The sequence below is a fragment of the Oreochromis aureus genome, linkage group 12 (assembly GCF_013358895.1).
Source record: "Oreochromis aureus strain Israel breed Guangdong linkage group 12, ZZ_aureus, whole genome shotgun sequence".
Lineage (NCBI taxonomy): Eukaryota > Metazoa > Chordata > Actinopteri > Cichliformes > Cichlidae > Oreochromis > Oreochromis aureus.
In genome coordinates, this window is record NC_052953.1 from 7,342,968 (window position 1) to 7,462,315 (window position 119,348).

General features: G+C 39.8%; 9 protein-coding genes and 3 long non-coding RNA genes across 15 annotated transcripts in view; 3 read left to right on the forward strand and 9 right to left on the reverse strand.

Annotated features, from left to right (window-relative positions):
• LOC120443036 (tripartite motif-containing protein 35-like) overlaps positions 1-3,266 on the reverse strand; it is a 4,323-nt gene extending 1,057 nt beyond the window's left edge. The window contains exons 1-2 of the mRNA XM_039620631.1: positions 2,638-3,266; positions 1-960 (exon numbers count right to left, since the gene is read on the reverse strand). The exon at positions 1-960 is cut by the window's left edge and continues 1,057 nt beyond it. Coding sequence (XP_039476565.1) covers positions 1-960; positions 2,638-3,124 — 1,447 coding nt within the window. The 5' untranslated portion in view covers positions 3,125-3,266. The remainder of the gene's footprint in view (positions 961-2,637) is intronic.
• Positions 3,267-9,561: 6,295 nt separating this feature from the next.
• Positions 9,562-13,457, forward strand: LOC120443037. 2 transcript variants are annotated; one of them, XR_005615085.1, is made up of 5 exons: positions 9,562-9,645; positions 10,166-10,225; positions 10,321-10,411; positions 10,578-10,734; positions 12,936-13,457. It is a non-coding gene; the product is annotated as an uncharacterized LOC120443037 (long non-coding RNA). The 2 variants fall into 2 exon arrangements; XR_005615086.1 differs by having other exon boundaries at positions 9,573-9,640.
• Positions 13,458-13,860: 403 nt separating this feature from the next.
• LOC120443034 (tripartite motif-containing protein 35-like) lies at positions 13,861-15,777 on the reverse strand. Its single transcript, XM_039620630.1, has one exon. The coding sequence runs from the start codon at positions 15,646-15,648 to the stop codon at positions 14,197-14,199; it is 1,452 nt and encodes a 483-aa protein (XP_039476564.1). The 5' UTR covers positions 15,649-15,777; the 3' UTR covers positions 13,861-14,196.
• A 2,393-nt stretch (positions 15,778-18,170) lies between these two features.
• Positions 18,171-18,624, reverse strand: LOC120443024. The gene is made up of 2 exons (XR_005615073.1): positions 18,529-18,624; positions 18,171-18,435 (listed from the first exon to the last, which is right to left on the reverse strand). It is a non-coding gene; the product is annotated as an uncharacterized LOC120443024 (long non-coding RNA).
• A 10,608-nt stretch (positions 18,625-29,232) lies between these two features.
• LOC116328971 (tripartite motif-containing protein 35-like) lies at positions 29,233-52,072 on the reverse strand. Of its 2 annotated transcripts, XM_039621082.1 has the most exons (2): positions 51,277-52,072; positions 29,233-30,477 (listed from the first exon to the last, which is right to left on the reverse strand). In XM_039621082.1, the coding sequence occupies exons 1-2, from the start codon at positions 51,562-51,564 to the stop codon at positions 29,314-29,316; spliced, it is 1,452 nt and encodes a 483-aa protein (XP_039477016.1). In that variant the 5' UTR covers positions 51,565-52,072; the 3' UTR covers positions 29,233-29,313. The 2 variants fall into 2 exon arrangements, with proteins under 2 accessions (XP_039477016.1, XP_039477017.1); XM_039621083.1 differs by lacking the exon at positions 51,277-52,072 and having other exon boundaries at positions 29,235-30,855.
• Positions 33,942-36,608, reverse strand: LOC116323466 (tripartite motif-containing protein 35-like). Its single transcript, XM_039621084.1, has one exon. The coding sequence runs from the start codon at positions 36,443-36,445 to the stop codon at positions 35,000-35,002; it is 1,446 nt and encodes a 481-aa protein (XP_039477018.1). The 5' UTR covers positions 36,446-36,608; the 3' UTR covers positions 33,942-34,999.
• Positions 52,073-54,686: 2,614 nt separating the features above from the next.
• Positions 54,687-56,157, forward strand: LOC120443160. Its single transcript, XR_005615200.1, has 2 exons — positions 54,687-55,060; positions 55,854-56,157. It is a non-coding gene; the product is annotated as an uncharacterized LOC120443160 (long non-coding RNA).
• Positions 56,158-56,605: 448 nt separating this feature from the next.
• Positions 56,606-60,796, reverse strand: LOC116325545 (nuclear factor 7, brain-like). The gene has a single exon (XM_031746479.2). The coding sequence runs from the start codon at positions 60,676-60,678 to the stop codon at positions 59,182-59,184; it is 1,497 nt and encodes a 498-aa protein (XP_031602339.2). The 5' UTR covers positions 60,679-60,796; the 3' UTR covers positions 56,606-59,181.
• Positions 60,797-64,231: 3,435 nt separating this feature from the next.
• LOC116325680 (tripartite motif-containing protein 35-like) lies at positions 64,232-71,513 on the reverse strand. Of its 2 annotated transcripts, XM_039620794.1 has the most exons (3): positions 70,854-71,513; positions 65,908-66,463; positions 64,232-65,260 (listed from the first exon to the last, which is right to left on the reverse strand). In XM_039620794.1, exons 1-3 carry the CDS (start codon positions 71,372-71,374, stop codon positions 64,883-64,885), a joined length of 1,455 nt encoding a protein of 484 aa, XP_039476728.1. In that variant the 5' UTR covers positions 71,375-71,513; the 3' UTR covers positions 64,232-64,882. The 2 variants fall into 2 exon arrangements, with proteins under 2 accessions (XP_039476728.1, XP_039476727.1); XM_039620793.1 differs by having other exon boundaries at positions 64,232-66,466; positions 70,857-71,512.
• Positions 71,514-74,341: 2,828 nt separating this feature from the next.
• Positions 74,342-78,683, reverse strand: LOC116325690 (tripartite motif-containing protein 35-like). Its single transcript, XM_031746663.2, has 3 exons — positions 77,562-78,683; positions 74,692-74,803; positions 74,342-74,538 (listed from the first exon to the last, which is right to left on the reverse strand). Exons 1-3 carry the CDS (start codon positions 78,681-78,683, stop codon positions 74,342-74,344), a joined length of 1,431 nt encoding a protein of 476 aa, XP_031602523.2.
• A 965-nt stretch (positions 78,684-79,648) lies between these two features.
• Positions 79,649-83,020, reverse strand: si:dkey-174n20.1 (uncharacterized protein LOC796174 homolog). Its single transcript, XM_031746490.2, has 4 exons — positions 82,640-83,020; positions 82,214-82,456; positions 81,496-81,798; positions 79,649-80,663 (listed from the first exon to the last, which is right to left on the reverse strand). Exons 1-4 carry the CDS (start codon positions 82,758-82,760, stop codon positions 80,404-80,406), a joined length of 927 nt encoding a protein of 308 aa, XP_031602350.1. The 5' UTR covers positions 82,761-83,020; the 3' UTR covers positions 79,649-80,403.
• Positions 83,021-83,107: 87 nt separating this feature from the next.
• susd2 (sushi domain containing 2) lies at positions 83,108-105,653 on the forward strand. Its single transcript, XM_031746851.2, has 14 exons — positions 83,108-83,462; positions 83,593-83,791; positions 84,135-84,283; positions 84,593-84,944; positions 85,679-85,880; positions 86,354-86,439; positions 86,538-86,806; positions 87,442-87,585; positions 88,395-88,547; positions 89,030-89,281; positions 89,993-90,271; positions 90,678-90,854; positions 98,374-98,470; positions 104,710-105,653. The coding sequence occupies exons 1-14, from the start codon at positions 83,396-83,398 to the stop codon at positions 104,759-104,761; spliced, it is 2,478 nt and encodes an 825-aa protein (XP_031602711.2). The 5' UTR covers positions 83,108-83,395; the 3' UTR covers positions 104,762-105,653.
• Positions 105,654-119,348: the final 13,695 nt, after the last annotated feature.

A 119,348-nucleotide genomic window follows, 5' to 3' on the forward strand; every position in this document is an offset into this window, starting at 1 on the left:
GAGAACTCGTTTTCAGAGAAATCTCAATCTGACAGATTTTGATATCAGAGGTTTTGGCGTCTCCTGCCCTTCCAATGTAAAAATATGGGAAGAGTTTCTCAGTGAAAGTGTCTCTGTGGGTGTAGATCAGAGTCATGTCTTCAGGGTCATAGAAGGACACCTCCCCCCTGTCATAGTCCAGCTGGACTCTGATCCTCTGGAGACTCTTCTTCACTTTCACAGTCTGAGCATCACCATTACAATATTTTCCACTGTTATGCAGTAAACACCAGGTTCCATATTTTGGTGATGCAGAAGATATATTCTTATCAACTGACCCTTTAACCAAACCCAGGAGCCAGTAAGGATGGTCTCCTACCTCCACCTCCCAGCTGTGTTTCCCTGAGCTGAAGCCCTCAGAGCCAAAAACATCAGAATACAGGTTTCTCTCTGGATTATCAGGAAGCTGCTGCCATGTGTCTCCTTGTCTCACACTGGTCAGATCATCAGACAGATAGAGCCAGCCACTTGCAGTGTTTGGGTCCAGAATGACAGGACTGAAGTGGACCTTCTCCTTCATCTTCTCCCACACTCTGAAGGACAGGTTGCCCAGGTGTTTGGCCACATCTATCAGTGCTCCTGAGACCAGCTGTGGATCTGACACTGAGCTCTGGGCTCTGGCTCTGCTCTGAGTGTCTTTATAACTGCTGAGGAATGGCACACTGTGTTTCTGCAGCTCTTCTTCAACAGCAGAGATGCTGTCTGACAGAGAGGAGATCTGCTCCTCAATCATCTTCATCTCTCTGCTGATAGTCCTCCCCTTCTGCTCCTCTTCCTCCCTCAGAGCTGCCAGTCTGGACTCCTCTTCCTCTTTCAGGAACTGCTGGAGCTTGTTGAACTCTGCTCTGATCTGCCTCTCTGTGGACAACAGCTGCTTCTTCATGTGTTCCCTCACTTCATTGTATGTTTCCTCCACTTGTTGTGTGGATGCCCTAAAAGGGCTTCCACACTATTGTTTTCCTGTTTCTCTTTATTCTTTATTCTACTTTATTCTAGTTGCTTCCGTACGTTTTTTGGCGCTTAACTACTCCCTCAGTTTTCAGCCGATTTTCTCCATTCAAACTTTAAAAAATTCTGCTCTTTCTGCTAATGTGCGCTATATCTTTTGGTAATCATAAGTTCTATACTTTTTGAGATATTGATTTTTTTATGCAATATTTTTTGCCCATTTCTGCCACATTATCAGTCTGGTCACTAGTTTTCCTTGCCCGGTTGCGCTGTGTTTTAGCTCAGTGAGATGAGCATCCGTTCTCAGACTGGAAGGCCGGGGTTCAAATCCCACTTATGGCAACATTTCTTTCAGTTAACAGTTAAACTTTTTTAACTCAATTTCAGCTTTTTCACCCCTTGTCAGCAAAATTTTCAGTTTTTTCACCACTTTTCAGCACAAATCCCAGCTTTTTCTGCTGTTTTCAGCAAAAACCTCTTTTCAGCAGAATTCTAAAAAGAGTTCTGCAGAACTCTTTTCAGCACAAATTCTGCTGATTGAACTCTTTTCAGCAGAATTTTCACCTCTTTTAAGGCCAAATTCTGCTGATTCACCTCTTTTCTGCAAAATTTTCAGCCTTTTCTCCTCTTATTAGCACAAATCTCAGCAGTTTTCAGAAAAATCTCTTTTGAGCAGAAATTCTGCTGATTCATGTTTTTTCAGCGCAACTTTCTGCTTCTTTACCTCTTTTCAGCAGAAATTCTGCTGATTCACCTCTTTTCTGCAAAATTTTCAGCCTTTTCTCCTCTTATCAGCACAATTCTCAGCAGCTTCTGCTCATTTCAGCAGAGTTGTCCGTCTCTCCACCTCTTCTTTGTCAGAGTGAGTTTAGCTCAGTGAGATGAGCATCCGTTCTCAGACTGGAAGGCCGGGTTCAAATCCCGCTTATGGCAACATTTCTTTCAGTTAACAGTTAAACTTTTTTAACTCAATTTCAGCTTTTTCACCCCTTGTCAGCAAAATTTTCAGTTTTTTCACCACTTTTCAGCACAAATCCCAGCTTTTTCTGCTGTTTTCAGCAAAAACCTCTTTTCAGCAGAATTCTAAAAAGAGTTCTGCAGAACTCTTTTCAGCACAAATTCTGCTGATTGAACTCTTTTCAGCAGAATTTTCACCTCTTTTAAGGCCAAATTCTACTTATTCACCTCTTCTGCAAAATTTTCAGCCTTTTCACCTCTTATTAGCACAAATCTCAGCAGTTTTCAGAAAAAACACTTTTGAGCAGAAATTCTGCTGATTCATGTCTTTTCAGCGCAACTTTCTGCTTCTTTACCTCTTTTCAGCAGAAATTCTGCTGATTCACCTCTTTTCTGCAAAATTTTCAGCCTTTTCTCCTCTTATCAGCACAATTCTCAGCAGCTTCTGCTCATTTCACCAGAATGGTCCATCTCTCCACCTCTTCTTTGTCAGAGTGAGTTTAGCTCAGTGAGATGAGTGGCTGCCTTGAGACCTGGAGGGCCAGGTTTGAATCCTGCTCAGGGCAATACTTTTTTTTTTCCACCACCATACAACTTTTTGCAACTTTTCATCTTTTTCAGTTTTTGAGCAGACAGCTTCAGCATTAAGGCATCCACACAGCATTTTCGCAGGAAATGCAAATTTTTCTAGTTTGTATTTGTTTCTCTTGTCCTGCAGAGACTTTAAGTCAGATTTCAGCTGCTCCTTCAGGTCACTGACTGCTTCTTCTACAGGAACCACTTTGTGACTCTGGTGGAGAGAAAACTCACACACAGGACACACAGCTCTGTCTTCATCCTCACAGTACCAGTAAGGGACGTCTGGATGTTTATCACACACCACCTCCTCCTTCTCTTCCTCCTTTTCATCCTCATTTTCTTTTTCTGTCTCAGGTGAGCTCTCACTCTGCCTCTTAGCAAAGGAGTCTGCGAGTTCTTTGAGAGAAACGTTTATTGATGGTTCATCCCTTGAAGATTGTCTTTTACAAATGGGACAATTTTTGTTTTTAGTTTGTTCCCAGAATTTCTGCAGGCAGCTTGAACAGAAGCTGTGGCTGCAGCTCAGAGACACAGGATCTCTGAAAGTCTCTGAACACACGTGGCAGCTCAGGTAACCTTCTAAAAGCAATTTCTCAGCCATCCCTGATAATTTACAGATTATTTAAAGGACAAGACTCACCGAAATACAGTCACTCTGACTTTTGAACTAAATTGTATTCGTCAGTACAGATCCCAACCTTTAATGTAATGCGTTCCCGGGTGATCGTCAAAGTGAGTCTTTAGGTTTCATTTACTCTCTTATGGGTGGAGCTGATATCACTGACCCCGCAATTTCGCACTGTCTCCACTAGATGGCGCAGTTTTTCAGCGTGTTAAAGAAATATTGCATCAGACATGATCATCGCCTCTCTGTGTCTGTGAAGTTGTGCAGAAATATTGTTCAGTTGCGCTGCTGTTTTAAAGGCAGGTTAGACACTGAGCAGGTCAACAATCTGTGTCAGGGTTAAAAAAAACATAGAGACAGACAGACAATTTAGGATCATCAGTTAACTTAACTTGCATGTGTTTGAACTGTGGGGGAAGCCAGATTACTCAGACTGAACCCGCAGAGACACAGGAAGAACATCTAACCTCTGCAGAGAAAACCCCCACCCTGAATTTAAACCCAGGAACATGTTGCTGTGAGGTGACAGGACTAACCACTGCATCACTCTTCACTAGGATTAATCTTAAAATGTTCTAAACAACATGCAGTGGTAGGTCAACTCTAAAGTGTGTGGTGACATTATTTTTTTTTTTTTTTTTTTTCTTTTTGCCAAACCAGCATTTTATCCAAATAAAGGTTTAAAGACCAATAATTTATTCTTTGGGAAAGATGCATCACTTACCACTTTAATATCTCATTCTCTGTTCTGAGAATATATCAAACAACCGAGACCGAAACTGATCACATAATTTTTAAGAGACTTTATTCCAACTAAACTCTGTTTCGCAGTTTATGGTGTGTTTTATTTCCCTTTTAATTAGAAATCATTAATAAGATCAGCATCTCTTCTTGTCATGACGTCTCTCCTGCTGCCCAGGACCTGATGAATCAGTCACCAGGGATGCCTCAGTCTACTCTGCAACAGTACAAATCACATCATAGAACATGAGCATGTACTGCCTACACTGCCACTAGGAAACCATGATCTCCAGCAGGCCTGGGAATCAATAACCTGGTCCACTCACTCACTCACTCACTCAGTAGCTTGCAAGTATAATTCAAAGTAATATCTTTAAACTGGACTTACTGTCCAGTGCAACCTTCAGGTAACAAGAAAATATTATGTTTAAATTTTCTGTCAAAGACATTTATCTATACAATATAGAATAGAAGGTCCCGTGATGACGTAACTGCCTTTCTCACCTGGATCTCTGGGAAGGATAACCATGTCCTTGTGACACCACCATGAAACTGCAGTTTCTCTTTACATGTCTAATCCTTGTATTTAGATACCAACAAGTCAGATGAAGCATCATTGAGATGAGCTGGAGACACTGTAAACGTCTGCCATCTTCTTTCTCCAGCCAGTGACAACACTGAGTCAGCTTCTCTTCATAGGGTGTCATTCACTCTGTCCCCCACTGCCTCTGTTTCCAACCTTAGTGCATAATTTCTCTGCAGTTGGCTCTTTCTACTTTCCCTTTGTCTCTTTTTTTCATTGTGGTGGGCGTGAACTGTGGTGCCGCTGTAGGTGAGGCGGACACACCAAAGCGGCATCCACAATCACACCTCTCCGGCATAAAACAATGAACTGGGTCCAGAGTGAATGTTGTTGTTGTGTTCGTCTGGCTGGCAGCAGGGAAGCTGCAGCTGAGGTGTGCTGTGACAGCAACCGTGCAATAAAAGTGGTTAAAGATGCTGAAAAGCACAAGTGTGTCATCGGGTCTGTCGTGGGTCGTTTACAGTCATGTTTGGTTTCTTCTCTATGATATTATTAATGCTATACTTCTCACTCTGTGGATTATTGCCCACATGTAACTTCCAGAAAATATGTCAGTAAAATAAAATAGAAAATTCAGAGTTCTTCTGAGTTTACAGACACATCAAACAGCAGCCAGGCTTTTATATTTTTATTGACAGAACACTCAAGATTTTGTCACAGTAACTGTGATCATCCTAATCAAACATAATAATGCTCTTTATTATCTTCTAAGCTTTTGTAAAAAAAAAAAAAATATTTGAAAATCATGGACAAAAACAACAATATATATTTTAGCATTAAAATGTCATTTCAGTTTAAGAGGATGTTCACTTTCACGAATGAACCATTACAGAAAGATAAAACAAATAGTTTCATTTAAGGTGGCTGAGCCATAAATCTTACATAGGATGGTGAGCTATTTTCTTTTCTCACTTCCACCTCATTTTCAAAGAAATCTCAGTCGGACACATTTTGGTATCAGAGGTTTTGGCATCTCCAGCATTTCCAATATTAAAATATAGGAAGAGATTCTAAGTGAAAGTGTCTTTGTGAGTGTAGATCAGAGTCATGTCTTCACAGTCATAGAAGGACACCTCCCCCTCTTAGACTCCGGACCTCTGAATACTCTTCTTCACTGTCACAGTCTGACCATAACAATTAATGTATCTTCCACAGCGATGCAATAAACATCTGGTTACATATTTTGCTGAAGGAGACTGTTGGTTCTTGTCCACTGACTCTTTAACTAAACCTACAATCCAGCAATGATAATCCATCCACAAAACAAAAGAGGTTTTGATTGTACTAACAAAAATAAACAAATATATACAGCATGCAGCCCTGTCAGTACTGATATACACAGTAAACGAATAACAGATAAATTACTACATTAGTATTTGGTCCTTTCTACACACTGATTGACATAAAGTGCCTGTGCCAGAGGTGGCAGGACTGAACGGATGGACTTTGCAGCACTGAAAACTGATTTTGTGGAGGTTTGACTTTTCATCAGCTCCACTTTACTTTGCTCATCCACCATTGGCTGCCTTCACATTTGTCTCGCCCCTATTGGTCAGACCAAGATAGCAAAAGACCGCTCAGTCGTCTTGGTGAACAGTCCTCAGGTTTTAATTTATTTTGAATATTTATTTATTTATTGTAGTCAATATTTTTACTGTGCTTTGTTTCTTTTTTTCGTTTCCTATTGTACAAATCATGCACTTGTACAAGTACTGTCTGCAGTTGTTTAAAGAGACGATGCTTCATGTCAAAAACATGACTGCTTTAAATGGATAGTACACCCAATCTGCATTCTGCATGTGTTTTTGTGTAACGACCAACATGGTGGAAATGACTTTTGCTTTTTCTGCTGTTTTTCTTCTGCAGATTTACATTTTTTGCTGTTTTATGTTGTCCAGTTTTTCCTTCTACTTAATGTCATTACCACTTTTACAGAGTGGGATACATGTTTGCTTTGAAATTCATATGATGCAGGACTGTATTTTGTGTTAACTCGCCCACCAAACACTTCACCTTTTTGATAGGATGGTGAAGATTTTGTCAGATTAACGTTTTGTTTATTTCCTGCAGTGAACAACAGAGATGTTGTATCATACTCGTGTTCATATCTAGTTCAGCCTGTTCTAATACTCAAAGGTCAAAGGTTATCTTTGACCACACATATGTGCGTGACCGTGCTAACATGACCCTGACCCCCTCCAGAAAAAGAAGAAAAAGCAGCATGTACAGTACAAAGGTGTCGTTCTTCTGTTCTTCTTTGTGTGTTTCTTAACTTTAAAATCATGATGAGATTCACATATTTAAAATGAGGGAGTTCACAGTATTACACAACTGCAACTAACAAGCAGAGTAGCTGGCCTTTTTTTCTTTGCATGACAGTCAACAGGACACTTGTTTTTACTTGTTTTTACTTGTTTTTTTGGTGTTTTTCTTTTTATTTGGGTTCATTTTCTACTGAATGCTGGTATACTCGACCTTTCTCTCTCTATTTTCGCAGCTTTTTAAGTGCATATAACTATTTTTGTCTCCAGATGATATAATGAAGATGATTATAATGATAAGGAATATTATATATAGATTATAGCACTGAGGATGACTATGAGGAAGTTGACAGTTATGATGATGATGATGTGATGATGATTATTTGGCATGCTTCTCTATGGGGCTCTGTGTTGCCAGTGCAGACTGGCTGCCTTTTGTACATAGCTGAGTGACCGTCAGCACCAAGAGTCACTGCTGCTTCAAACAGTAAAGATGCTCCAGCAGGGGGCGCTGTCACACAAAATAAAGCACAAACACACACTGACGGCAGCTTGATGCTTCTAATGTAGCTGCAGAATAACTTTAGATCAAACAGACAATCCAGTCAGAGACATCAGCAGTTCATCAGTGTAGAAGAAGAACCAGCTTCCATTCAGATTATTGATCAGGGCTGCACAGTTAGGACTAAAATGGCACTGATGCCTCTAATAAATCATCATCTGTGTGAATTATCAAAGGTGAAATAAGGAACAGTGATTCATTGTGCAGCCCTACATATAAACTACATGAAGTGTCCTCCTCTTGAGGCCAGTGTGAGCTCTGCTGCCTTCCTGTTATTTAGTCAGATGAAGCATCACTGAGATGAGCTGGAGCCACTCTGAACTTCTGCCATCTTCTTTTTACAGTCACTGACTGAGCTGCACTGACAACACTGAGCCGGCTTCTCTTCATAGGGTGTCTTTCACTCTTTCCCCACTCCCTCTGTTTCCAGCCTTGTTCCATCATTTCTCTGCAGTTGGCTCTTTCTACTTTCCCTTTGTCTCTTTTTGTCACTTTGGGTTTCTTCTATATAATAATATTAATCCTCTAGTTCTCTGATTCTTCTGATTATTGCTCTGTTCTCTTACGTGCTTCACGTGTTTCTCTAACTTCAAGAAAATGTGTTAAGGTGTTATCAATAAAATGACAGTTTAAATAGAAAGTTCAGTGTCCTTCTGTGTTTACAGACACATCAGACTGCAGCCAGGCTTTGATATATTTTACTGACAGAAAAAACCCCCCCAGGAGATTAATGAACTTGTTTTGCTGATATTTTACTTGGTCATCAGGTGAAAAACACCATTTACAAGACTAAATCCTGAATGTGCTGATGTGTGTTTCACATCTAGAACATGAACGAGTCTGAAAACACTGAACACACAGCAGCTCCAAGTGGGAGAAAAAGATCATGGGGGAAAAAAGCACGAAATATTAATATATTATAATAACATATTAATATATATGTTAATAATATTAAAAATAAACGATAACATGATTAACCTGAAGATGGATAATTGCAACGATTGCAATGATTATGTGGCAAAAATTACACATATTTGCTCATATGCTCATCTTTGGTGTCTTTTTTGTAAACCGTTTTCTGTTGGTTTATTCACAAAAGAAAAAAGAAAAAAAGGTCAAGGTTGTTATCAAGGTTACTACAAACAATTAAAAACTACATGAGAAAAGGGGAAAAAACTGCTTAATTAAAAAAAAAGTACACTGTAAAAAAAGTCAGTAAAATATACAGCAAAACACCGTCAAATTCCAACGGTAATGGAGTGTAAAACCAAAAACTTCCTTTTACTGTATTAAATAGATTGACTAACCGTTAATTGTGAGACTGGATAAAACTTTGTTTTTACTGTGATAAAATGTTGAAATTATAAATACTGTCTGTGAAAACAAATAAATATGCATACATTTTACAATTAAATATTGTAATGTTGAAAATGTCTGAAAACTTAGATTTTACGGTATTATTTGAGTAAAACTACATCTTTTCGGGTTGTGCACATTGGAATTCACAGTTTAAAGCTGTAGATTTTAAGCAAACAAAAACATTCATTTTACAGAAGCAAGATGTTAAACAATAGGGTCCACCGTAATAATACAACCAGTAAATACCATTTAAAAAAAAAAAGCAAAAAAAGCAAATATCAGCAGTGAAAGACAATAAAATTGATAGTATTTTTTTTTATTTTAAAATTCAGATACTGATATACAGATTAAAAGTTAGGCCTGCAGTATATCATTGTTAACCTTCTGATAAAAAAAATCAACAGCAAAAGAAGATGTTAAAATAAAGTTTATGGTTGTGAATAAAATTGATTTCAATAATCTTTTTAATTATTATTTTAAAACAACTTTATGTTGTTGTGTTTCACGCCATATTATCAGACCACCTTAAGTGGGTCCGCCTTAAATTTTGAGTTTGTGTGATCGCTGTTGATTGGTAGCTAAACTGCTGGTAAACTGTGTACAGACGTTTTACGTTCGAATTGCAGAGAAAAAAAATTCTGGTAGCAACATTGTGCAGTATGAGCGAACCATTTCACCAAAAAAAGGGAAGCAAGGCAAGATGTGGCTGCAGCGGTCTGCAGACGTGACTTCTGATCAAATTCGAACCACCTCCTAAAGAAACAAAGAGCGACATTACATTGCGGGATGACGTCACCTGAAAATGACCAATAGCGCGGGCGCTGCTGAGCTGTGTGCCAACCGCGCTTTTTTTCATGCAGGAGACTCAAGTTGGCTTCGCTAACGGACACAGTTTTGAACTCGTGATATTAGCGCCATTTATTGCTGCTTGGACCACAGCATCTTCGGAATTTGTAGACATCCTGGCAGCTTACAATTAGTTCGAGGTGAGGTGAGTACATGCAACTTCAAGTTATCTCTGTTATAAAAATCCACCAGCCCAGCGTTTATAGATAATTTTAGCAGTTCGTTTTTTTATGAGTGAGGTTGTGAATTTAGTTAGCATTTGTGAGTTGAGTTAGCATTACTGTTGCGAGGGAAGCATTGCTCTGGATTAGTTTCTGTGTTTGGCGTGCTTAATTTGCTAGGGAGGAATTACCAAAGTACATGGAGTTATGTTAACCTGTAATTTCTGTGGTAAGGTAGTTCAGTCATCAAGGGCTACGTGCTTCATTGTAAACTGCATTGGAATGAGCCACGTTGTTTCTTTCGGTGTATTGAAGCAGGCTGCAAGCAGACATACACCAGGTATAAGCGCTTAAGGCTCATTTTTACCGAAGACACTCTGCCCCCACCCATGTCACTGGTGTGGCGGTGGTTTCTTCGTTTACATGTGCAATGGCGATGTGTGAACGCCAGTGTCAGAACTCTCTTTATGATTAAAAGGTTTGTTTTGTTCCTGCCCTTTTCAGACACTGAATTTGAGCAGAAACCATAAGGATACTCAAAGGACCTGTGACTCTCAGGAAATGGTGAGATTTCAGGTCATAATCTTTTTTTTCTTTTTTTCCATTAAATTCATTTTCCTTTTTCCCTTTACAATATTGCTGTTTTGTTTTGTAAACAGCATCAAATGAGAGGGACAGATGAAACAGTTTCAAGACAATGGCAGGAAAAACATGCTGAAGATTGAAACAAACCTTGGCTGGAAATATTTGGTATGTGTTTTACTGTAAATCAAATTGTTGAAAAACATTCAGCTACACTGCAACACAGGGAAACTTCATTTGCACTTATTTTGTTACTTTAATTTCTTGTCTCATTATTTTTGTCAGTTATTATTGTTTATGGTGTATGCCCTTCTTGTTTTCTTTCTGAATGCAGAAGGTATCTAGCCAGTCCACAATGAAAGCTTCGTTGCACCCCATGAGTCTTCTGGCAGAAATGATGGCGCCTGTATTCTTTGGTTTCCTAAACATCACACCCTGCCTGTTTATACGAGGCTCTTCAATTAAGTCTGCACCCAAAGATTCAATAAGAGGTAAGCAGTGGTATTATTCAAGTTTTGCTAAAGAAAGATGGACAGGAGACACTAATCTTAATCAGCCGAGCTCAGGTTCATGTCCAGGTGAGCAGTTTCATACGCTATAAAATGTAGATTGAATGATAGGTCTCATCACCATGCATTCAGCCATTAACTTCAAGTTCTATGATAAATCAATAGGAAACTTAAATACGTTTTCCAACAAATTATGATTGTGATTAGGGCTGCGTTGTTACAGGAGTGCAGAATTATTAGGCAAGTTGTATTTTTGAGGAATAATTTTATTATTGAACAACAACCATGTTCTCAATGAACCCAAAAAACTCATTAATATCAAAGCTGAATGTTTTTGGAAGTAGTTTTCAGTTTGTTTTTAGTTTTAGCTATTTTAGGGGGATATCTGTGTGTGCAGGTGACTATTACTGTGCAGAATTATTAGGCAACTTAACAAAAAACAAATATATACCCATTTCAATGATTTATTTTTACCAGTGAAACCAATATAACATCTCCACATTCACAAAGATACATTTCTGACATTCAAAAACAAAACAAAAACAAATCAGCGACCAATATAGCCACCTTTCTTTGCAAGGACACTCAAAAGCCTGCCATCCATGGATTCTGTCAGTGTTTTGATCTGTTCACCATCAACATTGCGTGCAGCAGCAACCACAGCCTCCCAGACACTGTTCAGAGAGGTGTACTGTTTTCCCTCCTTGTAAATCTCACATTTGATGATGGACCACAGGTTCTCAATGGGGTTCAGATCAGGTGAACAAGGAGGCCATGTCATTAGTTTTTCTTCTTTATACCCTTTCTTGCCAGCCACGCTGTGGAGTACTTGGACGCGTGTGATGGAGCATTGTCCTGCATGAAAATCATGTTTTTCTTGAAGGATGCAGACTTCTTCCTGTACCACTGCTTGAAGAAGGTGTCTTCCAGAAACTGGCAGTAGGACTGGGAGTTGAGCTTGACTCCATCCTCAACCCGAAAAGGCCCCACAAGCTCATCTTTGATGATACCAGCCCAAACCAGTACTCCACCTCCACCTTGCTGGCGCCTGAGTCAGACTGGAGCTCTCTGCCCTTTACCAATCCAGCCACGGGCCCATCCATCTGGCCCATCAAGACTCACTCTCATTTCATCAGTCCATAAAACCTTAGAAAATCAGTCTTGAGATATTTCTTGGCCCAGTCTTGACGTTTCAGCTTGTGTGTCTTGTTCAGTGGTGGTCGTCTTTCAGCCTTTCTTACCTTGGCCATGTCTCTGAGTATTGCACACCTTGTGCTTTTGGGCACCCAGTGATGTTGCAGCTCTGAAATATGGCCAAACTGGTGGCAAGTGGCATCTTGGCAGCTGCACGCTTGACTTTTCTCAGTTCATGGGCAGTTATTTTGCGCCTTGGTTTTTCCACACGCTTCTTGCGACCCTGTTGACTATTTTGAATGAAACGCTTGATTTTTTCGATGATCACGCTTCAGAAGCTTTGCAATTTTAAGACTGCTGCATCCTCTGCAAGATATCTCACTATTTTTGACTTTTCTGAGCCTGTCAAGTCCTTCTTTTGATCCATTTTGCCAAAGGAAAAGAAGTTGCCTAATAATTATGCACACCTGATATAGGGTGTTGATGTCATTAGACCACACCCCTTCTCATTACAGAGATGCACATCACCTAATATGCTTAATTGGTAGTAGGCTTTCGAGCCTATACAGCTTGGAGTAAGACAACATGCATGAAGAGGATGATGTGGACAAAATACTCATTTGCCTAATAATTCTGCACTCCCTGTATGTATCACTTTTACATAAGTAGATTTAAAGGATAACTATTGCCAAAACGCAACCTGGGCTGTTTTTTTTTTTTTTACTGTATCGATTTTGATGCGCTCAAATTTATGCCCCGGCCCCCTAGTATTCCCATTCACTGGCTATTGACCACAAAACAAAATCACGGTCAATCTCAAAAACGGCTCGTTTGTCGTAATTATGCTTTTAGATATATGTTTGTCTCGTTTACAGTTAAAAAAAAAAAAACCCAGCCCAGGTTGCATTTTGACAATAGCTATCCTTTAAGAACTGTATATTTTACACTTAAGAAATCATTTATCATTAGATCTGTTTTTGGCAGCACGTTTGTTCATTTCTGTGCATTTTGCTCAAGCACTGATCAAACTTTGTCCATTTTTGCTGCAGAGGGGATCCTGCCAGTCCAAAGTGAACTCCTGATGGACATTGAAGTACTCCTGCAGAGCTTGTATCTTCGACACCATGCGCATTAGAAACTCCACTGAGTCCTTTCCTTCACCAAGGCAGGACCCAGTGACTCATTACTGTTGATAGGTCAGGGGCAGGTAATATTTTGTTTCATGTTTATTCATTCCTCCATGGATTACCAGCCATATATATGGACACATGCTGTATTCTCAAGATCTATGCTGTTTTGTAGGAATAGAGAAAATGATATGTTTAGTCTGTTTTCAAATGGTATGTCAAATTTTCTCATTGTTTATCAGTAATATTCACTACCTTGGTTATATATGAGCATCTTTAGATTTTTCTATATTTAGCGGTTGCAAATGTAAAATGTACGGTAAACCATTTATGTTCCTCATATTGTACTGTATTTTTAGCGGTAAAATACCGGCAGCTGTGGTTGCCAGGAATTTACCGTAAAATGTATCTGGTCAAAATAAAATGCTGTAATTTGTTATACAATTTCACTGTTTTTTACTGTCAAAGGTTTTAATAAGGTTTAACATATTTCTGTTATTTTTACAGTTATTTACAATAATAGGGTCTATCCTATTACTGTTAAATTAACAACAAATTACTGTAAATATTATTATATTATAACTTTTTTTTTACTGCAAATATCCGTAAAAAGCTATGGAAAGTTGCATTTTTTACATTAAATTGCTGTATAATTGACAAATATATTTGTTTTTTTCTATCATGATTTTGGTAAAATAATACGTTGTCTACCTTAAAATTTAGGGTTACAAAACCAGTATACCGTATTGTCTTTACAGATCCCACATTTTTTCACGGTATATTCCTGGCTACCACAGCTGCCGGTATTTTACCGTAAATTTGACAGTTTTTTTTTTACAGTGTATCTAGACTTATTAAGAACAAAAATACTGGGCCTCCTGCCTCTGAGACATGCCCTCCATACAAAAATAATTGAGAAGACTGAAACTAATAAAAAACAACAACAACAAAACTAAACTAAATTGAAACAATTTTAAAACAAAAACTTAACTGAAATGAGCAAACCCAGGCTGGAAACTAAAATAAATGAACTCTAAGAACAAATAATCAGTCTAATATTCAGATAATATGTCTTATATATATTGTACATTGACATTTCGATTTATCCTTATGGGATATACTGTATTTAAAAACAATATAAACAAAACTGTCAAAAAAGTTCTTAAGGACTAGGAAAAAAAAATCACGTCGACCTCATCATTGTTTTCAATAAAATCTCAGCGTGACAGATTTTGATATCAGACGTTTTGGCGTCTCCTGCCTTTCCAACACTGAAATATGGGAAGAGTTTCTCAGTGAAAGTGCCTCTGTGAGTGTAGATGTGAGTCATGTCTTCAGGGTCATAGAAGGACACCTCCCCCCTGTCATAGTCCAGCTGGACTCTGATCCTCTGGAGACTCTTCTTCAGTGTGAGAGTCTGACCATCACCATTAGTGTATTCTCCAGTTTGACGCTCTAAACACCAGATTCCAAATTCTGGTGATGCACAAGGTTCATTTTTATCAGCTGACTCTTTAATTAAACCTACAATCCAGTAAGGATGGTCTCCCACCTCCACCTCCCAGCTGTGTTTCCCTGAGCTCAAGCCCTCAGAGCCAAAAAGAGTACAATACTTAGTGTTTCTCTCTGGATTATCAGGAAGCTGTTGCTTTGTGTCTCCACGCCTCACACTGGTCAGATCATCAGACAGATAGAGACAGCAGTTTGCAGTGTTTGGGTCCAGAATGACAGGACTGAAGTGGACCTTCTCCTTCATCTTCTCCCACACTCTGAAGGACAGGTTGCCCAGGTGTTTGGCCACATCTATCAGTGCTCCTGAGACCAGCTGTGGATCTGACACTGAGCTCTGGGCTCTGGCTCTGCTCTGAGTGTCTTTATAACTGCTGAGGAATGGCACGCTGTGTTTCTGCAGCTCTTCTTCAACAGCAGAGATGCTGTCTGACAGAGAGGAGATCTGCTCCTCAATCATCTTCATCTCTCTGCTGATAGTCCTCCCCTTCTGCTCCTCTTCCTCCCTCAGAGCTGCCAGTCTGGACTCCTCTTCCTCTTTCAGGAACTGCTGGAGCTTGTTGAACTCTGCTCTGATCTGCCTCTCTGTGGACAACAGCTGCTTCTTCATGTGTTCCCTCATTTCATTGTATGTTTCCTCCACTTGTTTGTATTTGTTCCTCTTGTCCTGCAGAGACTTTAAGTCAGATTTCAGCTGCTCCTTCAGGTCACTGACTGCTTCTTCTACAGGAACCACTTTGTGACTCTGGTGGAGAGAAAACTCACACACAGGACACACAGCTCTGTCTTCATCCTCACAGTACCAGTAAGGGACGTCTGGATGTTTATCACACACCACCTCCTCCTTCTCTTCCTCCTTTTCTTTTTCTGTCTCAGGTGAGCTCTCACTCTGCCTCTTAGCAAAGGAGTCAGCAAGTTCTTTGAGAGAAATGTTTATAGATGTTTCATCCCTTGAAGATTTTCTCTTACAAATGGGACAGTTTTTGTTTTTAGTTTGTTCCCAGAATTTCTGCAGGCAGCTTGAACAGAAGCTGTGGCTGCAGCTCAGAGACACAGGATCTCTGAATGTCTCTGAACACACATGGCAGCTCAGGTAGTTTTCTACGATTGCAAGTTTCTCAGTCATTTCCACTGATTTTCAGATATTTTAGTTTATAAGAAAACTCACCAAAACAAAATCCTTTTCAGTTATAATCCACTCACTGTCACTTCGTCAGTTCAGATCCCAGCATTCAAAAATGTCTCCGTTGTGATAAAGAAGTAAGTTTCATTTTCTCTGTAATGGGTGGAACTGATAGTAATGAAGCTATCATTTGACTCAGTCCCCACTAGATGTTGCTATTTCTTTGTTATAGATGTTAAAGGAAAATTCCATGCTAAAGAAGAACCATGTGAAACTGTGGTGAAATTTTAAGTGTGACTATATAAATTATGCTACGATTTTGGCTAAACTGATATATATTTAAGAATTTTTAGCTCTTCTTCTCAGAGGTCCAATGTTTTTTTTTTGTTAATTGCTTGTAAACCAAAAGAATCAAACAAGAACAAATCCTATGAATTACATTTTCCTTTCTATGCATAATGTGTCTCTGTTGTAAAAATATATTTAAAAATAGCATTGAATTTAATCATGTAATGTGTTAGAAAACCCCCAAAGTTGATTCTGTTTATCTGGACGTAGCGTTTTGTGGGAGAAACGTTTCGTCACTCATCCAAGTGACTTCTTCAGTCTCAGCTGACTGCAGGTTTTCTCCAATCTTATAAACAGTACATTTGCATAATGACTGAAACCAGTCCACTGAAGGAACAATGGGCTGGGAGGTCAGTGGTTGTTGATCAATGGTCATGAGAATTTGCATAATTAAGATTAAGGAATTTAAAGATTAAGGAAGATTTAAAATTGGAGATTTACTTTCCTGGATGATTGAGAATGCATCAAGATGTTAGAAAACCTTTTTTGTGTAATCTCTATCTTTAAATTATTTCGATGTTCCTTTAGTTTACATGAGTCTGACCCATGAATGAATCATAACTGGTGGTGTAAGAAAAAAGAAGCATGAGCATCATAGAATCCTAGTAAATCACAGCATTCACCACCTCTTTGACAGATTTTTGACATCAGAGGTTTTCACATCACTAACCTGAGTTCTTCTACTCTTTTTTTTTCAGCTTCAGATGGTCACCGTTTGTAAGACCTACTTTATCAGAGGCACTTCAACGAGTGAATGAGCTTCAGCAAGGGTGCAGTTACTCTAAGGGATGGTGAGTCTTTGTGTCAGTGAGTCATCTACTAATCAGAGAGTCAGCAGTTCAATCCTGTCTCCTCCTACAAGATACTGAACCCTGATTTTACCCTGATGACTGTGTGTGTGTGTGTGTGTGTTAGGAAGAAAATGCGTAGGCGTAGAGTGTGAATGGGTAAGTGAGGCTTCTAGTAAAATGTACTTAAAATGTGCAAATATAATACAAAAGTACCATGTAAGTACCAGTCCATTTACAAAATAAAGCACAATCACACACTGGTGGCAGACTGATGGTACTAATGTAACTACACAATAACTTAAGTGTCAAATCAAAGAGACAATCCAGTCAGAGACATCAGCAGTTCATCAGTGTAAAGAAGAACCAGTTTCCATTCAGATTATTGATCAGGGCTGCACAGTTAGGACTGAAATGGCACTGATGTCATTTAACATAATAGATCAGGAATCTACAGGATTGCTTGTGCAGCCCTGCATTAGTGTAGTGGTATGTATAAGTCTCTATTGTAGCACTGTGATGTTTGGCAGATATTACCCAAAATCTGTGGCTGTAACTGCAGCCATCACAATAGGAAACAATCATGTGCAACCATGCAGCTGCACTGCTTCTTAAAGTTGAGCTGCATGTGATAATGGGAAGAACAGATACAGAAACTACATCCTCAAGAATGAACAATAAATGGAACTTCGCATAGAGAATAATAAAATTCTATTCTATTCTATATCAGTGACCTTCATGTAAAGGAAAGATGTGTCCGGGAGAGAAGCCAGCACCACCAAGTCAGATCAGAAATGATCACAATCAAATTATCCCCCCTGTCCCTTAAATTTCTGTCCTGTTTCTACACGGACTGATCTGCTGCTCAGTGTCCATCGCTCCCTCCTTTTAAATCCTGTTTATCAGTTTGAATTCAGATGTGTCAGTCTGAGGGTGAACACAATCTAAATAAATTTAAATATAACCAGGTTGAAGGCTTTTTACTAAAAATGTAAATAATTAATTGTTGTCTGAAAGTAATATTGATATGAAGGGTATATGGATTCCCAAGAGCTGGAGTGGGGAACCTTTTTTCTTTGCCAAGGTCTTTAATCTTGAAAACTGCATGACACACTGGCAGACAGAAAAGACAGTTCAATGAAAATATCAATTTTGGGGATCTGGAACACAGAAAGTAGAATATCTAAACAAATGGAACCAGCTAACCTCAAACACCGGTTATTATTTGCGTAGCTCCTGTGTTTTTTCACCACTGGTTTGTACACGTACAGAAAGACATTACTATGACATCCACTTCAAACTGGCCTACACAGTTGTAACACACCCAATAAAAAAAAGATTCTAGGTCTGACCAACCGTCTCAGCCGTGGGCAAAAAGATGACAGTCAATAAAATTCTAAAAGATAATTTATTGACAAATAATCAAGAGATAAAAGATAAAACAGTCCAGTGTCCCCTTTATGAATCAAATAAAACACACAATCTCAAGGCCAGAGCCAGCTATGCCACAATGCCAGTTGCACTCCACGTGTTGCCTTCAACAGGGTTAGAAGTTGTCCTCTGAGACCCACCACCCTGCAAGCATATAGCCAGTGGTCACTCCAGCCTCTGCAACTCTGCTGCCTTTAGGCTGTGGCATATAGTAGGCCCTGGCCTGCACGGAGAGACAAAATGACACATTTGCTATAGAATTCATAGCGCAAAACCCATCCATACCAAACATACCAGATTTCATCACATAACATACCTGCACAGAGAGACAAAATGACACAGCAGTGTTTGTAGTGTGGGCTATAAGTAGACCAGTGTATCAGTGCAGTCAAGTACACCTGCCTCTAATTAGTCCAACCCCATTCCAGCCATTGGCTCACCAAAAATGTGACACACACACACACACACACACACACAACCACTCCCAACCCAGTGCAACTTCACACAATAATATGGAGCTGAATTAACACAGGCACATTAGTCTACCATGTTACACAATGATGCTATGATACATGATATTGAGACACACAATTCTAATCTGATATGACATTCTTAGCAAATTTACAGCAAATAGAACAAAGCACAAATTCATTTCTTTAATTTGATCTTTTTTATTATTAATTTTTATTTTCTTTTGTTTAGTGGTTTGGTGCTGTTTCTTAACTCAAAATGTCCTGTTGTAATTGGACATTTTGAGTTAAGAAACAGCACCAAAGCCCAACAACACTTCCCTCATGGTGCTTTATATTGTAAGGTCAAGACCCTACAATAATGCACAAAAACTCCAACCCCCTAGAGCAAGCACTTTGGCGACAGTGGGGAGGAAAAACTCACTTTTAAAAGAGAGAAACCTCCGGCAGAACCAGGCTCTGGGATGGGGTGGCCATCTGCCTCGGCCCGTTGGTGATGAGGGAAGGAAGTTGGGAAAAGAAGAGTGGTTATTTTTAACCACTCTGGTTTTAAAATTAAATTTAGATTGCCCAATGTAAATGCATATTTTAAGCCAATTTAAGTGCAGTTTGGATGAGAAACTGCACGTTTCAGTTCAATTTTAGCGTGCACATGAGAAAGCCCTAACGATGACATTTTGGCTCCTCAGTTTGGCATGTGTTTTGAAGGTTTTGACGATTGCTTCGTCAACCACTGGGTTGCTTGACTTCATTAAGAGGACTGGAGAAGGCCACCTGTCATGGAGTTCGTTGTACACCGTCAGGCTGAGCTGTTCAATGTTCTCTAAGGACATTTTGTAGTTTTTGGACAAAACTTTGTTCCAGATCTTATGGGAAAGCCTCTGTATAATGAAATCTGATGTTCCTGGATGCCATGTCGCTGTCTCATTTCCTTGGCTCATAGCGTGCATTACCAGATCTTTGGTGAAATTTTTCACCACTTCCTTGTACTCTTCCCTGTTTTTAGAGACACTGAGTACTCTTCTTGGTAAAGCCAACAGGTGTTTGGTGAAGGTTGGGACAGTGATATTATCAAGCTGTTCCCTCAGATTAAAAATCAGATATTTTTCTTTGCAGTTGTGTGTTTTGCAAAGATCCTTAAGAATGGCCTTGTCTATCTTTTTCAGCCATTTTGGGGATAGGTCCAAATGTTTCAGCTCAATTTCAGGCCAGATTCTCTCAATCAGGCGATCGCTGATGCAGTCAGGAGTCAGGCGCTCTGTGAAGAGCTTGTATTTAGGAGAGACTTTTTCTATGGCCTGTGAAACCACCAACTGAATAACTCTGTGGACACACAACTTTTCCCCCATGTTCAGTGTTTTTGTGTTGACTCCGCTCTTCTCGGCGCTCTGATTCACCTCCTGCATTTCTAATGAGGAGGACTCTGGGGTTGCCGTGTCTTCTATCTCTGTCTTAGCCTCCGCTAATTCTTTTCTCTGCGTGTCCAGTTTGTTCTGCATTTCTTTTGTGTCCTTCACCAGTTTCTGATCTTCCAGGACTTTCTCTTTTTCTTCCTCCAGATTTTCTGTCTGTGTTTTCTGATTCCACTGAGTTTCTTTCAGAGGGGCCTCGTGTTTCTGAAGCTTTGCAAGCTCGGCAGACAGACTGTCCTTCTCCTGCTTCAGGATCAGGATTTCACTGTCCCTCTGCCTATGCTGCTCTTTCAGACGGTTCTTCTCAAGGTCAAAGGTGCTGGTCTTTTCCTGATCTGAACAAGTCTGTTCCTCTTTTTCTTCTCTAGCTTGGATCTCATATTGGTCCAGCTTGGTACGCATCAGTGAAATCTGGGCCATCAGCTGTTTGATTTGCTGTCTGGCTGTCTTTGAATCCTCTTTTAAAAGTTGATTTTCCGACAGAGTGTTTAGAAAGGCTTTCTTAACCTGAATAAGGTTGTCCAGAGCACTTTTTGGCAGAGTGCACACAAAGTTTTCTTTCTTGCCTTTCTGAAGCTGTGCAAACTCAGCAGACAGACTGTCCTTGTCCTGTTTGAGGATCAGGATTTCGCTGTCCCTCTGCTGACGCTGCTCTTTCAGACGGTTCATCTCAAGGTCAAAGATACTGGTCTTTTCCTGATATGAACAAGCCTGATCCGCTTTTTCTTTAGTGGTGCTCCTCATTTGCACTTTGCGTGACACTGATTCATCAGTGAGTTCTCCAGCTTGGATCTCATATTGGTCCAGCTTGGCACGCATCAGTGAAATTTGGGCCATCAGCTGTTTGATTTGCTGTCTAGCTGCCTTTGTATCCTCTTTTAAAAGCTGATTTTCAGACAGAGTGTTTTGGAAGGCTTTCCTAACCAGAATAAGGTCATCCAGTGTACTTTTTGGCAGAGTGCACATAAATTGTGGTTTTCCTTTCTGGTTGCTCATTTTCGACATTAAAACAAAGCTGCGGTGTTACAATAAATCAGATATTCAGATATGACTGAGGGTAGCAGAACAAAAGTTCATCTAGTGAATGGCTCGTGACTGTAGGTAAGAAACGTGCTTGTCCAGTATGCAGGTTCACCTGGCTATTTAAGGATTTGAGTTGGTTGTGACGTCATTGCCTGATTCTCTTGCCTTTCATTTTTGAAACAGGCCCCGCCCACAACAACGTTCCCTATTGGCTCATTGACAATAGGTCCTGCCCATAAAGGCTGTCAATGGCTGTATCCCAGTTCAGGGTCTGCAGCCTTAAAGTACGCAGCCTTCATGGTCCTCAGGGGCCGCGTACTGAAAGACCGCTATTGCCGGAAGTGCGCGGCTTGTAGGCTTCTGAAATGGGACGGTCTAGCCTCCGACGCTCTGCCCAGGTTGCCTAGCAACCATGATACCAACCGCTGGAAACGTGTCATACAGCTTTGTTTGACAGAAATGAAGGAGAACATATTTTGTTCATTTGTTTCTACATGAGCTCTGTGTGATTTAATAAGTATCTGAGGCTGAAACCACGGGACTGTAAAAAAAGGATTGTTTGGCTTCATTTCTGTACTGAACAGTCATTTTAAGATTAGCTAGTAAATAACAATTAGCTAATGTTGTCCATGAAACTAAAGTCATCTCACTTTGGTAATATAAATATAATATGGCCAATATTAAAGTTATTATATTAACCATGATTAGTTATTACAGCAGTGAGCTTGAACTCTGTGTCAAATACTGAGCTTCAGTAAAGATTCAAGTTGCAGTCACTTATATTTCCTATCACCTTATATCTTCACTCAAAGACAAGTTTCTTTGACAGTGTATATATAGATGTATCATATATAAGAGACAAATATTGTTTGTTTATTATGTTGGCATTACTAAATTTGGCTCAATGCTTACATATATGTGTAAAAAGCAAATGTACGAGCTGTGATAACTGTTTCTGATAGAATGAAGAGTAGACTGATATATTAAATATTCCTTTATTGGGTGAGAAAATCAGACCATGTCATAACTGCTTCAAGTCATACAGAATAGATATCAGAGCCTTAAACAGGCTGACTTCTGCTAAATGGGTCAAAGTGGGCAGAAAGTACACAAACACATAACATCCTTATAGAATATGATGTAACACTATAGATCAACTTACCTCAGAATATATAAAGCATATAAACAATTACAGCAATATGATGCAACAAACACAGCAGTACTACTAAACCAAAATACTCAAAGCTTCATAGAACTGAAACAAACATGGACATTTATTTTTAGCTCCATTCTGCTGTTGATACATACTTTAGGTTTCTGAATATTAAACTTGTTTCTGCCTTTCATAGTGTTTAACTTGAAGGCCCTGAGTACTTTCTCCCACACTGAAAACACTGGGATGATAAAATTATTTGAACATTACCTAATAAGACTGATTCGGGACAGACAATTGGTTATTTTAAACTTTTCTATCAGTCCTTCACAAACAGGGAACAGTCTGTCTATTCTCTCCATCTGTCAGCTGCTGCTGGCTCTTCCTCCTCCTCTTCCTCACACACTGCTGAGTTTGTCCTGGTGGATCATCAGGGGTGCAAAGCCTCACAGATGATGTCCCTCAGTCTGTCCTCACTCTGGACACTTGCAGTTGTCACACATGGAAATCAAATGTGTGATAAGCTGCAGGATTCAAACACAAGTGTAACTTATAAATACATGTTCATACTTTTATTACACAATCAGAGAGAAAGAAAAAGAGAGAGAGTGCAGGACAGACAGACAGGTGACAGTCTCAGGTGTATACACTGCTACAAAACAGCACAAGAGAAGGAGGATTTAGTGTTTGTGTTATTACGAGTGCTAAACAAGAAGAGTTCCCAGATGGTCCAGTGGACACATGTGTGACTCCTGTGATTAAAGCATCTTTCTTTCAGCTTAACGAGTGAACCGTCAGTTCGTTCAAACACACGTTAAAGTCCGTTTGGCTCGACACCACCGAACAGAGGCAGCAATATGACATAGCTAACATTAACAGTGCAGTGAATCCTGCTTGTGCCGTCATATTCAGGACTGCAAACCGAGCAGCATCACTGACGTTGTGAATTCGCCGTCATTCAAACAAAGGTAAGTCAGCTTGAGTACTGCGAGTAAAATGCGTTTGATTTCCCGCCGAACATTCAGATTAATGCAAGCATAAATTCATTCATGAGGGGGAAATTACAGTGAGAACATGTGGAGGCTCTGTTAGATGGATAACATAGTGAGTTCAGTGCACTGATGTGACATTGTCCTGAAGGATTTAGTTATTCTCTATGGTTAAAGAAATTGCACTAATTCATTCATATTTATTATAAATAATCCTAATTATACACCTTGCTTCCATGTTTATGTCCTGTGTAACTAAAAATACATTCTATTTTAGTTTTATACTTTGATTAATAACCCGCAGAATCTCCCTATCATATTAAGTGATTCATAATTGTCACTTAAAGTCGAACTTTATGCTTTCTCCCTCTTGAAAGTGATTACATCCTTGCATTACATACTTTAGGTTCATTTTTTCATTGTTTCTGAAAAAAAAGAGGCAGATTTAGAATATAACATACAGCGTTTTATAGATGGATACATAAAAAGATAAAAAATTACATGTATGTGCTAAATTTCTAAACCTTTTATTTGTTACATTTGTGATAAATGGATTTGAAAGTAGGTAAAACACATTTGTGTCAGCCTTGGCTCATTGAAGTTCTTGTCTTTAAATGAACTTTGTCTGTGTGTGTTTCAGGTACTGCACTCTCAAAGACTGAATGAACCAGCATTGCAGCCATGAGTCATTGTGAGCATCACAGGGAAGGTTGAAGCCGCCCACTGCACCTGTATGGCCGGAGTCGCGGAGACCTGCACCCATGTCACTGCTCTTCTGTAGAAGCAACAGTGAGGATCTGTGGCACAAGGACTGTTACAGATGAACCTGCATACTGGGTTTTTTCTGGATAATATGAACAAGATAAAGTCAGAGGTTGGCCATAAGATAGACTTCTCCTCTTCAGCTGCCCCAAAAAAGCCCCTCAATCAAAAGATAAACAGACCATCCGTAGTGACAGGTAAAAGAAGCTGTTCTCAAAAAAGAAAAATTACACCTGCTACTGTGGAGGAGTTGTCTCAGCTGATGGGGAAATATTTCTCCAAGCATATTTTGTTCTGAATAACCCATAATGTTTTATTTACGGGGTTTACCTTTGTGCCTGAAGTGCATCTCCATGTAAATAATTTTTATTTACTGAATATGTACTTACTAAGTGCCACTGTTCAAAAAGTTGAATAAAGAAACAAATCAATTTTTTCCTTTTTTTAATTAAAACCACTTTGTTACTGATGTGATGTTCTACAATGTAGAGTCAATGTCATGTATAGTTTACAAATGAAGAAATGTTCACATAAAATCATGAGAGCATTTAAATAATATCACCCTCTACTAGCATTCTGTAATTTACTGTCTCTTTTGAAAACTTATCACTACATATACAGCACAAGACTTTTAAGAGTATTTAACAGGAGCATTTTCCCCTGGTTTTACTACAGCACTGGGACACATGTTCACTAAAACACAGCAAACCTTTGCCATCTTATCCAGAAGGGTCACCTCTTCACCCTCACATGGAAGAAGTAATCTGATTGGCATGGTGGTAGCATGTAGTTTGAAGCAGGGATTTCAGAGTGCCCCATGTGTAGCATTGGAACCCAGTCATGATGTGTTTTATCCATTTCATAGGCTGGTTTGCCTGCAATAATGAAAAACAATTAGCAACTCTATAAGTAGAACATGTATAATAATTATAATTCTATAACTGTTTACAACTCTTTATAACTTGCATAGTTCATATTTCTGTATAGTTTTCATATTTATATCCTGTTCATAGCCTGTACACCCACTACAGCCTGTACATACTTATAGTTATAGCATATTCATAACATACCTTCATGCCGTGTACATTGTAACATACCCATAATAGACCCATATTTTTTAATATATCTATATTATGGCTAAAGCACTTCTGGATGGATGCAAACTGCATTTTGTTGCCTGTACTTGTGACATGTGCAATGACAATAAAGTTGAATTCTATTCTATATCTACAAAATCCCTCATTAGGATGTTTGTTCTAATTTGCTATGACCTCAGAGCGCATTGAAAATAAAACTAATAGGCTATAAAGAGTAATATGAACTTATTTAGAACTTACCTGAATGAAAATGTGTGGAGCACACCAACAGATATCTGGGGATGGTAGAGAACTGGATATCAGCTGGTCTCACAGCTGCTGTCCAGGCTAGACGCCTTCTTTAGGTAACATCCGATACATAAGCTCCCTCACGTTGCTTCCAGGTGGGGAAAGAGTGAAGAGAGAGCCCATTTTCCAGCTTATTCCCTTCCTGATCGTGCATCTAACGTTACAACCGACAACACAGCAAGTGCAAACCATTGCTGATGCTTTCGCTCCTTTAGCCCTTTGTTTGGCCTGCTAAAATGGTGCCTCGGCGGTCACTCCCCTTCCCGTGACATCAAAGCCCTGTTGGCTCATTGAAAATAGATCCCGCCCACAAAGAACAGGCTGTCAGAGTTTTACAATTACATTCACATTTAGAAATAATAAAATAGAAATTACTTAAAAATATATTCATTTAAATTTATTATGATTCATCCCTCTTCATTTACCCGAAAACCATTTTCACCACTTACTCAAAAGCCCTTCTCTGTGGTAGAAAAGCTTTATTTTCCACGCTCTCTTCACTTTCATCCGCCTCTATCACGTCTTTTTGCCCACTCCGAGATTATAGCCTGTGTCCCTGTTGCTTACTCATGAGGTAGGAAGGAGAGTATTTCAAACCAGCAGGTGAACTGATCTATTAATGTTTTCGACACACAGTTTACTTCTAACTGCGCGATTTTTAACAATGAAAAAATTATATCTTTATTTTCTTTGTTATATATTGAAATAAGCTGAACTCTCTTGTGTTTAGAAAAGAACGCAAATTTTTAAATCAACCTTAAAACCAACCACACCGATAAAAGCTATTTGCTGTTTTATTAACGTTTAATTGCCACTGTATGAGCTTATCTTGTGTTACATGCTTAAGAGAGAGACCTGCAGCTGCCTCCTTCCTTTGGCTCCTTGTTTGTCTTTATCTGAGCATCACTTTTACCTCCACTATGACGCCCCTCGTAGCAACATTTAACTTTCAAGGCTGTTTACAATCAGACTAAAAAGTCTCAGTTTTGAGCGTAATCAGCTTTTAGTTATTCTGACCTCACCACAGCACCATCTGTTCAACACAACGTCTGTGTGCAGACTGATGACCGTCATGTCATGTGGCAAAGACCAAGGAATTAATTGTGGATTTTAGGAATACCAGGAAACCCTTGACCTCTGTGACAATCAAGGGGGTCAACGTGGACATTGTGGAGGACTATAAATACCTCGGAGTACATAAACAATAAATTTGACTCGGTCAAAAACACCACTGCACTTTACAGGAATGGCCAGAGTCATCTCTATTTTCTGAGGCGGCTGAGGTCCTTCAACATCTGTCGGACAATGCTCAGAAATTTCTATGAGTCTGTTGTGGCCAGAGCTATCCTCTATGCTGTTGCATGCTGGGGCAGCAGGTTGAGGATTGCTGATGCCAACAGACTCAATAAACTGATCCGTAAGGCCAGTAATGTTGTGGGTATGGAAATAGACTCTCTTAAGGTGGTGTCAAAGAGGCGAATGATGTCCAAGATAAAGACAATGTTGGGCAGTACCTTCCACCCACTCCATGACATGCTGGGTAGCCACAGGAACACGTTCAGTGAGAGACTGAGATTACCAAAAAGCACCACTGAATGACACAGGAAATCATTCCTGCCTGTGGCCATCTCCCTGTACAACTCCTCCATCTAACACACTGTAAACACTGCAATAGTTGCATCCTTTTGCACATGCTCCTTCCTGCTTGGTAATATTGCTGTCTATTTTCTGGATATATTTATTATTTGGTGATTTGTATATATTGTGCTATTCCTTATATCTCGACATATTGTACTGCTAATAATCTATTCTCTTTTTGTTTTTGTTTCTGTTTTTCTTATTGTCACTGTACAGGAGCAACTGTAACCCACATAATTTCCCTAGGGATCAATAAAGTATTCTGATTCTGATTGATTCTGATGTCACAGGTATTAAAACACATGAGAGAGATGCTGGTTCATCACAGCCATAAATATGTTAAAAATGAAGATGTGTTCAGGTACCAGATTTGGTGCTATATGAGGTCCCTAAGGATCAATAAGTATTCTGATTCTGATTGATTCTGATGTCACAGGTATTAAAACACATGAGAGAGATGCTGGTTCATCACAGCCATAAATATGTTAAAAATGAAGATGTGTTCAGGTACCAGATTTGAGTGCTATATGAGGTATTGTAATAGAAAAGGCTGTGAGACAGTGTTTGGATCCACGTTTTTCAATGTTGTCTGCAAATATCAAAAGTGAGGCTCAGTGTTTGTTGTTAAACTTTAACCTTACCTGTTCCCTGCAATTAAAAAACACATTTGTTAAAAAGTTCTGTTTGTTATAACAGTAAGAATATGCTTACCTAGTTACACCTACAGTGAGTTTTTTAAATCGTGCCTCTGACATATGCGCTCCATACAATAATAATTAAAAAGACTGAAACTAATTAAAAAAAACTAAACTAACTGCAGTAATACACATAAACTACATGCAGTGTTGTCCTCTTGATTTGAACATGAACTCTGCATCATTAAACTCTGAACTTCTGCTGTCTTCTATCTGCAGTCTCCTGAGCTGCACAAACAACACTGAGTCCGCTTCTCTTCACAGGGTGTCTTTCCAAACTCACTCCATCATTTCTCTTCAGGTGGCTTTTTCTACTTTGCCTTTGTCTCTTATTGCTACTTTGGATTTCTTCTGTATAATAATATTAATCCTCTAGTTCTCTGATTTTTCAGATTATTGCTTTATTCTGTTGGGTGATGCACATGTTTCTCTAACCTCAAGAAAATGTTAAGGTGTTATCAATAAAATGACAGTTTGAATACAGTAAGAGTTAAACGATAAGAGTTAATAGATAAAAACTTCCTTCGATGCTTATAGACAAATCAAAATGCAGCCAGACTTTGATCTTTTTTATTGACAGAAATAATCCAGGAGATCAATGAAATCAGGTTTCTGACATTTCCATCATATTTGTTCAGCAGGTGAAAAAGACAATTAATGAGATTAAATCCTGAATGTGCTGATGTGATCTGGAATATGAAGTGAGAGTTCACAGAAACACACTGGAACAAACAGCAGCTCCAACTGTACAAATGTTCAACAATTATGAAATAAATGTTTTGGGTCAGTCAGTAGCAAAGAAAACAGTGTCTGTATCTGACAAAGCAATTTACACAGAACTTAGGAACAATCTACAAAACAAAGAATGAGCTTTAATTTGTATGAATACAACTGAATAAATGTCAGACAGTCAACATTATTCTGCAATGACACATTTTAAAGAAAAACATGGCTGAACTATTACGCCAATGTACACAGTTTGGTTTATTTTGCAACGTAATGGAGAACATGCTATAAGAAACACATTTAAATGAAGCAAATCACTTAAATGAATCACTGACAGTTAAGTATCAAAAGAAGACATTAGGATTATTTATGAGTCAAGTCTATTTATCATTTTGAAACCACTAAAGCATAAAGTGTCATGATACTGTTATTAACTGATATTGATCTAAATAAGTGATGAAGGAAAGGAAAGTGACATTTATCAGTGCTTGTTCATCAATGTCACATCAATTTTTCACTGTTTAAATGTTTAAAAACAGTTTCATGAACACCTAAAGACTTTAAAACTGCTATATATTTGTCAAAAAGGTAAAAAACAAAACAAAACAAAAATATTACATTTATGAAACACCTTCAAACTGAATTTGCAAGAAAATATTTTGTATCTTAATGATTTAGTGATGCTCTCTGTGGTAAAAATAAATATTTTATTTATAAATTTTTCACATAAAAATTTCTTTTCAACATGGAGTTGCCTAAATTGAAAAGAAGCAAAAAACAAACAGCCAAGAAACAAGCTGTAATAAAGACGAGAAAGCTTGAGAGAAAAAAAAAGAAAACCAAAAAACTCACAGAGACCTCCTTACACTTTCCAAGGAAATCTCAGACACACATATTTTGATATCAGAGGTTTTGGCGTCTCCTGCCTCTCCAATGTTAAAAAATGGGAAGAGTTTCTCAGTGAAAGTGTCTCTGTGAGTGCAGATCTGAGTCATGTCTTCAGGGTCATAGAAGGACACCTCCCCCCTGTCATAGTCCAGCTGGACTCTGATCCTCTGGAGACTCTTCTTCACTTGTAGAGACTGATCATCACCATCAATGTATTCTCCACTGTAATGTGTTAAACACCAGAATCCACATGTTGGTGAAACAGATGGCTCATTTTTGTCAACTGACTCTTTAACTAAACCCACAGTCCACCAAGGATGGTCTCCCACCTCCACCTCCCAGCTGTGTTTCCCTGACCTGAAACCCTCAGAGCCAAAAACAGTGGCAGAATAAGTGTTTCTCTCTGGATTATCAGGAAGCTCATGCTTTGTATCTCTATGTCTCACACTGGTCAGATCATCAGACAGATAGAGCCAGCGGTTTGCAGTGTTTGGGTCCAGAATGACAGGACTGAAGTGGACCTTCTCCTTCATCTTCTCCCACACTCTGAAGGACAGGTTGCCCAGGTGTTTGGCCACATCTATCAGTGCTCCTGAGACCAGCTGTGGATCTGACACTGAGCTCTGGGCTCTGGCTCTGCTCTGAGTGTCTTTATAACTGCTGAGGAATGGCACGCTGTGTTTCTGCAGCTCTTCTTCAACAGCAGAGATGCTGTCTGACAGAGAGGAGATCTGCTCCTCAATCATCTTCATCTCTCTGCTGATAGTCCTCCCCTTCTGCTCCTCTTCCTCCCTCAGAGCTGCCAGTCTGGACTCCTCTTCCTCTTTCAGGAACTGCTGGAGCTTGTTGAACTCTGCTCTGATCTGCCTCTCTGTGGACAACAGCTGCTTCTTCATGTGTTCCCTCACTTCATTGTATGTTTCCTCCACTTGTTTGTATTTGTTCCTCTTGTCCTGCAGAGACTTTAAGTCAGATTTCAGCTGCTCCTTCAGGTCACTGACTGCTTCTTCTACAGGAACCACTTTGTGACTCTGGTGGAGAGAAAACTCACACACAGGACACACAGCTCTGTCTTCATCCTCACAGTACCAGTAAGGGACGTCTGGATGTTTATCACACACCACCTCCTCCTTCTCTTCCTCCTCTTGTTGAGGTGAGCTCTCACTCTGCCTCTTAGCAAAGGAGTCAGCAAGTTCTTTGAGAGAAACGTTTATAGATGGTTCATCCCTTGAAGATTTTCTTTTACAAATGGGACATTTTTTGTTTTTAGTTTGTTCCCAGAATTTCTGCAGGCAGCTTGAACAGAAGCTGTGGCTGCAGCTCAGAGACACAGGATCTCTGAAAGTCTCTGAACACACATGGCAGCTCAGATAGTTTTCAAAAAGTGCGACTTTCTCCGCCATTTTCCAGGGTTTGGTTTTAATGACTCACCGAAATATGACCTCTTTGCTTGATAATGCTGCAGAGCGCAGGTTTTAATGTGAAGGCGTCTCCAGCGTGGTAGACAATGAGTTTAAGTTTCATTTACTCTGTTATGGGCGGAGCTGATAGTAATGGAGTTGCTATTTTACTATATTCTCACTAGATGGCGCTGTGTCTGTGACATAGATGTTGAATACACCACCAGACTACCGCTGATAGTCTCTATGCTTCAGAGAGAAATGTGACTGAACCAACATTAATATGCGTCGCTTTTTAAATTCTGGTTTGAGTTTAGGCTGCACTGACCTGTCATTACTAAATGCTTCTCTTGGGGACGGTCATTGATCCTCTGGAGACTCTTCTTCACTCTCAGAGTCTGATAAACGACATCAGTGTATTTTCCACTCTCATAATTTAAACACCAGGTTCCAGTTTCTGGTGAAATGAATGATTCATTCTTGTCAGCTGACACTTTTATTAAACCCACACTCCACTCAGGATGGTCTCCCACCTCCCAGCTGTGTTTCCCTGAGCTGAAGCCCTCAGAGCCACATACTTCGGGAAACTTAATGTTTTTCTCTGGATTGTCAGAAATCTGCTGTTTTTTAAATCCAAGTCTCACACTGGTCAGATCATCAGACAGATAGAGCCAGCCACTTGCAGTGTTTGGGTCCAGAATGACAGGACTGAAGTGGACCTTCTCCTTCATCTTCTCCCACACTCTGAAGGACAGGTTGCCCAGTCGCCAGTCAGAGACATCAGCAGTTCATCAGTGTAGAAGAAGAACCAGCTTCCTTTCACTTGTCCCCACTCCCTCTGTTTCCAACCTTGTTCCATCATTTCTCCACAGTTTCTACTTTGCCTTTGAGGAAAAAAGAGCAAACTTGTTTTTTTCAACAGCTACAGGCCGGTGGATCTGGTGCTTGTGCCAGAGGTGGCAGGACTGAACGGATGGACTTTGCAGCACTGAAAACTGATTTTGTGAAGGTTTGACTTTTCATCAGCTCCACTTTACTTTGCTCATCCACCATTGGCTGCTTTCACATTTGTCTCGCCCCTATTGGTCAGACCAAGATAGAAAAAGACCGCTCAGTCGTCTTGGTGAACAGTCCTCAGGTTTTAATTTATTTGAAATATTTATTTATTGTATGCTGGTTTTTACTGTGCTTTTTTTCTTTTTTTTTTCCTATTGTACAAATCATGCACTTGTACAAGTACTGTCTGCAGTTGTTTAAAGAGACGATGCTTCATGTCAAAAACATGACTGCTTTAAATGGATAGTACACCCAATCTGCATTCTGCATGTGTTTTTGTGTAACGACCAACATGGTGGAAATGACTTTTGCTTTTTCTGCTGTTTTTCTTCTGCAGATTTACATTTTTTGCTGTTTTATGTTGTCCATTTTTTCCTTCTACTTAATGTCATTACCACTTGTACAGAGTGGGATACATGTTTGCTTTGAAATTCATATGATGCAGGACTGTATTTTGTGTGAACTCTCCCACCAAACACTTCACCTTTTTTATAGGATGGTGAAGATTTTTGTCAGATTAACGTTTTGTTTATTTCCTGCAGTGAACAACAGAGATGTTGTATCATACTCGTGTTCATATCTAGTTCAGCCTGGTCTAATACTCAAAGGTCAAAGGTTACCTTTGACCACACATATGTGCGTGACCGTGCTAACATGACCCTGACCCCCTCCAGAAAAAGAAGAAAAAGCAGCATGTACAGTACAAAGGTGTCGTTCTTCTGTTCTTCTTTGTGTGTTTCTAAACTTTAAAATCATGATGAGATTCACATATTTAAAATGAGGGAGTTCACAGTATTACAAACTGCAACTAACAAGCAGAGTGACCAAGTGTCAGCTGCTTTCAAAATGTTCAGTGTTTTCATCATAACATCTTCAGTCAGTTTTGTAAATCGTAAATCTGTCAAATACAGCAGGTGTCCAAAAAGAAGAAAAGAAAGGAGAACAGAAAACACCCACATTATTGCTACTGTTTCTTTCACTGAAACAACCAAATGATGAATCAGTCAAATAGTTATTTAAATAGTTTTTGGTCAGTCATAGTCACTGTGATTTGGAGTGACCACCAGAAAAGTTTCAGATCAGGCCCTTAACCTTAAATGACAAGAAATGAATACATGATTGTTCTGTGTTTCAGTCATCAGCAGTTCATGTTGTACATTTCTTTTACTCTAAGAAGTATTTCAGTGATTTCTCACATAGAAAGAAATTGATGGAATTGATCAAAGATTGAAAGATTAAAAAAATACATTCACAATCATTTACACAAAAATTAAAAATAAACCAAAAAAACAGAAAAAAGAAAAAAGAAAAAAGAAAATTACTGAGATCTCACTGAACTATGATGAAAACTCCCTTAGACTGTTTTGGCATCTCCTGCTTTTCAAATATTAAACGTGTCTCAGTTAAAGTGTCTCTGTGAGTGTAGATGTGAGTCATGTCTTCAGGGTCACAGTCTGACCAACAACATCTGTATATTGTCTGTTGTTATATTAGAAACACCAAATGTCTAACTTTGGTAAAGCAGGATATTCTTCCTTCCTGTTAACTGAGCCTGTAATTCTATTAACTTTTATTTATATGATGCTAAATCAGAACAACATTCACCTTAAGAAGTTTTATATTGTAAGGGAAAGACCCTAAAATAATACCAAGAAAACAAAGAAAATCCCAACAGTCATATGACTCTCTATGATTTTGGGCTTTGGCAACAGTAGGAAGGAAAAACTCCCTTTTAGCAGGAAGAAGCCTCCAGCAGAACCAAGTTCAGGGAGTGGGCAGCCATCTGCCACTTGTAGTCAAAGTAAAAACAAATAAAGGAACAAACATAATCAAACAGAAAGTCTAGTCAGAGACATCAGCAGTTCATCAGAAATTAAACAGAGACTGTTTGTGCAGCCCTACACATAAACTACATGAAGTGTCCTCCTCTTACTTTCCCTTTTATCTCTTATTGCCACTTTGGATTTCTTCTGTACAATAATATTAATCCTCTAGTTCTGTTTCCTCAGATTAGATGCTTTATTCTCTTATATGCTACATGTGTTTCCCTAACTTCAAGAAAATGTTTAAAATGACAGTTTAAATAGAAAGTTCAGCGTCCTTCTGTGTTTACAGACACATCAGACTGCAGCCAGGCTTTGATATATTTATTGACAGAAAATAATCCAGGAAATCAGGGAACTCATGTTTCCAACATTTTCATCATATTTGCTCTGGAGGTGAAAAACAGGAAATCCACTGTTAACAAGACTAAATCCTGAATGTGCTGATGTGATCTGGAATATGAAGTGAGAGTTCACAGAAACACACTGGAACAAACAGCAGCTCCAACTGTACAAATGTTCAACAATTATGAAATAAATGTTTTGGGTCAGTCAGTAGCAAAGAAAACAGTGTCTGTATCTGACAAAGCAATTTATACAGAACTTAGGAACAATCTAAAAAACAAAGAATGAGCTTTAGTTTGTATGAATACAACTGAATAAATGTCAGACAGTCAACATTATTCTGCAATGACACATTTTAAAGAAAAACATGGCTGAACTATTACACCAATGTACACAGTTTGGTTTATTTTGCAACTTAATGCAAAACATGCTAAACACATTTAGATGAAGCAAATGACTTAAATGAATTGCTGACAGTTAAGTATTAAAAGAAGACATTAGGATTATTTATGAGTCATGTCTATTTATCATTTTGAAACCATTAAAACACAAATTGTCACGATGCTGTTATTAGCTGATATGGATCTAAATAACTGATGAAGGAAAGGAAAGTGACATTTATCAGTGCTTGTTTATCAATGTCTGACACATGGAGGTATGTTCTACTTTGCACTGTTTAAATGTTTAAAAACTGTTTCATGAACACCCAATGACTTGAAACTGCTATATATTTGTCAAAAAAGGCAAAAAAATCAACCAAAAAAAGAACAAATAAATATAAAGTTTTAAGGACCTTCAAACTGAATTTGCAAGAAAACAAAGCAAAAATAACTTTTATGATTTAATTTTACTCTCTGTGTTTTGAAAATGATTTTTATCACATTGTATAAAATGCTTCAGATACTAATCTTTCTTTCTGCACTTTCTCACATAAAAAATAAAAACAGGAGTTGCCTAAATTGAAAAACAAACAACCACAAAAACAAGCTGTAACAAAAAGGATGAGACAAGAGAAAAACAGTTCACAGAGAACTCGTTTTCAGAGAAATCTCAATCTGACAGATTTTGATATCAGAGGTTTTGGCGTCTCCTGCCTTTCCAACACTGAAATATGGGAAGAGTTTCTCAGTGAAAGTGTCTCTGTGAGTGTAGATGTGAGTCATGTCTTCAGGGTCATAGAAGGACACCTCCCCCCTGTCATAGTCCAGCTGGACTCTGATCCTCTGGAGACTCTTCTTCACTGTCACAGTCTGACCAACACCATTAATGTATTCTCCACTGCGATGCACTAAACACCAGATTCCATATTCTGGTGAAGCAAAACATTCTCCCTTTCTGTCAACTGACTCTTTAACTAAACCCACAATCCAGTCAGGATGGTCTCCCACCTCCACCTCCCAGCTGTGTTTCCCTGACCTGAAGCCCTCAGAGCCAAAAACAGTGGGATGCAAAGTGTTTCTCTCTGGATTATCAGGAAGCTGCTGCCATGTGTCTCCTTGTCTCACACTGGTCAGATCATCAGACAGATAGAGACAGCAGTTTGCAGTGTTTGGGTCCAGAATGACAGGACTGAAGTGGACCTTCTCCTTCATCTTCTCCCACACTCTGAAGGACAGGTTGCCCAGGTGTTTGGCCACATCTATCAGTGCTCCTGAGACCAGCTGTGGATCTGACACTGAGCTCTGGGCTCTGGCTCTGCTCTGAGTGTCTTTATAACTGCTGAGGAATGGCACGCTGTGTTTCTGCAGCTCTTCTTCAACAGCAGAGATGCTGTCTGACAGAGAGGAGATCTGCTCCTCAATCATCTTCATCTCTCTGCTGATAGTCCTCCCCTTCTGCTCCTCTTCCTCCCTCAGAGCTGCCAGTCTGGACTCCTCTTCCTCTTTCAGGAACTGCTGGAGCTTGTTGAACTCTGCTCTGATCTGCCTCTCTGTGGACAACAGCTGCTTCTTCATGTGTTCCCTCACTTCATTGTATGTTTCCTCCACTTGTTTGTATTTGTTCCTCTTGTCCTGCAGAGACTTTAAGTCAGATTTCAGCTGCTCCTTCAGGTCACTGACTGCTTCTTCTACAGGAACCACTTTGTGACTCTGGTGGTGAGGAAACTCACACACAGGACACACAGCTCTGTCTTCATCCTCACAGTACCAGTAAGGGACGTCTGGATGTTTATCACACACCACCTCCTCCTTCTCTTCCTCCTTTTCTTTTTCTGTCTCAGGTGAGCTCTCACTCTGCCTCTTAGCAAAGGAGTCAGCAAGTTCTTTGAGAGAAACGTTTATAGATGTTTCATCCCTTGAAGATTTTCTTTTACAAATGGGACAGTTTTTGTTTTTAGTTTGTTCCCAGAATTTCTGCAGGCAGCTTGAACAGAAGTTGTGGCTGCAGCTCAGAGACACAGGATCTCTGAAAGTCTCTGAACACACATGGCAGCTCAGGAAATTTTCTAAAAGCAATTTCTCAGCCATCCCTGATAATTTCAGATTATTTAAAGGAGAAGACTCACCAAAATACAGTTCTTTTGACTTTTCAGCTAATTTGCATTCTTCAGTACAGATCCTAAGCTTTAGTGTAATGTGTTCCCGTCAGATCGACAAAAGTGAATCTTTAGGTTTCATTTACTCTCTTATGGGTGGAGCTGATATCAATGACCCCGCAATTTCACGCTGTCACCACTAGGTGTTGCAGTTTCTCACAGTGTTAAAGAAATACTGCATCAGACATGCTGTGTCTGTGAAGTTGAGCAGAAGTACTGTTCATTCACGCTGCTGTTTTAAAGGCAGGGTACACACTGGGCAGGTCAACAATCTGTGGCAGGGCTAACAAATAGAGACAGACAGACAATTTAGGATCATCAGTTAACTTAACTTGCGTGTGTTTGAACTGTGGGAGGAAGCACGATTACTCAGACTGAACCCACAGAGACACAGGAAGAACATCTAACCTTTTCTGAGAAAATCCCCACCCTGAATTTAAACGCAGGACTATCTTGCTGTGAGGTGTGTCATGTTCAAATTTTCCAGAAGGAATTCAGGAGAAATATCTGTCGTTTAAAATATTTAATTTGCTTTGACAGTTGAAATTACAATTTACCGCACTGGACCGTGGTGTGAAACAACAGTCTGCCTCACACTAAGGTTATCCCTGAAACGGGCTGTACAGCTTTTATACTTTGACAATAACAAACGATTATTATCTTCTCCCAGCACCCCTCTTGATGACTCCCTTCCAATCCACTCCATTCAGTCCAACCTCGCCTCGTATCTGCTCCTCCTGGAATCAGAAAGACAGAGAAGAAAAACAACCATACGTAGCTTTGATTATCTAATACTATCCTTCAGTTGATTTTAAGGCCCAGTTCAGGACATCTTGTTTGGACTTCCTGACCTAGAGAGACTTATTCTAACCATTATCAGTGTATTTGTAATGAGACACAGACCTACAAAGTAAAGCAGGAAACACACGGACTATTTTACAACACAAACGCAGGGACCCGAACGGAGCACAGAGGGAAGACACAGGTAGGGATAATAAACACGACGACCAAACCCAAAGAACTAATACAAAATCAGGATAAACTATAAAATGATAATAATAAACTTAAAGTGCTGGGTCACTGACCCAGGACCACGACAGCTTGTGCCTTGATATTCAGGACTGCAAACCGAGCAGCATCACTGACTTTCAGCTTGTTGTGTTTGTGGATATATGACTGACTTTAATTATCCATAAAATCATCACATCTCTGTAAGATTAAGGTCGACTATTGGACTGCGTATATTTTAAAGTAAAGGCTTTAAAACCAAGTTAGTACAAACATCAATAATGTCACATAACTTTGCCGACATGTGGCCAATAGTAATATTTTAATGTTCTTCATTATTAAACATTTGCACTTAAATAAGTGACATAATATTCAGTACTTACTTTTGAAAGTTTACTCTTCGGCCGCTCCACCTCAGCCATCTGCCGGATTTTTCGGCAAAATTATTCACACCCACCGCCGCGCTATGAATTGTGGGATATATGGGACCACTAAGTGTACACCGGACCTCACTTCAAATTTGGGGAAATTGATGGGGCATTTGGAGTATACTTCAGATTGGGACAGCCGTCTTCGCGTCGCTGTGACGTAATAGGTCTCAAAATCCTCCGGAGCGTGCGGTCGCTGGATTGGGACACAGCCTCAAGCCAACGAGACAGAAGCTAAGCTCGTTGCAACATGGCAACTGCCTCAACACTATCCGAAATTGAACCTCCCCCACCCTCATTCAGATCTGACTTTTGGAACTATTTTGGTTTTCATGTGAAGTATGACCCTGATGGTAAGCGCGTCGTGGACAAAAGTACAACAGTATGTCGGATGTGCCACGCAATGCTCAGTTACATCGGTGGGAACACAATGAATATGACTGCACATTTACGCTATCACCCTAGTGCGAAGACAAGAGGAAGCAGACAAAAACAACAACAAGCATGCATGCTACAAACTTTACCCGAGTCATTTAGACAGCCGTTAGCACATGATTCTAAGAGGGCAAAAGAAATAGGGGAATTGCTACTTTTATTGCTGTCGACATGCGACCCTTTTCTGTTGCAGAAAACCTACCTACCTGCTAGCACTCCAGAAGATGAGTGTGAGGGGAGGTCTATCAGAGAGTGGTTCATTTTATGGGGACCTGATATGTTTAATATGCTGCTGAGAATATATCCCAGAAGAAGGGTATAGTATAGCTTTTATTTTGGAAAGAGCCATTTCTCTGTAATAAACTCTTTTCCACAGATGAGTGATTTCTCGATCAGATAGATTTATTTTTTTTTATTATTTTGTTGTTCCAGCAACATTTAATTTAAAAACTTTACTTTTGAGTTAAAAGAAATATTTATAATTTTAATAAATTACAATTTAAAAAAAAGCATGAACATTTTTTTTGTATCAAAAAACTATCGAACCGTGATACCAAAATATTGAACCAAACCGAACCGTGAATTTTGTGTATCGTTGCACCCCTACTAATAATGGTCAGTTAAAATCCAAAAGCCGGCAGCGTCCTCACATGTCCACTCCACCACCTCGCTTTGCTGTCAGCCCGGATGGGCAGAGCTCCTAACTCTACTTGAAACACATGACTAGTATCTCGCCATCCAATGAGATATGACGCTCTCCCGTCACCTCTTCACTTCCTGCCGACGATGTTTCTTTCTATTTTTATCTCCATCTGCACAGCCGCAATCTCTTCCAGCCGTCAAGTTGCTTCGTCCACCTCGCCAGGCCTTCTTATTGGCCCGTTTGTGACCGCAAGGCGAACCGTGATTTGTCAATCCCAGTCCTTCCAGGGCATAAACTCTCTCTCACAGGTGTGTAGAATTAGTGATAGGGGAGGTGGGGAGTCTCCTGGAAACAAGTCAACAAATGTCACAATTAAAGCATGCAATCAAACTGCAAGAATATGTGAGAGACATCGACGGTCTCTCTGATTCTTTTTGTCTTGGTACAGATCACACTGAGATGTTTCCATGTTTTACACAATTCTTTTATTACCCATTTTCCTTACAGACACATCTGGAGATCAGCACACTGCATCCTATGCTGTCCTATTCTAAAGGCTGATCTAAAGAATTCCACACCACAGTTACAGTTATAACCTCTGGTCTCCTCCCCCCTACAATACTTGTAAATCAGTTTTGTACTTGTAAATCAGGATTTGTATGTGTAAAAAGAATTTGTGCGTGCGTAAAAAAAGATTTGTATGTGTAAAAAAGATTTGTGTGTGTAAAAAAGATTTGTATGTGTAAAAAGAATTTGTGCGTGCGTAAAAAGATTTGTATGTAAAAAAGATTTGCGTGTGGACTTAGTAAAAAAAAAAACCCTGCAAGTTACAAGTACGAATTTTGACCCTATTTTTCTTCCTGTCATCTGATTGGTCAATGTCATGTCAATCACAAATGTAACAATCCAATCAGAGAACAGATGGGTTTGGCTGTCGGAGGGCACTTTTTGAACTGCAGGTCCTTGAAGGGTAATACAGTTTGAAGCTGGAGGATCTCTATATAAATATCCGATAGCAGCTAGGTCCCCTTACTTTCAGCAGCTGTTGAAAGGATAAAGTTGTGGTATGTCAGTGGTTAGAAATACCATTATTACTTTAGGATTAGTTTAACACAAAGTCAGGGCTGACCGGGACCATTGCTGTGAGTCACAGTGCGCAGCATAAAGGTCCTTTACATCGGACGCAGGATGTGCTGCTAATGCTAACTGCTAACTAAAAGCAAAGGATCCAGAATTTGTTGCGCTGGCTGCTGAGCTCTGTGGGTTTTGCAGCAGCTCTACCTGTACTAGATGCACCTGCTCCTTGTCGTTTCTATCTCTGACTTTATGTCCTCTACAACAATTTCTGTTTTTTTTTGCTAGTTCTTCAAATGTTCAATAAAAACATGTATGCTAATTCATAACGAAGAAAGCTTTGTAATGAAGACTGTCATTTCAAAACACTGCCCCCAGCGGTCCGCAGCGCTGTTGAAAAGGCTGTGGAAGTCCCTGTATAAAGCACGTAGACCTGTGATACAAAAATCACCAAACTCGGACGACCACAGACTGTTTTCCTTCGTGGTGATGAAGGAAAACGCTGGGTTGGCATGTAAAAGGGCATTTATTCCTTCAAGGACCTGCAGTTCAAAAAGTGCCCCTCCGACAGCCAAACCCATCTGTTCTCTGATTGGATTGTTACATTTGTGATTGACATGACATTGACCAATCAGATGACAGGAAGAAAAATAGGGTCAAAATTCGTACTTGTAACTTGCAGGGGGTTTTGGCTAAGTCCACACACAAATCTTTTTACACATACAAATCTTTTTTTACGCACGCACAAATTCTTTTTACACATACAAATCTTTTTTTACGCACGCACAAAATCTTTTTTACACATACAAATCTTTTTTTACGCACGCACAAAATCTTTTTACACATACAAATCTTTTTACGCACGCACAAATTCTTTTTTACACATACAAATCTTTTTACACACACACAAATCTTTTTACACATACAAATCTTTTTACATACGCACAAATTCTTTTTACACATACAAATCCTGATTTACAAGTACAAAACTGATTTACAAGTACAAAATATTTATGACCACATTTTGAGCCCATAATTGCTCCCTTTACCCCTGGTCCTAAAGTGTATATTTATTTTCTTACTCTTCTTATATTTATTGTTTGTTTACTTGCACTGCTGTAACTGGAGCCTCGTTGTCTCGTCTCTCTATATACTGGACTGTATGTAGCGGAGATGACAATAAAATTTACTTTGACTTCAGCAGTAAACAGGCGCACCGAGGGCTCTCGCGCTCACTTTTCGCGTATAGAATTTCGAAAAAACATCGGTGCAAATTATAAGTCTGTATCATGATGTCTGCTGTTTTCGTGTTTGTTGGTTTGTTTTTATTTTGTTTTATTTTGCGAGTTGGTTATTAGATGCTGCTCCAGCCAGCCAGAGAATCCCCCGCCGCCCCGCCCTCTCCTCCCTGTGCTGCAAGCAGCAGGCGCACCTCGCAAACGGAGGACGCCCAGCAAATGGGCGATAGAAAACCGATCGGTGCCTGTGCCATTCCCAATATGCGCTGGCTGATGTCGGGGCAGCATGAGTACGAGCAATTTTTTTTTTTTTTTTTTTTTTTGCCGATGCCAGGGGCGGAGCGGGGGGGTGGCTTACTGGGCTTAAGCCCGGGTTGTTTTTCCAGAAGCCCGGGGTCTTTTGGAGTGTAATTTTTTCATAGTTAGTGTGATATTCTTGTTTGGGGTCTTGAAAAGATCAGAACAGAAGGACGTAGATATGTGCTTTATTGAACAGCAGGACATCACACACTAACTTGTTGTTTTCTTAGCGGTGCATAAAACTACCCTTTTCTGTTATGCGTTGGTCAACCAAGAACTAGCCCTGTAACAGGCACTTCTGTATTTTACCACTGGGGGGCAACAATTCACTCTATTACATTCCTCCCCTTTTAGATTTGTAATTGAAATAAGCAACCCTTTAAAGAATGTATTTCACTGCCCCCAAAAGAAATATTCTATGCCCTTTTCGAACAATGAACAAATATAGCCATTACTTGTATTATTAACTGCTCACTTCTAAAATAACTGGCAGTAAATAACTAAAACATAATTCTACATTTTCAAAGATTCAGTCTCTTTGGGGGAACTCTGCGTCTCTCTGGGTATCTGCGTGTCACAGATGGACTTTGGGTGGTTTCTGGGATGGATACTGGTGGTTCATCAGTTGTCTGTTTAGGTGGTTCAGGAGGTGAGGGGTGTGATGTTAAAATCCCAGGTGGACTGGGTGGTATCTCTGGAACAACACCGTCCATAATCACTTCTGGTCGTCCCTCTGGAACTGGTGAAAACATAACTGGGGGTTTCTCCACAGTCTGTCTCCACTGCAACAGGTGGTCCACATGTATTGTGCGTGTTCTCTGTCCCTCTCGTATCAGGTAAGTAACACCTCCCATTTTCTTCAGAACTGTTCCATGAGTCTATTTTGTTTCCCCCCCCCTGAAGTTTCGGATTCGCACAGCGTCTCCCTCCGAAAAAACACGAACAGGTTGGGTTCTGCAATCATGGTGTAGCTTCTGCTCAGACTGTTTCTGTTCAATGTGTCTGCTTAGTTCAGGCTTCAGCAGGCTGAAGCGAGTCCGGATCTGACGTTTCAGGAACAACTCTGCTGGTGTACGACCCGTCACAGTGTGCGGTGTACTGCGATACATGATAAGGAAGTTTGCCAAACGATGACTGAGTGGCAATGTGGCCTTACCATCTGCTTCCAGCACATTCTTCATCAGGGATCGTTTCAGGATTTGTACTGACCTCTCTGCTGCCCCGTTTGATGCAGGATGATAGGCAGGAACAGCTGTGTGTCAGACCCCATTTAACTCCAAAAACTGATTGAATTCCTTTGACACAAGTTGAGGTCCATTGTCTGAAACAAGCTCTTCTGGAAGCCCATATGAAGCAAATAACCCTCTCAAAACCTCAATGGTGTTGTGTGAGGTAATGGATGGCATAGGGAACACTTCCAACCATTTTGAATGACTGTCAATGACAACTAAAAAGTACTGCTTGCCTTTTTCAGCGAAATCAATGTGAATCCGTTGCCAAACTCTCTCAGGCCACTTCCACGGATGGAGTGGTGCAACGGGTGGTGACTTCTGTACAGCCTGACAGACTGGGCAGCTTTGAACCAGTTCTTGTATATCACCATCACAGCCTGGCCACCACAGGTAACTGCGGGCTAGTGCTTTCATACGACAGATACCTGGATGTTCATGATGCAGGTCTTCCAGCACTTTCTGTTGGTAAACTGGTGGAATGATGACCCGTTGTCCCCAAAGAACACATCCTTGTTCTGCTGACAGCTCGTGTCTGCGTGTAAAGTAAGGCTTAAGTGATTGGTCTTGCATATAACTCGGCCACCCATTCATGGTGTAGCTCCAGACCTTGCTGAGGATTGGATCCTTCATGGTTGCTCTCTCAATGTCTTTAGCTACTATTGGTAGCTCTTCCACGTGTGAGAAATAGAAGATACTCCCTTCCTCTGCAGTGTTGTCTGGTGTATTCCGAGGTAAACGTGACAACGCATCTGCATTTGCATGTTCAGCTGATCTCCTGTATTCAATGTCATAATTGTATGCCATTAGAATAAGAGCCCAGCGTTGCATTCTTAGTGCAGCGAGTGTTGGGACAGCTGACTTTGGCCCTAGTATAGCCAGCAGTGGCTTATGATCTGTTATGAGGGTAAATTTCCTTCCATACAGATATTTATGGAATTTCTTTACTCCAAAAATTATGGCAAGGGCCTCTTTTTCTATCTGGGCATACTTTCGCTCAGCTTCAGTTAATGTTCTTGATGCGAATGCCACAGGCCTTTCCTCTCCATTTTCCATGACATGAGAGATGACCGCGCCCACCCCGTAAGGTGACGCATCGCAGGCTAACTTCAATGGCAGATTTGTGCTGTAATGCACCAACACTTTGTTCTGCAGCAGTAGACTTTTTGCATCTTTGAATGCTTTTGCACATTCCATGGTCCAAATCCATTTAGCATCTTTTCTCCACAGGTTATGCAAAGGCTGAAGAATGGTGGATGGATTTTCCAAAAATCGACTGTAGTAATTTAGAAGACCAAGAAAGGACTTCAGTTCCGTGATGTTTGTTGGTTCTGGTGCATTTGCTATGGCTGCTACCTTTTCTTCTAAAGGATGCAGTCCATCCCCGTCAATACGATGTCCCAGGTACTCCACACTGCTCTGAAGAAAATGGCACTTGGAAAGCTTCACTCTGACACCATGCTTCTCCAGACGTGAGAGTACTTCCTCCAACCTCTTCAAATGCTCCTTTTCAGATGAAGCAGTGATGAGGATGTCATCCAAAAAACAGGTCACATGCTCCATCCCCTGAAGGATTTGATCCATCACAGACTGGAAAAGAGCCGGAGCACTGGAAACACCATAGCTGAGGCGATTGTACTTATAGAGACCCTTGTGTGTGTTGATGACCAGATACTTCTCTGATTCTTCATCTAACTGTAGCTGCTGATAGGCATGAGAAAGGTCAAGTTTACTGAAGGATGTTCCTCCAGCTAAAGTAGCAAACAAATCTTCCGTATTAGGCAGTGGATATCGTTCCTCTTCAACACACTGGTTGACACTGACTTTGTAGTCACCACATATCCTAATTGTTTTGTCTGCTTTTGGCACAGTAACAATAGGGGATGCCCACTCACTTTTCTCAACCTTTGAAATAACCTTCACCTTTTCCAATCTGTCCAGCTCCTTTTCCACAGCTTCTTTTAGTGCATAAGGAACTGGGCGAGCTTTACAGAAAATTGGTGTAGTGTTTGGTTTAGTGTGGATTCTAGCTTTAAATCCCTTGATGCAGCCTTGGTCATCCGAAAACACTGCCTGATGGCGCTGAATCACTTCTAGTACTCCAGGCTTTGCTTCTTTCTGCACCAGTACCTTGTGTACTGTGAAAATCTGTTTCCAGTTCAGCTGTAGTTTCTTTAACCAGTTTCGTCCAATCAGAGCTGGTCTGTCTCCCTGAACAACGATCAGTGGTAGGGTGATGTTTTGAGTCCCATACTGTACTGGTAACATAATACATCCACGCACAGCAATGTGTTGGCCTGAGTAGGACTTGAGCTTTAGCCCACTGGCTGGTTTTATAGGGAAATGAGTGAGATGCATCTGATAATACTTGTCTGATACCACCGACACTGCTGATCCTGTATCCAGCAGCATGGTGGTGTTCTTGTTTCAAGCGCAACATCCACTGTGTATCCCTTCTCACTGGAGGTGATGGAGTACATTGAATATACTCCAAAAAGTTCAGCTTCATCATTCCTACTTGAGCATTCATCCTCAGTTTCCAAATACTGAGTTTGCTGACTGAAGTTTTTATTCCTGCAAGCACGTGCAATGTGTCCTATTTTTGCACAAACATGACACTTTTCACTCTTAAATTTGCACTCACGTGCTGAATGCTTTCCACCACAACGATAACATGGTTGCTTCACTCCTGTGTCTTTTTTAGGTCCCTTCCAGTTCTTTGGCTTGTTATTGCCCTCTTGCCTGTTCTGTCCTCTCCATCCTTTGTTGGAAAAATTTGGAGCACTTGACAAGGCATTTACGTGGTGAGGGTCCTGGCGTCCCGAGAACTCCATCGTATTTTTCGAAGCGAGTTCCATGGATATGGCAATCTCACATGCACGTGGAAATGTAAGCTCTTTTTCTGATAGTAGCTTGCGCTGCACAGCATCAGAACGCAGCCCACTAACAAAACGATCCCTCAGGGCCTCATCCAAATATTGTCCAAAATCACATGTGGCTGACAACTGCCTCAGGGCGACAACATAGTCAGAAACTGCCTCCCCTTCTTTCTGGTTACGTTTCTGAAAACGAAAACGCTCAGCTATCACCACTGGAGTCGGCCTATAATGCGCACTTAACGCCGCAGTCAGCGCTGCATATCCCATAGTGCTCGGTACCCTCGGAGACACAAGATTCTTTAGCAGCCTGTATGTATCTGCTCCGATCACAGAGAGAAACGTGCACACTTTCTTCTCATCGGAAACATTATTTGCCAACATCCATTGCTCCAAACGCTCCAAATATGACTCAAAATCTTCCTTTGATTCATTATACTCTTCAACACGACCCACATGCATCGCCATGTTAGCTCACCAAAACTGTTCCGCTGCAGCCGTGAAGAAAAAAAAAAACGTCGTTGTGCGAACACAGCCCTTCTACAACTTCTGTCACGCAGTGGAAATCTTTAGAATCCTCGTCGCCAGTTGTGATATTCTTGTTTGGGGTCTTGAAAAGATCAGAACAGAAGGACGTAGATACGTGCTTTATTGAACAGCAGGACATCACACACTAACTTGTTGTTTTCTTAGCGGTGCATAAAACTACCCTTTTCTGTTATGCGTTGGTCAACCAAGAACTAGCCCTGTAACAGGCACTTCTGTATTTTACCACTGGGGGGCAACAATTCACTCTATTACAGTTAGATGCCTGGCTGACAACTGTATAAAACAAAAAACTACACACAATATTCGAAGCACATAGTGCACACTTAGGAAATTTACGACTGTGCGTAAATCCCCCCTAATATTGGTATGATCCGAGCTCAGGCACTAAGCGACTGAGCGAGGGGGCGGGGGGAGCCGCTGCGCTGTTGGAGAAACGGAGCGAGGCAGACAGAGGAGAACTGAAGTCTGACCAGGTACCAAAGCAAATCATTCGTACTGTACAAATAATGTAAATATGACGGTGTATCACGAAAGATTGATATCAAACTGATCACTTGACCCATATTACGTTACTTGCTCTTCAAGTGAATCAACAAATGGCGAAATGAAAAGCAGAACAACAACAACGCTGTTTCTTTAGAGAGTCTTAGCTTACATGTGTGTTTATTTCATATTTTCAGTTGTTACCCTGCACGGCTAAATAAATCGGTTTCAGTAATGTACTGATATGCAAGAATGGACATAAGGAGCTTCTTTCAAAGAAAAAACTCTGGTAGATGTTATTTTATATATTATGCTTTGTATGTTGTTCAGTATATTTCTATGCAAAACAAGAGGAATTTCAATACACAGCAGTATATTCACAGATTAAACCAGATATTTACATATACTTTATGGAAAACACAAGAACATTTTTTTACTGTACAACATCAATTTAGAGTAAACTTGTTTTGTTTTGGATAAATAAATATTGAAATATCTTTTGAATTAGTTAAATGACAGAATAAAGAGAGACAGAGCTGTCTATTTTTATCCCTTTCATCAAATTTAGGAGAACATATACACTAAGTTTATTGTTAATTAATAAGAAAACGCCAGACGATTCCATTCTGAGCTGAAGAAGCTTCTGATAGGCTAGTAGAGTCCATGTGAGTAAATTGGTGGCACACCTGTGGCTGCAAATAAGGCAAAACACAGAGCCTGTTTCTTTGACATGGGAAAATCAAGAGATGTCAACCAAAACACCAGGAAAAGAATTGTGGACCTCCATAAGTGTGGCTCAATTTTGAATACAATTTGGTGCCATTTGCAATTAAGAAATACAGACGATTTCTCTCTTTACTCTTAAAGTTAACAAATATGTTTTTTATATTTATCAATCTAAAAAAATATAAACATTTAGTCTGATTTGATGTTACAATTAAAAAAGTGTTTGTGTTTTTATCTGAAGAGTGTGTAAATATCTGGTTTCCACTATATATTTGATGATTGTCAGCACAAAGAGGAACAGAGAGGGAGATGGAGAATGAGGACAGAACAGAGATGGAACAAGAGCAGGTGAGACACACCTGTTAGTCAAATGGCTGTTTACCAAAAGTATCACCGTATCATAGGTACTCATGTATCTCGTACCTAGTGTTTCTTTTTAGGTTTGTTATTTTTCAAGTTATATATTTATTAAGTTATGCAGGCTTGTTTGCACAACAAGGCTAAATAATTATATAAACTTTTCTGAATCTAAATAGTGGACTTTGGTAGAATTAAAACATAAGTGTAGTGCAGGTCTATGATGATTTTTAGTGCTACTATCATCTAGTTCTGATTCTGGTTCTGTCTTGGTTAAGTCCTAAGTAGTCCTGATTTTGAACTGTTGTAGTCCTGTTTTAATTCTGGATCAAAACCTAGTTTAAGGTGTCCTGCATATGTGATATATATTTTTCCCTATATGAAGTCATTCTTTTTTGAACAAAACTCAAAACAGAGCCAATTAATCTTTCAGTCATTTCTAGCCCCCCCCCCCCCCAAAAAAAAAATTCCACATGCATACTACCCGTTAGGGCTAAGCCCCGGGTGTTTCAAATGTCTGGCTCCACCTCTGGCCGATGCCCGTGATGCCGCCCCCCACCACGATGTCGCCCGTATCTAAAACCGCTACTGACACCAACAGTGAGCTTTCTAAATCGTGCCTCTGACATATGCCCTGAATACAACAATAATTAAAAAGACTGAAACTAATAAAAGAAAAACAAAGAGTAAAGTAAATATGTAGCTTTAAACAAAAACTAAACTGATATGAGCAAACCCAGACTGGAAACTAACTGATACTAACTGTAATAACTTTGCAACAATTAAAACGGTTCTTTTACAATTAATCAGTCGTCATTTGAACAAACATGAGGAGTAATATAAATCATGTCTGCAATTATTAAACAAGGACAGAATTGTAAAACAGCCTCAAAAATATTTACTAAATAAAAGTATATAAGAGTTGATGCTGACATGTATGGCATAAAAATTACAAGGCAATCATGACTGTTTGGTCAATTCTTTTAAGAAGTTCAAAAACTAAAACAAATAAAACAAGGCTAAACTATCAGCATTTTAACCGATAAACTCCCCCAAAAAGGTCAAATCAGTTTCTTCCATGGTTTTATATGAATAATATCATTTGTACACTGAGTTTCCGTTTATTCTTTTGGGATATACAGTAGGGGTGCAACGATACACAAAATTCACGGTTGGGTTGGGTTCGATACTTTGGTGTCACGGTTCGATATTTTTCCGATACAAAAAAATGTTCATGCCTTTTTAATTTGTCATTTATTTAAATTATAAATATATATTTTAACTCAAAAGTACAGTTTTTAAATTTAATGTTGCTGAAACAACAAAATAATAATAATAAAAAAAAACTATCTGATCGAGAAATCACTCATCTTTGGAAAAGAGAGTTTATTACAGAGAAATGGCTCTTTCCAAAATAAAAGCTATACTATACGCTTCTTCTGGGCTATATTCTCAGCAGCATGTTAAACATATCAGGTCCCCATAAGGAGAATCATGTGCTAACGGCTGTCTAAATGACTCGGGTAAAGTTTGTAGCATGTGTGCTTGTTGTTTTTGTCTGCTTCCACTTGACTTTGCACTAGGATGATGTCGGCGTAAATGTGCAGTCATATTCGTTGTGTTCCCACTAGTGCTGTCAGTGTTAATCTTGTTAAAATGACATTAACGCCATAACGCGGCAAATCTCCGTTAATGAGTTACCACGGATCGCCCCGTGCGTGGGGCTGGACGGCGTCAACACGTTAACAAGCTAACTGCGCTAACACACTAGTTCCCACCAATTGAGCATTGCGTGGCACATCCGACATACTGTTTTACTTTTGTCCATAACGCGCTTACCATCAGGGCCATACTTCACATGAAAACCAAGATAGTTCCAAACGCCAGATCTGAATGAGGGTGGGGGAGGTTCAATTTCGGGTAGCGTTGAGGCAGTTGCCATGTTGCAACGAGCTTCGCTTCTGTCTTGCTAGCTTGCGCTGCGCTCAGTGGATCTGCACTCGACAGTGCAGCCTAGGCGGAGTAGTTGAACGCAGATCCACTGAGCGCTCAACACAGACAGCATCGTCAGAAGAAAAGTTGATAAAATAAATAAAAAAATTTGTATTGTTCGATACATATGCGTACCGAACTGAAAGCACTGTATCGAACGGTTCAATATCGATACGAGTATTGTTGCACCCCTAATATACAGTATTTAAAATCAATGTAAATAAAAATGTCAAATAAGTTCTTAAAGAGTAGGAAAAAAAATCACTTCGATCTCATCGATGTTTTCAATGTTATGCGAGTGTTACAGATTTTGATATCAGAGGTTTTGGCGTCTCCTATCGTTCCAATATTAAAATATGGGAAGAGTTTCTCAGTGAAAGTGTCTCTGTGAGCGTAGATCAGAGTCATGTCTTCAGGGTCATAGAAGGACACCTCCCCCCTGTCATAGTCCAGCTGGACTCTGATCCTCTGGAGACTCTTCTTCACTGTCACAGTCTTGTCAGCACAAATACTGTATTTTCCACTCTCATAATTTAAACACCAAATCCCAAATTCTGCTGATGCAGAAGATTCATTCTTATCAGCCGACTCTTTAATTAAACCCACAATCCAGTCAGGATGGTCTCCCACCTCCACCTCCCACCTGTGTTTCCCTGAGCTGAAGCCCTCAGAGCCAAAAACGTCAAAGTAATAAGTGTTTCTCTCTGGATTATCAGGAAGCTGCTGCCATGTGTCTCCATGTCTCACACTGGTCAGATCATCAGACAGATAGAGACAGCAGTGTGCAGTGTTTGGGTCCAGAATGACAGGACTGAAGTGGACCTTCTGCTTCATCTTCTCCCACACTCTGAAGGACAGGTTGCCCAGGTGTTTGGCCACATCTATCAGTGCTCCTGAGACCAGCTGTGGATCTGACACTGAGCTCTGGGCTCTGGCTCTGCTCTGAGTGTCTTTATAACTGCTGAGGAATGGCACGCTGTGTTTCTGCAGCTCTTCTTCAACAGCAGAGATGCTGTCTGACAGAGAGGAGATCTGCTCCTCAATCATCTTCATCTCTCTGCTGATAGTCCTCCCCTTCTGCTCCTCTTCCTCCCTCAGAGCTGCCAGTCTGGACTCCTCTTCCTCTTTCAGGAACTGCTGGAGCTTGTTGAACTCTGCTCTGATCTGCCTCTCTGTGGACAACAGCTGCTTCTTCATGTATTCACTCACTTCATTGTATGTTTCCTCCACTTGTTTGTATTTGTTCCTCTTGTCCTGCAGAGACTTTAAGTCAGATTTCAGCTGCTCCTTCAGGTCACTGACTGCTTCTTCTACAGGAACCACTTTGTGACTCTGGTGGAGAGAAAACTCACACACAGGACACACAGCTCTGTCTTCATCCTCACAGTACCAGTAAGGGACCTCTGGATGTTTATCACACACCACCTCCTCCTTCTCTTTCTCCTTTTCTTTTTCTGTCTCAGGTGAGCTCTCACTCTGCCTCTTAGCAAAGGAGTCAGCAAGTTCTCTGAGAGAAACGTTTATAGATGGTTCATTCTTTGAAGATTTCCTTTTACAAATGGGACAGTTTTTGTTTTCAGTTTGTTCCCAGAATTTCTGCAGGCAGCTTGAACAGAAGTTGTGGCTGCAGCTCAGAGACACAGGATCTCTGAAAGTCTCTGAACATACATGGCAGCTCAGGTAGTTTTCAACAAGTGTGTCTTTCTCCGCCATTTTTCAAGGATTTTTTTTTTTTTATCAGAAGACTCACCGAAATACGACCAGTTTCACTTATAATTCCGCCAAATCGTGTTCTTCGGTCCAGAGCGCAGGGTTTAACGTAATGGCGTCCGTATTGTGAACGACAGAGCCAAGTTTCATTTACTCTGTTAGGGGTGGAGCTGATAGTAATGCACTTGCTATTTTATTACATGCAGACAATTATTAAAGTAATTTCTCAGCCATCCCTGCTAGTTTACATGTCAAGACTCACCAAAATAAAGTTCGTCTGACTTTGCGTTATTTTGTGCTCGTCAGTACAGATCCCAACCTTTAATGTAATGACATCCCGATCAGATCGACAAAGTGAATCTAAGTTTCATTTACTCTGTTATGGGTGGAGCTGATACCGATGATCCTCTCATTGGACTATGTCCCCACTATACGGTGTAGCTTCGCACTGTAATTACCACGTTTATTCAAAGACTTCTCTCCAAATCAAACCCTAGACTAAATACACAGAATTGACAAAATAAAGATTCTGCATAAAATAACACAGCTCGTAAAATAACCGGAGTAAAAGATAAAACTAATCAATACTTCGTTGGTTGCATGTCGCAAAGTGAATTAGTCACCATTCTTCTGAGGTTTCCTTGTAAGTGCCCTATTGTCGGGTTAGTTTAACTTTTACCAAGGACACTGCATGTTCCTGCAAGTGGTGTGCAGAACGATACTGAAATATTTGTCTTCTAGAATTAATTCTCCTATTAAAAATATTGATATTTTAGTAATATTGGGAACATTTGAGTGTATCAATAACAGGAACCAGGTTCAAAGTAACTATTGTTACACTACCTATGATACTAAAATGATTAAAAGCATATAATGCATGTATTTTACCTTGTTGCTATTTTTCAGCTGAAGCTAGATTCCATGTTTACTCTCCCAGTTTCTCCTTAGTTCACCTTTCTATATCAGTAACCTTTACACTTCCTTTTAATGTTCCACAACCCCTTTTGTATGTGTGTTTTGTTATCTTTCCATAATGCACGTCAAGTGCCTTTAAAAATAACTCATACATTTTTACAGGAAGTTACCAAACAGTTTGAGTAACAAACGAGATCATTACCAATTTTCAAAACTTTACAACACAGCACTCTGGGGGTCATTTACACCATTTGGTACAATTATGGGATCATTTGGTAAATTAATATTTACTTTAATGGTTTTCTGTGGTTTTAGGCTGAAGTCAGCTGCGGTGTTAAGCTGAATGAACGGACTCTATGGCAGAACACACAGAAGCGCAGGGAATGCAGGAAATGCTCTTTATTTACATTTTCTGAATTATTTACACAGGGTGGGAGATTGTGTACACCAAGGGTGTAGATTTGGTTTTGGCATTGGTGGGGACGGATGATTCAACCACCGAACCCTGCCCTGTTTCTTTGTTTTCCTTTTTGTTTTTGCTTCTTGATAAAAAAGGAGAAATATACTTGCCTACATATGCTATTCTACATGCTTTTAAACCATTTAAAATTACAATTCATAGTTTTATATGTGAATTAAATAATGTTCAATTACTTTTAAACAAATGACTAAGTATTTTAGACTTTCGTTTACTTCAGCCATATTCCATATAAATCAGGTATCATACAAAAATAAAAATAGCTTCAAATATAGTCATGACAATAAAAGAGTATGACTTTAAGGACTTAACAACATTACTTCAGTTATAGTACACCAACATCTGTTATACTTTGGCACTAAGGGAACACTGAGTGACCTGGTGGTTTTTGTCCATAAAACTACTCATCTAAGATTACCACAAAGTAAAAGATCTCTCAGCAAAATTATGCAACATTTTAGGCACTATTGCCCCGATCAACTCAGTGAGCTGGGATTTTTGATTCTAAACATGAACTACTGTTACAGCAACAGACATGGACTACTGGTGTCCCACACAACAACTCAATGTCCACTATGTGAAGGAGCCAAACACATGCCTGCTCCTCTCGTTAACTGAGATAAACTGCTGGCATATTGGTTTTACATCTATACTGTCCAGTCTCTCCTGGTGGACATGGCATACAGCATTGTTTAATCTCATTTGAGTCATTGTTGACCTTAGCCATGTTTTTAGTCTTCTGAGAGCACTGAAGCTTCTTTCAGCCTCAGTACATGTGTTTTATCCTCAGATTAAAATTATTATTATGTGCTTGATGTGCCTCACCTTTTGCCCTGGCTCTTCCCCTCTGACTGCACTAGGACATATTGCCACCTGATAAAATAACACATTGATTCGTGCCATATAAAAAGTGAGACATGTCAATTCAGATTCTTTGTCAAATATACACTAATGAATCAATTTACATCAGCAGCCTAACAATTGTCATGATAATAAATACTAGTTAATCTATAGCACCGAATCATCAGTCAGTCACCTGTGACCTCGCCTCTTCACCTCTGTCTGAGCTACAACATGGCAGAGCTGCCTCTGTCACCTGATAAATAACAGTGAGACATTCCAAATACATGCAGTCACACATGTGCTTCAAATACAGTCATGAATCACCAGGTCATCATCCAATTTCACCTGTGATCTTGTGTCACCATTACTCTCTGAGCTTTGTGTTGGTTCTTCTGTCACCTGACAAATAGGACATACATGACAATAAGAATAAAACGTGTAGCTGCTTCAGTGTTTCTGTCAATGTGTGCAGATCTTGACTCATCAGTAATGTTTGTAGGGTGAGTGCATTTTTAAAACAATTTGTGCAAACTGCACTACAAGGTGGAATATTTGCAAAATCATGACTACCTCATGATATTTTGTCTCAAAAATTAACCCTATGAATATGTCAGTACCATTAGGATGAAATTATTGTGTCACCAACATTTTAACGTTAGACATATAATTTTAACAGCCTCTGTAAACTAATATCCTGGCTTGCTCGAGGCTCCGTTTTCTCTGACAGTTTCAATCAAAATTAGAAATGCTACTCTGGGAGACTGAGATAACTAATAGTGCTGCATGTTGTGCAGTTATTTTCCAAGACACGTTATTCCTGTTGTGGGCCAAAGCCTAGCATAGCCTGTAACGTTATTATGACGGACACATTTTATGAATGAACTTGGCTTTAAGTGACTGACAGGTTTCTTTGAAAAATACTTTCTTATTGTAAGGACGAGAAAGACATTGTGGACAAAACAGGACACCCCCCAATAATCTTTAGTTACAATATTATAGTTAGTTAAATGGTCTGATTGTTCAAATATGTATTTTCTTTGACTGTTGTTAAATAATGTGTGCCCCAGTCTCCAAAAATGACATAGTGCAGGAAGGGTAGTTATTCCTCCGTTACACCACAAGAGGGCGTATCCCCTAAAATGAGCAGCTCTAGCGGGAGTAAATAAGCCCACCCACTAACCATAAGGCTGTGCGCCTATAAGAGTTGTGTGAGACTGCAAAAGTGTGTAACATTGTGCTATGTCCATATATATATATTTGCAGGTAAGCAGATACAAGATGGTAAATAACTTAAAATGTATCTACAGATGAGTCCACGGGGTTGCAGAGAATGTGGGAAAGTTGGCTGTTAATCCCCATTATGTGTCATTAGTATATAAGTTATTGGTAGCGATGTGAATTAGCCGTGACGCTAACGATTAGCAGCTAGAGATAATTCATTAGTTTGCGCGGAAACCTCGTTGCGCTTTTGTGGATTTATACCTGTACCGGGCTGTAATCACAGCAGATATAGACTGGTGGATCACACTATCTTTTGTTTATGTTTATTTCATTGTTGTACTGTAAGAAGTATTAGTGTTTTGAGTTAAAAGACTAACCATAAGGCATTGCGCCTATAAGAGTTGTGTGAGACTGCAAAAGTGTGTAACGTTGTGCTATGTCTACATATATATTTGCAGTAAAGGCGAAATCACAAAGCTACACTGGTTTTGATTCATCTTAACCCAAGTGTGCAACATTATATCCAGGTTCTTCCTTTTTGCTGCCATCCTCCTCTCCTCCTTGCAGGTCCTCGAAGCGCAGGCTTGCCGCTGCTAAAACTAAACAGAGCTCCCTGAAAGGCACAGCCAATCACATTGGCCATATTTGTCACATGACGTAGGACTCCAGTAGAGAACGTAATTTAACTCTTTCTGCACCGCTGGGTGAATGAGACGTTGACAGATCGTATTTTTCTTTCTATCGGTGTTAGGTTTAATGTATGTGTTGTAGGTTGCCATTTAAAAATCTACACAATGCCATTTAGAAAGCTAGAATTCTTCTGTTTGCTGTCTAGGTAACCTACGCATATGACTACGTGCATGACATTGATAAGGGGAACAAGCAGCCTTGAGAAGAACAGATTCTACCGGCAACAATCTGGGAGAGCTGCACTCCCATCATATAACCACACACAATGTATAATCACGCTTGCACAGTACAATCACACTTTGTAACCAGTTATAGTAATTTTTCATAGGTAATACAGCAACAAGCTTTATGAATATTCATGTGTGTAACCAATAAAAACAACCTGCAGGGGGAAAGCAAGTTGAAGTGGGTTGGAGACAACTGCTTCCCTCTCGCGAGTGAAAACTTGAGCTCTGTGTGACCTCGTTCCTGAGTGAGTTTCTGTTTATCCAGCAGTATCAGGGGTAAAATTCTGACAATTGGGTTTGTTTTTCTTTACTCGAAGAGATCAAATTATTGGTGGGCACAATTCAATAATCGCTGGATATTGGTGGGGACATGTCCCTTCCATCCATGCCAAGTCTACGCCCTTGGTGTACACTGATAAATAAACGGAGGGAAACCAGGGAAGGGGGCTGACACGCACTCAGAGGGAAAGGGGTAATCTGCGCATGCAGGGTGGATCTATGAGAAAAAGGAAAACAAAGCTTTAGGGGAAGATACCATAGTTTCTCTAACTTTAAGAAGATGTGTTAAGGTCTTAGCAATAAAATGACAGTTTGAATACAGTAAGAGTTAAACCATAAGAGTTAAGATAAAATTTCCTTCAATGTTTATAGACAAATCAGAATGCAGCCAGACTTTGATATTTTTTATTGACAGAAATAATCCAGGAGATCACTGAAATCAGGAATCTGACATTTCCATCATATTTGTTCTGCAGGTGAAAAAGAGGATATCCACAGTTAACGAGACTAGATCCTGAATGTGCTGATGTGATCTGGAATATGAAGTTGGACTTCACAGAAACACACTGGAACAAACAGCAGCTCCAACTGGTCGAATGTTCACAAATTATGAAATAAATGTTTCTGGTCAGTCAGTAGCAAAGAAAACCACGATTCTGTCAATGCCACAGATATTTAACGGTTTTTCAGCTCGCATGTTATTAAGGGACGTCATGTCAATGGGGAATTGCTCTAATAAGACTTTTTTTTAAAGACACAATGGTACACTGTTGGGCCATAAATATTTCAAAAACATAATAGCTTTCCACTTTGGCCTCCTGCCCTGGTTTCTATAGATACACTTTATCTAACGTGCAGTATTGGCTATTTGATTGGTTGATGAAGTGCCTTTCAATGCCCCCTCAGAGGGCCTCGTTCAGGTCAAAGGTATGCACAGCCTGGCTTTTAATAAGGATGGGGCATACTGGAACTAAAGAGGTGTTACTTAATGGTCTATAAAACTTGAAACAAGGTTCCATGATGTAAGCCAAGGAGGCTTTAAAATGAACTCTAGGCTTAACATGAAACATTATACAAATGTTTGTTGCAGGCCTGTTTTGGCATTGTGGATATATCATGTTAACTCTGGGGTATTTTTTTTAATATTTTTTTTGTTCGCTCAGACTAATCACAGTGCTCAAACCAATGCAGGGCACTTGCACATATTGCGTCTCCCTTCGTCTTATCAGCACTGTGAATATGTAACTGTCTCACATATTGATTTCTTATCAAACGCTGCTTCAGAGACAGACTCAGGAACTGAAATCTGAGGAATAATATGAATAGTATCTGACAAAGCAAATTACACAGGACTTGGGAACAATCTACAAAAAAGAATGAGCTTTAGTTTGTATGAATACAACTGAATAAATGTCAGAAAGTTAACATTATTCTGCAATGACACATTCTAAAGAAAACATGGCTGAATGTACACAGTTTGGCTTATTTTGCAACATAATGGAGAACATGCCATAAGAAACACATTTAAATGAAACAGATCACTTAAATTATTCACAGACAGTTAAATATCAAAAGAAGACATTAGGATTATTTATGAGTCAAGTCTATTTATCATTTTGAAACCATTAAAACACAAATTGTCACAATGCTGTTATTAGCTGATATGGATCTAAATAATTGATGAAGGAAAGGAAAGTGGCATTTATCAGTGCTTGCTTATCAATGCCACATCAATTTTGCACTGTTTATATATTTAAAAAACTGTTTCATGAACACACAGTGACTTTAAAGCTGCTACATATTGGCAAAAAAGGCAGAAAATCAACAAAAAATGAACAAGTAAATAAAAAGATTTTAACACATTCAAAGTGAATATTAAACAAAACAAAGACAAATGACATTTATGATTCAAGTTTTGCTGTCTGTCTTTTGAAAATCATTTCTATCCCATTGTATAAATTCATGCAGGTTCTAAATCTTTCTTTCTGCAATTTCTCACATAGGAAAGAACAACAGGAGTTGCCTAAATTGAAAAACAAATAACCACAAAACAAGCTGTAACAAAAGCAAGAAAGCTTCAGAGAAGAGAAAACAAAACTAAAAGAATCACAGAGACCTCATTGCAGTTTTAAACCGTAATATGATTTTTACTGTTTTACTTATCTGTTTTATTGGGTTGAGTTGAAAATGTAAGGTGTATTATGAATTGTCCCTGACAAAGCAATTTACACAGAATTTAGGAATAGTCTAAGAAACAAAGAATGAGCTTTAGTTTGTATGAATACAACTGAATAATCTTTTAGAATGTGTCATTGCAGATTATTCTAAAGAAATTATTATGTCATCGTACACAGCTTGATTTATTTTGTCGTGATGAAGAACATACCATAAGAATCACATGTAAATAAGGACAATCTTTTACTTAAATTCATCACTGATTGTGAAGTACCAAAAGAAAAGAAGACACTGGGTTTATTTATTAGTCAGTTTTAGCACATTCTGAACACACATATTGGCCAGACAGTTTTTTGCTGATATGGATCTCAATAACTTGTAAAGGGAATCAAAGTGACATTTATCAGCATCTATTTAGCTCTCTAGCATCAATTTTGCACGGTTTCAATGTTTTAAAAACAGTTTTATGATCAGTTAAACAACTTTAAAACTGTCATAAATCTGGCAAAAACAGAAGGGAATCCAAGAAAAATAAACAAATGGAGAAGACGGCTCTTGTCAGTTTTATATCATCCAACATTTGATGCATTAATTCTGAAATTGGATTGTTAAACTAAATTTGAAAACTAAAAGGATCTGAGCTACATTTGTAATTTCATTTTTAAAGTGCTAAAATTTTATTCCTGCATTTCTCACATAAAAAAGCCTTGAGAACAAAAAAACAAATAACCACAAAACAAGTTGTAACAAAAGAAAGAAAACACGAGAGAAGGGAAAAAATTCACCAAGACCTCACTGAAAAGACCTCGCTAAAGAAGTCCAGACGCTTTTCTTTCCAAGCTCTGTGGACCTCACTGAAGTTTTCAAAGAAATCTCAGTCTGACAGATTCTGATATCAGAGGTTTTGGCGTCTCCTGCCTTTCCAAAACTGAAATATGGGAAGAGTTTCTCAGTGAAAGTGTCTCTGTGAGTGTAGATGTGAGTCATGTCTTCAGGGTCATAGAAGGACACCTCCCCCCTGTCATAGTCCAGCTGAACTCTGATCCTCTGGAGACTCTTCTTCACTGTCACAGTCTGACCAACACCATTATTGTATTTTCCACTACGGTGCAATACACACCAGATTCCATATTCTGGTGAAGCTAAACGCTCTCCCTTTCTGTCAACTGACTCTTGAACTAAACCCACATTCCAGTCAGGATGGTCTCCCACCTCCACCTCCCAGATGTGTTTCCCTGACCTGAAACCCTCAGAGCCAAAAACAGTATGATACTTAGTGTTTCTCTCTGGATTATCAGGAAGCTGCTGCTTTCTGTCTCCAATCCTCACACTGGTCAGATCATCAGACAGATAGAGCCAGCCACTTGCAGTGTTTGGGTCCAGAATGACAGGACTGAAGTGGACCTTCTCCTTCATCTTCTCCCACACTCTGAAGGACAGGTTGCCCAGGTGTTTGGCCACATCTATCAGTGCTCCTGAGACCAGCTGTGGATCTGACACTGAGCTCTGGGCTCTGGCTCTGCTCTGAGTGTCTTTATAACTGCTGAGGAATGACACGCTGTGTTTCTGCAGCTCTTCTTCAACAGCAGAGATGCTGTCTGACAGAGAGGAGATCTGCTCCTCAATCATCTTCATCTCTCTGCTGATAGTCCTCCCCTTCTGCTCCTCTTCCTCCCTCAGAGCTGCCAGTCTGAACTCCTCTTCCTCTTTCAGGAACTGCTGGAGCTTGTTGAACTCTGCTCTGATCTGCCTCTCTGTGGACAACAGCTGCTTCTTCATGTGTTCCCTCATTTCATTGTATGTTTCCTCCACTTGTTTGTATTTGTTCCTCTTGTCCTGCAGAGACTTTAAGTCAGATTTCAGCTGCTCCTTCAGGTCACTGACTGCTTCATCTACAGGAACCACTTTGTGACTATGGTGGAGAGAAAATTCACACACGGTGCACACAGCTCTCTGCTCGTCCACACAGAACAGTTTAGGCACTTCCTCATGTTTACTGCAAATCATTTCCAATACCTTCTTTTCTTTTAGTGTATCAGATGATCCAACCTTCTGTCTCCCAGCAAAAGAGTCAGCAAGTTCTTTGAGAGCAAAGTTTACATCTTGATGATCCTTTGAAGATTTTCTTTTACAAACTGGACAGTTTTTGTTTGTAGTTTGTTCCCAGAATTTTTGCAGGCAGCTTGAACAGAAGTTGTGGCTGCAGCTCAGAGACACAGGATCTCTGAAAGTCTCTGAACACACATGGCAGCTCAGATAGTTTTCAAAAAGTACAAGTTTTTCAGCCATTTGATCTGATTTTCAGATTTGCTTTTTTTCCCCAAATAACAAGACTCACCATAAATACAGATCCCAGCCTTCAATGTAATGGCGTCTCTGCTCTGATCAACGTTATGTCTCTTTCGGTTCCATTTACTCTGTTGTGGGTGGAGCTGAGTAACAAACCTGCCATTTGACTCTGTCCACAATAGATGGAGCTCTTTCTGTGTTAAAGGAATACTCCACCACCTTGTCAAATTCAAGTAGTTGTGTAAAGAAATTGTGCTGCAATAACTTTCATATGCATCACTGAATTCTGGTATGATTCAAGGCTGACATTAGCTGCTATTCTACACCAAAGGATTGAAATTCATAAGTTTTGAGCTTTCTTTTAAGCCAGCAGTTGGAGAATGTTTGGTACTCACAGGTCCAGTTTTCTATGGATGAACATTTCCTAAAATCCTAATAAATCCCAGCAGTCACCACCTGGCTGACAATCATGGGGAAACCAGTATGACAGATATTTAATATCAGTGGTTTTAATACCATGATTGTGATTTTTTATTTCTGCTTTGTTCTTCAGTTTCAGATTTTCACAGCCTTAGACGCACTTTTATTATGTTTATTTTTATCTACTTAAGTCATTGCCAAGTTGCCAGAGGAAAATCTTTCACTTTAAAATTCATATAATACAGAATAGTTTGTCCCACTAAACACCTCATCAACTTTTTTGTAAGATGGTAAAGACTTTGTCAAATATTTTTTATTTCCTTCAATGGGAACAGCTGAGATGTTTCATTGTACTTGTGTCTCATCCAGTACTGCACTTAATGTCTCATTCTCTTTGTTTGACATATTTAAAGGTCAAAGGTTACCTGCATGCATTTGTGTTTGACTGTGCTAACTGTGCATGTACAGTACAACGGTGATGTTCTTCTTTGTGTGTTTCTAACCTTGAAAATCACTATAATGATATTCACATATTTCAAATGAGGAAGTGCACAGTATTACATAACTGAAACTAACAAACACAGAAGTCCTTCTTTTCTTCTTTGGATGACAGTCAACAGAAATCTTGTTTCTACTTTTTTCCTTTATTATTTTGGTTTCATTTTCTACTAAATGCTGGTATAATCAGCCTTTGTCACTCAATTTCCTCAGCTTATTAACCGCATATAACTATTTTTCTCTCAAGATCATATGAAGATCAATATAATAAGGATTATTATTTCTCTTTGTCACTTTGGCTTTAACCCTCCTTTAGCTGCTGCTCTGATCTACACAGTTTTCAGTTTTCTTACTAATTCTTAGTTGTTGTGAGTTGAATTGAAGATTGAGGAGTAATATGAGTTGCATCTGAAAATCAATTTACTCAGAACTTAGGAACAATCTAAGAAACAAAGAATGTGCTAGTTTGTATGAATACAACTGAATAAATGTATAGAATGTTAGACAGTCAAGATTATTCTGCAATGACACTTTCTAAAGAAATTATTGCTGAATTGATATATACCCGAGATACTTGAACTCCTCCACTTGGGGCAGGAACTCATCCCCGACCCGGAGTGGGCACTCCACCCTTTTCCGGCTGAGAACCATGGCCTCAGATTTGGAGGTGCTGATCCTCATTCCCGCTGCTTCACACTCGGCTGCGAACCGTTCCAGTGCGAGCTGGAGGCCCCACCGATGAAGCCATCAGAACCACATCATCATCCATAAAAAGCAGAGATGAGATTCTGAGGCCACCGAAGTGGAAGCCCTCCGCCACTTGGCTGCGCCTAGAAATCCTGTCCATAAAAATTATGAACAGAATCGGTGATAAAGGGCAGCCCTGGCGGAGCCCATCACCCACCGGAAACAAGTCCGACTTATTGCCGGCAATGCGAACCAAACTCTTACAACGGTTGTATAGGGATCGAATGGCCCGTAGCAGTGGGCCAGACACCCCATACTCCCGCAACACCTCCCACAGGACACCCGAGGGACACGGTCGAATGCCTTCTCCAAGTCCACAAAACACATGTAGACTGGTTGGGCAAACTCCCATGCACCCTCAAGTATCCTCGAGAGGATAAAGAGCTGGTCCAGTGTTCCGCGACCAGGGACGAAAACCGCATTGTTCCTCCTGTATCCGAGGTTCGACTAACGGACGAACTCTCCTTTCCAGCACCCTGGCATAGACTTTCCAGGGAGGCTGAGAGTGTGATCCCCTGTAGTTGGAACACACCCTCCGGTCTCCCTTCTTAAAGATGGGGACCACCACCCTGGTCTGCCAGTCCAGGGTACTGCCCCTGATCTCCACGCAACATTGTAGAGGCGTGTCAACCAGGACAGCCCTACAACGTCCAGAGCCTTCAGGAACTCGGGCGGACCTCATCAACACCAGGGGCTCTGCCACCGAGGAGTTGTTTAACTGCCTCAGTGACCTCGACCCCAGAAATTGGCGGGTCATTCCCTCATCCCCAGACTCTGCTTCCTCCTCGGAAGGCGTGTCAGTGGGATTAAGGAGGTCCTCAGTATTCCTTCCACCGTCTGACAATTTTCTCAGTCGGCGTCAGCAGCGCACCGCCAGCACTATACACAGTGCAGGTAGAGCACCGCTTTCCCCTCCTGAGACGCCTGACGGTTTGCCAGAATCTCTTCGAGGCAGTCCGAAAGTCTTTTTCCATGGCCTCTCCGAACTCCTCCCACACCCGAGTTTTTGCTTCAGCCACTGCCCGAGCCGCATTCCGCTTGGCCTGTCGATACCTGTCAGCTGCCTCTGGAGTCCCACAGGCTAACCAAGCCCGATGGGACTCCTTCTTCAGCCTGGTGGCTCCCTTCACCTCTGGTGTCCACCATTTGGTTCGGGATTACCACCACGGCAGGCACCAACCACCTTGCGGCCGCAGCTCAATGCAGCAGCCCGGCAATGGAGACGCTGAACATGGTCCATTCGGACTCAATGTCCCCAGTCTCCCTCGGAATGTTGTTGAAGCTCTGCCGGAGGTGTGCGTTGAAGATCTCGCGGACTGGGGCCTCTGCTAGACGTTCCCAGCACACCCTCACTACACGTTTAGGTAGTGTTTTGGCGTCTCCTCTCAATTTACCGGTCAATCTACGTCCCGACCCTCACCTATGGCCACGAGTTGTGGGTAGTGACCGAAAGAACGAGATCGCGGATACAAGCGGCAGAAATGAGCTTCCTCCGAAGGGTGGCTGGCCTCTCCCTTAGAGATAGGGTGAGAAGTTCGGCCATCCGGGAGGGGCTCAGAGTAGAGCCGCTGCTCCTCCACATCGAAAGGAGCCAGTTGAGGTGGTTCGGGCATCTGACAAGGATGCCCCCTGGGCGCCTCCTGGGTGAGGTGTTCGGGCATGTCCCACCGGGAGGAGGCCCGGGGCAGACCCAGGACGCGCTGGAGAGATTATATCTCTCGGCTGGCCTGGGAACGCCTTGGTGTTCCCCCGGATGAGCTGGAGGAGGTGGCTGGGGAGAGGGAGGTCTGGGCTTCTCTGCTTAGGCTGCTGCCCCCGCGACCCGACTTCGGATAAAGCGGATGAGGATGGATGGATGGATGGATGGATGATATATACAAGTGCACAGTTTGATTTATTTTGCAAAGTAATGCAGAACATACCATAAGAAACATATTCAAATAGAGAAAATCGCTTACTTAACTTACTTAACAAGACATTAGCATTATTTATTAATCAAATTATCAATCAGGTTTTTTTTTTTCATTTTGAAACCAATAAAACGCACACATATTAGCCAGAGATTGTTATCAGCTGATTCTGATCTCAACACTGATAAAACTAAGCCAAGTAACATTTATCAGCATCCATTTATCTTTGTCACGTCAATTTTGGACAGTTTTAATGTTCAAAGATAGTTTCATGAAGAGTTAAATGACTTAAAAACATTTATACATTTCATTTAAAAAAAAAAAGAAAGAGCAGGGAATGAATGGAAAATGAAGAAATAACCAATAATGGATAAAAGATTGCATCACCTCACATTTGGGGCATCATTTTTGAATCACCTTTAAACTGAATTGGAAAAAAACAAAACATAAACATATGCCATTTATCATTTTGCTCTCTGTGCTTTGAAAAGAATCTATATTCTATTGTGTAAATTGCTTTATGTGTTATATTTTTTTCTGCTTTGTTCAAACAAACAAACAAATAACAACAAAACAAGATGTAATAAAAGAGGGAAAGTGCAAGAAAGGAGCAATGAAAAACAAAAAGTTCACAGAGACCTTGTTGCACTTTTCAAAGAAATCTCAGTCTGACAGATTTTGATATCAGAGGTTTTGGCATCTCCTGCCTCTCCAGTACTCAAATATGGGAAGAGTTTCTCAGTGAAAGTGTCTCTGTGAGTACAGATGTGAGTCATGTCTTCAGGGTCATAGAAGGACACCTCCCCCCTGTCATAGTCCAGCTGGACTCTGATCATCTGGAGACTCTTCTTCACTTTCACAGTCTGACCAACAAATATAATGTAGTTTCCACTGTGATGCAATAAATGCCAGATTCCATATTTTGGTGAAGCAAAACGCTCTCCCTTCCTGTCAGCTGACTCTTTAACTAAACCCAGATTCCAGTCAGGATGGTCTCCCACCTCCACCTCCCAGCTGTTTCCCTGAGCTGAAACCCACAGAGCCAAAAACAGTGTCATACTTTGCTATTCTATGGGTCTCTTTCGTACTTATCAAAGAGGAGATGAGATGCATTTGCTGCTATTTAACTGACTCTGCATGTCAATGCTATGCAAAATATAACTGCACAATAACTTTGGTGACAGATCAAACAGATAATTCAGTCAGTCAAGTTTGTCAGCTTGGAATAAAAAAATAAAAAAAATAATAAAAAAAAACACAGCTTCCATCCAGACTATTGATCAGGGCTGCACATTTAAGACTGAAATGGCACAAATATCTCTAATGAATCCCACAAAACCAAAAAGATTTTGATTGTACTAACAAAACTGAATACATATATATATACAGCATGCAGTACAGTCAGTACTGACATGCATAATAAGCAGACAACAGAAAAAAATACATCAGTATTTGGTCATTTCTACACAGTTGTAAATTACATTGTAAGTGTGAGACTCTTCTTCACTGTCACAGTCTGACCATCACCAAAGTATTTTCCAGTGTCATAATTTAAACACCAGATTCCATATTTTGGTGATGCAGAAGATCCATTCTTGTCCGCTGACTCTTTAATTAAACCTACAATCCAGTCAGGATGGTCTCCCACCTCCACCTCCCAGCTGTGTTTCCCTGAGCTGAAACCCTCAGAGCCAAAAACATTGATATACTTAGTGTTTCTCTCTGGATTGACACAGAGCTGTTGCTCTGTGTCTCCATGTCTCACACTGGTCAGATCATCAGACAGATAGAGCCAGCGGTTTGCAGTGTTTGGGTCCAGAATGACAGGACTGAAGTGGACCTTCTCCTTCATCTTCTCCCACACTCTGAAGGACAGGTTGCCCAGGTGTTTGGCCACATCTATCAGTGCTCCTGAGACCAGCTGTGGATCTGACACTGAGCTCTGGGCTCTGGCTCTGCTCTGAGTGTCTTTATAACTGCTGAGGAATGGCACGCTGTGTTTCTGCAGCTCTTCTTCAACAGCAGAGATGCTGTCTGACAGAGAGGAGATCTGCTCCTCAATCATCTTCATCTCTCTGCTGATAGTCCTCCCCTTCTGCTCCTCTTCCTCCCTCAGAGCTGCCAGTCTGGACTCCTCTTCCTCTTTCAGGAACTGCTGGAGCTTGTTGAACTCTGCTCTGATCTGCCTCTCTGTGGACAACAGCTGCTTCTTGGTGTTGTAATAGTAATTTTACAATGTATGTTGAAGGAATATTACTGCCCTCTGTTGGTGTGTTTGTGCATTACATGCAATAAAAGGTGTTCGTTAAAAACATCAGGTTATGGGCCCAGAGGTCGCCAAAGGAAGCTGCTAACACGTTTTTTGGGAGTCATAAACAGGATTGTGGGATTCACAATGGAAGATAGAATGTTTATTGACAAGCTGAACGGACCGGAGAATTGGGCAACCTGGAAATTTCAACTGGAGCACCTGTTGAAGGCAAAAGGACTGTGGGGTATGGTACAAGAGACGGAGCAGCTAGCTGCGGATGCTAATGCCCAAGTACGAGCTGAATTTGAACGGAAGAAGGAAAAGGCTTTTTCAGTGCTGGTACTGAATGTAAGTACACCCAATTGTACTTGATAACAAACTGTAAGACCCCCAAAGAAGCATGGGAGATGCTAAAAGCACAGTTTGAAAGAGATACTGTTGCTAACAAGCTATTTCTGAAGAAGAAGTACTTCCGGTGTGAAATGAAGGAAGGAGAACATCTCAATGATCATTTAAAAGGATGAAGGAACTTACTGATCAGCTAGGGGCAATAGGTTCTGTAATTGAAGAGGAAGATCAAATTGTCACCCTTCTAGGTAGTTTGCCACCCAGCTATGCAACTGTTGTTACTGCTTTGGAGACAAAGATGGACAGTCTGACACTACAGTTTGTTCAACAAGCCTTGATAAATGAGGAACAAAAGCGAGTGCTTACTGACAACACCACTGTGTCCAGTAGTGTATCAGCTATGTCATCTCAGATGCATAGAAATGAGCAGAGTGGATCAAAAACAGGGGAGCAAACAGCTCCGACTCATGGAGATGTTACAAATGTGGGAAGGAAGGACATATCAAGCGTGATTGTCCAAGCATTAAAAAGAAATACAAAACCCACAAGGCTAAAAGCGTGCTGTATAAAGACAAAGAGGACTCATATGAGGGAGCTTTTGTTGTAAATGAGTCATGTAAAAGTGATGCACAACAAGAAGAATGGTTAATTGATTCAGGAGCGTCAAAACACATGACATGGAATAAAGAAGCTCTACAGAACTACCAAGAGTTTTCAGAACCACAAACAGTGAAACTCGGTGATGGCAGAGTAGTTGAGGCTTTAGGTCTGGGCAACATAACAATGAAAATGTCATTCAGAGTTAGTGATGGAAAAGATGTCACAATGTATGATGTGCTGTATGTTCCCAAATTATCAATGAACCTTTTCTCAGTGGGAGCTGCTGCCAAGAAGGGAAACACAGTGAAGTTCAAAAGGACTCATTGCTACATAAGAGGAAAGAATGGAGCTCTCCATGGAATGGGAACACAACGATCTGACGGATTGTATCAGCTGGATATCGAGGGAAACTGCACAACTTGTCATGGGCGTCAACTGCATCAGTTCCGACAAGTATGTGGCATCAGCGCCTAGGTCACACTACAAATCTGAAAAAAGTCAAAAACTTGGTAAAAGGAGTTAGCTTTACAAATGAAGAGGAAGACATTTTTGTGAAGCTTGTGTTGAGGGCAAATTATCAAGAAAGCCTTACAAATCAGTGGGAGAAATTCGATCAAAGCGCAAGTTGCAATTAGTGCATAGTGACGTTTGTGGTCCTTTTCAAACTGAGTCACTAGGAGGAAAAAAGTACTTTGTAACTTTCATTGATGACTACTCCAGATGTTGTAAAGTGTATTTCATAAGAGAAAAAACGGAAGTCCTGAGCAAGTTCAAAGAGTTTGAAAGAATCTTCTCGAATGAATGTGGACAGGGAGTAATAAGACTCAGAACTGACAATGGTGGGGAATACACATCTAAAGAGTTTCAAGAATATTTGAAAGCTCAAGGCATCCACCATGAAATGACTGTACCACACACACCACAGCAAAATGGTGTCGCAGAGAGAAAAAACAGAACTCTAGTGGAATCAGCTAGAAGTATGCTGTCACATGCAAAGTTGCCAAACACATTCTGGGCAGAAGCTGTTGCTACTGCAGCTTACATACAGAATAGGCTCCCAACATCTGCTTTAAAGAATGAAACACCCTATCAGAGATGGTATGGAAAAAAACCAGATGTTAGCCATATGAAAGTATTTGGTTGTGTTGCTTATGCTCATGTTCCAGACACAGAGAGAAAGAAGCTGGACAAAAAGGCAGTGAAAGTTCGTTTCCTGGGATATGCAACCAATGCAAAAGGCTACCGACTGTGGGATGAGCAAAAAGGAAAAATACTGATTCGACGAGATGTGGTCTTCAATGAAACAGAGTTTAAATGCAAACAAAGTGAAGATGATCTCTGTTTTGGGAATGAGGTGACACTACACACGGATGAAAGACAAACAAGTACTGAGGAGACTGTCGCCAGTGAGGCTGCAAAAGGAGATCAGCGGATCAGAAGACCTCCAAAGAGATATGGATTTGAGGAGTTTGCTGATGTAGCTACAGTTGATCATTATGCAAACCTCTGTTGTGTCACAGAACCAAAAACACTGGAAGAGGCTATGTCAAGTCCAAATGCAAAGGAGTGGAAAGAAGCAGCTGATTTGGAATATGAGTCACTGCTGGAAAATGACACATGGGACTTAGTGGATCTACCAAAGGATCGCAAAGCAGTTGGATCAAAATGGGTCTTTAAAGTTAAGCATCACAGTGATGGACAAGTGGAAAGATACAAGTGCAGACTTGTTGCCAAAGGGTTTTCACAGATTTATGGTGCAGACTATGATGAAACATTCTCTCCAGTTGTACGATTTGGTTCAATTAGGTACATTGTTATCATTGCTGTGCAAAACAACCTGAATGTGCATCAAATGGATGTTGTGACTGCATTCTTGAATGGACACCTGGAAGAGGAAATCTACATGGAGCAGCCGGAGGGTTACATCAAACCTGGACAGGAACATCTAGTGTGCAAACTAAACAAGTCAATATATGGACTGAAGCAGTCTCCACGCTGCTGGAGCAAAGCTTTTACAGAGTTCATGAAAAGTATTGGTTTTACACAGAGTACCTCAGATCAGTGTGTGTTTGTTAGAACAGGTCAGGAGTTGGAAATATTGGCTGTGTATGTTGATGATCTGATTTTGATTACAGAATCAGCAGAGAGCATGACGAACTTAAAGGACACTCTGAAGAAACACTACAAAATGAAGGACATGGGTGAGCTATCGTACATTCTGGGCATCTCAGTGGTCCAAGACAAGGCCAAAAACCATGTTGTGCTTCATCAGAGACAGTATATTGAAAACATACTACAAAAGTATGGAATGTACAGTGCCAATCCTGTAGGAACTCCAGCCGACACAAATGTTAAATTGAGAAAGAGTGATGATGTCAGTCAACCTGTAAATCCAAGCATGTATCAGTCAATGGTTGGAAGTTTATTGTATGCTGCCATGGCCACACGACCAGATATTGCACAAGCAGTGAGTGTGGTGTCAAGATTCAATGCAAACCCAAACACTACACACCTTACAGCTGTGAAAAGAATCCTGAGATATTTGAAAGGAACTCTAAACCTGGGACTCAAATATCAAAGAACAGAAACAGGAACCTTGATTGGGTATTCAGATGCTGATTGGGCAGGTGATCAGGACGATCGACGTTCTACAACTGGAAACATCTTTCTACTTGCAGGAGGTGCAGTCAGTTGGCTTAGCAAGAAACAAGCAACAGTTGCACTTTCAACTGCAGAGGCTGAGTATATTGCTTTGAGCCAAGCCGCACAAGAAGGAGTTTGGTTAAGACGACTACTAACTGAACTTGGAATGGAAACCACAGCAACAGTGATCCTGGAGGACAATCAAGGAGCAATTGCAATCGCAAAAATCCTGTTGATCATGCAAGAACAAAGCACATAGACATTCGTTACCACTACATTCGTGAATGTGTGCAAAATGGACAAATCCAGCTGAAGTATTGCTGTACAGAGAACATGAAGGCTGACATCTTAACCAAACCACTGCCTAGACAAAGGTTTGAGTATCTCAGAGAAGATTGGACTGTGTTCAGTTTAAAAGGGTTATCCTTAACATGCCTATATTATGCTTATGTTAAGATGTCAAGCATATAACTGTAATGAAGAATAATGTTTTTGTCTAAGATGGACACAGTACATTTTTTTTTGTGTGAGTTCAAAACAAAAGAGAAAATGTTTATTTTCTAGTAACACTGTGATATAGGTGCATATTTTTTTTGGAAAGAAATAAGCAATGGCAGTCAAGTAAGTGAACTCCATGGTAAAATTAAGTGGGAGTGTTGTAATAGTAATTTTACAATGTATGTTGAAGGAATATTACTGCCCTCTGTTGGTGTGTTTGTGCATTACATGCAATAAAAGGTGTTCGTTAAAAACATCACTTGGAGTGTTGAATCACTTCATTGTATGTTTCCTCCACTTGTTTGTATTTGTTCCTCTTGTCCTGCAGAGACTTTAAGTCAGATTTCAGCTGCTCCTTCAGGTCACTGACTGCTTCTTCTACAGGAACCACTTTGTGACTCTGGTGGAGAGAAAACTCACACACAGGACACACAGCTCTGTCTTCATCCTCACAGTACCAGTAAGGGACGTCTGGATGTTTATCACACACCACCTCCTCCTTCTCTTTCTCCTTTTCTTTTTCTGTCTCAGGTGAGCTCTCACTCTGCCTCTTAGCAAAGGAGTCAGCGAGTTCTTTGAGAGCAAAGATCATGGATGGTTCATCCTTTGAAGATTTTCTCTTACAAATGGGACAGTTTTTGTTTTTAGTTTGTTCCCAGAATTTCTGCAGGCAGCTTGAACAGAAGCTGTGGCCGCAGCTCAGAGACACAGGATCTCTGAACGTCTCTGAACATACATGGCAGCTCAGATAGTTTTCAAAAAGTGCGACTTTCTCCGCCATTTTCCAGGGCTTGGTTTTGATTACTCACCGACTTGCTTGATAATGCCCCCAAATTGTGTCCGTCGGTACAGAGCGCAGGTTTTAAAGTAATCGCGTCTCCAGTGTGGTCGGCAATGACTTTAAGTTTCATTTACTCTGTTAGGGGTGGAGCTGATAGCTATCGACTTGTTACTTTACTATTTTCCCACTAGATGGCGCTATGTCTGTGTTATGTTGAAGACGCCACCAGACTTCTTCTGATAGTCTCTATGCTTCAGAGAGAAATGTGGCTGAACCAACATACGTCACTGTTTAAATTCTGGCCTGAGTTTAGGCTGAACTGAGCTGCCATTGTACACCAAGGATCGAGATTAAAATATATCGTTATTCATGTTAATAATAGCACAGCAGTGAAAAAATGTGTACATATTATTGTAAAGCAAGTTAATCATTGAATTAGATTCAAGAATTTTTTATTGATCAGTTGACTCTTTTAACCAAGCTTAACTAGTGACTAAAACATGAAGAGTGGATCACAAAAATAAACAGTGTAAAATTAATTGTAGCATATTTACACCAAAAACAAAGAATCCTCAGTTGGCAAACAATCCTATATTGATACTTTAATATTTCAATATATACTACTGTAATATATATCATAATGATATAATTATCTACAAAGAACAACTACTACACACTTAATTCTCTCGCTTTTGTGTCCTATATGATGCTTTGTCTCACAGGAAAGAAGTTCTTTCAGTGTAAAGTTCCTTACTGGAAAATCTTTTCAGGAATTCCTTTCACATATCAGACAATTTTTTTTCTCCTGTTGCCAGAATTGTTTATGTGATATGTATTATTATTCCAGTAAAAGTGAGATTCAAAATATCAGGAGAGAGGACAACAATTACACAAAACTGAACAAAACATCCAGATAATATGTAATAAGATATAAAAAATAAGCAATATTTCAAGAACATATTTAAGAGCTTTTTTCTCCGGTTATGTTGTGAAAAGTTAAATATTGTACATGCAATGGCTGTTCTGGTAACAGTTTTATAGATGTATGTATGTGTAGATTTATAAATAACAAAAGAACCAAAAGAAAAGTCTACAGACATACAAAGATAAACACTTACAGTGTACATGGGGTGTAGATAACTCTATGGACATTACAATTCCAAATCCAGTAGTTAATAATAAATGCTTCTCTTGGTGACGGTCATTGATCCTCTGGAGACTCTTCTTCACTCTCAGAGTCTGATAAATGACATCAGTGTATTTTCCACTCTCATAATTTAAACGCCAGGGTCCAGTTTCTGGTGAAATAAATGATTCATTCTTGTCAGCTGACACTTTTATTAAACCCACAATCCACTCAGGAGGGTCTCCCACCTCCCAGCTGTGTTTCCCTGAACTGAAGCCCACAGAGCTAAAAACGTCAGGATACTTAATGTTTCTCTCTCAATTATGAGGAACCTGCTGTTTTTTGACTCCACGTTTCACACTGGTCAGATCATCAGACAGATAGAGAGAGGGGTTTGCAGTGTTTGGGTCCAGAACGACAGGACTGAAGTGGACCTTCTCCTTCATCTTCTCCCACACTCTGAAGGACAGGTTGCCTAGACAATCCAGTCAGAGACATCAGCAGTTCATCAGTGTAGAAGAAGCACTGACAACACTGAGCCGGCTTCTCTTCACAGGGTGTCTTTCACTCTTTCCCCACTCCCTCTGTTTCCAGCCTTGTTCCATCATTTCTCTGCAGTTGGCTCTTTCTACTTTCCCTTTGTCTCTTTTTGTCACTTTGGGTTTCTTCTGTATAATAATATTAATCCTCTAGTTCTCTGATTCTTCTGATTATTGCTCTGTTCTCTTACGTGCTTCACGTGTTTCTCTAACTTCAAGAAAATGTATTAAGGTGTTATCAATAAAATGACAGTTGAAATAGAAATTTCAGTGTCCTTCTGTGTTTACAGACACATCAGACTGCAGTCAGGGTTTGATATATTTTTATTGGCATAAAAAGAAAACAGGAGATTAATGAACTTGTTTTTCTGACATTTTCAATGTATTTGATCATCAGGTGAAAAACTGTAACTCCACAGTTAACAAGACTAAATCCTGAATGTGCTGATGGGTGTTTCACATCTGGAACATGAAGCGAGTCTGAAAACACTGAGCATCAGCTCCAAGTGAAAAACAATTTCAAGGATCATAGAGAAGAAAATCACCAAATATTATATAAAAATAAACAATGTGTTTAATCTGAAGATGGATCAATAATTAATAAATACCCCCCCTCAAAAAATAAAAAAAATAAAATAATGTATGGTCTTAATTTGTACAAGACAACTGTGACAACTGCTGTTCTGTTTTTAATATTACACCTACAGTGAGTTTTGTAAATCGTGCCTCTGACATAAGCCCTCCATATAATAATAATTCAAAAGAAAAACAAATTAAAAAATGAACTAAATTGAAACTGTTTTAAACTACAACTAAATTGAAATGAACAAACCGAGCCTGGAAACTAACTAAAGTTAACTAAAATAAATGAACTATAATAACTTTGCAACAATTAAAACAGATAACTTACAAATAATCATGCGTCATTTAAACAAGACTGAGGAGTAATATAAATCGTGTCTGGGATTATTAAGCAAGCACAGAATTGTGAAACAGTTTCAAAAAATATTTACTAAATAAAAGTATATAAGAGTTTATACTGACATGTGTGGTAAAGAAATAAAAAGGGAATTATGAGTGTTTGGTTGATTCTGTACACGATACTATTTTTAAGAAGTTTAAAAATGAAAATAAATAAAACAAGACTAAACTATCAGCAAGTTAACTGTTAAATCCCCCAAATGGTCAAGGCAGACTCTTCATTGGTTTTATATGTATAATATCTGTTTAACACTCAGATTTCACTTTATTCTTAGGGGATATATAATGTAAACAAAAACATCAAATAATTTCCTAAAGAAATTATATATGAGTCTGACAGATTTTGATATCAGAGGTTTTGGCGTCTCCTGCCGTTCCAATATAAAAATATGGGAAGAGTTTCTCAGTGAAAGTGTCTCTGTGAGTGTAGATGTGAGTCATGTCTTCAGGGTCATAGAAGGACACCTCCCCCCTGTCATAGTCCAGCTGGACTCTGATCCTCTGGAGACTCTTCTTCTCTGTCACAGTCTGATAGACTTGTACTCAAGACTGCCTAAACCAAGACCAAGACAATACCAGGACCAGAGGGTATCGAGACCAAGACAAGACCAAGACAAAGTCATGACGAAACCAAGACCGAGAACGAGACCGAGACAAAAAAGTCTTTAGACTCTTCTTTAGTGTGAGAGTCTGACCATCACCATTAGTGTATTCTCCAGTTTGATGCTCTAAACACCAGATTCCAAATTCTGGTGAAGCAAAAGGTTCATTCTTATCAGCTGACTCTTTAATTAAACCCACAATCCAGTCAAGATGGTCTCCCACCTCCACCTCCCAGCTGTGTTTCTCTGAGCTGAAGCCCTCAGAGCCAAAAAGTACGATACTTTGTGTATCTCTCTGGATTGTCAGGAAGCTGCTGCTCTGTGTCTCCACATCTCTGTTTATCAAACACCACCTCCTCCTTCTCTTTCTCCTTTTCTTTTTCTGTTTCAGGTGAGCTCTCACTCTGATTAATAGCAAAGGAGTGAGCATGTTCTTTGAGAGCAAAGTTCATGGTCAAACTGAATACAACATCCAGATAATATGTAATAAGATACAGTCCCGATCAAAAGTTTAAGACCACTTGAAAAATAGCAAAAAAAAAAACCAAACATATTTTGTATGGTTGGATCTTAAAAAGGCTCCAAATAGAGCTTCAACATCCAACAAGAAGAAATGGGAGTGAGACAAAAAAAAAAATTTCAGCATGCAGTTTATTGAAAACAACGCTTAAACTGAAACAGGCTGTTTTACAGCTGATCTAAAGTTTAGGACCACTCCTCCAAAAAAAAACAAAACTGTAAACCCCAAAAAACAGAAATCAAAGTTTCAAACATGAACTCAGTAATGAGTAGCTCCGTCATTATTGTTGATCACTTCAAGAATTCTTTGGGATAGGGTTAGGGTTGGGATGCTTGATTCAAGCATTTCCATGAGGTTAATGGGAACATTTCCCCAAGTGGTAAACACAATTTTTAAATTTTTTCAATGTGAGTTTAAAGTGACAATTTCTGATCTATAATGGTGCCTAAATACTCATGTGGTGTGACCATTTCAGTTTTAGAAAAAGAAAATGAAGATCCAGCTTGTCAGGACCTGCAGATTTATTAGGATCCAACTGGTTTAAGAGAAGCAAATCTGTGGTCACTGAAATTGGTCTTCTGACAGGGAAAAAGTCTGCACATTACCTGTGGCTAGAAGACCTATGCAAATGCATCGGTTGCGTCTTTTGTTTAATTGCAATATTAATATATACAGTTCCTGTTGTAAAAATAAATAAAATACAAAATATAAGTACAGTAAAGAAGTGGAGAATATCAGATTTTTCAGCTACAGTAGAGTTGGCGTGTCATCACAATCCCATATGAAGATTTTATTACTTTCCAAAGCTTCTTAGAATCATTGAGGTGTTTAGTCATTTTTGAAAGGTAGAACTCAGATTTGGCTGTTTTACTTATTGAACGGCGTCTGAGCTGTTTAAATCTCAGCCAGTCAGCATCAGATTTTGTTTTCTTGACCTGAGGACAGGCAACCTGAGGAGACTGGAGAGCTAAGGGGCAAAACTGTTGTGTTGGCATTTACCTCATAATTTGCACAAGGGGCAGCATGTTTATCTCTAATTTAAATAAACACATCATAAAAGTATTTCCATATTGCATGCATAATCAGGTAGATCTTATTACAGTCCAAGTCAGGTCAATCATAAAGGAAAATTTGCCAACAAAAATACTTGATGTCTTGCCTAAGAACCATTTGTGATCAGGATGTTGGAAGCTTATACAGTTTCAGTGTATCTGCAACATCATCACTTCATCACTGAAGGTTTTGTAAAAAAAAAAAAAAAAAAAAAAGACCAATATCTAAATATTTACGGGGAGTATTAGTCAAAAAATGAATCAAGAAGCGAGGATCTCTGAGACTTTAAGATTTTGACTTGTTGGGCTTAATTATCCATCCATCCATTTGCTTCCGCTTATCCTTTTCAGGGTCATGGGGGTGCTGGAGCCTATCCCAGCTGTCATAGGGCAAGAGGCGAGGTACACCCTGGACAGGTCGCCAGTCTGTCGCAGGGCTAACACAGAGAGAGAGACAATCATTCGCACTCACATTCACACCTATGGGCAATTTAGACTAATCAGTTAACCTATCCCCACAAACTGCATGTCTTTGGACGGTGGGAGGAAGCCAGAGTACCCGGAGGGAACCCATACAAACACAGGGAGAACATGCAAACTCCACACAGAAAGACCCCGGCCTGATGGTGGAACTGAACTCAGAACGTTCTTGCTGTGTGGCAACAGACATTTACAATCGGGGCCAGGCTTAAGTTGCACATTTACAGTTAACAGAGGTAAGAGATCACATTCACTCCCTTTTCTCTGGACTTGAGAATAGAAGGAAACAAACCAGTCATATTCAACAAATCAATAACTAAAATTAGGCAAAACCCTGATATATTTGATCAAGTTAGAAAAGTTCCTAAATGATTTAAAATTCAAGTTTCACCTTTTGAAAGGAATAAAAAAATATGACTCCTGTTCATGTATCTCAGACTGACACAGGAGCAGTCAGCAGATGAGAGAGACTCTGATGTGGGCATGTCCAGAGAAGAATATTAATATATTAATATTAATAATATTAATAAAGATTAACAATATTATTCACTTCTACATAAAGTGCAAATATAAATTCAGACCACACTGGTCTGCGGAACCTGAGTCTTACAGATTTTGATATCAGAGGTTTTGGCATCTCCCATGTTTCCAATATAAAAATATGGGAAGAGTTTCTCAGTGAAAGTGGCTCTGTGGGTGTAGATGTGAGTCATGTCTTCAGGGTCATAGAAGGACACCTCCCCCCTGTCATAGTCCAGCTGGACTCTGATCCTCTGGAGACTCTTCTTCACTTGTAGAGGCTGATTACCATTGTTATATGTTCCACTGCGGTGCAGTAAACACCAGACTCCATCTTTTGGTGAAACAGACTGTTGGTTCTTGTTAACTGATTCTTTAATTACACCTAAAAACCAGCAAGGATGGTCTCCCACCTCCACCTCCCAGCTATGTTTCCCTGAGCTGAAGCTCTCAGAGCCAAAAACTTCAGGATAATTAGAGTATCTCTCTGGATTATCAGGAAGATGCTGCTTTGTGTCTCCACATCTCACGCTGGTCAGATCATCAGACAGATAGAGACGGGGGTTTGCAGTGTTTGGGTCCAGAATGACAGGACTGAAGTGGACCTTCTCCTTCATCTTCTCCCACACTCTGAAGGACAGGTTGCCCAGGTGTTTGGCCACATCTATCAGTGCTCCTGAGACCAGCTGTGGATCTGACACTGAGCTCTGGGCTCTGGCTCTGCTCTGAGTGTCTTTATAACTGCTGAGGAATGGCACGCTGTGTTTCTGCAGCTCTTCTTCAACAGCAGAGATGCTGTCTGACAGAGAGGAGATCTGCTCCTCAATCATCTTCATCTCTCTGCTGATAGTCCTCCCCTTCTGCTCCTCTTCCTCCCTCAGAGCTGCCAGTCTGGACTCCTCCTCCTCTTTCAGGAACTGCTGGAGCTTGTTGAACTCTCCTCTGATCTGCCTCTCTGTGGACAACAGCTGCTTCTTCATGTGTTCACTCATTTGATTGTATGTTTGCTCCACTTGTTTGTATTTGTTCCTCTTGTCCTGCAGAGACTTTAAGTCAGATTTCAGCTGCTCCTTCAGGTCACTGACTGCTTCTTCTACAGGAACCACTTTGTGACTCTGGTGGTGAGAAAAGTCACACACAGGACACACAGCTCTCTCCTCGTCCACACAGAACAGTTTAGATTCTTTTTGATGTTTATTACAAACCAGTTCCAACACCTTCTTTTCTTTTAGTGTCTCAGATGATCCACTTTTATATCTTCCAACAAAAGCGTCAGCAAGTTCTTTGAGAGCAAAGTTCACCCCTGGCTTTGCGTTCGAAGACTTTCTTTTACAAATAGGACAATTTGTGTTTTTAGCTTGTTCCCAGAATTTCTGCAGGCAGCTTGAACAGAAGCTGTGGTTGCAGCTCAGAGACACAGGATCTCTGAACGTCTCTGAACACACATGGCAGCTCAGGAAATTTTCAAATAGTGCATGCTTCTCAGCCATTATCGGTTTTTAAATTCCTGTCAAATGAAACACTCACCAAATTAAATTCCCCTGCTGTTTGTCTCTTACAGTCTTCTAATTAAGCATATCATAGAACACGGTCCTCGATTACATATCTCATAAGACTGTGATGACATTCTGGTTTAAGGGAGTGTCAGAAACTTAAATGATGTTTGGAATTTCATTAGTTAATTATTAATGGAAAACACTCTGCCCTTTGATTTATTAGTACTTTTGACAGAATTAGGTGGGGCTGAAAACCTGTGCAATGTTCCCATCAGACTTTGGTCTTTGGATTTATTGTGAACTCAAACCTGATGAATTGAACAAATGTGGATAACCTACTTTGTCACAGCACAGATACCTGTGATGAAAATAACGAATGTGAAGTGAATTTCAAATTCAAAGTGATAAAAGAATTTGGTGATCTTGTGTCACATGAATCCCTCCTGCTTACTGCTGACTCTCACTTTAACTCATCTTTGGACCTTACTGACAGCTTTAATATCCTGATCTTTGCTGCATGCAGCATCTTAATAAACAACAGACTCCTCATGCATTTCCTTTTGGTTTGTGTTACAAATTTTTTCCCCAGTTGTATAAATTGAATGATTTTCTATGTGCTCCCCCCCCCATCACTTTTTTTTTTAAATTTTTGTTTTTTTTTAAAGTGAATTTAGCATACACTAACTTCTCACTGTATTTATTGCCTGGTAATATACAATCCAATATAAGCATTTTGTCAAAGTAGAAGCTCCTGAGATACAGTGCATGTATGGATAAAAAGCTACTTCCAAACAAAAACTACCTTAAAATACATTTCACCAAAAAACAAGAAGTGAAAAAATCTAAATGTTAACAAACTGATGGTGAATTTACCCCTAAAACAATCTGTAAGGGAAGTGTTAGCTTTGCTTTACCTGGTGGATATAAACACAGAGAAATGATGTCCACACAAATTCAGATGAGTTTTTGCTAATTAAATATAATATAAACAAGAAATGAAAGTTAGCAAATCAGCCTTGATATTGTTTAGGTGGTCAGACTGCTTTATATGCATGCACAAGCTTGTTCTTGCTCCACAGCAGTAAAACACCATTCTTCATCTGTATTTCTCCAGTGTTGTCACCACTTGCTTCTTATATTTGAAATATCCTTTTCAATCGACTTGCTACGTATCTCTTTGTTTGATTTACAGTGTTTGTGTTTTCATGGTCTGGAGCTCCATTCAGCAAAGTTGAGAGGAGTACTCAAATTCGCTTCCCTGGAGGAAAACTGACACCACATCTTCTTAACAGCCCAGGGTGCAATTTGATTCATTAACAATTTAAAAACTGTAACACTTCCTATGAAAAGACTTTAATACGGATACAGAGATCCAATCATATTGTGGTTGCTTTACCAAAATATAACCCATCTTGTTTGAATAATCACCACATAAATTATGCTATAAACCAAGTGTTTAAACCATTAAGTCACTGATTCATTAAATGAGTATTCATGTACAACTGCAATAGAAATAAGGCAGAGTAAGTCTTTCACAAAAATGCACAAAAATTTGTGTTTGTAAAAGAAAGTATTTTACTTGAAATACACAAGTACATAAAAGAAAATTTAGACAGCAAAATGTTAATGAAAACATAACAAAATATTCATAAATAATATAGAAAAAGGACAAGAAGGGGTGGGGTCATTTCAAATGTGCCTTCAGATTCCTCAGTTAAGCCAGCTTCACCAGTCTCTCACTGGCCTCCCACAGCTTTTTGGCCACACCTGCATCTTTTGCAAAAGGACGGAGCGCTGCAGGTCGGCAGTCAACGAAGTATCCCCCGCTGTGTTTGGCAGCTTCATCTGACACGGCACAGTAGATGACAGTCTGAGCTCCAATCTCACACGGCACAAAAAACATCCACATGATCACCTGCATCAGCATCCGGAACAGGAAAGAGTAGTAGCATGTCCAGCCGCTTTGCACAAAACCTGGAGCAACATAAAAAAATCCAAGATATGAGGATAATTATTACATTTTTAGGTCTTTAAATAGTTGAATGACACAAGTTTGTATTTTTGCCTCTGTACATCACTACAATGGATCAAGCAGTCAAGATGCGGTGGAAGAGTTTGGTACGGTTAATTTCAGCTGTCATGCATGGTACCATTTTTTTTTTTTTCCTCATCCAGGTAATTAAATACAAACGAAAAATCATAATCTCCTATACTGCCATTCTCTCTGATTGGTTTCGTGAGCAAAGGTGGATCTGACTGAAAAACTATGGACTATGCTCATGTGAAACGTGATTCATTAATAACACGGCAGACCCAAATGATTATCCCAAAGCAAACCCTGCTTTATTGCCTTCTCTGACTGTAAAGAGACCATAATTTACAAAAACAACTGCATGTTTCATTCAGTAAGTTGTGAAACTTGCACTTGAGATCTCAACAGGTTGTTCAAGTCATAGATCAAGAAAGGTGAAAAGTTGTTTCCCAAAGACTAAGCACTTCTTTTTGCAACCAGGAGTCGCCCCCTGCTGGCTATGAGAAACAGTGCAGATGTAACCGCATCCAACATTGGTCTCACTTTTCAAAACCAGAAGAGACTTCCCAAATATTGTATAAAAAAGAAGGGGAGAGGGTGTTTTTTGCAGTAAAACTGCAAGCTCTGTTAGGAAAAATGTACCTCTTGAAGGATAAAGATGGAAAGGTAAAACAAAATCTCTTTATCATTTTTAACCATTCTACCTCAAGGCAAACTATAGAAAGAAGACATAATAAAAACTGATTAAAGAGAACTGTTGATAAAAGGTTTTACCAGGGTGCACAGCATATGAAGTCACTCCTTTCCCTTCAGTGATGCGAGCCAGTTCCTGACTGAAGTAGATATTCGCCAGCTTGCTGCGGCAGTAGGTGAAGAAGGGAAGTAAGTTGTAATTGAGGTCCTGGAAGTCCAATTTCTGGTATTTGTAAGTGGAGCATGTGAGGGTCACCACCCGGCTGGGGGCACACTCCTTCAGGCGAGGAAGAAGCAGGTTGGTTAGAAGGAAGTGCCCCAAGTGGTTGACGCCAAAACACATGCTAAAGCCATCGTCCGTCCAGTCGAGGATGCTGGGCATGCCTGCACAAAGAGAAAGAAAGAGATCAAAAAACAACGAGATGGTGAGGCAGGAAACAGGTGACTATAAAATCCTGCTGCTTTTTTTTTGTTTGTTTGTTTTACATACAGTGTAGCTACAACACAGATGTTTATGACAATGTGTGCTGGGAAGCATCTGTAGGTTTAAAGTAAAACTATCAGTCTACAGTCTGAATAAGCTTCTGCTGTCACTGCAAACTTTTCTATGCAGGATTTTCTGCACAACATCAGCAGCTTGCTTCTTTTGGATCAGACACGGAAAAACAAACCTAAATAGCATAAGCTAATCAACTCCAATCCAAATACGATTTATTAAAAGGAAATTGTTCCTATTCTATATATTGCTTTTGATATTGTTTCATAGATCAAGAGACCTAAATGTGGTTGACACACTCACCTGCACTATTGATCAGGATATCAAGCCTCTTCTCTTTCTGGAGAAAGTTCTTACAGAATTCCCTCACTGAGCGCAGGTTGGCCAGATCCAGCTCCATGTGAAGGACGTTCAGACTGTGACTCTTTAACTTGATCTCTCTGACGGCCGTCTCGGCCTTGTCCGGGTCTCTGCAAGCGATGACGACACGGGCGCCTCTCAGTGCCAAGGCAACAGCTGTCTCCTTACCTATACCTGAATTACCACCTAGGAAAAATGATAGGACATTTATATATTAGTGCTTATGTGAAATCTATTACTGTACCCCTACTTGGAATAATCTAAGTTTTATTGTAATATTATTTAGTATTTTGACTTCTATTACAAACTACACTAACACTGCATCAACAACAAAGCTTACTAAAGGTGTGTGCTGCCCCACACATTTACCTGTTATAAGAACTGTTTTACCATCAAGTCTTTTCAGGTCGGTGAAATATCTCCTCTTTTTCATCCATTTCAGAATGAAGAAAAAAACTAAAGATGCGAGAATTGTGTAGAGAACATACATTTCTCAGCGAGCAGTCTCACCAACACTGATGTCTTTAAAACAACCAGCTGATGATGCTGCTAGCTGGTTAGCTTGTTAGCTAGATGACTGAGCGCAAAGTCGCATTTTCCCCCGTTATTCCGACATTTGGGTTCGTTGTCGCGGTAAACGTAGGAGACAGGAGATGAAGCAGGACGGATTTCAGACACAAATATAGCTTAATTCAATACAACAATCCAACGCTGCCCATTTCGAGTCATTTGCAGGAAGATGCGAGGTGTGCTCATGCGCGAACCGCTCGCCCTAAAATCTCGCGAGTTTATGCGTGGATAAACCCATATGTTAGTGGACTGAACCAAGCACGAGTTAACGGTTAAAGTTGTAACTTTAAATAGCTGAAAATGAAATTAGATACGTGACAGTGCGAGTGTTGGGAAGAGTATATACAATTTGTTGGTTTCCTGAAGGAAAAATAAATAAAAACGTCAGGGGCTCCGTATTAGCGTCTGTTAATCAGTACCTCGTGATTTAGAACTGTTACTAAAGTCGAATACTTAATTTTGTTTGCTTCCTCAAATGACCTTTGGCAGACTTTCAGCGAAAGATGGTGTAACACAGGCAGGAGCGTGAACGTTATTTTGTTCTCCAAGCTAAAGATGAGGGGAAACTTTAAGATATTTTGTCTCAGTGGGCTTCTTATTATTTTCTCATCTAACACAGCTGGTAAGTCATTTTCAGAGGTTTTCAGTAGACAATTAATCAGAAAATACACGCACCCTGTAATGGAATGCGGCCGATATTGATATTTATTTTGAGGTATGAAGTGCAAATATTTGTTGTTATTATTCATTAGGTCAAACTTGCAGGGGACGCTGTGGAGATGTACTGGAGAAGTGCTCCTGCCATGCCACCTGTATGTCTTTGATGAGCTGCTGTGCAGACTACAGTCAGTCCTGTTTCCAGGTGATGCCTCATTCCAGCTCCATGCTGGGCGGAAAAGCGCTCAGGATCCTCGGATTGGACCTTCATCCCCATGGGCAGCTTCTCTGCAGGTGTGTTTTTGTAGTATCAGAATGTAATCCTCAATTTTAAGGTCAGAGATATTTTATTAGGATTTAGATGGCAGTGTGGGTAATTAACCAGATCCCAGCAAACTGATGGGAAATGTGGGGCGGGAAGTACTTTACCTGTGCTGAAAGGTGGTCTAAGATGTTAACATAGCTTACTAAACTGTGAAGGTGAAAGGTTTGGCGTTGATGTTTATACACTCAGCATGAACGGAAGCTAAGGTTTGTAGACAGATTTCACTAGTCTCTTTATATTTGTGTTTTCCATTTTAACCACACAGTTCTTGTTACTAATAAATTGTGGGGGTTCTTTTGGGGTTTTTTGCAGGTTTAAAGGTGAAATTTTACGTGATGGATTTGTTGATGCTGAGGGCCGTGCATACTGTATTTCTCCTCTGTTGTATGAGACGGGTTGGATACCATTTGATGTCTCAACAGATGGCATTAAGTTTGACAGATCTGCACAGTATTTCTCAGGTAAGCTGCTGAAATATAAAGCTGTTGATGTCCTGTCTCTAAACTGATCAATATCTAAACCTTTTTGGGTATTAACTGTCTATTAAGTTGATTTAGAAACTATAGAAAATATTTTAAGTGCTATTTAAAGAGGACTTTATTGCAGATACAGTATTTTAATTCCCACTTCCCCAACTAGATATTGGCCAGTGTGAAAAAATTAAATAATATAGACCCATTTTGCAATTATTCATACTGCTTCCAATACATCATTAAAACTGTTGCTACAACTTGTGAATTACAATTACATTTGTTGTGTTTAACTATCAGTCCATCCAAGTAAAGCAGATCCTGATTATAAAGTTACCCTGGTGAATGCAACACAGTGGCAATACTACGGCACGCCGAATGTAGCAGGACGACTTGAGTTTACTTGGAATAGTTTTTTGATCAGCGCAGAGAAGGTCAACATTGAGCTGTGGGGTTACAGAGAGTTTAAAGCAAAAGAAGAGACAAATGCATCAGCCTTTTTAGAGGCCGAGCTGCGCTATCTGTATTCTCTTGGAAGAAATCTGACCAACACTGGTGCCTTCAGCTTCATCCCTGAGCCCAAAGAGGACTACTCTGACTGGGAGTTGGGCAATATCCGCATTACTGCGAGTTCTAACTTGGAAGGAGCAAGGTATCTATAATACATATCAGGCATTGAACATGTCATATTTAAACTTTATTTTGTCCCATATTTGTAAAATCTTGCTATAATGCTAACAATTTTGTATCCTTTTCGTAGTTGTTAAAATTCTAGGAATAAGGTGAAAAAATGTGAACTGGAACTATTATGCTAATTTCAAGTTCTGTATTGTTATACTTGCATGACTCCCAGGTCAAAATAACCTTTGTTGTTATACTGGCCATCATTTGTCATGACAGCTCCTCAGTCTTTAAGGCCATCTTAAGGCTTTCTTCTGATTGGCAGCCCCTCACAGGCAAAAGTTTTGAGCAGCAAGCGGGAGTGGCTTCTGTGCTTACAACCAAAGCTCTGTGACTGAAATGGAGAAAAACATACAAACTTACGCTGACCTCAGTGTTCAAAACTGTGGCCATATTTATTATTAGCATCCACCACTGGGACAGTGTATTTATGAACATGGATAACAATAAGAGGTTCATCTTAAACGTATAGTTTTATATCAGTCAGATATCAGAAAGAGGTTATTTGGATTTAATCTGATCATAAAATGTGCCTGGCTTTAAAAACTTAGATTTAAGGTGACTGTCTTTGTAATAACCAAAGTTTTTATTTAAGGTTTGACATTTGGATTGATTGTAAACGTTCTATACAACCCTTCATCATTGCAAATGTCTGCTAGCATCTGAAACACGATGATCTACTACTGTTTTCTGTTTATAACACAGAGATGTACAAGGCCTCTGGAGTGGAGGCCACGTGTTGGCCTGGCACCTGGAGCAGGCTTTCAGAGAAAACTCTGAAGCCTGGGCACACAATAAGTGTCTGAAATGGGATGTCCTGGAGGAAAACCTGCCAAACTTCCTGAATGAACTCATCGACTGTCCTTGCACACTGGCTCAGGCCCGAGCAGATACAGGCAGGTTTCATGTGAGTACATGTACCTCAGCGAATCCTCAAATAATATCTGTACAGATAGTGTGTCACATGGTCAGATACAGTAGAACATAAGACTCCTGTACTGGATTGCCTTTCTTCAGTTGTTCTAGACTGAAGTCTACATACCCTTACCCTTAGTAAAAGTATATTTACATCATGTCCTTAGGGATTAATAAAGGATTGTGATTCTGATTTACAGCTTAAAAAATCCCAACTAAGAACCTTTATTGTTCTGAACTGTTTTTAAAAGGAAGCTGTTTTTTTACTATTCTCAGGGTTAGGGTTAGTAAGGCTAATAAGGATGGAAATAAAAAAGATAGCAGGGGAGGATTTTGGATTTTGTTCTCCTCAGTCATTTTGAAAATATTGCCTCTGTAGTGGACTGCGAGGGTAACATTGTCAAGACCTGTTAAAGATTTACACCGGTCATTGTTATTTGTTTTCCATCCATTTTGGCATTTCAGACTGATTATAGTTGTGACATTGAGAGGGGGAGTGTGTGCACTTACCATCCAGGTTGTGTCCACTGTGTCCGAGCAATTCATGCCAGGTAGGCGTGGCATAGTCAAGAAAAAATCAAATTTTTAAAAATGTAAAATTGAAATATGCTTTTCCTTTTTATTGTGATTTTTGTTTTATTATTTATAGTCCTATCCATGGATCAGGGCAGCAGTGCTGCTATGACAGCACAGGTGCTCTGGTGCTGACTGGAGACTCAGTTGGTGGAAGCACCCCAGACAGGGCTCACGACTGGGGCTCGCCACCCTACGTTAAACCCCCACGGGTGCCGGGGTATTCCCACTGGCTTTATGATGTCATGAGCTTCTACTACTGCTGCCTGTGGTCGCCACACTGCCATATATACTTAAAACGTCGACCTTCAAGTGGGTGTCAAAACTACCGACCGCCAAGAGCAGGTGAGACGACTCTTCAGTCAAGTTACATGTATTTGTCAATTTTATAGACCACATTGGATTAAAAAGTGGAATATCAAGACCTGATAAAACCTTTTTTATTTGATTCATATATCAGAATTATTGATTAGTTAATTTTGTTGTTGAACTTCAGTAAGTTTCTATTTGTTCAAGTCAACTATAAAAAATGTGTCTTATACTGCATACTGCATGTATAAATATATGTTATTTGGAAAGTCTCAAATGTGAGAATTTATAATTCTTCAGATAAGTATCTTTAAAAAAAAAAGAAAAGAAAAAAGAAAAGTCAAACATCCTCATTTATTGCTAAAATAAATAGGCCCACACTGAGTGTTTGTTAATCTTTATCCAAATACTTCTGTCTTCCTTGAACCTTATAATATATTCTGCAAACGGTCATTAGAGCAGCAGGTTACACAAGATTGGTTTACAGGTAAAGTAAATAAATGACAGAATATTGCTGGGAGTTAAAATGTGAAAAACTAAAAACTGACTACATCTCACTATTTTTTTAAAAAAACATCGTAACCTGTATATTGATATTAGAAAAGCTCTGCGAGAGATGAGGAATAATTATGTTTGTGGGCATCGCTGCTTTGTTTCTCAATGCCTCGCAGGTGTCGTCCTCGGGGATCCACATTTCATAACGTTCGACGGCCTCAGGTACACTTTCAATGGCAAAGGAGAGTATTACCTTGTGTCTTCACCAGAAAAAGGCCTGAGTGTTCAGGCCAGAACAGAACAGGTGAAACGTAAGAACGGTGAGTCCACGTTTGAGGTGAATGCCCTGTCTGAATCCACTCTTTGATCCCCACGGTGTGCCTCTGGAATTTGCCCACACAGTCTGACCTTAACATCGCGTGATGCATTCTGTCTTGTTTTGCTTGCACTGTTCCTCTTAATTTTTTACACACTGAGAGGAAACAAACTCAGCCCCTAGTTTAAGAGAATGCACTAGTGCTACAAAATGACAGCATTGTTTTTTTACTCAGTGCTTCTTAGAGTCAGATGTGTTGAAGAAGAACAGATGTTAGCTTCACTCGTTAGAATTTTTTGCCAAGTCATTATATAAGAGCCATGGGCCAAGTGACTTGGAAAGCCAGATGCCATTAATAGTCCCCTCATTAGATCAATGAAGACAAACATCTGGATTATTTGAAATGGCGGATACTTAAAGTCAACCTTTATTTCCTTGTTTTTTCCATACATTTATATTATTACAGTGGTTACAAATAAGAGTTAGTAAGAGCCAAAATCTCAGGCCTTCCTGAAACGCACCGTGGTTTTTTTTTTTGTTTTGTTTTTTTCTACTCTTGGCCCTGTCTGATGTCATTGAGAGGGACTGTCCCAAATAGGGTTCTAATATCTTAAGCACGCAGTTCTGACTGTGACCACAGAAACAGAAAAAATTGCTTGTTTCAGGCAGACGATGAATTGAGTGTTTGTACCGAGACCCAGCATAAGATAAACAAGGAGCTGTAAATTATGTTAATAGCATAATAGGTCCCCTTTTATGTTGACTTCAGAGTACATAATGCATATTTAAAATGTAATTATATCCAAAAACAAGGTACTTTGGCCAAAGCCACACGGCTGTCGTCAGTGGCTATGAAACAGGATGCATCAGATGTCATTGAGGTTCGTGTCGCAGGGGCCCATCTTCAGGTGCTGAGGAACCAAAACATCCTAGCTTTCACTGAACAGAGATGGATGGACCTGTATGGTGAGGTGCTTTAGATTCTCCTGACTTGGTTAAAGCTCTGATAAAAATTGTTACACTTTTATTACCCAAAGTTACAGCAAAAGAAGGATCTTAATTATTAACAAAGTAACTTCAATAAACTAAAAACACTGATTTTGGAGGTGATCTTTTGTGACTTCCTGTCATTACTGTGCATTCCTCCAACAGTTTATTCACTGCTTTTTGTTCTCATACTTTTCTCATGCTTGAGATATTTTAAGGATTGCCTGTTATGTGATGCAAAGCCTGCAGACAGTTATTGTTTAGGATGATAAAACACAAGTTTTTTTTTAAATTTAAATCATGTCTTGTGTTGCTTTAACTATAGTGGCATTATTACAGTTCAGTAGTATTGCAAAATGTGACTTATATATATTGTATTTGCTCAGTTTTTTGTTTTATTATTACATTTATTAAACTGGAACCGTTTGTTATAAACTCATGGATGAATCTGTGTTTTCTAGGAGTGTATGTGTTCAGCCCCAGTCCTGGGAATGTGACTGTAGTCTTTTCCTCCGGTGTTGGCGTGGAGGTTTGTCTGTATGAAGGAACCATGGCAGTGACCGTGCTGCTTCCAGAAGAGTTTTACAACCACACCCAGGGTCTCCTTGGCTCGATGAACTCTGACCCATCAGATGATCTGACCATCCAACTCGGAGAAGTCATCTCCTCTGCTGATGCCACGTTGGAAGAAATCTTTACCTTTGGAGCCAGCTGTAAGTGAGAGAGCCTGTTGTTTGTGAAACAGCATAAAATCAATCACATTGAGCAAACGCTGACAACCAGTTATCAATCGAAAACACTAAATATGCTTATGAATCATTTTGTTTTTGCGAGCTCTTTTGTGTGTTTACAAAGGCAAAAGGTCATGGGGAATTTAAAGATCTGCTAATAATCCTCACATCAAATGTGTTTTTTCGGCGTTTTAATAAAAGGACTACATATTTGGCTCAATTTCTGATAAATGTTTTGTGAGTGCACAGAAGGAGAAGATGCATGTTTTAAGTTAGCCTTAATAGATTTTAGAGAGTGAGCAAGTGAAACCACATAATTTGGTGCTTTTTAATTGTTATGCTACAGATTCTTAAATACTAGTGAACAGCTGACATGCAGTTAACATTTTAACTGATTTCTTTTGCTGTTTTAACTGAAACAGACACTCAAAACAAAACGACAGCTTGTATTTGACTCAGCTCTGGGGTTTTTCTTGCTTACATATTGTGTGCTTCTAATTCTTTACTTTTCATACCACATTCTAGAAAATAATTAGTTTCATCCAAGGTTTAAAAGTAGTTGTTTTTTTGGTCCCTACATGTAACAGACTGTTAAGTCCTAACCTAAAATGACAGTGTGTAGTAATTTCACAAATATACTTGTATGGTTTTTGTTTTTTAACCAATGAAAATATTGTGTGTTTCTGTCTATAGGGAACATTTCAAAGAATTCCTCCCTTTTCACATATGATTCAGAGCACCTTTTGGATATGTATAATATCCCACCGAGCCATGACCCCACTTTTGTTCCAGCTTTTTCTCTACCCGAGAGCCTTGATGACCCTTTGGTGGCAGAAATGTTGACGATGTGTTATGGAGAAGGGGCACAATTTTGTAAATATGATACCCTGACGACTCGGGACCTCACAGTGGGAAATGCCACACTGAAGGCCTACCAGAAACACCAAGCCCTACTGCACGCCCTGAAACCAGGTACCACAGCAAATAAGAGGAAGCCTATTCATGTGTATTCTTTTTGTCAACAGGAAAACAGAAAATGGTGGCATATTTATCTCTACTTTTTTTTTACGATAGTTCTATGGGGCATAATAATTTTTTTTTTTTACAAGTGCTTACATGTTTATTCTTACTGTTTCATTTTAAATAAAACTGAGTATGTGAAGAACACTGAACACCGGTGTTGTTACATAGAAAGGATTATACATCGCATAATGCCAAAAGAAAACCTAATAAGAGAAAATATTCATTTTGAAAAATTTTTATAGTCATACGTCTGAAAATAAACCCCCCAAAATACATATATACATATTTTAAACCTTTTCTTTAGTACTTGGCAGATCACAGTGAAATGATAGTTTACTGTGTTATTCTTCCTTAGTGGTGTCTTGTGGCTGGCTTCCCACACCAAGGAATGGGAGGAAGAATGGGACTGATTACCTGGAGGGCAGCACTCTAAGCTTCGCCTGCAACAAAGGCTACATAATGTATGGATCTGCAGAGCGCACCTGTCTGGGTGATGGGACCTGGACAGGAGATCAGCCCTCCTGTATTACAGGTACGCTCTAAAAGTAAAGCCATAATAAACAAGAAGCTCTCTGAGAACACAAATCTCTGCCGAGGCAGGGCACTCTGTGGGCAGTATTCACCTTTAGTCAAATTGAAATTGTTTAAATTTCTTGTTTTCATGCACACTTTAAGAAGTTTATAATTTAAAAAAAAATTCTAATTTTTATGGATTGTTAACATGACCCCACTCTACACCCCTGCAAAGTTTTATCAGATATCATGCAAAACTTTTTGAGCTGTCATGTTTACAAACCGATGAATGACATGCACACACACACATGCGCTCGCACACTACTAAAAACATATCCTTCTTGGCGGAGGTGATGAATAGCTTTTTGTGTTAGGTAAAATGAGCTCAGCAGCAATAATATGAACACATATGGTCCAGTACTATATAACTATTGCAGACATTATTAATGAAAATCTCTCTACCAAATGATTCATGAGCCGTTTTTTTTTTTTTTTTTTTTTTTTAAAGACAAACAAGTCTGTTGATGATCTGAACAGAATCACGTGCATTTGATCAATTTTTTTTATGTCTTTAAAGATGGGAGATGGTGGATATTTCAAAACAGTTCCCATTGGCTACAGAGTTAAGTGCCACATGTCTGAAAAACATTTAGAAACAAAAGAAGTCCCACTTTCTTTGTGATAGATTCCATATCTCAAACTCTTTGTAACTCTCTGCCAGCTGAGTCTTGTAGCATGATGTATACTGTCATTGGCACTGAAGTATAATATAATTTAGACTGGGGGGAAAATTGTGAAAGCTGTAATTTCTCTGTCAGTTTAAACTTACGTGTTTCATGCTCCACAATTGGCAGCAGCCTCCTCTTGAAATTGAGATGACTGGTGAATCTCTTTCTTGTAATGCAGTCTTTGGACAGCAAAGATTACATAGACTTGGCTCGTGGTTGCTCATGCAGACCTTCAGTAACAAAGCTATAAACTTCTGAACCTGAACGGGCTCGGCTTTGTGTCTGTGAATTAGAACCACCTGGAACCATCTAATGCTTTCATTCATCACCTCATCTAACAACTCAAAATGAGTATTGTAGTTTTAAGCTGATGCCATCAGGTGGCAGTATTTCCAATTGAATACTCTTAGTGTGGTCGGTACCAGTTCTCCCAGTATGTCAAGATACTTACAGCATCAGAGTTCATTTTGCAGTGTGAAAACCAGAATGTTTTTTTTCTGGTAACTTTAACCCAGTTTTTATTTTCTATGCTCTGAAAAAAGCCTCACACATATGCACAGCCAAGCTGCTTCCAATCAAAATAATTTTAATAACTTTTATTTTCTTTTTGTTTTGCCTTTTTCGACTCTACTGACGTGACAAATGTGTGAGCAACAGTTTATCTCGCAATGTTATATTCACGCAGTACGCCCCGTGTATTTGCATCCTGCGTGTAATGTATGTACTTTCTAAAGTACGCAGTATATTCTGTGTAAGATCAGTCGCAGTGTTTATGGAAGTAAAAAGAAAGTGAGCTGGAATGCAGGCCCAGTATAATGTGTTTGTGACAGAGCGGGTTAATGCCTCATTTTGTGGAAATAAATGGTTGGTTTTAAGAAAACAACTGGTAATGACATAGTAATTCTTTGTATTGCAGTTAAATTAAGATTTGATGAAATGGTGCATCTGAGAAGTGATGAAGCAGAGAATCGAAAGCACTTAACTTCTGATCCACCTCTGCTTTCGTCCTTTCGTGGCTTCACTCCTGCCCTCCATCCTTTCCTCGTTATAACCACAAACACAGACTTCCTCTTGATAGTGATCGGGGATAAATGAGCTTCACTGAAAAGATTTGGAGTCCCTTGTAACAAACAGCTTGGTACAGCTGGATACAATTGATCCAAACTCAATTATTAGCATATTGGTTTCATAACGTGGTTATCTAGAGCAGAACTGTTTAGAAATGTTTGTTAAGCCTGGTGATATCTCTTTGTTTTTCTCTACATCTGTTATTTTGCTTTCTTTTCATAGTGATCTCCTTTCTGACTTTTGCTAAGGTTTCGTCTAAATTATTATTACATTATGCATAATTGGAAAATACCATGCATAACTCTTTTCTGACTACTTGAACTTGTGCGACTGTGATGGATGACTCTCCTCCAGTGTGTCAAAAACTCAACTTGAATTTTATTTGGGAGAAGAAGAAGCACTTTTGGGCCTTCAATTGTCACAATTAGGATTCGTGGTGAGCAAAGATTGTGAGCGAAGAGTACAGTAGCGCTACTGACCCCTGGGGAGCGAAGTCATGCTGCGAAAGCTTACAAATGTTGGAAGAAATGACGAGAATTCTCCAGGTCAGGCTCCTGACCTGATGGGCTGCCTGTGGCCTTAGACACTGTGAACTTTTCCACTACTGAAAAACTGCTGGGTCATTGCAGGAGACCGGTGATGTTCATCAACACTAATGTCAGGTTAGTTTGAAACAGGCTTTATACTTAGTTGAGGTTTTGGACACATTCCTGCTATATGTCTCATCTCTTTATGGGCGCAGAGTGCTCATAAAGGCCGCATGGTTTTATTTGTTTTTATGGTGCGAGATGTGGAAATTGTTGATTGTAGCTTGTGCTGTCTCTCTGACAGATAGGTGCACAAATAAACAGTCATATTCTGTGAGTTAGTGCTTTAAATGTGACCATTCTACACGGGTGTGCACACATACACACACAAAGGTGGGCCTTTTTAGCTATGTGACAATGATTATATTTGCTGTGGCACTCTCATTACACAAATCAGAGCTAACAACTGCAAACATGACCTGAGGTTCGGAATGGCAGGTGTTGCATGAGCTGTTACCTCCGCCATTTGAATGTGACCTCTAACCAAGTAAATATACTAAATACAGACAGAGCTGGAGACGCCCTGGTGGATCTCGCCTCCTCCCCTTAAATGAATCACCGCAGCACGATGTGTAGGCTGAACAGTTGCAGAAATGGAGTCACAGCTGAGATGAAAAGGCTGTGCCGCTGAACAACAAATGTGACCACATCCAGTTTGACTTCTTCTCTGAGTCACTTTAATGAGTTGCTGCTGAAATGTTGCCTGCTATCAGCAGAGGTGACAGTAAGTCCTTTCCATCAAAAGTGGATCTCTGTATGAATTTTCCCATCACTAAAATCCCCAGCTATTTGAGATGGATGCTGTACTTGTCGGCGTGCTTTTTTAGCCATTTTAGATTTTAGGTAGTGGTGGTGCAGTGTGCTGTGAGGATAATGTTAATATCTTCTGCTGGAAAGATGGGAGTGTTGGAGAAGTGAAGGTGGAGTTTGGACTGAAAGTCCTCTGAGTGCTTTTGATCTCACGACTGACAGGGCTGAGAGACTTACAAGGTTATAGAGCTTACTAGCATTGCTGTGCCTTGTCACGGTCTTCTGAAAAACAATACCCCTGGTTGAGTATCAAATGCATACCAATAACAGGTTTGGCCCACCTTAATGGCCTTATAATATTAATACAGTTTCTAGCGTAGAGGGGAAGAAAGTGATTAAAGGGAAGGTGACAGCTGCCAGAAGGGGATCGAGCAATTTTCATAGGGAGTAGTGACGTGGGTTGCAAGACAAAGCCTCACTCAATTTTCTCGCTGTGGTTCTCTCTTAGATTCCCCTGAGATAGAGCAGCTGAGCATTGAGAGAGAGGCAAAAGTGGTTGGTAAATTCAGGTTGCGTAGGAGAATGAGAATTGAAATGCCAACCAGGGGCAGCTCGAGACCTTAAAACCAGGCATGTTGCTCACATTTTAGTGTTTTGCTTGTGGCCATTTCTGTCACTGAAAGTCTGTGCTTGATAAATTCCACTTAGCAGGCTTTTTCACCTCTGTCATATTTTAATTTTGAGTTCAAGTTACATTTAATTCAAATTAATTCAACATTTAATTCAAAAATTAATACAAGAATGTGAAGTCAGCAGTGTTGAATGTTGTTGCAAGATTAGGAAACATTTGACATGTGTTGTTTCACACTGTGCTGAGCAAGATTAGAAGAATTGCAGCAAGTACTTCATATTCACACTGCATTTTTCTAACTGTGAGTATCATAGACAGTAGAAAAGATGGACATATACTATTGCATTACCCACTGGTTTGAAAGTCCTGTTACAAAGCCACAGTTTGATTATTTTCACCTTAGCCATCTTGATATATAGAAACCAGATGTGATGAGTGCGGGGTGGATCTGACTATGAAACGTCACAGTTATTGATTTGTGACTGGAAAGTGGTGAGTCCACCAGCATGAACAGATAAGCCTCTTATGACTCTTAGAATGACCATAATTTACAAAATTTTCTTATTCTTCTGTTCACATATGTCACAGACATTGTGGCGGATGATCTGCTTCAGCTCATCTAAGAGAGGTTGTATAAAGTGACAAAAAGGTTAGGGTCTGCTGATGCACAGCACTGGTATTTGCCTTTTCCTTAAACAAATAAGATGCATTCAGATGTAACATTAAAATGGCAATTTGCCATCTTCTTTACCTTCCCCAACTAAAGGGCAACATGGCTTTTTTCTGTTGCAGTTTCACAGTTACTTTGGATATTCTACTCTAGCTCTACTATCAGGGTTCTTCCTCAGAATTGACTTTTTTGGGGGGTAATTATGGTACGTGCGTAAGTGCAAGTAAAGGGAAAAAAGTCTGAGTTTTTCTTTTAGACTGCAATGTGTGCTTTCACCTGCTGTTTCTAGTATTTGATGGACAAATAAAATCTCATACTTGAGTTATTGAAACCCTAGTTAACAAAACAGGTTAATAATTATTTTAAAAAACAGTGATTCTTCTTTAGATCTAACGAAAACCTCTTTGGAGGTCGCCATTATGCATGAAACACCCAGACAAAGGAAAACAAAAGAACCATTTCTGTTTTGTTTGTGCATTCAAGGCTTTATTTTCCAAGGAGATTTTGTACCTGATACCAGGGAAAACATTAAAGCAAATCTGATAAGCAGCCAATCTGTATTGTTACTCTGTAGCCACTGATTTGTGCAATCAACATTTACTTCACAATGCTGAGTAGAGACAAAAAATGTTACCTTTTGCCCAAAAATGGGCAAGAAACGAGTACAAATGCAAGAAATTGAGGAGAAGTGGATGTAACATAAATATATTTAAAAAATACTGTGTTAAAACATACACACATGCTGTAGATGTCGATACAACTACAACTGCTGTAATTTTGTGTTCAAAATCTAATTTTTAAATGGCAGATGATTGACAAGCAGCGTTGTTAGCTAGCTCCTACCTTACTTTTTGTAAGTGTGGTGATGCAATGCATTTATTTATTTATTTTTTGTGCAGGGAACCTATAATGACTAAAGTTTAAATAATATACATGTTTCAAATTCTAAGAATATTTGCACCTGTCACAATAAGTCAGGCAGGTTGAGAAGCACACATTAGATGACGACAACAAACGTCTTTGCTATTACCAAGGAGAGAAAAGTCAACAGAATGATTTTGAGATCGTATCAGCGATGACAGAAAAAAAAGGAAAACCCAGAAACTTATCTCATGTTAAGAAAAGCGTTACGCATTAAGAACATAGCTCAAGGGTGTCCGGGTGTGTTAGCGACTAGCAATTTCTTTCAGAGATAAAGACAGAGGAGTGCATTTTAATCAGTCCAAACCATTATGAACTCAGAAATATTCTGAGGTTGAATTGATAATATGTAACATATAATTTCATCTGTTTTCACTGTAGGATAGGTGAAGCAGGTGAGGGATGTGCGCTGCCACCTTGCATGCATAGAAAACACTCTCTGTCAAACCCTGTGATATCTATCATGTGTTTATTTCATCTCAGTGGAAATGTGATGCTTTCAACCCGAGTGCTGTTGCTCACTGTGGGTTTATTATTTGATCAGTGAAGTTTGAGTGGACTAACCAGATTGATGTTAATGGTAAAGATTATAACTATACTGGGAGCTTGTGGAGGACTAGCATTCAGTCGTTGTGCAGAAGTTTGATGCCAGTCCTGCTGCATCCAGATCTGATCCATTCGTATTAACACAGAGTGGTTTAGAAGCTTGTGAAGCCATTTGTAGATTGTCATTGCGCATCTCGGTGTAGTTCTTTATTAGCTTCATTTGTGCCTTGTGTTTTGTTTTTTTTTTTGGTCAACAGCTGAGGTTATTTTTAAGGACCAGCATCACACTTAACATGTGCTCAAATTAAGACTCAAATAGATAGTCGTACAGTTCATCTGGGCTTGCCAATTCCCAAAGGAACATTTTAGATTTTTTAATTTAATCACAGTATTACCTAAACAAGTGTGCACAACTTAGAGGCAAGTTATTTTTTTAACTTTTTAGTTTTGTTTAAGCCTGTTGGTGTGTTTAAAAATTGCTACACTGCCTAATAACTGTTGCTTTCTGGCTAATTGGCCAATCATAATTTTTTAATATTTTATGAATTGGTTTAGATGAGAAAATACCTGCGATTCGTTTTTTATATGAATGGCATACATACCAAAGTGATTTGTTAGAACAAAATGAAACAACAAGAAGCTTTCTAATATGAGCACAGTGTTACCTGTTTAATTTAAGTGAAATTAGATGGCTCTGTAATTTTTAGGCTACTTTAGCACAAAGGAAACTGCAAAATCTGATGATTTTCTTTGGTTCATATTCACTTGAATACTGACCCACCATTGCAATGCCAAAAATCATAGGACAAAGTTTTTTTAATTCTGTACCACTTGGCACTGTCCACTTGGTGCATTTATTCTTGTCTTGTTGTTACAATGGTTACTAACCCCTTCATTCTAGTTATTGTAATAAAATGTTTTGTATATCCAGTTAAATAATAAAGATCAGGGCTTCAGCATTTTAGTGTAATTTCTTGTTGTCATTTTCCTCTGTATACATACTGTCATCAGTTCCCTACTGTAAAAATAAATACACTTTTTCAGTGTTAATATTACCAAAGTCTTTGTAGATTAAGTGCACCTCACATGTCACCACAATGTTGAAGAACCAAACTGTCAAAAAGCAAGTGGGGGACTTTTATATTCGGGGATATTCAGTGTACCAGTTGGATGAATAATAGATTTTTAACACTGTGAACAAAATTTATGTTTGTGTGGGGAAAGAGTACTTTCTTTTTCTTTTTTTTTTCCACCCAAAATCAGCCTGGGCCTGACACTATTTATAGTGCTCACCAGACTTATTTGTCTGGTGAGCACTATAAATAAATCTTATACTACTTAAAAACCATTTATGCCTCTGTGTGTGCTTCCTCGCCCACTCAGCCAGTCCTTGGATATATAAATGTTCACTATATATGTAACAGTTTAGCCAAAAAAGGACTTTAAGTCATTCATCATTTGTCACTGTTTATAAAGTTTCTCTGCTTGTGCTGAGATCTTAAAACAAGCTCACTGTTTTACAAACTCTTGATGTTGTTGATACTCCAAATAATAAAGTTGCGATGGGTGCGTGACTGTTCTGAAGGATAAATAGTTTATGGCAGTGTTTAATACTACATTCTTGTGATTTTTCCCAGACGATAAAGTGGGGTTTGTTCTCGGTGCTGTTGGTTCCATCTTAGCACTCGTCACTGTGGGAATAATAATCAGTCTACACAACAGGAAGCAAAAAAGGTGAGATGCTCATGATTTACTACACATGAAAATCAATATTTTTGTGCTTCTGCCACTAAAAGTAATATAGGACACAAGAAATATAAAAAAGGTAAGTCAGTGTTAGGAGTCACAGTGCTCTTCACAGCAGTTCACATTAGCAGCAGTTCTGCTGCAGGTTGATTTTCTGTTTCTCTTAATTAGATTTTTTTATGAAAAGATGAATTCTCATTTTTTCACTGGATTCTTTTAAGTTTTGGAGTTGAGAGGTACAGTCTTGGTATCCAGCAAGTTTTATTATGTGTTACAACAGTAAGTTTATGTTTATAGTGTGAAAAAAGGTAAAATTACCTCACTAAAAAGTAAGAGTAAATGGAAGAGCGCGTTTCTACTCTACCAGTATTCAGACTTTATTCTGGATGTCTGATTAATTTCCTTTGAAAGTATATGATGACATGTATTGTAGTTCCTGAGTATTACCTTCTATTGTCTCTGAGTTTATTTAGAGTTCTTGATTTCTTTCTTCTTTTTCTGTGTCCAGTCTGTTCTAGTGTCCGTGTTCTGTCTTCAGTGTCATCATGTTTGTTTACCTTCAGTCTCGCTAGTCTGTTATCTCTGTGTTTATTCCTTCCCTGAAGCTAGTTTTGAGTCTGGAATCTGGGTCTCTCTGTCTGTTGGTTTCCTGTCTTATTTTGATAGTCTCTCGTCCTGTGTGCACCGAGTTAAGTTCTGCTTGCCCTGTCTCATTAGTCTGATTTAGTTCACCTTCCTGATTACCTCATGTGTATATTTAAGCCCTTAGTTTCCTTCTGTCCTTGTTGTGATCTCCTTCAAGCTCTGTCCGGTTGCCCTCACACACCCATTCATACAAGCACCTTCTTATCTGTTCTTTTTCTGCTGTCTGTCTATCATTTGCATACATTCATACTCTGATGGATGAGATTAGTATCTTGCCAAAGGATATTTAGTATGCAGACAGGGACTGAACCACCAACCTTCCCATTAGTACTGTAGAAGCAGAGAAGCTGCTACCTGCTGAGCTATAGCTACTTCTCAGGCATGCAGCATGTCCCCTTTTATCACATCACGGGACAAAACAGCTTTCTTGTTTCATAAATGCAATTTAAATTAAAAAGAAAAAACACGCACTGAGACCATAATGTATTTTTTTTTTCTGTCAAGGTTGCACAATAATTGTGTCCACTGTGTTTTACCAACTGAATACTTTAAATTTGCACTTGCAGTAAATTTAATATAGCCTGAGCCTGAGACCCTGCATTCACAAACACCTTGTAGTTGATTGTGCTCTATAGCGTTTTACATTTGTTAAACCATCTAAGTAAATTCTGACTTTCTGTCCAAAGAGAAAGCTTAGTTTGTATACTTATCAGATCCAAGTAATCACAAGCTGACAGCAGAAAGCAGAACTTGGTTCTCAGGACGATAATGCAGAGAAAACGCTGCAGCTGATCAGTAAGATAAAATTACACTAATAGCAGATGACATACAGAATACATGCATGTATGTCTAAAAACTATGGTTATCTCTAATCTTTGTCTCTCTTTCTATGTGAAACAGCAATGCCAAGGTCTCCTCAGGTCAGGCACACTGTGAATTAAGACATAACTATTGCCTTGTTTTTGTTTGGTAGGCCTCCAGCCATAGCCACCCATATATCTTTCACTCAGTCTTTGATGAGATTATATGTTTGAAGTTGGAAGTTCTTGTCATCTTGTGCAAACTGGTACATAGCTAGAGGTCCTCTTTCCCTCTCATTTCCTCCCAAGTCACCTTTTTGCTGTGCTAGCAGAGACATACAGATGCAATGAATCCCACCTGCTTATTTGATATTCAGCATGTCCCAGCCTCCTAAACGTTACTCATAAATTTTCTTTCTGATCTGATCAAACCCATATACCCTGCAGAATCATACTTATGACTGCAGTCCAGAGAAACAAGAGGCTAATAGTAGCGCTTGCTCCTGGGCATATACAAGCAAATTAAAGGCCTGTTTTATGGCCTCGTAGACTTCATTTGGGCTTTCCCCCACCATAACCACGGCAAGGGAGGGGAAAAAAGATGGATGTTGGGAGTCAAGAGCCACCTCCCGCTTCCAGCATCACTTGGGGCAGGGGCTTGATGAAACTACTAGGTTTATAAGTCATGAGGGCAGGCAGCGCGCACACCTGCCCTCTCTTCTTGAAGTCTTGATCATAGGAAGCCAGGTGTAAAAAGATATGATGAGTGTCAAAAGGTCTGCAGATGTGAGTCAGGTGATCTCACACATACAGCATGCTGGTACACATACTGCAATTGGAGACCTAAGGTGCATACACACTAGAAAAAATACAAGTATGCTTTGAAAATTATGCAAACTTAAATTGATTGGTTAGAATGCCTTTTTATTGAAAAATACTGAGTCAAAGTAACTGAGCATGGCTTAATTTATCCATCAGTAGAGAGTTTTCTCACTGCAAGTCTCATCCATGGTGGCCTGTTGTTATAGCCAAGCCATAACACTGTTCTTTACCACACAAACATTAAAAACCACATCACATATCCAGCACGCTCACACTATTAAATTAGTGATTTGAAGTTAAACATTAACAGTTCTATGGGTCTTAGCACTCACCCATGTGGAACTGTCAAAATAGTCAAGTACGTGTTATTAAACAACACTAATTCTCAAAAAAGCCAAAAAAGCACAGAAAAGTTTTAAGTAAATCAAATAGTAAAACTAATAGAAATTAGGTTAAATTTAACATTTAATTTAAGGAAGCAGATTGTTTGTTTTATAGCAAATGCTACTAATAATATAAAGTTTTTCTACATGCAGTAGCCCAAGTGTGTCGAGACACCTTATACATTCCCAGGATGAGTGGGGACACTGATATGCATGAACACGCATGCATGAAAAGTCTCCTACCGACAAGTGCAGACACATCGATTCCTCTTCAACATCAGAAGCATATCAGGATGGAAGTAGCTGGGGTCTTACCGTATTTCAGATCATGTCTGGGTTGCGTGTCTGGAGGAAAGAAGCTGTGAAACTACACAGCTCTGTGTGTGCATGAGTCTATGTGTGTTTGTGTATACAAAGCTAGCAGAGCTCCTGAGCCTCTGTTCCATGTGTCTCAGACCTGCAGGGGTACTTTCCACATCTAGGGTTACTTTGCAGGTTTCAACAGGTTGACTGGCAGCTCACCACAGTAGTAGGAAAGTCATTACACCATATGATGCGAGTCTGTGTTTGTGTGTCTGTGTGTGTACTGTGATGTCTTCTCCACTTTTGCTTTATGACACATCAAAAAGGTAGAGGGGTATTTGTCTGAATGTGGAAAAGGGTTCAGAATAGATTTAAGGATTGATGTGGGAAGCACATTTAGAAAAGGGAGGTAAACCGTCTCAACACCAAATGGTAGGAAATTCTGGTGTGTCTCACTTATGCATCTGAAAATATGACTTGAAAATAGCTCTGAATCTGGGAGGTTTCTTCTCTGCTTCTCATCATGAAATTTTAATCACAATCCAGATGTTGACATATCTAAAAGGACTGTCAGTGTCCCATTTGTTTGAATTTTTAAGGCAGACACACCCTCAGTGCACACATCATTAGGTGCATCTTGCTACTATCTGGTCTTTAAGTCTGACATCATTAGCCGTTTCTGGGTCCAAACGCTTCTTCAGGTCCCAAAGCCAAACGAACACTGCCACATCACTGAGAGTTACAAACTGTATAAATTCTTCTTCTTTAATAAAATGATCAGTGTGGCTGCTCTACCAGGTGTAACAATGAAGTTTAACATCCAGGCATCCATGCAAACAGAATTTATTAAATTTAACAGAGTTAGAAGTTAGCAGGAAGTTAGCTCGCTAGTTTCCACCTCAACATAATATACCATGTTCTGACTGAGAGATTTCTGAAAAATTAAGACGTACAGCTCTGCTATCACTGCCGACATAGATGAAGACAGAAAACTAAACAGTAGTGACGTTTGTAGGGTTACTGAAGTTTGGCTAGCTGGTATATAATGATGTGCTATGTGGTGGCAAGTTACACAGCTATGGTTAGCATAATATAAACACATTAGCACAGTGAAGCTGGAGGATGAATGCTAACTTTTTTCTACTTTTTTCCACTAAAAGTGAACGTGAGGGTTCCCGATGGTTAGGGACAAATGGAATTGCATGGCAGGATGCTGTAAACCAGGGGTCCCCAATCCCAGTCCACAAGGGCCGGTGTCCTTGCAGGTTTTAGATGTGTCCTTGATCCATCACAGCTGATTTAAATGGATAAATTACCTCCTCGACATGTCTTGGAGTTCTCCAGAGGCCTGGGAATGAACTAATCATGTGATTCAGGTGTGTTGACTCAGGGTGAGATCTAAAACCTGCAGGGACACCGTGGACTGGGATTGGGGACCCCTGCTGTAAACGGACCAAACTTCAGTCAGGAGAACAACTGAAATAATCCATCCGCAATGCAAAGTTAGTCACATACTGCTTCATGGGCTGGGCTGTAGTTACATCGTAAGGTTTTAAAAACTGAGCTTTAAAATGAATAGTGGTAATAAAAACCAAGAGAGGCCGACAGTGATTACAGACGTTTTTAGGGACTTGTTCAGATTAAATAGAACAAGATACAAAGCATTAAAACACATTAAAAACACAACAGCCTTAATAAACGCAGAGTAGTTTGGACCCGGATGCAGGGTTCATACATCATCATTAAAGACTGAATTGTGTCAGAACTGCCATATTTTCTGTGGCATAATTAAACAAGGAGTTGAAAACATTTCTTTGAGATTTTGCTATAAATTGACTTCATATTATCACACAGTTGGTGCAGATTTGTCAGCTATGCAAATCTCTTGCTCCAGCACGTCTCAAAGGTTTGACTGAGATCAGTTGACTGTGGAAGTAATTTAAGTTCAGTGAAGTCACTGTCATGTTAAAGAAACCAGTTTGAGATCATTTCAGCTTTGTGACGTGGTACGTATGATGGAAGCAGCCATTACAAATGTGTCCCTGAAGCGAATGGACACAGTCAGGAACAATACTCAGGTAGGCTGTGGCATTTAAAAGATGCTCAGCTGGTACTAAGGGTCCCATTATAATTGCTGTGCAGTGCCTCACAAATCACACCATAAACCAAAGTTTATGTCAAACTGCTGCCGCTAGCTACCAATTTTGAAGGTCATGTACCTCTGGATTTTGGTAACCCCTGCGTTGTGCGACCACAGCAAGTATACTGGGTCCTTAAGTATACCCGTGTGCCATTACACAGCTACTAGTTATTTGAGTTGCTGTCGTCTTTCTGTCAGTTCGGAAGCTCCATCGTTCTGATGCTCGGCTTAAATTTCAGCAGGTCTGCATGACTAAACGCACTAAGTTGCTGCTGAAAAGATATTTGCAGTTTATCACGTGTACCTAACAAAGTGAATGGTGAGTGTATATGTTCTTTTAGAATACAAAAAATTGCTCAGATATTACAGCACAGTTGCTGAAATAACTAACTGATCTAACCCTGAATAACTACCAAAGCATGAATGATGATCTGTGAATAGGACTTAAAGGATGGGTTCCCATTTTATCAGATCTCACTTAAAACAATACTCATCAACTCAACATCCACATGTTTTTAAAAGTAGTTTTAATCTTTCTGTTGTTCAGTAAACAGTTCTTTCGTAATGCCCTTCCAGTCATTGTAGGATCAAATCCAGTCTTTTTAGTACAAGTTTCCTTCTTTTCATCAAGTTCAAATGATCCCCATGAGCCCTAAGGTCAAAAACCACCTAATGCCTTACCACTGTAGTTTATATACTACAGAAGGCATAGTACAGTTTCCTTTCAACATTTATTTCCTTGTTTTGCAAGTTTTATAAAAGCTGCTTCATAAAACACCATCAATAAGAGCAATAAAATGCTTTTATTATGAGCCGAGTTGAAAATAATGCTTGCCCTGATGCAAGGTCACCACACAATTTACTCGCAGTTAGTTTTGATTAAACAAGTGTTCTCTATTAATTCAACTACTCCCATGAAGCTGCAGGAGAAACACTCTGGAGGGCAATGTTTTTTCCCCCCACAGTAACTTTGGAAAGATGACAATGATCATCTTTGAAATAACAACACACCCAAAAGGGATTTGGGATGAAAATGTGTGTTGTTCTTGTTTGTTGGTTGCTTTTCAGGTCTCACTGTTTAATTTTGTTTTAACAGTTTGTTCAGTGACTATTTTCTTTTATCTGTATTTCCAGAGAAAGGAAAGACAAACCAATCCAGATGGTGAACCAACAGCAGACTTGCTAAACTCTCAAAGTCCTTTTGAATTATGGATCAACCATATCAGCAATCGCCACAAATATGTTCAGAGCTGAGCATTTGGAAACCAAACACACACAGTTGCACTACAGAATAGGACGGCGCTCTTCTCTTGACCTGGTGACCTTATCGAGAAAACCTCAGGCATTAGGCTTTCAGTCTGTTGTTTGGCCTCATGTTTTTCTTCTTGTTTAGCTTGGAAAACCTCCAGGTTGTGGTAAATGGTGCATGGGGTGACGATTGAGGGAACTGAAGAAAAGGAAAAATGCCATGATTGTTTTTATATCCCAGTTTTGCATGACTGAACGCCCGATCTTTGCGAGAGAGAGAGAACTGTGTAAATACTACATGGACATATCATCATTACAATCAACACTCCCTTCTCCCGTTCAGTTTAAAATAGGACCAGATGTGTTCAGACTCATGTCAAATGTGAAGTGAACCTGACCAGTTTTGGGTTGAAAAACTTTGAACTCTGTTCAGCCTACGTGTGGGCTCGTAGCCTTCAGTCAAACGAAGGGCTTTGCTGAGTGACTGAGCCAGAGAAATCCACAAATGTTACATAAAGGTCAACTTTTTGCACTCTGTCAACACTTGCTTTCTGAATCTTTGTGTACACGGAAGACGTTTGCCTTCAATGCTCTGTGAATTGTGGTTAATGTTTTTGAAATATGGCCTTTAAACTAAAGTAAACTTTACCATATTTTAACAGTAAACTGAAAATAATGCAAAGAAAGTAGCTTTTTTTAGGGCAAATCCTTTAATGAGTACTTCTCCCACTGGAAATCTTTGAATTACATTATATATCTGTATTTGAAAACAATGATCGAGTATCTATAACTCACATAAAGAATCAATAAATTCTAATGTTGTCCCATGGTTTTCTAGTTGTTTCTCCTTTATATGTGTACACTGCTGTTTAGAGCTCAGAAATAAAAGAATCATCCATATTCACCCCAGCAGCATGCCTCATCGGACAGACCGTCATCTCATGTTACCCCACGGTCTTCTCCTCCACTTTGAACCTGACTTGCTTCTCCTTTTCCAAAACAAAGCCCTTGGGGGGTAAAAGGAAACACAGTGACAGGGTCCCCTGTGGCTGATCTCTGCGAGTGATAGGTGGGGGTCCAGCTGGGGTAGAAGAAGGGTTTTTGTTGAAGGCTAATTGAAATAACCTGGCCTTCTGCACATGGAAGGCTTTGAAGTTTTTGCTGCATGTGAACGCTGTTTCCCGAATAGCAGTTGTGCAATGCTGTATCTATTACTAGCTCCTGCAAACCCTGGCTATTACCGCTCTGTTATCCCTCAAGGACCCTATCATTTTTCACATAAAGTCACATTAATGTTTCCTAAAAGCATAAATAAGTACACATGTTCCAACTTCCTCAGCTTTGTTACCTGGTAACAGGTCCTGATACTCTTACAAAGGTCAAGTAAACCTCCCAGTGTGTCGATGTCTGGGGTCTTTCTGCACTATCAGCTCGGATTTGACTCACTTGCTGTATAATCTCCTAACTGGGTGCAAATTTCCCTCCTTTCATGTGTCAGTCAGTGCTTACAAGAGAGGCAATGGAGCAAGCCTGTTTGCAGAGTCAGATGCTGATTAATTGCGTATGGATGAAAGTAGAGGTTTTTCATCTCAGTGGGGGCCTGTTCTAACCCTCAGTGTTTACACTCGCTTAACATCTCAATAACCCGCCGTAATTAGTTCAATCATATTCAAACACAAGTAAATGCTAATGCACTCTGTGCAAGCTTGTTGCTTTCACGTGGGACTTTTCCCATTTCTCAGATCTGCTCTACATCCCTAGATTATGAGGAAAGACTTCTGAAGTGGCTTTTGGATGAGGCTTTTGTTTTGGGTGTGCTTTTTGTTTCATGTCAACTGCAGCTTTGCAGGTGTGCTTTGTCCCTTAACTTCTAATGCCTCATAGCTGAACAGCACCTTCTGATGTTCTCCTAATTTTAAGGCGTAGGTTGAAATAAAGATTGATTTTGGGATTAAGGTGTTTGCCCAAACACAGAGTTTTGTCACTGGCAACGTGAACACTTTACGTTGAAGAGAAGATTTTGGAAAAGTCGTCTAATCCTAAGATGGATAAAAACAAAAGCTTTGCTTTTTATATTGCAGTTATACTATATTTTTACATTGTCTTTTTACAAACATGACAAAATCCTAAAACCAACAGGCAATTAAAAGACTAATTAAAAATCATCTTACCTTCAGTAATTAACTTGCATCTGTATGTAGCATATTAGCACTAACACAAAAGTTTGAGGTGAATTAGAAAGGGCTGTGATTTTGAAGGAACTATTCTTGTTTTTATGTAATATATGTAATATATTATTTTTATTAAAAGAATATATCAGAAATGTTGTAAATGCCAATACTGTGTAATGTTGTCTGTAGTTTCAGGCCTCTGTGAAGTAGTTGATTCTCAAATCTAAAGTCCCAGTTTTGTTTATCAGTTGTGTGCCGGTGCCTCCCACTTCTATTGCTATTCTGGTTGGAACCAGTTTGTGCTGTTTTATGGAGGGTGTAGAATACACAGTTGTATGAAGTGTTTTTTGGACAGTTTTCCACATGACATAACATCGCTTTTTTGTTTACAACATGAAGAGTATATACAGTATATGACTATATGCTTTCATATAACTATATATAAATATATAATGTTCTGTACAGTGGTGCCCCAAGTGCTCCGATTACCACAGGGACCACTGTTACCTTCACCCTCCACATCTTCTCCAGATCTTCTCTCAGTCCTTGGTATTTCTTGAGCTTTCTTGAGCAAAATAGTACAACATTGTGATATCTTGAGATATCACAATGCTGTACTTGAAAACACAAATGGTGGTTGCTGAAAACAGGCTACTGTGCACCTCTACAACAGGCTGATTGCCTGTGAGCCACAGCTGAACCCAGCATCTTTGTATATCAGACATTTGGCAGTTGGCAGTTACTGATTCAGTTTGCACAGTGAGATTCATTTTTACTTCCACATGAAGGCTTCATGTAAAGAAGCCCAAATGCCATCTTGGGAAAAGTTTTATAGTCAGATGAGACAAAGATTGAGCTTTTTGGTAACAATGACAAGAGATATGTTTGGAGGAGTAAGGTGAAGCCTCCAAACCTAAGATCAGTGTACCAGCTGCCAAGCAACTGTCTTGCTCTGGTGCTGTTTTGCTGCCAGTGGTAGTGATACATTGTGCAAAGGGTATGAAATAATGAAGTATTACCTTGAAATTCTTCAACTTCACCTCAAATCAGAGGCTAGATGGTTGAAATTTGGACACAATTTGGTGTTCTAGCAGGACAATCATCCCAAACACATATCAAAACTGATTTCAGAATGGATAAAACAGGCTAACCATAAGCTTCCCGAATGGCCTTTTGAAACCAGCTGACCCTATTGAAACCCTATTGAAAATTTGTAGATTATGCTTAAAAACAGTGTCTGTGCCAGGAAACCCTTTGTAGATTAGAGAAATTACCCCACAAAAATGAAAACCTGTTCAAAGAAATCATTAAAATCCAGAAATTACCATGAAATTTATGCCCTTGAAGAGTTTAAATGTCTGACCAAAACTACAAGTGGACAAATAAAATAACCTGAACCTAAAACTGAACCTGATTAATAAGTTATTGTCACTATTTATATTAGAAGTTAAAAAACAAAACAAAAAACAAGATATTTCAAAGTCACGCAACATTTTTGAATCAGCACACTGCTGGTGAACAGCTCCAGTGGTGGTCATTGTTAACTTTAGTTATTATGGATGATTTTATACTAAATGCAGTTTCTGATGTAATCCTCCCCATTTATCCAGACTTGACTCTGGCACTAGGAGTATAATGGGCGCTGTGGCTTGGCATTTATGTATGCATATAAGTAACATATATGCATACATAAATGCCAATAATCCATAGCACGGGTGTGGATAGATGAAAAATTGCAAATGTTACAGCATTGCAGCAAAAAAACAAACAAAGGGTAAACATGATGCTCATCAGACATTTTATGCATAAAAGAAACCCATCTTAAAACTATATTTTAATTTTACAAAACCAGATTAGTTTTTTTCATAAAAAATCCCCAATTTAATGCTTCTCATGAGCTAATTTCTTTGTTATTGAACGTTCTGAGTTTTGTTTTCAGCTAATTTAGTTTTGGCTTGATGTTCTTTTCCAATTTCCTCTGATTTGCTTCAGTGCTGTGGGTCTAAAGATTCTTAATAAATATCCACGACGTTAATTTACTGGGATCTTAAGCAATTTTACTATCTTATCAGAGCTGTGACTACTAGAATACCAAGAAGATGGAATCCATAGTGAAGCTGACTAAAATAGCCCAAAGCTGAACCGTTAGCTTTTGTATGGACTCAAAGAGATGAGTCTTCAAACGCAAACTACTCTGGACATTAACACTCAGTATAACTTTATCACTCGTAGACCAGCTGCTATAACCCCCCCACCCCCCAAATCATCTGTCATCAACATCTGAAGCTAAACTTCATCCCCTGTGGCACTATGAGCCACTCAGCAACCAGTGGCCGCTAGGACCCATGGCTCATTTTTCAGTGGAGTCAGTGCTTTTTATAATGGAGCACGTCATTCTCTCAGGCCACAGTAAAGGCAGATACCTCACTTTACTACACCACAGATGAGCGTAGCAGAGCAAAACAGAACCAGTATGCCCGATCCACCCTTACAGATGTTTGTCGTATGCTATGCCCAGCACAGGAAGCCATTAAAGAGCGAATCAATCAACGGGATCTGTGGAAACTGGGGGGGACAAACCTCCATGGAAAGCTTGTGGACGGGCACATTGCCAAGGGAGTGAGATGCACTACGCAGCTTGTACCAAATATAAATTCATTGCAGGCTCTTGGAAACATGTGTTTTATAAATACGAGAGCTGGGTGGAAGCGATTTCCTGATTTTTGAGGGATTCAAATGCAAAGCGGTGGAAGGCATCAACAAAAGAAAAGTGCGAGGAGAAAATAAATAAAGAATTGTTGGTGTTCACTTTCTATTTGCCCAGAGGGGAAAAAATTTCAAAGCTTATTCTCTTGCTAAGAAATCATTTTGGCGCTGATAATCCTCAAACAACATCCTGCTCCGATTTCTCTACTGAAAGAAATAGCAACCATTTTCAAAATAAACTTTTATGCTCAGATGTATTGTTCTCATGAATAAAGATGTGCGCCCTGGTATTTCTTCATGGTGTGCAAAGATGCAGTTGTTCTTTGTCCTGCCTGTTTGTTTATGAATAAGTTCAGCCCTTGCAGATATGAATTTGTTTGCCCTGTGACCAACTTCACTCCTTTCCCTATCTCTATTCACCAAGCTTGAAAAGTTGCCTGCACACTTTGTGATTTCTTTCCATCTGTGTTGATTAGATCCCACTTACAGCCACATGGTTTAATGTTGTGTGGTCTACTCAGACCCAAACTGAGAAAGACATCAGGTTTGTAAGTTTAGGTTGTTAGTTGTAAAAGAATGCAGTATTGCAATTAGTTTATGAGTTTAAATGAGGATTTGTGCAATACTATACTTTATCAATCTTTTCTAAGCATAGGCACACTCCAGATGACATCGAATATACAAATGGCTGCTGGACTCGTTGCTTTTCTTGTACCTGGGATCATTCTTCATGACTCTGCCACATGTTTGGGTTCCTTTTCAAGCTGAGTCAGATGATCTGATGGTTTGTGAGATGGATATTCTGCATGCTATGCTTTTCACAGTATATATTCATTCCAGGTTTCTTTTTTCCCCCATTTATATTTCTAAATCTGTGATTTATTGTCACGTGTCACTGCCAGGCATTAAAATACTGGCGTCAGTCCGGGGCAGAACCTTCAAGCTCTAGATATACAGTAATCTGTCAAAGGATAACTTTATCCCTATATGCCCAAGTCCCAGTATGTAAAGCTGAGTCAGTAATTCCCTGACTATAGATTTATGATAGCACCTGTCTGTTAGCACAGATCAAAATGTTTCAAAGTAAACTGTTCCAGCAGGCATGGGAATTCCCATCAAATCCAGCTCCAGAATCCCCCAGATCATCAAGAACTTTGTTCTTGCCATTAGAGATAAAGCTTTGCAATCCTCGCCAACCATTACACTTAATGATCTGCTTAAGTAGCCACGTTACGCCAAACCCAATTCCAAGAAGAAAGACAACTTCAAAAGGCACATATTCCTCCATGCTTGGTTTGTTTTTTCCTCCTTTTTTCTCGTTATCATGCGCTGTGGAACTTGTACGATACATAGATATGATAAAGAAAGAATTAAATGTCTGTTTTGTGCATGTGCATTTTTCCCCCTAAGGATTTTTGTGTGTGTCTCTGAGTGGGTGTGCACGTAGTCTGAAACCGTGTGAGTCGTAGTACAGAGACACCACACATGCACTGGAGATATCTTTCGAATGAAACCATGCCAGTAGAGACGCAGGCAAGCCTGGGCTGGTATCTTTTCTTGTTTTTTTTTTTACATTTACTGACATTAATCAAAAACATCTAAATATTCAATGCTTCAAGCACAAGTGCTTTTTCACTATCATTTAACCTGGTGCAACCAGCTTGACCGACTTCTATTGAGTCTACTGAGTGCATGAAATGATTCATTCACAATTGTTTATGCTCACTTTCAAGACACTGTCGCACTCTGTTTTGTATCTGTTTAGCCCACATTCAGAGGCCCTGGAGGCAGATATTGTTTACTGTCTAGGCGCACTTGCTTGTGATGTCTCTGGATGTTGTGCTCTGTTTGTGTCTGGATATACCTGCTTATGGATGTGCGATAAATATCACCGGGGCTTTGAAGGTCCTTTATTTTTCTCTTTGTCTCATTATGAATTCTTACTGCTGTGATTCACTATTTGCTCTCTCTTCCTCAGTGCGTCCAAACTCACAATGTCAAAGATCTCATAAGTATTCATGTCCCTGTCCTCTCTCAGGCTGTCACTAATTGAGAAAACACAGCAGCCACAGCATTATCAGGTTAGCTTCTTGTTATTCATATTTATATACAGGAAGATGACTTTCTCTTTTGTTTTGGTCCTGATATTCAGACACGCTTCTGAACTGCTGAAAAACAATTTTGATGCAGAAATACATTGTCATCAGCATGCTGCACTACTCTAATCTATGTCTATAAACCTTAAGAATTCAGTACTCGCATTTTTTTATTCACACATAACTTTGAGGATTGAAAGAGAATTAATTAAAAACTTTAAACTGCAAAGCTGAAAGAATTATTTAATTATTTTTTTAATCAGTTAATTGTTTCCTTTAGGCAAAAAATGGCAGACTTTGCCTAGTTCCCCAGTTTATCAAATACATTCTTTGTCTCATCAGAACACTATTAAATTTTTTTTTACTATATTCTCATGAAATAATTACTTTTTAAAATTTTATTTATTACTTTTTCACAGAAAAGAATAACAAAACACTTATTGCCTATTTTGAACAGAATATTTATCAATGCAATGTCTTAATTTTCTGTGGGTTTTTTTTTTTTTGCATTATGCACCATATATTCATATATTGCCCTAGATAAAGGTATTCTATATCAAGCTTACCAAACACTCCACATTTTATGTGGCAAATTGTACACTCGCCAGAGGCTTTGTTAGTTACACCTTTCTAGGTGTCGAACCCTCTTTTGGCTTTTGAACCCATAATAGTATCACAGGGTTCCTGCAGATTTGTTGGCTACACATCCAACATACAAATTTCACATTCAACCACATCCTAAAGGTGCTCTGTTGAGACCTGGTTACCACTGAGGCCATTTGAGCAGCGATCACTTGAGCTTCGTAACATGTCTCAGTAACCTGCAGTCTTGGGCAGATGAGTAGAGTGTGGACATAAATGGATGGATATGGTCAGCAACAATAGTCAGGTAGTCTGTGGCATTTAAATGATGCTCAGTTGGCACTGAGTGGCTCAAAGTGTGCCAAGAAAATATCCCCCACACAGTTACACCGCCACCACCGCTGATACAACAAACATTGGATCAATAATTTCATGATGGCTGCACCAAATTTTTCACCCTTCCATTTTTTCATGTTGGAGCCAAAATCGAGACTCATCAAACCAGACGATGTTTTCCTGATCTTCTGTTGTCCAGTTTTGGTAAGTCCATGTGATTTGTAATCTAAGTTTCCTGTTCTCAGCTGATAGACATGCCACTCGGTGTGGTCTTCTGTTGCTGGAGCTGATCTACTTCAGTGCTCTGATGGGTTGTGCATTCCAAGATGCTTTTCTGCATACTTTGGTTGTAATGAGTAATTATTTGAGTTACTGTTGCCATCCTGTCAGCTCCAAACAGTGTGAGCATCCCTATCTCTGACATTAAGAAGGTAGAAAGCTACCACTTATTGGATATGTTCTCCTACTTTGACCTCCATAAATCCTAGAGACAGTTCTGCTGCAAATTTCTAACAGATCAACAGTTTCTGAAAAAACTGTTGATCTGTTAGTTAAACAGATAAACAGTTTTTTCAGAAAATGTTGATGTCAGACAACAACTGATGTCAGTTGTTGTCTGACATCAACAACTATGTATGTTCACAACTACTGAAATCACCTTACTTCCCCATTCTGATGCTGGGTGTAAATGTCTACAAGCCTAAATGCACTAAGTTGCTACTGTGTGACTGGCTGATTACATATGGGTGTTAAAGAGCAGTTGAGTAGGTGTACCTAACAAAGTGGCCGGTGAGCCTACGTGTCTCTCTACATAGAATCTGAAGAGAAATTTATTTAAAATGAGCTTTTAAGGAAATGTTTGATATTTTGGGAAATGGGTTTATTTTATTTTTTCCCCCTTGCGATTTAAATTAAAGAGAATTGGTTCCACATTTTTTTTCCAGTAAATATGTTGCTGGAGCCAGCAGCTGGCTAACTTAGCGCATAGATTGAAGCCAGAAAGGAAACACAGTAAAAAAAAACAACAAACGATTAATATGAAAAACCACTGTATTCCGGAGTTTACTGGATGTACTTTATGATCATTTCTTAGAGCTTCAAGCAGCAGGACCTCCAAATCTATTAGTCCTGACTACAACTCAGTTTCACTTTGCAAGCAAGGATTTGACATGCTTTGTGAACTGACTGTTCATGGATTGCATGTAAGAAAGTCGTTTCGTTTCATTTTGTGACTACGATGTAATGGGAGACCAACCAAACAACAGCACAACATGGCATATTAACAGTGACCATGCCGGGGTCGGGTTGGCCTTGTTTATATGCTGAAGCCATAAACCTGTAAACATACATTTGTCTTTGCACTCTGAAACCTGTAACGGGGCTCATGAGTTTTGTCATTGTAGTTATGTGACTCTACAGACCTTTGTTTTTGTTTTCCCATGGCCATAAAGTGTTTAGTTGTGGAGATTAAATGTGACGTCAAGACCCTTGCCATCATCCTTTTGTGCAGCTTGTGTAAACACTGTAGCCATACCATGTTTTGGAACCTCAAAGTGTGTTTCTCAGAAGTTTACATTATGCATATGGTGGACTATGTTGCCTTGTTTGCATACCCTGCTTAGGTGACATGAAAAACCTATCCATCACAGCATGTTTACAATTGTCCCTCAATATATGCCACAAAGGTAAACTGCTGGAACTGTTTGTGCTCAAAATGAGGATTTGAATTAATGCTGATTCAGTCCTGGTGACCACTTTTTGAAATCCTTTGAAGAATCTTCCATAAGTCTACAAAGAAACCAGAATTAAAGGGGGATCTTGGATAATTCAGTTTTTTCTGTTTCATCATAACAAAATTTCTACTATTTCTTTGTAGACTTTTAGGTGTCACATGAACAGTCCCAATGATAAAATGTGTTTTGTTGTTTAGAAGCTAAATTTGAGCTTTGGTGCCATGGCTTTGGACCCGTATGCTCCATAAGTTCTTGAGATAAATAAGAGATATCGCAGATATGCTCAGTTTTCCATTAGCTTCTCTTCCTCAGTGTCTTCCTGTGAGTCAGATTTTCTGTCACTGTCAGCCCACAATAAAGATGTATCACAAACGAATGCTCTGATTAGGGACTTTATAGCAGGAAGTCCGGAATGATTGGCCAACAAGCTTCTGGCTCTTTCCCTAGTCTATGATGAGTTGGAGGATTGATTATAATGACAACCGTGATGTCCTTATCTACACTGTTTTTATCATTTATCCTAATCAGTAAGAGTGTAACAATTCTCCAAATCCACTGTTTATTTCATACTACTTCCTTTAATTTCGACAGAGGACATAAATAAGAAAACATTCTTCTTCTTCTTCTTCCTAGTGGTTTATATCCCGCGACGCAGGGTCCGCTATCTTGCATGCCTTCCTCCACTTCTTCCTATCAAGGGCGTCTTCTGGTGTAACATTCACAGCCTTCATATCATCCTTGATTCGGTCCATCCAGCGCTTTTTTGGTCTTCCTTGCGGCCTGTTTCCCTCCAGATCTAATTGCTGGGCTGTCTTTGCGATGGAATTTTTATCGCTACGGACAACATGGCCATACCATCGGAGCCTCGCCTCTCGCATCTTGTCTGTGATCGGTGTCACTCCCCATTGTTTCCTGACATCATCGTTCCTCGCTCGGTCAAGTCATGTGAGACCCAGAGGCCACCTCAGCATCTTCATCTCCATGGTGTGAAGAGCTTGTTCATGTTTGGTCGTTGCTGGCCATCACTCTGACCCGTAGAGTGCCACTGGGTGCACAATCGACTTATAGACTTTCGCCTTAAGATAGATTGGCATTCTCTTGTCACATAAGACTCCACTCACCTGATGCCACTTCATCCACGCTGTGTTGACACGGAGTCTGGCGTCTGGTAGGGTTTCGCAGTCTGAGGTGACAAGGGACCCGAGGTACTTGAATTGGGCCACTTTAGTCAGCGGCTCGCCGTCGATAGTGATGGCACTGTTGGTCTGGGGGCCGCATTCAAGGTACTCAGTCTTCTTGATGTTCAGGCACATGCCGTTTTCAGAGAGCCGGTCTTTCCATGCTTGTGTTTGGGTTTGCAGGGCTAGGCAGTTTTCTGTTTCTGATAGGCACACATCATCTGCATACAGGAGGCTCCATGGATGTGGTGATTGCAGATCAGCTGTCGCGGTGTCCATACACAGAGTGAACAGCAGGGGCGAGAGGGCCGAGCCCTAGTGGACGCCAATGGTAATCGGGAAGGCTGGTGATGTTCCCGCTGAACATCGGACCTCGCTTGTGACATTAGGGTAGAGCAGCTGAGTCCATTTCACATAAGCTTCCGGGGCACCATGAGTTCGTAATGATCGCCAAATAAGCTTGTGGGGGACCCTGTCGAATGCCTTTTCCAGATCCAGGAAGACCATGTGCACCGTCTTGTTCTTTTCCCGGTGCTTTTCCATCAGCAAACGGGCCGCGTGTATGGCATCGATAGTTCCACAGCCCTTAACAAAGCCGCATTGATTCGGGGTGATTGTGACCAGTTGACGGATCCGATTTTCCAGGACATGTTCGAAGATCTTCATTGCATGGCAGAGTAGACGAATTGGTCGATAGTTGGTGCACTCTGTGACGTCTCCCTCGCCTTTCCAGATGGGCACTGTGATGCTCGATGTCCAAGCTCGGGGGGCTTGGTCTTCGACCGTGATATGGTTGAAGAGTGCCGCAAGGTATGTTGTACCGCGGTCGCCCATCATCTTCCAGATTTCAGCTGGGATGTCGTCTGGTCCTGTGGCTTTTCCGTTTTTCATTTTCTTCAACGCGTTTTGGACTTCGGCAGTGGTGATTGGTGTGACAGGCCCTGCGACTGGGTCCGCGGGCTGGATAGGTGGATGTGTAAATTCTTCATTGCTGATTCCAGCGAAATAATCTGACCAGCGCTGAAGGATGTCTCGGGGGTCTCGCAGAACCTGCCCGTCGGCTCCCTTGATTTGGACAACATGGTTCGTATCAAAGTCCTGCTTCGCGCGGTGGCGGGCTTTGGCAAGTCGGTAGATGTTATTGGCCCCCTCTGGGGTTTGGAGCTGGTCATAAAGATCTCGGTAGTGTCGTCTTTTCGCGAAGGCCACTGCCCTCTTTGCTGCCGATTTCAGCGAGCGATATTGGGTGAGATCTTCATGCGCTCGCGATCGCCACCAAGTCTTATAGGCCAGCTTCTTCGCTTTTATTGCTTTTTGTACCTCCTCATTCCACCACCAGACCTGTTTCTCAATGTATTTTCTGCCTGGTTTTGTTGAACCAACGGTATCCTCCGCAATGTTGTGAATGCGCTCCGCCGCTTCAGTCCACATCTTCTCAGCAGGTTGGTCAGTGTTTACTGCAAGTGAGAGGAGCATAGTTGTCAGTTTCTCCTTGTGCTCCTTCGCCTTCCACCATTTGAATCGTTTTGGTCCTGTCTGGCATCTGGGCAGCTTTGGCTTGACAATCTTCGTATCCATGACAAGTAGGGGGGCTGGGGGGCCACGGATTCATATGGAATTACTTTGGTGTCCGTGACCTGTTTGAGGTCTCACCGCCGAACCATCCAATAGTCGATCTGAGTTGCATGTCCGCCGCTGGTCTAGGTGGCTAGGTGCGATGGCCGCTTTTTAAAGAATGTGTTGGTAACGGCCAGATTGTGCGCCGCCGCAAAATTGAGGATATGTATTCCGTCGTCGTTCCTCACGCCGAGGCCTTGTCCCCCATGGCACTGTGGATAGCCGCCCCTGTTCGATCCCACGTGGCTGTTCAGATCGCCTCCGATTAGAATGTGTTCATCCGGGGCAATGGTCCGTATGATCCTTTCCAACTTGTCCCAAAATTCATTTTTCGTTTCATCGCTGCATCCAGTCTGTGGTGCATAGCAGGTCACAACATTAACGTCAGCTGTTCCTAGTTCAATTCTGATAGACATTAATCGATCAGATGTTTGCTCAATCTTATACGGGGATTGGAGCAGGTGTTTGCTGAGTGCGATGGCCACTCCATTCCTAGTGGCTCTCTCTCCGCAGTAGAAGAGCTTATATCCCTCTCCAATCTCCGCAGCTTTGCTTTCGGTCCATTTGCATTCTTGAACACAGGCTATGTCGATGTTCCGCTTCTTGAGTACCTGGGCCAGCTCTCGGCTGCGTCCAGTCAGAGTTCCAATGTTGATTGTTCCAAATCGTAGATGAGCTGGCTTCTTTTGGTTGAAGTTTCTGGCTGGCATGTCTATAAGATGCGACAAAAACTTTATACTTTAACCGACGTGTCGCACCGCCTGTCGTCAAAGACCATCACCGTTGGCCAAGTTCCAGAGGATCTTGTTTCCAGCCGACACCGCGAGGAGGTGGTGATTGGATTTTGCCGGCCAATAAGAAAACATTAGCAGGAAAAAAAATAAAGTTTCGTCTTAGAATTGTTACACCTCTGCTAATCTGCATAACCCGGAAAGACTGAATCGTAGTCTTCCAGTCACTGAAGAACGTATTAAGAACTCTGTAACCAAATGCACTTACTTTCCCCTTAATATATTAAAGATTTCAAATGTAAATAGGCGACATATAAGTTATAAACCATATTTAGTCAGTAAGTTATCTAAGTGTAGTTTAAAACTTCAAAGCTTTTTTTTAAAGGAGACATATGATGCTTCTGTCTAATAAAAATAATTAGTTATGCATATATATATGTGTGTGTGTGTGTGTGTGTGTGTGTGTGTGTGTGTGTGTTATGGTTTAACACAGGGTTTTGTTTTTTTTTACATACTTGGGTCTAATTTACTGTATGTCACAGAAGCTCCACCCACCTGTGCTTGACAACCTTCTATTTACGAGCAGCACCCACTCAGATCAAATTTAACTTAAAGGGAGAAGTGCTAAATTGGCTTGTTTCAGACAGCGGATTCAACAATGAGAAAGATTAATCATAACATTCAAGACAGTTAGCAATCTCTCCCAGGAGTGGACGTCCCTACAAATTCACAGAAATGTCAGACCATTCAATGCTCATAGAAACTGCAAAAAACCCAGAGCTACATCTCAGAGTCTACGGGCCTCACTTAGCATGTTAATTGTTAAAATTCATGACAGTATAATTAGAAAAATACTGAGCAAGAATGGCTTCTTTGGAAGGGTTGCCAGGAGAAAGCCTCTTGAAGGGTATTTCAGTATGGCTTAGATTTGCAAAGTTGCATCTAAACAAACCACAAGACTTCTGGAACAATTTCCTTTGGACAGACGAGACCACGGAGATGTTTGGCTGTAAATGCAAAAAGCCACATTTGGTGGAAACCAAGCAGCATATCAACACAAACTCCTCATGCCAACTATTAAGCACATACACCTCACATTCAGCAACCGGCGGAAAAACTGAAATAACAACTAGATTTTCCTAAAATCCAATAGAGAGACTTTTTTTTTTCTCTCTTTTATGTCTGTGCTTGATTATGGTGATGTGATTTATATGCATGTGTCCTCACAGTGCTTACACATGCTGAATTCTGTCTGTCATGGAGCACTGAGATTCATTACAATCCTTAAAGCTCTTACTGACCACTTTTGTTGCATGTTCGGATTAGGTGGTCTGTTTTTCATGTCTTTGACTCGACCACTGATATATTGTTATTT

Excerpts from the sequence above, each read along its gene's own strand:
- LOC120443034 (XM_039620630.1), bottom strand. The coding sequence starts at position 15,648 with ATGACTGAGAAACTTGCAATCGTAGAAAACTACCTGAGCTGCCATGTG.
- LOC116323466 (XM_039621084.1), bottom strand. The coding sequence starts at position 36,445 with ATGGCTGAGAAATTGCTTTTAGAAAATTTCCTGAGCTGCCATGTGTGT.
- LOC116328971 (XM_039621082.1), bottom strand. The coding sequence starts at position 51,564 with ATGGCGGAGAAAGACACACTTGTTGAAAACTACCTGAGCTGCCATGTA. Across the intron at positions 30,478-51,276 it reads AGGAGAAAGAGAAGGAGGAG|GTGGTGTGTGATAAACATCC; the intron begins GTGGTGTGTGAT and ends GAGAAGGAGGAG.
- LOC116325545 (XM_031746479.2), bottom strand. The coding sequence starts at position 60,678 with ATGGCTGAAAAACTTGTACTTTTTGAAAACTATCTGAGCTGCCATGTG.
- LOC116325680 (XM_039620794.1), bottom strand. The coding sequence starts at position 71,374 with ATGGCGGAGAAAGTCGCACTTTTTGAAAACTATCTGAGCTGCCATGTA. Across the intron at positions 66,464-70,853 it reads GAAGTGATTCAACACTCCAA|GAAGCAGCTGTTGTCCACAG; the intron begins GTGATGTTTTTA and ends TTACAACACCAA. Across the intron at positions 65,261-65,907 it reads CAGGGAAACACAGCTGGGAG|GTGGAGGTGGGAGACCATCC; the intron begins GTGGAGGTGGGA and ends AACAGCTGGGAG.
- LOC116325690 (XM_031746663.2), bottom strand. The coding sequence starts at position 78,683 with ATGGCTGAGAAGCATGCACTATTTGAAAATTTCCTGAGCTGCCATGTG. Across the intron at positions 74,804-77,561 it reads TAGGTGTAATTAAAGAATCA|TCAGCTGATAAGAATGAACC; the intron begins GTTAACAAGAAC and ends TTAATTAAAGAG. Across the intron at positions 74,539-74,691 it reads GACTCTCACACTAAAGAAGA|AGAAGAAGAGTCTCCAGAGG; the intron begins GTCTAAAGACTT and ends AGACTGTGACAG.
- si:dkey-174n20.1 (XM_031746490.2), bottom strand. The coding sequence starts at position 82,760 with ATGTATGTTCTCTACACAATTCTCGCATCTTTAGTTTTTTTCTTCATT. Across the intron at positions 82,457-82,639 it reads TAAAACAGTTCTTATAACAG|GTGGTAATTCAGGTATAGGT; the intron begins GTAAATGTGTGG and ends CATTTTTCCTAG. Across the intron at positions 81,799-82,213 it reads TATCCTGATCAATAGTGCAG|GCATGCCCAGCATCCTCGAC; the intron begins GTGAGTGTGTCA and ends CTCTTTGTGCAG.
- susd2 (XM_031746851.2), top strand. The coding sequence starts at position 83,396 with ATGAGGGGAAACTTTAAGATATTTTGTCTCAGTGGGCTTCTTATTATT. Across the intron at positions 85,881-86,353 it reads CAGATACAGGCAGGTTTCAT|ACTGATTATAGTTGTGACAT; the intron begins GTGAGTACATGT and ends TTGGCATTTCAG. Across the intron at positions 90,272-90,677 it reads ACTGCACGCCCTGAAACCAG|TGGTGTCTTGTGGCTGGCTT; the intron begins GTACCACAGCAA and ends ATTCTTCCTTAG.